Source organism: Bufo gargarizans, chromosome 1 (assembly GCF_014858855.1).
Source record: "Bufo gargarizans isolate SCDJY-AF-19 chromosome 1, ASM1485885v1, whole genome shotgun sequence".
In the NCBI taxonomy this organism is placed as follows: Eukaryota; Metazoa; Chordata; class Amphibia; order Anura; family Bufonidae; genus Bufo; species Bufo gargarizans.
Genome location: NC_058080.1, coordinates 592,420,888 through 592,565,066, shown reverse-complemented (window position 1 = coordinate 592,565,066; position 144,179 = coordinate 592,420,888). Strand labels below are relative to the sequence as shown.

Here is a 144,179-nt window from a genome sequence, read left to right as displayed (position 1 = left end):
CATTACTTATCGAGCAGCTTTATGGTGATATTCGAGGACGAGTGCAAACAATTGCCCAATCTTCTGCCATTAAGCACTGGCAGCAGTCATGACCGCTCCTCGGCTATCTCCATTGAGAACGTGCCAGTGGGTGCATATTCCCTATCGCTACTAATAGATACATTAGGCAGTGTCTGATATTTCAGAGGCCCCCAAAACAGTCATTCCAAAATGGTCAAATTCCTAATAATAAATTGCCCACATGATGTTCAGTATTCCTTAACGTGAACACCAGTTATTTGTTCTCTGCTCCATATTATTATGGATTCTTCAGCAACCGGCTGCAGGCATATTGCCGGCAAAATCTGGAGATGAATGTGACGGTTGAGAATGTGCTTCAGGTAGAGGAATCTATGACTTACTGATCCCTTATATATGTGATATTACACTTATTTATGCATCATAAATCCCTTGTACGTGATCACTGTTGGCATTCTTAGATTTAACACATGTATTTTATGTACAGCCTGTTAGAATAGACCAGAGCAGGGAGCAGTTGTGATACCGAATAGCACTTAAAGGGAATCTGTCATCTACAAAACACCCCCTAAACTAGAGCAAGCGGTGTATAGTGTAAGTGACAGTCTGGTTATGTCATTTTGTATCTTCATAATCACTCCTCCTTGAGTCCATTTTGTGCGTGAGCCCTGGAGTCCTCTCAGTGCATTTTACTGCTGGTTTGTTGGAGCCCAGGGTCAGAATGCAAATGAGTGTGAAGGTAAAAGTTACATAATCTGACCTGGCATCACTTACTCTAGTTTGGAGGGGGGGGGTATTTTGGAGCTAATTTTCCCTTTTACTAGGCACCTAATTCTTACACACACAACATCGGATGGAGGTATTAAAGGGGTTAGCCAGTTTGTTACTAGTTGCACGGGAACTTCCATCAGCGGCTTTTTTCCCAGCACAGCGCTGGTACGTATGACACGAGACCTGTGTGTAAATGTAAATTATTCTTACTAAATTATTGGACATCAGGGCCTATAGCTTAATAAACTTATTACTAGCTGCATGCAAGTGCTGTTACCAGCACATGTGCAGCTAGTAATATAAACTGACCAACCCTTTTTAAAGGGGTTTTCCTTTACCTGCTCTCCGCTGCTGAGTTGGCTTCTTTGGTCCCCCACTGACATTGGCATCACTGCTGCAGCCCGTCATTGACTGCAGCAGCACACGTGACAACCATCTAGCTGGATTTTGACATGCAGGACCGAAGCACATAAGTGGCAGCAGGGGACCGAAAGAGTGGGAACCCGGTAGCGGGGATCAGGTAAGTATGCTTCCAGGCGTAGCAACATGGGGGGGCTGGCCAAAATGCCTCCAACTGTAGGCAACCCCTTTTAAGCTTTGGATTCTGGAAATATCTGAATCAACTAAATCTAGAATAAATGGGACAAATTCTGGTTTAATGTGAAATGTGTTTCAGATCCTAGAAGCAGCAGACAAGACACAAGCCCTGGATATGAAGAAGCATTGTCTCCACATCATTGTCCATCAGTTCACCAAGGTTGGTGGCGTCTTTTCTGGGGCTCTGGGATCATGTTGTCCTCTCATCTTCAGTTTTGGAGAAATCGTTTCTGCTGTGCCTTTGAATTTTTGTATGGTGGAAGTAGGGGACTGGGGACATGAGGAATGGCTGCCTTAAGCCTTATTCACACGTCAGTGATTGGAGCTTCCACAGACATAAGGTATAAGGGAAAGATCTGCACCCGTTCTGTGTTTACAGCCGCACCTGATTTTGGCTCAAAATCACTGAGGTGTGAATAAGGCATTCGTTTCACCTGAATTCACCTTGAATGTTGGCTTGCATTAAACCATCTTTGTAAAACTTCCATAGGCTTGTGAGTGCCTCCCTATTACCAGAATAATGGTTATTTTGTGCACCAGTTCACCAACACTCCTCTTCCATCTCATCATTGTAAATCAGTCTATTAGCTCTTGCTCTTTCACTTGAGGATTTGTTACCAGTTGTGGTTCATATCTCTTTTCCACATTAAAGGGGTATTCCCATTTTATCAAGTGATGGCATATCGCTAGGTGGTCCACCCTCTGAGACCTGCACCGATCCTGAGAATAAGGTGGATGCAGCATTGGTGTAACGCTGCATCCCTAGATTTCTTCTGCACAATGGCGGCCGACCTCCTCAAACTGCAGAGCGGCACTGTGCACGTGAATGAGGTTGGCTGCCGTTATTTGCACAGTAGATAGCCCGGGTGCCGCACTGCAATCAAAACCTAGACGAGCACACAGCACTACACCCGTTTTCAGAGGATGCCGTTATTTTTTAAGATGAGAAAACCCTTTTAACAGCTTATCATTGTGGTATATGTGACTGCAGAAAGGAACTGATACTTTTACAAATTTACCTGGAGCACTTACCTTTTGTATGCATCTTTTGTCTCTTGTGGACTTCTATGCACTTTTACCACTTGTGTGGAGAAATAAAACCATTATTTCTTGTCTGTTTGTCCTGTCTCATTGCATAACTACTACTTTAAAACCAATGGTCCTTTAGTTTAAGCTTTCAACTAGCAAAGTTCCTCCAACACAACTACTGCCTAATGATCATGTATTCCTAATTGTTAACGTACCCCTTTAAGGGTAGACCTACTTCATTGACTTTTAATTAAACTTTTTTTTTATATTCATCTAAGAGCCATTTAACCTTTATTAGCAGATAGAAGATGACCACACTCCTTCTCATTTTCCCTCCTTTCCTTCTTCACATGAAGGTTGCCAAGCTGCCGAACCTCCGTTCGTTGAGCCAGCCTTTGCTTATTAACATTATCGAGTCTCTGGCCAGCCACATCTCAGACAAGCAGTGTGCGGAACTAGGCTCAGATATATGAACGCCTGCTTTCTAGGACATAGTAGTGGACAAATTGATGAAGCATTCCTCACTGCTGAAGCTGGATGTCCTTCACAGACCGAACATATGGGACCATGAAGCTGTATCTAGTACATAACCAGCTGGTGATGTGATCTGCATTTACTGTATTAGGATACTAAGAAGATTTGCCCTGCACATTATAGCAGTAACAAGTCAAGTATCGCTAAGTGACGCCACTATCAAAGTGTGTGTCATGTTTAGGAGTTGCTTGTATTAGCCTGCGATTTCACATCCATTTCCTGTGGTTTTCGTTGACATTACTTAGCTGATTTATTCCCATTTAATTACCAATAATTTATTCTAACCTCATTCTTGGGGCTGATTCACACGACTGTGCTCGGACTGGGTCAGCCACCTCTCCTGGACAGACTGCTCACAGTACAGTACAATAGCCCCGCAATTATAAAACACTATGATGCAGTCACATGGATCATGTTTCCTGGACTGGCATGGTCGTGTGGATCAGCCGTTAGGGCAGAAAACCAACCCTATCTGTAAAGAAAATAGACAGTTACCAAAAAAGGACTATGTGAAGGTGCCTTGAATTTCGACATCCGATCCTTTTGTTCTCCTAGGACTGGAATCGGCAACCTTTCGCACTCCAGCTTCTGTGAAACTACAACACCCAGCATGCAAACATGCTCGGCTGTTCTTCTAACCCCCTAAGAAGTGAATGGAGCACTCTGGGAGTTGTAGTTTCAGAAAACCTGGCATGCTGGAGGTTGTTGATCTCTGTCCCAGGAGATAAGTTGCATACAGATGTGTCTGGCAGCAGCTTTCTCCTCTCTTCCCATGTCCATGCTTGGCCGAGCATGTATGGGGGAGTAGGGAGATATAGCTACGGGCTGAAAAAGCATTCATGTATGGGCACCTTTAGGACCATTGGAAATGGCTTTATGTTAACCAAAGTGGAGAGCTGTGCTCATCTGGTGGATTACCTTAAAATGGACAGAACGCTTCCCCTGGTGATAGCTGGCAAGCAACTGGCCTCATGACCATCATTTGGACTACAGAGAGGGCTTTTTCAGATGGAACAAGCACTTGATTACGGTGGCCTTTAGCAAATGGCACTTTCGCTGTTGTAAAACTTGCATAGTGCATATTCTAGCCCTTGTGTTTGGTATAACCCCTCCAAATCCACGAAACTCTTCTTTGCACTGGTGAATGAAGCTTCTTTGGACCATTTCTTCTAGGAATATACATATTGAGGTTATAAACTGGTAATAGTTTTACTGTAGTTGTTATTTAGACATGCCGTTATCGTGTTAACGGTTGAAAACAAGAGGCATGAGGCTCTTGACGTCCCCTAATGGGATGCACGCTTTTGCACAGTCAGAAGTATTTCTGAAAAATACTCATAATTTGCAGTATTGCAAAAAACGTACATTTTAATCAGTGTAGCAGAGCATTGTGAGAAATGCATGGCTATACTGAGTTTTTCACCGTCAGTTTTGAGTTTGTCACCAAAATAAAACGTCTCAGAATCCTAACGTTCCTGAAATCTATCCTAAAACATCCCATGTATGTGCTAAATCAGATCTAGTAAACCTCGAACTTGTTAAAGGTGTTGTCCAAAATAATCAAAATTCTTGGATGACTCCTTCAAAAATGATATAATCGCCTATTTCCCCATTTCCGTTTTCTGGGGGTCTGGTGCAGTGCTTTTGCAACTGCTTGTTTACAAACATTACTTGCACCACTGCAGCCAATCACTGTCCTGTACCGGACCATCGAACGGCACTGGAGAAAGGGATGACTTTATGATAGTTTTTATTTCAAGCAATTGTCAGAAGTTTTTAATTCTGATTTAGATCCCTTTTTAAATGACAAATTTATTGTAAGTCTTTTCCTTTATTTTGGAGGATCAGGTTACGAGATTAGCACTGGTGTCTTGGTCCTGGGTTTGAATCCGACCAAGGACAATATCTGCATGGAGTCTGTATGTTCTCCCCTTGTTTGCGTGGGTTTCCTCTGGGTTCTCTGGTTTCTTCCCACACTCCAAAGACATACTGATAGGGTCCTTATATTGTGAGCCCCATTGGGGACAGCTTGATGCCAATGTCTGTAAAGCGCTGCAGAATATGTCAGCGCTATATAAGTGCATAAAATAAATAAGTATTCCAAAACAGAATGGACATTTTCCATTTAAGCAATTGTGGATGATATAACTGCATGTTTATATACTGTACACACACCTACCGTCTGTGTATTCATACTGTACATAGTATATGCATAATGTGCCCAAGTATCTTCTGTATATTGTGATATGAGAGAAAGCAGCCATGTATCCGTTTACAAATAAAATGTATTTATTGCTGCAGCGTCATAGTGTCTGATAATTATTTGTTCCAGACTGCATAGAAATAGTCTAGTAGATTTACATAGAGAAGAACCATCATATTGATATTTACAGTTCTGCACAGGTAAGATAAGACCAGGCTCACGTCGGTTCGCACTCTGTTCCGGTCACTGTACGCAGCATTTTTTTGTCCAGCCGAAAGCAGACATACTGGTGCATCTCAGTAAATTAGAATATCATCAAAGTTAATTTATTTCAGTAATTAGATAAAAAAAAAAGTGAAACTCATATATTCTATAGTTTTATTACACACAGAGTGATCTATTTCAAGCGTTTATTTCTTTTAATGCTGATGATTATGGCTTACAGCTAATGAAAACTGAAACGTTAGTATCTCAGAAAATTAGTTTATTATATAAGACCAATTTAAAAAAAAATGATTTTTAATACAGAAATGTTAGCCTACTGAAAAGTTTGTACGGTATATGCACTCACTACTTGGTCGGGGCTCCTTCTGCGTGAATTACTGTATCAATGTGGCATGGAGGCGATCAGCCTGTGGCACTGCGGAGGTGGTATGGAAGCCCAGGTTGTTTTGATAGCGGCCTTCAGTTCATCTGCATTGTTGGGTCTGGTGTCTCTGATCTTCCTCTTGACAATACCCCATAGATTCTCAATAGGGTTTAGGTCAGGCGAGTTTGCTGGTCATTCAAGTACAGTGATACCATGGTTATTAAACCAGATAATGGTACTTTTGGCAGTGTGGGAAGGTGCCAAGTCCATCACTGACTATGGAAACGTCACACTGGACATCAAGCAACATTGATTGTGTGTCTCTCCACTCTTCCTCCAGACTCTGAGACTTCAAACTCTAAGGCCGAATGCACACGGCCGTGAGCGGTCCGTGGAACCGCGGCCTGGATTCCTCCCTGAGAGCAGGAGCGCACGGCGTCATTGGTTGCTATGACGCCGTGTGCTCCCTGCTGCCGCCGCAATACGGTAACACACTGGTATGATCTATACCAGTGTATTACTGTACTGTGCCGGCAGCAGGGAGCGCACGGCGTTATAGCAACCAATGACGCCGTGCGCTCCTGCTCTCAGGAGGAATCCAGGCCGCGGTTCCACGGACCGCTCACGGCCGTGTGCATTCGGCCTAAATGAAATGCAAAATTTACTTTGATCTAAAAAGAGGACTTTGGACCACTGAGCAGCAGTCCAGTGCTTTTTCTCCTTAGCCCAGGTAAGACGCTTCTGATGTTGTCTCTGGGAATGCGACAGTCTGTGTGTGGTGACTCTTGAAGCAGTGACTCCAGCCGCAGTTCACTTATGTGAATCTCCCCCAAATTCTTGAATGGCCTTTTCTTGACAATCCTTTCAAGGCTGCGGTTATCCCTGTTCTTTGTGCAGCTTTTTCTACCACACTTTTTTTCTTCCACTCAACTTTATATTAAAATGCTTGGATACAGCGCTCTGTGAACAGCCAGCTTCTTTAGCAATGTGGCTTAGGCTACTTCACACCTGCGTTTAGTGCGGATCCGTCTTGTATCTGCACAGACGGATCCGCACCTATAATGCAAACGCTTGAATCCGTTCAGAACGGATCAATTTGCATTATTCTTTAAAAAAAAAAAAAGTCTAAGTTAAAACGGATCCGTCCTGACTTACATTGAAAGTCAATGGGAGAATTACACCATATTGTGTCAGTGAAAACTGATCCGTCCCCGTTGACTTTCATTGTAAGTCAGGACAGATCCGTTTGGCTCTGCATCGCCAGAAGGACACCAAAACGCTGCATCCAGAGTGGAATGGAGGCGGAACGGAGCCAAACTGATGCATTCTGAACGGATCCGCATCCATTCAGAATACATTGGGGCTGAACTGATCCGTTTTGAACAGTTTGTGAGATCCCTCAAACGGATCTCTGAAATGGAATTCAAAACGCCAGTGTGAAAGTAGCCCTACCCTCCCTGTGAAGAAATAAATGCTTGAAATACATCCCTCTGTGTATAATAAATCAGAGTTTCCCTTTTTTTTTTTTTTTTTTTTTTTTTTAATGAATTACTGAAATAAACTTTTTGCCATTATATTCAGATTTATTGGGATGCACCTGTATATGCCTGAAAGTGTCTGGATTCCATAATGGTGAATGGGAAACAGACGGCGGTATTCGGCTAAGGCCTCATGCACACCACCGTATTTTTTTGGCGGTCTGCAAAAAGGGGTTCCGTTGTTCCGTGTCCGTTTTTGTTTCCGTGTGTAATCCTTTATTTTTGGAGGATCTCCAGACATGAAGGAATGTAAAAAAAAATCAAGTCAAGTTTGCCTTGAAAATGATAGGAAAAAAACGGACACGGATCACGGACGCGGATGACAATCTTGTGTGCCTCCGTGTTTTTTCACGGACCCATTGACTTGAATGGGTCCGCGAACCGTTGTCCGTAAAAAAAATAGGACAAGTCCTATTTTTTTGACGGACAGGAAACACGGATCACGGACGCGGATGACAAATGGTGCATTTTCCGAGTTTTCAACGGATCCATTGAAAGTCAATGGGTCCGCAGAAAATCACGGAACAACCGACACGGATGCACACAACGGTCATGTGCATGAGGCCTAAGCCAGATACAGTAAACTCTGGCAGTCTGTTCCTCCACCAGATTAGATTGCCAGAGTTCAGAGTATATGTGAATGCGGTCTAACGACAAATTTTAGTACATGATGTGTCCCCCTTTTAGGCCCCATGCACACGGCCGTGTGCGGGCCGTGGAACCACAGCCTGGATCCCTCCTGAGAGCAGGAGCGCACGGCGTCACTGGTTGCTATGACGCCATGCGCTCCCTGCTGCCGGCACAGTACAGTAATACACTGGTATAGATCATACTAGTGTATTACTGTATTGCGGCGGCAGCAGGGAGCGCACGGCGTCATAGCAACCAGTGACGCCGTGCGCTCCTGCTCTCAGGAGGGATCCAGGCCGCGGTTCCACGGCCTGCACACGGCCGTGTGCATGGGGCCTTACTGTGATTTTGTTGCTTTACCCTCTTAAGGCCCCTTTACACTGCTCAATTGAGTAGACTATTGTTGGGAAGGAAGCATTGCTTCCCAACAATCGCCTGCTCGTCAGTGAAGGAGACCGCTGTATTTGCATCCACAACATGGAGAGGAGCGATCGCTAATGCCATTGCGCAATCTGCTGCCGGCAAACAATGATTTAGGTGACCGCATGAACTATCCTACACTCATTCATCAGGTAATCAGCGGCACTTTTACTGCGGCAGATTATCACTAACGAGTGTTCCTAGGGACGCTTGTTGGCGATAATCTGCACGATGTTTGGGTACTGCAAAGGGGCCTTAACCACTTCAACCCCGCTAGCTGAAACCCCCTTCATGACCAGAGCACTTTTTACACTTCGGCACTACACTACTTTCACCGTTTATTGCTCGGTCATGCAACTTACCACCCAAATGAATTTTACCTCCTTTTCTTCTCGCTAATAGAGCTTTCATTGGGTGGTATTTTATTGCTGCTGACATTTTTACTTTTTTTGTTATTAATCGAAATGTAACGATTTTTTTGCAAAAAATGACATTTTTCACTTTCAGCTGTAAAATTTTGCAAAAAAAAAACGACATCCATATATACATTTTTCGCTAAATTTATAGTTCTACATGTCTTTGATAAAAAAAAAATGTTTGGGCAAAAAAAAAATGGTTTGGGTAAAAGTTTACAAACTATGGTACAAAAATGTGAATTTCCGCTTTTTGAAGCAGCTCTGACTTTCTGAGCACCTGTCATGATTCCTGAGGTTCTTCAATGCTCAGACAGTAGAAAAACCCCACAAATGACCCCAGTTCGGAAAGTAGACACCCTAAGGTATTCGCTGATGGGCATAGTGAGTTCATATAACTTTTTTTTTTTTTGTCACATGTTAGCGGAAAATGATGATGATTTTTTATTTTTATTTTTTTCTTACAAAGTCTCATATTCCACTAACTTGCGACAAAAAATTCTCGGAACTCGCCATGCCCCTCACGGAATACCTTGGGGTGTCTTCTTTCCAAAATGGGGTCACTTGTGGGGTAGTTATACTGCCCTGGCAATTTAGGGGCCCAAATGTGTGAGAAGAACTTTGCAATCGAAATGTGTAAAAAAATGACCGGTGAAATCCGAAAGGTGCACTTTGGAATATGTGCCCCTTTGCCCACCTTGGCTGCAAAAAAGTGTCACACATCTGGTATCGCCGTACTCAGGAGAAGTTGGGGAATGTGTTTTGGGGTGTCATTTTACATATACCCATGCTGGGTGAGATAAATATCTTGGCAAAAGACAACTTTTCCTATTTTTTTATACAAAGTTGGCATTTGACCAAGATATTTTTCTCACCCAGCATGGGTATATGTAAAATGACACCCCAAAACACATTCCCCAACTTCTCCTGAGTACGGCGATACCAGATGTGTGACACTTTTTTGCAGCCAAGGTGGGCAAAGGGGCACATATTCCAAAGTGCACCTTTCGGATTTCGCAGGCCATTTTTTACACATTTTGATTGCAAGGTACTTCTTACACATTTGGGCCCCTAAATTGCCAGGGCAGTATAACTACGCCACAAGTGACCCCATTTTGGAAAGAAGACACCCCAAGGTATTCCGTGAGGGGCACGGCGAGTTCCTAGAATTTTTTATTTTTTGTCGCAAGTTAGTGGAATATGAGACTTTGTAAGGGAAAAAAGAAAAAAAAATGAAAAATCATCATTTTCCGCTAACTTGTGACAAAAAATAAAAAATTCTAGGAACTCGCCGTGCCCCTCACGGAATACCTTGGGGTGTCTTCTTTCCAAAATGGGGTCACTTGTGGCGTAGTTATACTGCCCTGGCAATTTAGGGGCCCAAATGTGTAAGAAGTACCTTGCAATCAAAATGTGTAAAAAATGGCCTGCGAAATCCGAAAGGTGCACTTTGGAATATGTGCCCCTTTGCCCACCTTGGCTGCAAAAAAGTGTCACACATCTGGTATCGCCGTACTCAGGAGAAGTTGGGGAATGTATTTTGGCGTGCCATTTTACATATAACCATGCTGGGTGAGAGAAATATCTTGGCAAAAGATAACTTTTCCCATTTTTTTTTTATACAAAGTTGGCATTTGACCAAGATATTTTTCTCACCCAGCATGGGTATATGTAAAATGACACCCCAAAACACATTCCCCAACTTCTCCTGAGTACGGCGATACCACATGTGTGACACTTTTTTGCAGCCTAGATGCGCAAAGGGGCCCAAATTCCTTTTAGGAGGGCATTTTTAGACATTTGGATCCCAGACTTCTCACACTTTCAGGCCCCTAAAAAGCCAGGGCAGTATAAATACCCCACATGTGACCCCACTTTGGAAAGAAGACACCCCAAGGTATTCAATGAGGGGCCTGGCGAGTTACTAGAAATTTTTTTTTTTTTTGCATAAGTTAGCGGATATTGATTTTTTTTGTTTTTGTTTTTCTTCTCACAAAGTCTCACTTTCCGCTAACTTAGGACAAAAATTTCAATCTTTCATGGACTCAATATGCCCCTCAGCGAATACCTTGGGGTGTCTTCTTTCCGAAATGGGGTCACATGTGGGGTATTTATACTGCCCTGGCTTTTTAGGGGCCCTAAAGCGTGAGAAGAGGTCTGGAATATAAATGTCTAAAAATGTTTACGCATTTGGATTCCGTGAGGGGTATGGTGAGTTCATGTGAGATTTTATTTTTTGACACAAGTTAGTGGAATATGAGACTTAGTAAGAAAAAACAAAAACAAACAAAAAATTTCCGCTAACTTGTGCCAAAAAAAATGTCTGAATGGAGCCTTACAGGGGGGGGGTGATCAATGACAGGGGGGTGATCACCCATATAGACTCCCTGATCACCCCCCCTGTAAGGCTCCATTCAGACGTCCGCATGATTTTTACGGATCCATGGATACATGGATCGGATCCACAAAACACATGCGGACGTCTGAATGGAGCCTTACAGGGGGGTGATCAATGACAGGGGGTGATCAGGGTGATCACCCCCCTATCACTGATCACCCCCCCTGTAAGGCTCCATTCAGACGTCCGCATGATTTTTACGGATCCATGGATCGGATCCACAAAACACATGCGGACGTCTGAATGGAGCCTTACAGGGGGGTGATCAATGACAGGGGGTGATCAGGGTGATCACCCCCCTGTCACTGATCACCCCCCCTGTAAGGCTCCATTCAGACATCCGCATGATTTTTACGGATCCGCAAAACACATGCGGACGTCTGAATGGAGCCTTACAGGGGGGTGATCAATGACAGGGGGTGATCAGGGTGATCACCCCCTGTCACTGATCACCCCCCCTGTAAGGCTCCATTCAGACATCCGCATGATTTTTACGGATCCACAAAACACATGCGGACGTCTGAATGGAGCCTTACAGGGGGTGATCAGGGTGATCACCCCCCTGTCACTGATCACCCCCCCTGTAAGGCTCCATTCAGACATCCGCATGATTTTTACGGATCCGCAAAACACATGCGGACGTCTGAATGGAGCCTTACAGGGGGTGATCAATGACAGGGGGGTGATCAGGGAGTGTATATGGGTGATCACCCGCCTGTCATTGATCACCCCCTGTAAGGCTCCATTCAGACGTCCGCATGTGTTTTGCGGATCCGATCCATGGATCCGTAAAAATCATGCGGACGTCTGAATGGAGCCTTACAGGGGGGTGATCAATGACAGGGGGTGATCAGGGAGTGTATATGGGTGATCACCCGCACGTTCACAGGAAATCCCGGCCCTCGCGAGATGACGCATATATGCGTGACTCTGCGCAGGGCTGCCACCTCCGGACCGCACATCTGCGTTAGGCGGTCCGGAGGTGGTTAAACATTGATTCCACCTGTCTACTATCGGCTTAATTTATGGCATTGTCATCCAAGACAACAATGTTATCAGATAAACCACAATTTGTTTACAAAATGGCCATCTCAGATCCTTAATGAATAATCATATACGGTTGTGGATGTCTGAGAACTACCTTTTGTTCTTCAAATATTGTACATTAGTATAAATTCCGAATTCCTATCAGCATTCTACAATATGATGTACACTTAATACACAACAAAACATCCAATCGTAATGGCTTCAATAAAGTTTGTCTGTGTAATAAGATTACACTTACTCGTCCATCTATTGTTGGCAGACATGTCCAAGGTTTTAGTTATTCTTACTTGTTCCCTCAGCTAACAATAGGTGATTAGCCTTCATATATATACCCACTGATATCACAAAGGTTCATGCCCCCCAGGGCTCACCTTTCTAAAGTAAGTGAAGCTTTTACATCAGTGTGTCAATAACGGGCCAAACAAATACTCATTCTTGAAAAATTCTGATATAATGAGCAACTTGTTATGGCCATGTAAAAGGACCTTTAAAGGGACGCTTCTATCAGAAAGGGGTATTTTTTTTTTAACTCACTGTTCATAGAAAACTATTTTTGGCTGTTTTTCATTTCTGCTATGCTATTACATACAAAATATTGTCCTTCTCTAGCAGTTAACACAGAGATGAAGCTCATCATCAGTTTACTGCTACTGTGAGGGGAAAATGCCAACTTCTAGTATAATAGTAGATGTAGAATTGGGATAATAGTATAACAGATTTATTGTTCTCCTAGATGAAGATGCCCACAGAAGAGCATTACACTTATCAATGTAATGCGTGATGTTCCCTTCCTCTTCTGGTCAGAGTGAATGTTCTGACTGAGAAAGTCAAGTGAGGCTGTTTGCCATGCTAAAAGTCCCAACAGCAAAGGAACTTAAGAGCCAGGACAGAAAGTAGAATACAAAGCATAAGTAAAAAAAAATATATATATATATATATATATATATATATATGTATGATCCAGAAAATCATCTATAGGCTTAAAAAAAAAAAAAAATTATATATACAGGTCCTTTTAAAAAAATTAGCATATTGTGATAAAGTTCATTATTTTCTGTAATGTACTGATAAACATTAGACTTTCATATATTTTAGATTCATTACACACCAACTGAAGTAGTTCAAGCCTTTTATTGTTTTAATATTGATGATTTTGGCATACAGCTCATGAAAACCCAAAATTCCCATCTCAAAAAATTAGCATATCATGAAAAGGTTCTCTAAACGAGCTATTAACCTAATCATCTCAATCAACTAATTAACTCTAAACACCTGCAAAAGATTCCTGAGGCTTTTAAAAACTCCCAGCCTGGTTCATTACTCAAAACCGCAATCATGGGTAAGACTGCCGACCTGACTGCTGTCCAGAAGGCCATCATTGACACTCTCAAGCAAGAGGGTAAGACACAGAAAGAAATTTCTGAACGAATAGGCTGTTCCCAGAGTGCTGTATCAAGGCACCTCAGTGGGAAGTCTGTGGGAAGGAAAAAGTGTGGCAGAAAACGCTGCACAACGAGAAGAGGTGACCGGACCCTGAGGAAGATTGTGGAGAAGGACCGATTCCAGACCTTGGGGGACCTGCGGAAGCAGTGGACTGAGTCTGGAGTAGAAACATCCAGAGCCACCGTGTCCAGGCGTGTGCAGGAAATGGGCTACAGGTGCCGCATTCCCCAGGTCAAGCCACTTTTGAACCAGAAACAGCGGCAGAAGCGCCTGACCTGGGCTACAGAGAAGCAGCACTGGACTGTTGCTCAGTGGTCCAAAGTACTTTTTTCGGATGAAAGCAAATTTTGCATGTCATTCGGAAATCAAGGTGCCAGAGTCTGGAGGAAGACTGGAGAGAGGGAAATGCCAAAATGCCTGAAGTCCAGTGTCAAATACCCACAGTCAGCTGCTGGTGTTGGTCCACTGTGTTTTATCAAGGGCAGGGTCAATGCAGCTAGCTATCAGGAGAGTTTGGAGCACTTCATGCTTCCATCTGCTGAAAAGCTTTATGGAGATGAAGATGTCATTTTTCAGCACGACCTGGCACCTGCTCACAGTGCCAAAACCACTGGTAAATGGTTTACTGACCATGGTATTACTGTGCTCAATTGGCTTGCCAACTCTCCTGACCTGAACCCCATAGAGAATCTGTGGGATATTGGGAAGAGAAAGTTGAGAGACGCAAGACCCAACACTCTGGATGAGCTTAAGGCCGCTATCGAAGCATCCTGGGCCTCCATAACACCTCAGCAGTGCCACATGCTGATTGCCTCCATGCCACGCCGCATTGAAGCAGTCATTTCTGCAAAAGGATTCCCGACCAAGTATTGAGGGCATAACTGAACATAATTATTTGAAGGTTGACTTTTTTTGTATTAAAGACACTTTTCTTTTATTGGTCGGATGAAATATGCTAATTTTTTGAGATAGGAATTTTGGGTTTTCATGAGCTGTATACCAAAATCATCAATATTAAAACAATAAAAGGCTTGAACTACTTCAGTTGGTGTGTAATGAATCTAAAATATATGAAAGTCTAATGTTTATCAGTACATTACAGAAAATAATGAACTTTATCACAATATGCTAATTTTTTTAGAAGGACCTGTATATATATATCGGTGTGTGTATATATAGGCAGAAAATGTGATAAAAATATTTTTGTTGGTAGTCTCTCATCCCAACCGCCTAACTAAATTTACATCAGCAGTCGGGCATTTAAAGATGGCACCCGCTCACAGGCACCATAGTCGCTGGGTGCCTGCTGTTTTAAACAGCAGGCATCGGGGGCTAATGTATGCGATCAATGTCGTCAATCGCAGACATTTATCCCCACAGATGCCGTGGTCAAATGCGACCACGGCATCTGTCAGGTTAAAAAAAAAAGGGAGGATTTGGGGGAGCCAGGTGGTGTGTGTGGCAGCCTCAGTCCTCCTGAATGATCCGAGGCTGCTGCACATAGGTTCCGATGGAGACCCTGCCTGTGGCAGGGCTCAGTTGGAACACAGTAAAAATCTCAGATTTGATACATTAGAGTCTATGAGACAAGCAATCTAATGATTGCTTGTTCAAGTTTCCTAGGGGAACTATTAAAAAAATGGTATAATAGAAACATAGAATGTGTCGGCAGATAAGAACCATTTAGCCCATCTAGTCTGCCCAATATATCTGAATCCTATGAATAGTCCCTGGCCCTATCTTATATGAAGGATAGCCTTATGCCTATCCCATGCATGCTTAAACTCCTTCACTGTATTTGCAGCTACCACTTCTGCAGGAAGGCTATTCCATGCATCCACTACTCTCTCAGTAAAGTAATACTTCCTTATATTACTTTTAAACCTTTGCCCCTCTAATTTAAAACTATGTTCTCTTGTGGTAGTTTTTCTTCTTTTAAATATGCTCTCCTCCTTTACCGAGTTGATTCCCTTTATGTATTTAAAAGTTTCTATCATATCCCCTCTGTCTTGTCCTTCTTCCAAGCTATACATGTTAAGGTCCTCTAATCTTTCCTGGTAAGTTTTATCCTGCAATCCATGTACTAGTTTAGTAGCTCTTCTCTGAACTCTCTCTAGAGTATCTATATCCTTCTGGAGATATAGCCTCCAGTACTGCGCACAATACTCCAAGTGAGGTCTCACCAGTGATCTGTACAGCGGCATAAGCACTTCACTCTTTCTACTGCTTATACCTCTCCCTATACATCCAAGCATTCTGCTGGCATTTCGTGCTGCTTTATTACATTGTCTTCCCACCTTTAAGTCTTCTAAAATAATTACTCCTAAATCCCTTTCCTCAGATACAGATAATAAAAAGGTTTTTAATATAAAAAAATATTTAAAAATTGAAATCGCCCTCCTTTCTCCAAAATTAAAATAAAAACACATAGACAATTTTTTAAAAAATATAAACATCATGGGTATTACGGCCATGCTATAAAATTTAAAAATATTTATCCCAAACGGTGAACGGGAAAAATAAAAATAAAATTGCAGATTTTTCTGTTTTTGGTCTGTTCACCTCACCGCACAACAATGAGAGAAAAATGGGATTTATACTAAAATGAGCGCACTGATTTAAAATCTGAACTCAGAATTTGCCTGATACGTCTACATTTTAGCTTATACATGCAAAGCCTATTCAGTTATAATATTAATGTCCAGACCTGTTTGGATGCACTGAGGCTGATGTCAGAAGTATATAAGGCAAGCTGGACAGATTTTGATAAAGTGATCTGTTATAGTGCTATCAGTTTTGAAACTTAAGATGGATAAATGCAAATGTGTTAACGATCCAGACCATTTCTGCTACATATGCGGCAAATACACTACTTATGATCAGCGCAAGAATCTGACAAAGTGAGTGCGTCTTGCAGCTTGGGAGGCATTTGTTCTAGTAGTGCAGAACTTCTTTGGGAACAGACGAGCTGCAAACTATGCTGAATTAGTAGGCAACATGCTTACAGCATATGAACAACTTGGCTGCCGAATGTCATTGTGTGTCTTGCTTACAATTATTACTTTGACTGTAAAATTGGAGATCAAGATAAAGGCTGGGCACCTCATGTTTGTTGCACTGTGTGTTACTCTGGGCTAACGCAGTGGTTGAATGGTAAAAGGAAAGGAATGGCTTTTGCAGTGCCTATTGTTTGGCGTGAGCAGAAAAAACACTATTCAGACTGTTACTTTTGCATGGCTAAAATTGCGGGATATTCAAAGAGAAACAAATCACAAATTGTGTATGCATAGGTTTCAGGAAATACTCTGTGTCGGGGGTTTTATGAATGTGGGATCACCTATGTTCAGATTGTGTAACCCTATTACTGATATTATTGTCTGTGATTTGATTGCCTCATTGTACTGGTACATGTTGTTACATTTTTAACCTGAATAAAATTATTGAACAACAAATCACAAATTGTGTATCCTGGCACTGAGTCTGCTCTTAAACCAGTACCACACAATGTAGAGAATCCTGTGCCTGCCTATCCCACAGCAGGAACGGCAATTGAAACAGGCGGTTCTGATCCTGATGAAGATGATGATGTTGATTGCCACAATGTATTTCCTGCTGCTGAGCAACTGAAGGGTCAGCCGCACTTGCTGAGCCAATCAGATTTAGATGATCTGGTAAGAGATCTGTCATTATCTAAAGAAAAGTCAGAACTGCTAGCTTCTGGACATCAGGAATGGAATTTGCTACAACGAGGCACCACAACTTCCCACTTTCATCATCGACACACCAAGTTAGCTGCATACTATGCAATGGAAAGGGATGTCTGTTTCTGTACTGATGTAAATGGTCGTATGATAGAGTTAGATGGTACACATGTTCCCGATGAATGGAGACTTCATAGACTCTAGCAAAACAAGTTTGAAAGCTGTCTAGATCTCTCCCATGATCTATGTATCCCCAAGACTGTGACGCGGAGACACCTTCTGTGTCTGGAGGAAAGAAGATTTGTACACAAACATAGAAAAGGATTCTTTACGGTAAGAGCAGTGAGACTATGGAACTCTCTGCCTGAGGAGGTGGTGATGGTGAGTACAATAAAATAATTCAAGAGGGGCTTGGATGAATTTCTGGAGTGTAATAATATTACACTTACAGGCTATAGATACTAGAGATGGGTCATTGATCCAGGGAGTTATCTGATTGCCTGAATGCAGTGGGGAAAATTGGCTTGTACCTCACAGGGGTTTGTTTGTCTTTCTCTGGATCAACTTGCAGGATAACGGGCCGAACTGGATGAACAAATGTCTTTTTTCGGCCTTATGTACTATCTTACTATGTCTTGTTGCACAATGGTAACGAAAAACCATCTGTTCCATTGGCTCATGAGATTGGAATGAAAGAGTCCCATGCTTCTATGGAGTTAATTATGAAAATGATCAAATACTTATAACGTAAATGGAAAATTTGTGCTGACCTGAAAGTGGTAGCACTGCTGCTTGGCCTACAGTTAGGGTACACAAAGCATATGTGTTTATTGTGCCTATGGAACAGTCGTGATGACAACAATCATTACAAAATGAGACAGTGGCCTCTCAGAGTCGAGCACACAGTTGGTCAGTACAATGTACAACACAAATCACTGGTCGATCCACTTCAAGTTGATCTTCCACCACTTCACATTAAACTTGGTTTAATGAAAATTTTTGTAATTGCACTTTATCGTGCTGGAAATGGTTTCCAGTATTTGAAGGAGAAGTTTAGCACACTGAAAACTGATGCTAAAATAAAGGCCGGAATTTTTATTGACCCCGAAATCAACAAACTAATGCATGATGATACATTCAGAATAAAACTCTACCCTCTGGAACTTGCATTTGTGCTAGTAGTGCAGAACTTCCTTGGAAACAGACGAGCTGCAAACTATGCTGAATTGGTAGACAACATGCTTACAACATATGAACAACTTGGGTGCCGAATGTCATTGAAAGTGCATTTCTTACATTCCCATCTTGACTTTTTCCCACCCAATTTGGGAGACGTAATTGACGAACATGGAGAGCAGTTCCATAAAGATATTTCTACAATGGAGAACAGGTATCAAAGCCCCTGGAATCCCAACATGATCGGGGACTACTGCTGGTTTTTCCAACGGGAAAATATGACCGTTCACAAACGCAATAGCAGATGCCTGAAGCACTTTTAACAGTACTGGGCCTTGCTCAAGACTTTTAAACTGAAAAACAAGACTTTTTGAAATGTTATTCTATTACGTTTTCATACACTGTTTACTACGCAAACTTTGATGTAGATCAGGTAATTGTTGGAGTAAAACTCGTTCTGTTCAAGATTATTCAATGCTTTCCAAGTGCTTAATTCATTTAGGCATACTTACACATAGCAAAATTTTGTGACGTGTTACAACAATTCTGACTTCGGATTTGTAACACTCGATTTAGTATAGGACAAATGGTTTTTGACCACTAGCAGACTAAAACAATTTTTTTGTTGCGTGGTGAAATTAAATAAAAAGTTATCAAAGTCATTTACACCCTAAAATAGCTTCAATGAAAAGTACAGATTGCCTGCCATAAAATAAGCCCTCACACAGCTCCATACACAAAAATAAAAAAAGTTACTGACCTGGATAATGAATGTAACAGGTCAGTTTTACTGCATAGTAAACTCTTCAAAAACAAAACCCATTAAACTGTGGTGGAATTGTTTTTTTTTAACAATCCCACCACATTTTGAATTTTTTTATTTTTATTTTTCCCCCCTGCTTCCCACTACATTGTCTGCAGCCGTAAATGATGCCATTAGAAAGTACAATTTGTGCCCCAAATATTATGGCATTGAGAAGGCTGGGAGTAAAAAATAAACAGAAAATCACCTGGTACTGAAGTGGTTAAGGTGCGTCCACACTGGAAAATCTGCAGCAGCAAAATCGGCAAATGGTGTGCTCATAGTGTAAATTCTGAACTGCAATGGGTGAAATCTATGGTATAAATCCGCTACATTTAAAATCTGCACTGCAGCTCAAATTACGTGTGGAATTTGTTGTGCAGGTTTTATGCACTATGTGGATTAGATTTTTACATTTGTGGGAAATCTTCAGTGTATCCACCGCTGATGCGGATGTAAGACAGATATTAAAAATCTCCTGGCCCCAACGGTATTGAACAATTGGTGACCAAATTTATATATGCATGTTTGTTCGTTTTTACATAGAAATTCTAATTTTACCCTTTCTGTAGCTAAACCTTCTTGGAATGCACTAGGCTGCACTCTGTTGACTCCTGTGAAACAGGAGCCTAAATATTTCAGGTCTCGCACACGTTGCTGTATGTATATATTTAACTATAAATTAAGCCTTGAAATATTTTACCAACAGCAGATGCGCCGCTGATGTAAATGTATAGTTGCAGTATAGTTTATGCATTAAAAGTATTTTCCGAGATAAATACCTATCCTCTGGATAGGTTATCAGTATCTGATTGGCAGATGTCCCGGGTGTCGGACCCCCACCAATCAGCCGTTTGAGAAGGCAGCAGGGCTTGCAGTAGGACCGCGGCCTTTTCACAGCTTTCCCTAGACCAGTGACGACACGTTCATGTGTCACATGGCCTAGGCACAGCTAAGCCCTTTTCGAATGAATGGGGCTGAGCGCGATACCAAGCACAGCCACTGTACAATGTTTTTTTTTATTTTGTTACATTTATAACTTATGCTTTTCATGTCCTATAGAGGGTCTTTTTGGAAAATGCCATGCCTAAAGCATGCTGCATAAAAAAACACCAATAACCCTAAAAAAAAGTCACTATATACTTTTATTTTACATCTGGCCACAGCGTTTCTGAGAAGGACAAAATGCTGTTAAACATGCCATGGAAGCACAGCATAAAAAAAAAAATAAAGAAAACAGTGGGGCACTTTTACTAATGCCGTCTCATAGTTAGTGTGTGCTTAAATCTAATTTATCACAGTGGCCTAGGCTGGATGATGAATTTGATGCGTTGTTGGACACCTTTGCAAAATAGCTCAAGCTCAGTCAGATTGGATGGAAAATGTCTGTGAACAGCAATTTTTAAGTCTTGCCCAGATTCTCAATGGGATTTAGGTTTGGACTTTGACTTGGCCATTCTAACACATGAATATGCTTTGATCTAAACCATTCCGTTGTAGCTCTGGCTGTATGTTTACGGTCACTGTCCTGCTGGAAGGTGAACCTCCACCCCACACTCAAGTGTTTTGTAGCCTTTACCAGTTTTTTTTCCCCCAAGTTTACAATCCTGTATTTAGCTCCATTTATCTTTCCATCTTCTCTGACCATCTTCCCTGTGCCTGCTGAACCAATAGTATTTTCAGGGTGATGTGCAGTGTTAGTTTTCTCCCACACATAGCGTTTTGCATTGAGGCCAAAAAGTTAAACTTTGGTCTCAACTGACCAGAGCACCTTCTTCCACATGTCTGCTGTGTCCCCTACATGGCCTGTGGCAAACTGCAAACAGTATTTCTTATGGCCGCTTTCAGACGAGCGTGTTTACAATGCGTATATAGTCCGGGTTTTGTGTTCTGAAATCCGCTGCTAATGTTAATTAATGGAGCTATTCACATGGGAGACATGGATTAAGTTCCGTCAGTATTTGAAATATGCAGCATGTCTGAGTTGTGTGCGGATTTGTTTCCAAATACGCACATTACAGTACGTGCAGTGCATAAATAATGAAGGAATGAAGAAATACGCATGTAAATCCTGATGACAATACTGATGGTATATCATCATGATCCTGAGCCAGAATACTGACTGATTTCAATACGTTCGTCTGAAAGTGGTCTATGGCTTGCTTTTAAAAATTACTTTCTTCTTGCCACTCTTCCATAAAGGCCAGATTTGTGGAGAACACGACTAATAGTTGTTCGGTGGACAAATTCTCCCACCAGAGCTGTGGATCTCTGCAGCTACTCCAGAGTGACCATAACCTCTTGGCTGTTTCTCTAATTAGTTGTCACACACACAGGGGTTAGGGAAGTGACCACTGAGCTCAACCCGCACCCTTGTCCCTGCCTACTTGCCTCGCAAGTCCTAGTGACAAGGGACAAATGGTCGACAAACCCTCAACTAGGATAAGTGCAGGGAAGACGGACAAAACACACAACAGAGCAGTCAAACGAGCCGAGTCAAAACCTGAGGAGCAAGCAGAGAATCGTCAGGAGGAAGCCAAAGTCAGAAGCAGGAGGGAACGCCAAGACCAAGGGATAAGAAGGATGGAAGTCTAACACGAGCAGGAGAACAGCAAACCAGGTAAGTGATCGCAGGGAGGACCTCAATAACAGGCAATCTGTGGCCAGCAGATTGCCTGTTTAAATAGGGGCTGGTGTAGTCATGTGACGTGGCCAGCATCACATGACTCCTGAGTTCTAATACAGCCGAGCGCCGAGTGAGCAGCTAGGCGCTCATCCCCATTGTGGTTACCATGGGAACGGGCGACACATCCCAGCCTCCGCATAGAGCGGACCGTGACATTAGTGCTCTCCTTGTCTGGGCTATCAGTTTATTTGGACGGCCATGTCTTGGTAGGTTTGCAGTTGTGCCATACCCCTTTTCAGATGATGGATGGAACAGTGCTCCATGAGATGTTCAGAGCTTGGGATATTTGTTTATAACCTAATCCTGCTTTACACTTCTCCACAACTTTATCCCTGACCTGTTTTGTGTGTTCCTTGGTTTTCATGATGCTGTTTGATCACTAATGTTCACTAACAAACCTCTCAGGCCTTTACAGAACAGCTGTAGTTATACTGAGAATAAATTACACACAGGTGGATTCTATTTACTGTACTAATTAGGTGACTTCTGAAGGCAATTGGTCACATTGGATTTTATTTCGGGGTATCAGAGTACAGGGGCCTGAATACAAATGCACGCCATATTTTTATTAAACATTTTGAAAACCTTTTATCATTTTCTTTTCACTTCACATGTATTTACTCTTTGTGTTAGTCTATTACATAAAATCCCAATAAAACACATTTAAGTTTGTGGGTGTATTGTGAAAAAATGTGGAAAAGTTCAAGGGGCATGAATACTTTTTCAAGGCACTGTAGTATGGAAGCCATCTATTATACCTTGTAGTAAGTAGTGAACCAAGCTACCAGTAGTAGTTAGCTGGATAACCATTATGTGGTTAGTTAGTTAGTTAGAGTTAGTTTAAACCTCGAAATGCATTATATACCAAAATTTCAATCCATAAAAGGTAGCACCTGGTCCAGGGTTTTCCTGCTTGTATTTAATGCACCACTTGCAGAGTAGTATCAGCATAGACTTCTATCGCTCTTAAAAGGATTTTCCCGCAATAAACAACACCTGTGGATAGGTGATAAATGTGTGATTACTGGGACCCCCATGATCACTGTTACTGGTGGGAGGGGCATACTGGTCCTGTACAACTGCGGTGAGGAGTTGTATGGAGCTGCAATCAAGGATGTGCGTTGCTGCTTCACACAAACTGTATAGAAGTTATGAAAAACAACTAGAGTCCTGCTACTGGTATTCAGAGAGAACATTACAATTTGAGCTGTGAGAACTCATCTGATGGACACAGTTAGGCTACATGCACTCAACCGCACCGTGTTTTGTGGTCTGCAAATTGGCCATAATAGAAATGTCCTATACTTGTCCACAAAACAGACAAGAATAGGACATATTCTATTTTTTTGCATGGGCATGCAACGGAGCAACAGATGTGGACAGCACACCGAGTGATGTCCGCATCTTTTTTTTGCCACATTGAAGTGAATGAGTCCGCATCCGAGCCGCAAAATATGCAGCTCTGATGCGGACCCAAACAACAGTGGTGTAAATAGGGCCTTATAGAGTTAAGTTGGGCATAGATTAATGCCAGCTGAACTCACCAATTTCATCAGGACTGGCTAATCATCAAATGTCTATAGGAGAATTCCAACTGTTGGAATGCAACATGCTCATTCCTTTTGTTCTCACGGTAGAAAAGCCAACGCCAGAGCTGCCGGGCAGTGGCTTACTTTTCTTTTGCCCCAGAACACCTGCACACTTGGCTGAGTCCAATGCATGCTCATTTAGTGAGTGGGATAAACGGAAAATGATGGTATCTAACACAGACTGGGGTAAACTGTGGTCATCCTTTGTAATGTTACTTCTGTAGGAATTCCTCTGTCTGTACATTCAGCACATGTAGAATAAGGAATTTGTATTACTTTAGATCAAATGATTATCAAAAGTAGAGGAATGTCCAGATAACTCATTATCAGGATAATCATTTGAGCTGTCAGCTTCCTCACCCTGCAACATTTCTCCAGTCTTGGGCATTAGTGCCCCTCTGCCCAGGCACCCAACAGAAGATGGCAATGGTAAGCTCATGTAGACACATACATCTATACCAGTACATCAAGCCTTTTTGCTGTATTTTGCTTGAAGTGTCATCTTAGCTTTCATAAAAGTTTTGATTGATATTTCATAGCTGAGACCTCCACCGATAGCTAGAACGAGGAGAGAGAAGTGCTCACGTTTCGCGTTCTCCTTGCTGAAAGGGATGGAATTTAGATAGGCCCATGGACTTCTATCAAGCCTGTTTCCAACAGTGAGGAGGGACAGGGTGCTATGTGAGTACCAGGGGCATTGCTAGGGTCTGAAAACATTTGGGGCACAAGCCCACTGTGTTGAAATTGCACATTAAAGGCATGCTTAAAGGGCTGTTCTGGTTTACGCACCAAAGTGACTGAACTCATGCCCGCGCAGCCCGCAAGTAGCGGATCAGTGAAACAAGTACAAGGGGGGTGGGGGGATGATCTGTGCCCAATGAATGGCCCTGAAATAGCCAAATAAATAAAAATGCTACCAGCATGACATTCGGGGCTCAAGCCCCGAATGTTTTGACCTAACGACGCCCCTGGTGAGTACTTCTACTCTTTGTAGCAATTGGTAGGAGTCTCAGCGCTTAAAACCCCACTGATCTAAACCTTTAATATTTCACTATGACATATCAAAAGCTTTTTGAAAGCTCAGTGAAACTTTTATGCTTTTTCTGAACGTCCAGTAAAAAAAGTGTAAACATGTTATAAAATGTCACAAAAAAATAAGGAAGGACTCCTGCACTTCACAAAGTTGCAAGGAGTGTATTTCTTTTTCATGTACACGGCCAAGGTTTTGGTCCACATCAGATCCCAGTTTTTTGCAGATCGGATGATGACCCATTCACGTAAATGAGCCCTGCAAAAAAAAAGAGCATGTCCTATTCTTGTCCGTTTTGTGGACAAAGATAGGACATTTCTACAACATAGAAACATAGAATGTGCAGATAAGAACCATTTGGCCCATCTAGTCTGCCCAATATACTGAATACTATGGATAGCCCCTGGCCCTATCTTATATAAAGGATGGCCTTATGCCTATCACATTTTTAATTTTACAATTACAAGAGTAATTGTAAAATATAAAAAAATGGCGGCATGCACTCAGCCGGTATTTGTGTTTTGCGGACCGCAAAACATTTGCACCCATGTGCACGAGCCCTTATTGTGTGGACTCCCAGTAAATACATTAAATGTTTTTGGTGATATATACGCCTATATGGCTAAAAATGTTTAATGTATTTACTGGGAGTCCACACAATAAAAGAAATACACTGCTTGCAGCTTTGTGAAGTGCGGGAGTCTTTATTATTTGTATCTGGTTTGGGACCCATCTCCTGCAACCATACCTCCTGGTGATGTGCCATTAAAATGCAATACAAATACTTATTTTGTACAAACTACAATCACAAAGATAATAGTGCGCAGTTCGGGCAGTGGTTCCAATGCATCCATTTCTCTTTTCCATTTGAATGTAGTGACACCCTTCGATCATACCTAAAGCAGACCTCCCAACTGTCTCTCTTTTGGAGGGACAGTCCCTACTTTTGACCCAGGTCCCTCTTTGCACCTTCTATGTCCCTCTTCATCTGAGATACAGATTTGCATTATTGCATTTATAATATTGATCCAGAAAGTGTTAGTCTGGTTACCAGGGGCAGATTGGCCATAGATCTTACAGGGAAATTTCTGGGGCGCCATCTGATCCCTCCTCACCAGTGATGGTCAGTTTGCCGTGTTTCGCCCGCGAACACATGCGGGCTGCCATCTTAACTCACAAGTCCGGCGAGCCGGTCTGAAACAAATGCGGTCACCTGGAGCAGGCAGTTCCGAGAACAGCCGCCGGGGGCCTTCATCGGGCTGTTCTCGGTGACCGCATTTGTTTCAGACCGTCTTGCGGCACAGGTAAGGGCTTACCTGTGCATCGCCGGACTTGTGAGTTAAGATGGCAGCCCACATGTGTTCGCGGGCAAACACGGCGAACTGGCCATCACTGCTCCTCACGGCCGGCCAGTGGAAGTTTTTGGGGATGTATTTTGTGCTGCTGGGAGTATTTTCTGATGGACTGTGGTATTTGGCTCTGTTGGGGTGGTATAATGTGCCAGAATATGGTATTGCTGGCCGTGCCTTCCATCACTTTGGACCCGACTACAAAACTAGGCCACTTTTAGTATTTTTTCCAGGGCCACTTTAAGTTCCCAGTCCGCCCCTGCTGGTTGCTATCTGTATATTTGAGTCTGCCTTGTAAATTTTTTCATTATTTAATGCCATTTGGATTTAAGTAATTTCTATATTCAGATAATTTTGCGCTATTGTATAAAAGAAAACTATTGACGCACGAAAAATTTATCTTTCACATGATGACCCATGAGCATCCCCTCTTTGAATGGCCAAATAGTTGGTATGCATAAGGCCTATTGCAGCCAATCAGAGGAAAATATATAGTAGCATTTTATTTCTAGAAGAAAAAAAAGAAACCCCTCCTTGCAGACTGTTTATTTAGACACGGCTGGGGATGTGATAAAAGAGGATTTCTCCCCCAACAAAGAAAAAACATTCCCACCAAAAGTGCAGCCTCCAGAGCCTGGGAGGAGGAGGAGTAGCCTCCTAGTCCATTCACTTGTACCCTGGACCTTACTCTATATTTGGAGGCAGCAGAAGGTAAGAGCACTGTTTGCCTTACAATATATGTCCTTCTTTCCTAGAGAGCTGCCACAAGAAGACCAATGTGGAAATGAAAAGCAGATGGGGACTGGGAGTCCTACTGCTGGCAGGTCAGTCCTCTGCTCATTATATTAACTAGACACTACATTCTATGATATTAGGTAGATACGCGGTATCCTATAGATGTGTGCATATGTTGTAGATAGATAAATGTATTTTTTTGTAAAAATTCATTGACCCCATTAGATAATGAGATTATTGTAAAAGGTTTATGGTTAAATATATATGTATCTTTGTGTACAGCAGACACGTTGGGAGCGTTTACATATGTGTATTGAAAGATTTGTTGGGGGGAATAGTGAGGGACAACTCTTTCCTAATTATAGCTGCCCCCCCTTGCTCCTCCCATTTGCCCTGATAAATAATGAAGGGGTCACAGATCAGCGCAGACAGATGCCGTCCAGAGCCTGGTCACTAAACCTCCCCCCCTCTCTGACACTGGAGTAGCAAGCCGCAGTCACTTATGTGAATGTGTCCTGCAGCCCTGATTGCCTCTAATAGGTCAGAATTTACATTGACTTGCTGTAGGGATCCCTGGGTGCAGAACCCATATATTACCAGTACATGGGTGACACAGAGAACTTGCTACAAAGAACTTTTACTGCGGTTCAAAGGGAATTGTACCGGTCTTTATGTAGTGTAGCGGAGTATAATACATAAATATTTTATTTATTTATTTTATGCACTTATATAGCGCTACTATATTCCGCAGCGCTTTACAGACATTAGCATCCAACTGTCCCCAATGGGGCTCACAATCTAAGGTCCCTATCAGTAGGTGCATATGGCTTATTTTAGGTCAGCATTGTATAGAGGTGCCACAGTGGAGATAGGTGATAAATGTCTGATCCCTGGGGCTCCACCACTGAAACCTCTGCCAAAATGGGGAACCCAAGCCCCGTTCCTTCTCACGGTACTCGGCTGTTTTAGAGTGTATGTGTATGGCGAGAGATATCTGTCTATTGGAGACTCATTTAATAGTTTTTCTTTTGAACTACCATACATAAAATAGAGTTACTTTGGAAAAACATTGCATTAAATATCTTGTTCTGATACAGAGTTAGGCCCCTTCCACACGAGCGACATTTCCGCGCGGGTGCAATGCATGAGGTGAACACATTGCACCCGCACTGAACCCGGACCCATTCATTTCTATAGGGCTGTGCACATGAGCGGTGATTTTCACGCATCACTTGTGCGTTGCGTGAAAATCGCAGCATGCTCTATATTGTGTGTTTTTCACGCAACACAGGCCCCATAGAAGTGAATAGGGCTGCGTTAAAATCGCAAGCAAGTGCGGATGCGGTGCGATTTTCACGCACGGTTGCTAGGAGACAATCGGGATGGGAGACAATGTTGTACTATGCATTCTGTATTCAGAATGCTATTATTTTCCCTTATAACCATGTTATAAGGGAAAATAATAAAATCTACACAACACCTAATCCCAAACCTGAACTTCTGTGAAGAAGTCCGGGTTCGGGTCTGGGTACCAAACATGCCGGTTTTCTCACGTGCGTGCAAAACGCATTACAATGTCTTGCACTCGCGCTGAAAAATCGTGCATGTTCCCACAACGCCCGTGTGAAACCAGCCTTAGACCCCTTTCACACAAGCGAGTTTTCCGCGCGGGTGCAATGCATGATGTGAATGCATAGCACCTGCACTGAATCCTGACCCATTCATTTCAATGGGTCTGTGTACATGAGCGTTTTTTCACGCATCAGTTCTGCGTTGCGTGAAAAACGCAGCATATTCTATATTCTGCGTTTTTCACGCAGCCCTGGCTCAATAGAAGTGAATAGGGCTTCAGTGAAAAACAATTTGCATCCAGAAGCAGGTATTGATGCAATGCGTTTTTGACTGATAGCTGCTAAGAGATGTTGTTTGTAAACCTTCAGTTTTTTATAACGCGCGTGAAAAACACATCAAAATGCATTGCACCCGCGCGGAAAGAACTGAACACAATCGCAGACAAAACTGACTGAACTTGCTTGCAAAATGGTGCGAGTTTCTCTGAACGCATCCGGACCTAGTCCGTCACGCTCGTGAGAAAGGGGCCTTATGGTCTTTGTTATGGTCCAGAGCTGTATTCACAGTTCTGCCGTCTGTCGCCTCAGCTACACAACCATCCCTGCGCTTTGAGTCCGCTATGTGAGAAAAGCGCATTACAAGTGTTTGTCATGGTCGTTATCTCACATCAAGGATCATAAAGCATTTACATCTCTATTACACCAGGGGATTTGTCGGGCCGATCAAGGCGTTTGTAGGAATGCTAGTTAGCGATGATCTGGCAGTGTAATAGTGCCGCCGATTACCCGATGAACGAGCATGGGCAATCACAATCTTTCAGAAGGTTTAAAAATCATCGCTGTGTAATCATGATCTGCTGCCAGCAAACGATGATTAAGTATGGGGACGAACGATGGCCTTAGCGATCACACCTCCCCATAATGTGTACATGTAATAGCAGCGGTCTCCTCCGCTGTCGAGCAGGAACAATTCCCAACAATTATCTGCCTGATTGCCGAACGTAATACAGCCCTTTCATACATACGTGTGTATGGGTCCACACTGCGTGCGTCGTGCATACAGCCAGTATCCATGTTTCGGGGATCCACATTTTGCAGTTGTGTGAATGGACGGTTAGTGGCCTTCTACGGTCTAGGTCTTGGGTTGACTTCATATATTTTACTGAAGAGAAATGATACAGCATTTAGTGCCATTGAATCGAATTATGTGCATTTAAATATATAGCAACTATTTTGGGAAGGTTCATCCCCCCAGCGAGGTCTGTAAAACGTTTATAGAAAGTTTGCCATGGTTGACTTGTCTACACACAGCCCTGCCTATACCTTAAGCACCTCCAGGATGCTTTAAAGGGAACCTGTCACCTCCAACAAACATCCCAGGCCGGCAGCAGTACCTGAGAGTAGCCAGCAGCGTGTTTGTAACAATCATTTTCTTCCTGCAGGCAGATGAAGCAAAAGCTGTAAAAACGATCTTTAATCCCCTGCTGGCGCTCTTCTCTAGTCAGGCTTGAAGTCACGGGGGCAGCGGCCTCCTTGCTTCAAGTCACAGTAACCACGCCCCCTTCCCTGCCCCTTCGCTGTGATTGACAGCGCTTATGCACGACAGTTCGGCTGGCTTTGGGCAGGGGGGCGTGGTTACCGTGACTTGAAGCAAGGAGGCCGGTCCCCCCGTGACTTCAAGCCTGACTAGAGAAGCGCGCCAGCAGGGGATTAAAGACCGATTTTACAGCTTTTGCTTCATCTGCCTGCAGGAAGTAAATGATTGTTCCAAACACGCTGCTGGCTACTCTCAGGTACTGCTGCCGGCCTGGGATGTTTGTTGGAGGTGACGTTCCCTTTAAAACACCAACTATCTGCATCAGAAGTTCAGTTCCTGACCTCTGTGACGTTCAGCCGACAGCTGTTTTCTCCAAACTCTCCTATTCACATACACACTCTGCGACAGGGAGGCTAATCTTCCATGAGAACGAAAGATCAGGCAACTCCCAACATGCTCAATCCCCCCATCTAATGTCTATGGTGACCTTTTCAAACATTTAAATCCATCAAAATCCATTTGATCTATCTGAATAAGCATGCTAGTCAGGGAGGAGAGGATCTTATGTCCATAGCAAACTCAAGGGTGCCAATTACCATACAGATGACTATCACAAGGAGGGGAGTGTGCCAAAGCAGACACTGTCCAGTGCTCTAGTCATCAAATTCCCCTTATCTCACACATTAACTAAGCCTGTGATTGTGTAACTACCTGTGACTGTCACATGTACTTCAGTTAATACTTTCTTCAAACAGAAAAGCTGACTATCAAGTACTAATATGTTATATGCATCACTGCTGTAGGCCTGATCCACCCAAAAAAATTAAAAAAGTGTGCCAAAAAAGCCTTTTTTTTAAATCATCTTACATCAAAAAGTTGTATGTACTCCAAAATAGTACCAATAAATCCGTCACCTTATGGGACAAAAAATTGAGCCCCTACATAAGTTAATCGCCCCAAAAATAGAAAATAATATGGCTTTCAGAAAAGGAGACACAAAAACATGATTTTTTTCAAAAATGCTTCATTATGTAAAACTGAAGCAAAATAAAAAGTAGACATATTTTATATTGTTGCCTGCAGAACAACCTGCTCTATAAAAATAGCACATGATCTAACCTGTCAGATGAACACCATAAAAAAAAAAACTGTGCCAGAACAGCAATTTTTTGGTTACTTTGCCTCACAAAAAGTGTTATATAGAGCAATCAAAAGTCATATATACCACAAAATAGTACCAATAAAAGTGTTACCTTATCCTATAATTTCCAAAATGGGTTTTTTGGAGTTTCTACTCTAGGGGTAGATCAGAGGGTCTTTAAATGTCATATGGCAACTTAAAATTATCCCAGTGAAATCTGCCCTCCAAAATCTATATGGGGCTCCTTTCCTTCTGCGTCCTGCCGTGTGCCCATACAGCAGCTCACAACCACATATGGGGTGATTCTGTAAACTGCAGAATCAGGGTAATAAATATCAAGTTTTATTTGGCTGTTAACCCTTCATGTGTTACAGGAAAAAATTTATTAAAATGCAGAATCTGCCCAAAAAGTGACATTTAAAAATGTCATCTCCTTTAATTCTTGTGGAACACCTAAAGGGTTAACAAAGTTTGTAAAACCTGTTTAGAATAACTTGAGGGTTGTAGTTTCTATAATGGGATGATTTATGGGTGGTTTCCACTATTTAAGCCCCACAAAGTGACTTCATAACTGAAGTGGTCCTTAAAAAAGCGGGTTTCGCAATGAGTCCACAAAAAAAACGGTTACTCTGTGTGCATTCCGTTTCCGTATGTCCATATTTCCATTTTGCAAAAAAAAAAAGTCCTATTATTGTCCGCATTACAGACAAGGATAGGACTGTTCTATAAGGGGCCAGCTGTTCCGTTCCACAAAATACAGACCGCAAAATACATACAGTCGTGTGCATGAGCCCTTATGATGTATCACTATCTGCCTTAGAAAGCAGTGAAGTTCAAATTTTGAAAATTGCCAATTTTTCCCAATTTTCTGTAAATTTGGGATTTTTTTATAAATAAAGGTGAGTTATAATGACTACAATTTTTCACTATCATGAAGTACAATGTATCCCGCGAAAACAATCTCAGAAGGGTTTGGATAAGTAAAAGCATTCCGAAGTTATTACCACATAAAGTGACACATGTCAAGTTTCCAGAAAAAGGCCTGGTCCATAAGGTGTTAAGGTGGATTTACACGGCATGAATATCAGGTCGATTATCGGGAATGAACACTTGTTCCTGATAATTGCCCCGCCTAAAAGTGCTGCAGATCACCCAATGAATTAGCGAAACGTTCGTTCACTGGGTGAAATGATCTGAAATGAGGACATCGTTCTTGGGCAGCAGATCAAGCTGACTAAACAGCACTCTGCTGCCCAGGAGCAATGGTTTTATATGGGGACGAGCGATCGCGGCTCATACTGTGGAGGTGATCGCTGGATGTAAATGTAGAGCTTCGCCTCCACTTAATGAGTAGCCGACTGTGAGGAAGGAACACTTTCTTCCCAACAATCGGCTTCTCCTCAACCGTTGTAAATGCATTTTTACTCTTATGCACGATCTTCAGTTATTTAAAAAAATCCAGCCCCAGCATAGTATTTGTCCCAACACAATAAATGGCTGCAGAGTTGACCTGATTTATGCAAATGGCTATTACTGATTTCTATAGCTACATGTTCCATGGTAAGGATATGTGCATGCTCTTTGTCTGGTTTACCCACCTAAGTGGTGTTACACAATATTACCCAGTCTTACAAAAGTTTGCTACCTTTTTTCGATATATAAGTGCACCGTCCCCCTTCATTAGCATATCTGAATGCTATCAGTTATGGACCCCTATTGTTATCTCATGTATTTTGCACTATTACAATTACACTCTGTTCCATGTGTTTTCATTTTCCTGTTTGCATTTTCCAAGTGAAAGAACAGATAAAAATATATCATTTTTCAATACTTAAATGCTAAAATTCACATAAAAATCATAGTGATGCAGATCATTCCAGAGCGTAAGCTCGAGCAAGTGCACAAAAGGCAACACCAAAAAGCAAGCAGTAAGCAAAACTAATAAAAACTGGTAACAATTATATTATAACCTCATAGAAATGAATGGGTCTGTCTAATGACCATTAATATAGTCTACTTTTTTAACCCCCGAATAACGTCAGAAAGCAAATGTAATGTGTCCTTATAACGTTATGCTCAGTTTGTAATCTCATGCTATAAAAGGGTTTCTGCAAATTGTCAAAGCAGATAGAGTACACAGGTCTTATCTGGGGACTACACAGGACCTTGAAGCAAACTCCATGGCTAGAGGTTATAAACGCATATCAGGATAGTGAAATTGGACCCGTCCATGAGAGCAATTTAGCAGGAGTGGGATTTTTGGAATTCGCGACCCCCCATCCTCCAACCTTTACTGGAGTCAGATTGAACCGTTTGTTGTGTGACTTTTTCATTTCTACACATCATTAACATAGCTAATTAAAAAGCTGCAAGAGTGATGTCAAATCACAAAAGGTCAAATAAGCCCAAAAGGTAACAAAAGCCTGATTCAGTGACTTTTTAGAGCCCGAGTTCTGGAGGCCCCCTATATGCTCTATTACAATTTTATTTTATTAAAACAATTTGTTCTGATGGGACTACACATTTACACAAGAAATTAAACTTGAAGTTGATTTTCCCCTCAACTTGGATTAATGATTTTTCTCTATCATTTTAGTAGTAGAAATGAATGGTACATATTACCTACACAAAGTGATTATCAGGATCTAAATAATTAGGTGTGTTCCTTTCAATGGTCCTCTGTAGATATCATCACATTGACGTTATACAGTTCAGTAGTGCCGCAGATCTACATATAACCTCAGGCCCGCATATCAGGAATTCTTCTAAAAGACTTTTTCATTACATGGACCATACCAAATATCCGGCAGTTAAAGCAAGCGGCTTAGTGCAGTCCATGGGTCTGCTCGTATCATCAGGAGAGACGATATGACTGTACAAGCTGAAACAACCAGGATTCTCTCAATCTAACACTGGGTCTCCAGAAACATCCTTTATATTTAAAGAGCATGTTCATTTGGTTTAAACAAAAATATGTTAACAAAAAAAATGGATTTTCAGTTTTAGGAGGACCACAATTTACTCTTACATAGGTCCTTTAGACCAGGAATGCCCAACCTGCAGCCCTCCAGCTGTTGCAAAACTACAACTCCCAGCATGCCTGGACATCCTACAGCTTTTAGGGCATGCTCGGAGGTGTAGTTTTGCAACTTCTGGAGGGCCGCAGGTTGAGCATCCCTGCTTTAGGCTACATAATGTGTATGGTGGCAGCTTGACTATCTCTTAAAGGGGTTAAAGCGAGGATCGGCCATGTTTTATTTTACACACTGATCATTTCCACCCCCCCCCCCATATAAGTTGCTAGACATTCATACTTGGCCAATGTAAGCATGCCGAGACTACATGTATATAATTAATTCAACATATCAATTTACTTTTCTTCATGAAAGATTGTACCTCACACTTGCCCATGAATAGTGGTGGGTGTCCTTTGGGATGGAGCCATAGGTACCTGCACATGATGCAGGTTACAGTACCAGCAAAGTGAAGGAGATTTGACAAATTTAATGAACATTTTGCTTTTTAATTCCTTGCAGAAACTGACCTGTTGTGTGGATTTTAAAATCCCCAGCATGTCAACTATTTGTGCAATTCCGCACCTTCTGTAGAGCTGTTTTCCCCATAGACTTCAATGGGGTTGTTAACATATACAAAAAATGCAATGCAATAGTGTTTATGTGGCTTTTCTGCATACAGTTCCACTCCCTTGGGCTACATGCACACACTGCAGATTTTGTTGCAGAAATTTCCACAACTGAAAATCTTGTCCATTCACCTGAATAGGGTTTGCAGAAATCCATGTTCTTGCCCTTCCCCATTCAAATGAATAGAACAGATTTTCGGTTGCGGAAATGTGTGCAACCAAATCCACAGCGTGTGAAAGCGCGGTTATTCTGAAGTGTTTCTTTAGGCGTGGTCTTTTATGCATAATAAAGATATTGGAAGAGATTTATGATGAGCCATTTTATCAAATGCTGAACGATGTTTGATACATTTGGTACAACAATCCTGGTTTGAGATGTTTCTCCACTTTCTACAACACCTCTTTCCTGGAGTAAACCTGGCTTGTGCTTTCATGCGTTTTACTTTTCCGGTATTGAGTTCCATCACAGGAGCTCAATACCGGAAAAAAAACGGATACGTTTTATCCTAATGCATTCTGAATGGAGAGCAATCCGTTCAAGGATGCATCAGTTCAGTCCCTTTTACGTTTTTTGGACTGAGAAAATACAGCAGCATGCTGCAGTTTTATCTCCGGCCAAAAATACAAAACACTTGCCAGAATGCCGGATCCGGGATTAATTTACATTGAATTGTATTAGTACCGGATCCAGCATTAGGTGTTGCGGCAAAACGGATCCGGCTTTTCGGTCGCAGACCTTTAAAAATGCAAAAAAATTAATACTGGATGAGTTTTTCCAGATGACACCGGAGAGACAAATGCCATCAGTTTGCGTCCTGCCGGAATCCTCTGCTGCAAGTGTGAAAGTACCCTTAAATGCAGGCATCCTCAAACTGCGGCCCTCCAGCTGTTGCAAAACTACAACTCCCAGTATGCCTGATCAGCCTACAGCAGGGCATTGTGGGAGTTGTAGTTTTACAACAGCTGGAGGGCAGCAGTTTGAGGATGCCTGCTTAAATGAGATCAACAGGCTAACCGCAGCCGCTTTCCAAAACTGGAGTGGGGTAAAAATGCTAAATGTTGCAAAATTTTAGTGGTAAGAGATGACCAGCTTTGATAAACCTTTCACGTTGTTCTGAGCCAAGTGGGAAAGTAAGGAAGGGCACACCTGGTATCTAGTACACATTAGGCAGAGCAGTTACCAGGGTACAGCTTGGCGCAATGGGCAGGTTTCCCTCTCACTCACTTTGTATGTTCTTACACTTTCAGCCTTATTGAGCGGTATTGCCATATGGCTCCTTCCGGTGAATTCTGCTGCCGCTGACATATTGCTGTTGATCACTGGTGGAGCTGTCATTCGCCCAACTACGCAAACAGAAGCCTACGAAATCCAAACCTACCGGACGCGCCTTACCTTGAAGAGTACAACAAACCTACCACACGAATCAGATTTTATTACCAATTTTGAAGAGAATTTGACATTATCTGTAGCCAAAACCCATAATCCAGTTACTCCAGAGAGTGAGAGTTTTTCCACGAAGATCCCGAACAGCTCATGGATTAACGCAGACCAGACTAGTGACGTTCAGCCTGACACAAGGCGCATCGCTGGGGCAGAATTAAGTGACCGCACGCGTTTCTATCCACGTCTTTACTTTGTTGACAAGCAGTCAGCGACGACTGACATCACCACTGATGTAATGGAAACAGACAAGATGGTTTGCGAGTCTGGACCAAACAACGCAGAACTCCTAGCTATTGTCACAGGAGCGGTTTTCCTCACTATTTTATTAAGTAAGTTTAAAATAATTTTGAAAACAAGGTCTCTAAAATAAAAACAATGGGGGAGATTTATCAAAACTGGTGTAAAGGAAAACTGGCTTAGTTGCCCCTAGCAACCAATCAGATTCCACCTTTGTTTTAGAAAATGGAAGGTGGAATCTGATTGGTTGCTATGGGAAACAGCCAGCTTTCTTTTATGCCAGTTTTGATAAATATCCCCCAATGAATATTTAGGACAAATGTAGAAGAATGAAAAGAAAAGCGTATCTGCTTAGGCTATGCTAACATCAGCATTTTGGAATCAGGTAGGCAGTTTCGCCACAGGAACAGCCTGACAGAAGCCAGATTATGATGGAACCCCATTGATTATAATGGGATCCGGCTGCTCTCCAGACAGACAAAAAGTCGCACAGACAGGACTTTTTGTCTGGCCAAAGTGTGACTTTATGCTGGAAACCAGCCAGATTCCCGTTGAATCCCTTTGTAGGCAATGCGGTCCCCAGCTATGCCAATGTGAACGTAGCCAATGGGGATCTGTAACTTTTCGGACTTGTCTGTTTTAGCAACTGCTTGCATCCCCCTTATAATAACAATTCAGAGGCACATCCCCAACTGGTAACATCCAGCTGGACCTTCATTGTAAACTGCTAGCAATTCATTGATAACTTCTAGAAGGATTGATAAAGGAATGGCATAACATAGGTCATAAGAATAATTGTTATTATATGGGGAATAGCAGTAGTTACTTAAGCAGATGTTAGGAGGGGTAACCCCCAGCTTTTAATTATCATGTCATTATCTCAGCATGGAGCATTCAGCAGGTATTTGCAAGTATTCATTGATTGCCTTGGGCTGTTATGGGCTGTGATTTGCACTAAAACTAAATAGCAGCTGGCATGTAACTATTCTTCTCTTTGTGTGCATGTAAAGTGTGTGCTTTCCTGGCCATTTTGGGGTTGTCCATGGAACCCATTTACTCCCTTAACCTTACTGTGATGCTGGGGAACCATCCTGTAAGTTTTGCTCTTCACTGTAGAAGCTGTTCTTTTTTGAAAATTAGGTAGCACTCTAAGGCCAAGTTCACACTTCAGTTATTTGGTCAGTCATTTCCATCAGCAATTGTGAGCTAAAACTAGGTGCGGGTCAAAAGCACAAAACAGGAGCAGATCTTCCCATTATACTTTTACTCTGTGTAGGCTTCACCACTGGTTTTGGCTCACAATAACTGATCGAAATAACTGAAGTGTGAACGCAACCTTATGGGTATTTGTGTTAGTTCAGTCATTTTACATGGAGATAAGCACAAGAGGAACTGCTTACTCCCCATGTCTGTTGAAATCCACCTGCACACTTAGCCAATCTAAGAATTCATGTTAAATGGGGGACTAGGGAGATATAGCTGTTACCAGTCACCCAACTGCTCGTTCAGACATCTCATGTGTACACTGCCAGCTCAGATACTTTTCACAATATCAACTATTTTTTTTTCATGGAAAAATGTATCCTAGGAAATATTGTGTGCGTTTATAGCCCATATGAAAGCCCTTGGGATCAATGATCCAACTTGTGGAATACTCCTGCTGCACATGTTAAGAGCTCATGTGATAATGGCCTGTACAAGCGCTAAAGCTGGCCATACAGTTCACACATCAGCGAGGTGAGTAAACACGTGCCAAGTGAGCAATCATCAGAAACTAATCATTTGTTTCTGATAATTGCCTGACCGTCGGTGGAGATAAGAGCTGCATTTACATGTAGCAATCACCTCCGATCGTCCCCATACAGATTCAACTACTTGCAGGACAAATTTTGAGTGCCACATCACTAATGCTCTCACCCAACAAATGAGCATTTGCGCGTTCATCAGTGGCACCTTTACTTGGCCAAATATCTGGAATGAGTGTTCATACAAACGTCCATTCCCAATAATTGGTCTGTGTAAAAGGACCTTATAGTTCTGCCAGATTCCTCTGTCAGCAACATCCTTGAGACCAAACGCATGTTAAAATCCAACAGTCTGGTCCTTCTCCCAACATCTGCCATCCAGGGAAAGACTGGACTTTCTTATATACATTAGATGCTCAACTGGCCACACAGAATTTGGTGGGTTTGGCCAACATTCATGTGTATGGCCACCAGTCTGGGTTTGACCAACTATTCCTCCTGGCTCAAGCCCATGTTCCGCAGAGCCACCTTAAAACTCCATGCAGTAAATGAGTTGACTGTGAGAATGCTAATGGGCTAAATAGCCAGCAGTTTAATCAAATGTTCAAGACCTATTCTGACCATGGTTCCCCTTTTGTTCCTCCGTTTTCTTCTAGGTGCCCTTCTCTACCAGTTTGCAGTGTTTATGAAAAACAAAAAAGCTCAGAGAGACAACTCTGTATTCATCATTGAGAACGAAGTTCATAAGTATGACGTAGAAGCCAATGGACTAGAACCAGAAACAAAGCTATAATGAAACGTTCATCCAGCAGGTCATTAATTCATGCTCATGAGGTTATCTGAGCATGGCAACGAAGACATTTTGGGTGACTTACAGGGGACTAACAATGAGTGGTTTCTCCATCATTTTTTGTTGGCGGCTTATAATGTAGACTATAAAAGAGCATCTAGTTTTATCCCTGGAGGGGTTTCTCTGACCTGCGGTTCACATCTTCTCCATCAAACCACCTCACTCTTGTACCGGGAGCTGCTGATGTCATCATGAGACCACACATACCATTATAAATATGATAAAAAAATAGTCAACTATTAACAGGACAGTTTATAGGAAGTAGAAGAGCTACTAAGTGTTGAGAAGACGGGTAAAACCACACAGAACGGATTAGCACTTAATAAACTTGGTAAATTACATGGAGGCTAGGTTTAAGAATTTAAGGCAATATTGAGTAAAAGCTAATTACTTCTCAAACTCATGATTTTTTTTCATATGCTCTATACATATTATATAATTTCTTCATTTCATTGTATGAATTTATCCATAAAAGACCTGCATCGTTTCCTGATGGGAATATGAAATAAGCTTGTCCAGGCAGAGAGGGTTCTTGCGCTACTTGCATCTTTAATATAAGACCTTTTCAAGATCATTTCAGATGGCTATTAGTTCACCAAGTCCATCATAGGATTCAGCTTGATCTTTTCTGTGGAAGTACAGGAGATCCGAGTACTCTATGACTTGTACCTCTTTATGATTATTCTGTAGGAATAAGGAAGAGGTCATCTTGAATATTTGGCATTCTTATCTTTGTTTGCCTGTACAGATTTCAAATATTAGGAGAAATCTGATGTTGAGTGACTAGAGCTTAAAAGGGCTTGTCCAGGGAAATACAAAGTTATTTGGCTCCCTCTGTCAGTGACTGTATGCAGAGACACAGAAGAGGGGCTGGCTTAGCTAATAAAGTAATCCAGGTAGCCACTAACACAGAGAAGGGGGAGGAAGTTCTCTGCTGTGTCAGAACAAACTTGGAAGCATAAGGTCACCAGAGCAGTATTCAGAATGATAGTAAATTAGAAAGTCTCAGTAAAGTTTATTAGGCCAAAAACCAAATGATCTTGTATTTCGTTTGCGATCCCTTTAATGGGGAAAATGTCATCGACTGAATCTTCTTCCCAAAGTGTATAACACATTTTTGCAAAGTTTGGATCATGTTTTGTATAAAGAAACACACGTTCAAACGCAATGAAATCCTCGATCAATCCAATAAATTATGAAAAGATTTTATTCATTCTATTTATGCCAGAAATAAAGAATTTACACATGAAGAAAATAAGCGGTTTATACAGGATCAGGTTAGTCATAATTATGGACAATTTGTGTCAATCAGCAAGTAACTATCGACCAAATACAAGCTGCGCAGAATATCAGACATTTATAATAAAAGCCATTCCCAGTCTATAGTCGGCTGACAGAAATACCATTGACTGCCCAGCTCTAATGGTAGATCACAGCTATCAGTAATGCCATTTTTACAATATATTAGAGGAATTTCTATTCCATATTTTAGGTAAAGTAACGCCAAACTGTGCTGCATTCAGATACTACCTTGAATCATCTGATGGCAGAAGGGAAGTGAGTGGGCTTGCTCTAGGCAATCAGCCATACAATGTATCTGAAACACAGGGATTGTTCAGCAAAGAAAACAGACTGGCAAAAAAATGAACCCGTTGTGCTTGAGCTCATTGTGGTGCCCTGTGGAAGAGACCAGCAAAAATCATGTCCAAGGTGAGTGACTAGATTACCATATAGCAGCTCTAGTTTAGCCTCTGGGTCTTGCGTCTGGAATGACTGGGATAATACATAATAAATGACTATACCTAGAATTAGCTATTTTTAGCTGCACTTAAGATTTCAAATATTTCCAGAAGTTTTTTAAAGGAGTTGTCGCACGTCAGCAAATCGCATTTATTATGTAGAGAAAGTTAATACAAGGCTCTTACTAATGTATGGCGATTGTCCATATTGCTTCCTTTGCTGGCTGGCTTCATTTTTCCATCACATTATACACTGCTCGTTTCCAACGGTTACGGCCACCGTTGTAGCGCAGATATGAGATGTCCAGGAAGGGAGCTGCTGTGCATGCATGTCCATGCACACTACTGCGGTCCCGGCCACCGGAGAGGCCGGCACTTTTTCCTATAGTGTGCAAGCACGGCCACCGCTCCTGGATTGCAGGGTGGTCGTAATCCCTGTATAGTGTAATGGAAAAATGAAGCCAGCCAGCAAAGGAGGCAATATGGATAATTACAATACATTAGTAAGAAACTTTTATTAACTTTCTCTACATAATAAATGCGATTTGCTGACGTGCGACAACTCCTTTAAAAAACTTCTGGAAATATTTGAAATCTTAGTGTCTCAAGTGCAGCTAAAATAGCTAATTCTAGGTATAGTCATTTATTATGTGGAATCCCATTATCCCATTACATGATAAATGCCATTTGCTTAAATAAGACAACCCCTTTAAGCATGGGGCTACATCACAGCATAGTGGGATTAAATGGAATCGCAATGAGACTCATGGGTTAATGTGAATAGGACTCTACGTCACAAGAATCCAACCCTTTCTTGTGACTGTATTGTTGCAGTAAACCATGAGTCGCAACCAAACTACTTTAACTATGCTGCTGCAAGCCAAGTAGCCTCAGCCTAAGGCCTCATACACACGACTGTGGTGTGTTTTGCGGTCCGCAAAACACGGATGGCGTCCGCGCGCGTTCCGCAATTTGCGGAACGGCACGGACAGCCTTTAATATAAATGCCTATTCTTGTCCATAAAGCGCAGACAAGAATAGGACATGTTATATTTTTTTAGCGGGGCCACAGAATGGAGCAAAGGATGCGGACAGCACACGGAGTGCGTGGTGTTGGTCAGACTCTTTCCCCTCCAATCAGCTGTCTGACGAGCCCTCTGGTGAATGGACAAAGTGGCAATACCCAGCACAGCCGCTACAACTATGGCATGCTGAGTGTATGAAGCCCTGTTAACAATGAAGAGGCCACAGTGCTCACCAGGAGTGCCATGTTCTCTTCAAACAGCTGATTGGTTAGGGTCTAGGCACCCCAACAATCTATGGATAGCTTCTCCTAAGGAAAGGTCATCAGTATTAAAATACTGGAGAACCCCCTTAAGATCAAAGCAGGAAAAAGCAGCAAGTGATTTAGGTTTCTCCCTTAAAGGGGTTGACATATCGCCATTTTCACCCAGGCAGCCCCTCCGATATGAGCTTTGGACCATTTCATGCTCCGATGCTCTCCTTTGCCCTGCGCTGAATGCGCAGGACAAAGGCTTTTTTAGGAGATCTGGCGACTTCCCGTGCCCTCCATAGGGACTGCTTGGCAGAGGCTTCTGCCCAGCAGCGAGCCCAGAGACGCAACCGCCACTAATGGGCGGACTTTAACAATGCCCTAGCTTTGCAGCACAGCCACAGGGCGCACACATTTGTGTGCAGGAGGCCTAAGTCTGGGTTGAGAGCTGAACCCCTTTAAATAAATAGGTTTTTGTTGAGCTATAAAGAAAATTTCAAAGGTTTCCATACTGAGTGAACTGACTTGCAGAGACTTCAAACCTTTCGGCCGTCCAAAAATTGGTGGGAAAACGTCCCAGGACTGCAAATAAATGAAGCATGTAAGATGACGTTATTTGTTTAAAAAAAAAAAAAAAAAAAGCAGTTTACCTTTACGGCCTTGTGTCCCAAAACATATTCTACATTTTTCCAACTAACACCTGACTCTTGAATATTTTTGTAATTGCATGTACGGTAATTAAAATTTTGTATAGCCACTGAGTTATTCAATAAAATGTATCTGTATAGCGCCCCCTGCTGTTTGCTCTTTTCCTTATTTTTTGACCGTCTCATTATGTTGGTTAAATGTGCTCAGTTTAAATCTTTAACTGCTACCAGCCATTCGATCTCTTAGAAGCTGTGGCAGTTACAGGGAGAGAGCTGCAGCAGAAAGGACACATCCCTTGAGCTGCCAGGCTGGAGAGAATCTAGCAGAGCAAATGGATCAGTGAATGTGGAGATCTCTGGATCCATGTGAGGTACAGGGCTGGTTCTAGCTTTGTTAGAAAATGATTGTCATGTACTTGTACTATATGATGTCTGATTTTAATTTTTTACATCTATCATGGCATAAGGTGTTACTGAGAATGCAATGTACATGGTATATAAACAGTCCCATCAATTATATTTGGGAAACATATTATATTATAATTATCTGACGCTTTAAGTACAGAAAAAAACACTGAAAACAAGAAATGTACAAGACAGCCGGTATCCCATCCATAACACTAATATCCCGCACACGTCATCCTGTAATATAACTCTGTATCAGTACAATTATTATACAGCTGCCAGTAACATTTCAGATATTTACAATGACACCATTTTACCACCATTAAATACACCAGATTTCCAAGACATATATACATCTAATATAGTTTTACATGCTATACAGTAAGGCTTTATCATTGCACAATGTAACTACTGAGGTTTACTTATAAGGCTTTGGCTAAAAGCTACCCCTGGCAGACATTAGGATCACCTACTACATCAGTCACTACAACGCATTCAATCCTATGTATGAGCTCCACTGTATCCAGCTTACGATTTCCTCCACCAACGCCTTTCCATTAATAGCAGCATGGCCTTTATGCCGTAGTACCTCCAAATAAAACCACAGACCCTCACCGTCTATAATACAGGTCTACGATATACTTTACTACACGGTGTGAGGCTCATCAATTCCTTTGCGCCAGAATTGTGGCTGAAAAAAGGTTGGACATTTTGCCACACCGCTTACTCCACTCCTGACAGGTAGGTGGAAAAGTGGTAGAGGTCAGCCATGTTAATTAGGCTACATTCACACAGCCATATGTGTTTTGCGGTCTGCAAAAAATACGGATGACGTCCGTGTTGCATCTGTTTCGTTTGCAGATCCATTGTAACAATGCCTATCAATGCCTATAGGACATGTTCTATCTTTTTTGAGGGGCTACGGAATGGACATACTGATGCGTTTTAAACAGCACACGTTCGCAGACCCATTGAAATGAATGGGTACACATCCTATCCGCAAAAAAATAAAATCAAAATGGAATGGACACAATATACGTTCGTGAGGCCTTAGGTGTGTGCCAGATTTAAAGTTGTAAAAAAAAAAAAAGCGCACATTAGTCCTCCCTATGGCCAGACGAGCCAGTTCAATGCTAGGAACTCTGTGTGTGTAAGCACAATTTCCCGTTCTGACCTCTGCTAGGATCTCAAGGCGTTCTAGTTATAATGCTTTGTGTCCCTGCCAGACCTGTATCTACTGAATTATACTGAGGGCATTATAATATTTCAGGAGAAGGAAAGTTTGAAAACCTAGTAAAGTGGATGGCACACACACGTGGTGACAGTGGTACAAAGTGTGGCTGAAATGAAGCCAAAGTTGTCACAGGCGCACAGCAATGTTTCAGGAGAAAAAAGGTGGAGAGTGCCACAGTCTCGTTTTCTGTCATTCATATGCCCCAGTTCCGAGGCATATGGAGGTAATGTAAGGGCCCTTATACTTGCATGGGTGCTGTATTCTGGCTCTGTCTAACTGAGAACTTGTAGAGCGTTATAATACGGCTGTAAGCACGTCAAGCAAGCAGATCTTAAAGGGCAAAGTCTGGCTGCCGCACGGGTGGTCTTGCTGCAACCAAATACTACATGGCTGCCTATTTATTTGAATAGGTGGAGTGTAAGACCCCAGTCTCATCTCCTAATGACAGCTGATTTCCAGAGGTTTAAACATCTGAACTAGCAGCGACCAGCTTATTAGGTGAATTTACTATGGACAATGAAAGAGATAGAACCCCTATAACACAACGGGAAGGCACAGGAACAGTACGTAACAAGACATCCAGGAAAACCTGAGGTACAAGAAACTATCAGTAACACTTGCCATTACTCAGATCATGCAGCCAATATCTCATCCCTTACACGGAGTGATAATCAGGCCAATCATTGGGGATGAGTTTGTACAAACACTCACTCCTGATAATTGGACTGTGTAAAAAGGTGCTGACGATAACCCAATATACAGGCAAATGCTCGTTCATCAGAAGATCGCGACTTTCGGCCAGCAATTGTTTATGTGCAGAAGACTCCCCTGCTGCGCAGAAATAATGCAGAAAAGTGATTGCTTGTCCCCCCTACAATGGAGGCGATTGCTGCCCTCCTCTCCGCTGATATTTATCTGAAAGTTTGGTTCATCCCAATAATAGCCTGAAACGTTGGTCCATGTAAAAGGACCATAAGGCTGCCTGTACACACTCAGGTTTTGATCAAGTTTTCTGATGCAGTTTTGAAGCTAAACTAGGCTTGGAATAAGAAGCAGAATCAGTGCTTTTTGCCGTCTCTCCCTTTACAATCTGTGCCAGGTTTTAACGTCAAAGCTGCATTAGAAAGCCTGATCAATACCTGAGCGTTTTTGCTACTGATCATCAATCTAGTGGAATTACAAAATCACCAATAAGATACCTTGAATATCAGTTTGGGAAGGATCGTCCTATAGGACCACTCCTACTTATCAGGAGGTTGTAAATGAAAAGGTATCTTCTATTCACAAGTGACTAATGCTGGATCTACACTGCCTGACCTGGCAGGCAATTATCGGGAAGAGGCCGGTCCTTCCCAATACCTCTCTGCTCCTCAGTGGAGGTGAAGCGCTGCATGTACATGCAGTGATCACCTCCACTGTATGGGGTTAGTAATTGCTACTGCAATCGCTCTTCCTCAAACAAAATTATTTCTGGGCAGCAGATCGTTGTTCACACAGGACAATCTGATACCCAGAAACAATGATGCGCTGCACAAAAGATCAGCAGCACATTAACAGGGGCCGATTATCGGGATTGAGCGTTTGTTGCCGCTTTCGTTTCCAACAATCAGCCCGACAACTGGGCCGTATTCACTATGTGCTGCTTCCTCCACTGCTTTTCCCCGAGCTGCTGCTCTTCTGCATACGGCTAGCACTAGACTGGCGGGGCACTCGCTGACTTGACCCTTCACGACCGGTCCGCTCAGGTAGGCCTTGACTTGAGCTTGCTGGAGGGTTCAATTTATTTCTTCCTGTAGAACGAAAAAAGAAGGTGTTAGTAATAAAATATTATGTACAAGGTACTCATTAGGAATTGTTAATGTTCCTTTAAAAGCACAAAACGAGAGTAATAAACTGTCTCAGGTCTCCATGCAGAACAAAGTATTTCAAGTGCATTTGTGAAAGCAAAGAATTTCTTGGGATCAGAAGAGAAATCCACAAAGCCCGTCACAATCTGGAATCTGTGTCTGGTGGTGATAAATGCAGAGGTGTATTTCATAAAATAATAGAAGACCATATACCCACCATTGTTTCCAGCCTCTCCACTCCAATCTGCAGCAGTGACATTACCATACACAGCATATGAGCGCTGCAGCCAATCACTGACCTTAGCGGTCTTGTGCTGTATCGGGTATGTCACCTCTGCAGCCTGGAAACAGAGACCAGAGGGGAGAACCAGAGTGTTGGCGCTGGAAACGGTGATGACTGCACCGTCTACTGTTATTTTATCACATTTATCAGATTTATCACCATGTGATTGGAGCATGTGATCTGACGTCACCAAAGGTCCTTTAGCCGACAGCTCATCAGAAGAGACCGGGAACTGCGCGATGAAGAGGACAAGGTGAGTTAATTTATTTTATTTTTTTTAACCCTCAATTGACCTTGTACTAAGCATTCTGTATTCAGAATGCTATTATTTTCCCTTATAACCATGTTATAAGGGAAAATAATACAGTGAATAGACTGTCACCTAGCAACCATGAGTGAAAATCGCACCGCATCCGCACTTGCTTGCGGATGCTTGCGATTTTCACTCAGCCCCATTCATTTCTATGGGGCCTGTCCTGCGTTACAAACGCAGAATATAGAGCATGCTGCGATTTTAAAGCATTGCAGAAGTGATGCGTGAAAAAAAATCGCTCATGTGCACAGCCCCATAGAAATGAATGGTGCCGGATTCAGTGCGGGTGCAATACGTTCACCTACCGCATTGCACCCGCGCGGAAATCTCGCCCGTGTGAACTCAGCCTTAGGGAGCCTTCACATGCGGCACAAATTTTGATTTTGCTGCAGGTAATTTGCGCTACTAAAAATCAGTTCCATCCATCTGAACTGGACTTGTAGAAATACACGTGCTTCCTTCACTTTGGGGGAGAATGGGTAATATTGGAATTATCTGCACTCAAACCTAGGCTAATAGTACAGTGGACCTGTCCCAATAGTATGCTGACTACATGCACAAGGGGTGTAAAATGCTGCAAATTTGTTGGTGATGTCGCCATGTCCATTTCTGCGAAGATTCCACGTAGATAGTTTACACAGCCCGTGGATGACATTTGTTTAAAGGGGTATTCCAGGTGTACTGCCCGTTGTCGTATTGCGGACCACCGTTCCGTGTGCATTCCGCATCACGGATGCGGACCCATTCCCTTTAATGGGTCCGCAAATCCAGAGATGCGGAACGGAACACTACGGAGTGCTTCCTGGGGTTTTGTTCCTCCGCACTGCAAAAAGATAGAACTTGCTCTATTTTTTTGTGGAACGGGCGGATCACGGACCCCATTCAAGTGAATGGGTCCGCGTTCCCCATGTGGCTGGGCCACAGTCGGTCCCTCTGCATTGCGGACCGCAATTTGTGGTCCACAGCACGGGCTTCACACGGTCATGTGAACAAGAGCTTAGTGATCACTCCTCCCCATACTGTGGAGGAGGTCGTTGCATGTAAATGCAGTAGTCTCCTCCACTGATAAGCAGGCGATTGCCGGGAAGAAACACTTTACTTTATTCGTCTTCCTTATCTGCTTATTTTTCTTAAATCTTAAATCATTTTCTCTTCATATTTTTAGCCTTTGGAACCTATTAACATTTTACGGATTCAAGTTACAATGGTCACTGTGGAGACAATTAATCCTGTAACCCAAGGGTCCACTGTTTATTATTTAAAATGGCAACAATTCCTACAAATGCAAATTTTTTGTTCTAAATGGATAGAATTTGTGGAATTTCTCTCCATACTACGTTTCTCCTGCGGCTACAGAGCAGACAGTACTGTGAACATTTGGTGTAAAGGAACATTAGCAACACAAAGGCTCAGGAAACCCCGCTCATCGAGTACACAGCCCCGCAGCAAGCAGCGCCGACCCCAGAACCAAGCACTGCCAACAGGAAAGCAAATGGGAAAGAAACCATATAAGCCAGCAGTCTACTACCGCAATATACAGGATGACAATGGGTGCTCATGCATTTCTACATGATGTATGACTGCTTTCAATGTGCTGAGTATAGGACTATTTACTGTGTTATATTATTGTATTCACATTAGACCTCACATTTTGCTGAGAGTGCAGCTGAAGACACCCAGGAGAATATCCCTTGGTTTTTGCTGTTTCTTTAAAAAAGTATTCTGGTTATTAAATATCGATGGTCCAACCTCAGTATGTAATTGCTGGGGGTCTGAAATCCGTGGCCTCCTCGCAGTTTATCAAGCACAGTGCTGTCCACTGGATAGCAGCTCAGGCCGTGTGACGTCACCGGCCAAGGGAAAGGCCTCAGCGCTCTGCCACTTAACAGCGGATCAGTCAGGGTGCAGGGAGTCCGACCGCTACCAATCAAATATTGATGACCTATCCTGAGGATGGGCCATCAATATTAATCAGCTGTTCCTGAACAGGACCAGCACTGGAAATCAGCACCTGCAGAGCAGGTTACCGCAGCGCAGCCGTGACCAGATCCATCCACTATACAGTGAACAGAGCTGTGTAGTTCAGGCATAGACTTTCAACGCCTGAGCTACTCCCAAACTGTTGATTGGTTCGGGGCGCGGGGTGTCTGATTAGATATTGATGGCCTATCCTGAAGAGGCCTTTGGTATTCAGATCCTGGAAGACCTTTTTAAGGACCTTAAGGGCATGTGGTGCCAAATGCAGGATGAACATGTACTGTATTTACTACTCCATAGGTTGGCATGGCTATGTCCATATCAATCTATACTATTTTACAAGTTATACCAGCATTACACATGGCCATATGTGCATGTGTCATGGCGTCCGGAATAAAAGCACTCATGTTTTTACTGGCTATAATATAGACACTGGAAAACTGGGCAGAATAGCTATATATATATATATATATATATATATATATATATATATATATATATATATATATATATATATTTATTTATATTACAAAGTAATATTCATGACTTAACCTTTTTATTTATACTTGAAAAGAAGTTCAGACCCCATTTAAAGGGGTTATCCAGTCATATATATTCACAGGACAGGTCATAGTTATCAGATCAGCTGGCAAACCCTCCGATCAGCTATTAATCAGCTGTTATGTGGGGAGCGCATCCGGCTCCCGGCATCAGTCCCAAGCACAGTGCGTACATTGTATAGCGGCTGTACTTGGTATTGCACCCCAACCCCATTCCCTGCAATGGGGCTGAGCGGCAACTACGCCATACAACCGACGTAAGGTGGCGTTACATGACCTAGGAAGATGCCATGGCGCTCACGGAGTGCCCAAACTAACAGCTGATCGGCGGGGATCCCCACCGATCTCATACTAATGACCTATCCCGGGGATAGGTCATCAATATTTATTACCAGATAACCCCTTTAAAGGCTACATTCACACGACCGAAATACAGACGTATTAAAGGGACCGGACATAACCCTTTCAACTCGTACGAGTGGAGCATAACAACCCGGACAATACCTTTAAGAACAATGGTAGATTACTAGGTTATTCACATGGCAGTTTTGATGGCCAGTGATTAACAGATGTTAAAGAATAGAACATGTCCTATTTTGTCTGTATGCATGGACCAACAGCCCCCATACAATTGAAAGGGACTGTTTTTTTTCTCAGAAAAGCATTGGTGGAAAAAAAATGTCTGTTAAAAAACGGACTGTTTTTAACCCTTCCCCGATTGCGTCACATAAACTTACTTCAGCGGTCGGGTATTTAACAATGGCGCCTGCTCACGAGCGCAATGGGGCCATGGCCACCGGATGCCTGCTGTTTAAAACAGGGACAAATGTACACGATCAACGATAACGTCGATCGCACACACTTAACCTCTCAGATGGTGTGGTCCAATGTGACCACGGCATCTGGGAAGTCAAGAATCGGCAGCGCACACTCTCGGGCGTACACCGGCTCCCCCTAGCGAGGATCGGGGAACGCAGATGGTGCATTTTAAAGATATTGGTCGCTTCTCTCAAAAAAAAAATGTTTTATACAAATTGATCAAAAAGTCATACCAACCCTAAAAAGTACAGATCACCCCACAAAAAAGAGCCCTCACACAGCTTTTTTTTTTTTTCAGTATTAAAACTCAAGAAAAACTGTTGATATATGGTATCATTATAATCATACTGAGAATGACGGGGACAGGTCAGTTTTACTACATAGGAAATGCTAAGGAAAAAACATTGTATTTGTAATTCCACCCAATTCGGATTTTTTTCCTGCTTCCCACTAAATTTTATGCACCTGTAAGTGGTGCCATTAGAAAGCACAACTTGTCCCGCAAAAATCAAGCCCTTAGGCCCCATGCACACGGCCGTGTTTCACAGCCGTGTGCGGGCCGTGGAACCGCGGCCTGGATCCCTCCTGAGAGCAGGAGCGCACGGCGTCACTGGTTGCTATGACGCCGTGCGCTCCCTGCTGCCGCCGCAATACAGTAATACACTGGTATGATCTATGGGGCCTTATACGGCTATGTGAATGGACAAATAAAGTTATGGCTTTGGGAAGGCAGGGAGTAAAAAAAAAAATTATAAATCACCCGATCCTGAAGGGTTTAACTGACTTGTTTCAGTGTCGTGTGAATGTAGTCCAAGAAGAATGGATACGATTTCAAAACCCCTTGCTCAATAACTGTCCCAGCATGCATCTCAGATCTATAATATCAAGCAGGAAGCCATCACTAGAGCTGTCTGATACTGCCTAGGACTATCCGTCAGGTGAGATATTCCACACATAAAAGAAGGGCGTCTGAAATGTGAACCTGCTGGGCAGCACTGCCATGTATACTTTCTAACATGGGTCACATCTAAGGATCGACCGATATTGATTTTTTAGGGCCGATACCGATAATTTGTGAACTTTCAGGCTAATAGCCGATAATTTATACCGATATTCTGGGAATTTTTATTTCTGAAAAAATAAATAAAAAAATCCTACACAAATCTGCTGAAAATTAATGTTTATTGTTAAGGTGTATTTTATTTTTTTTGTAAATCTTTCTTTTTCATTTATACTTAATATGTTGGTGTTTTATTTTTATTACTTTTTTTTTTTTTTTTTTTACTAACTTTTAGCCCCCTTAGGGACTAGAACTCTTGTCCTATTCACCCTGATAGAGATCTATCAGGGTGAATAGGAGCTCACACTGTCCCTGCTGCTCTGTGCTTTGTGCACACAGCAGCATGGAGCTTACCATGGCAGCCAGGGCTTCAGTAGCATCCTGGCTACCATGGTAACCGATCGGAGCCCCAGGGGAGAGGGGATCCTGTGGGAGGGGAGAGGGGATCCTGTGGGGGGGGCGCACTGCGCCACCAATGTTTTTAATACTGGGGTGGGGGGCGCACTGCGCCACCATTTGCTTAATACTGGGGGGGGCGCACTGCGCCACCAATGTCTAATACTGGGGTAGGGGGGGGGGGGGGCGCACTGCGCCACCAATGAAGATTAATCTCTCATTTATTCATATACAGGAGGTGGGAGCTGGCTGCAGAATCACATAGCCGGCTCCCGACCTCTATGAGCAGTAGCTGCGATCCGCGGCACCTGAGGGGTTAACTACCGCAGATCGCAGCTACTGCTCATAGAGGTCGGGAGCCGGCTTTGTGATCCTGCAGCCAGCTCCCGCCTCCTGTTCAATTTGAAATGAGAATGAATGAGAGATTTCTCTTCATTGGTGGTGCAGTGGCCACAGCCCCTCCCATTCTCTTGTCCCCTGTCCTTTCATTGGCGGCAGCAGCACAGGGGGAGGAGACGCTGCTTCCTTCTCCCCTGTGCTGCTGAGGGAACACGGAGAGCGCTGACAGCAGCGCGATCTGTGTTCCCCGTACGCTATCGGAATATCGGCAAAATAGGTGCCGATACCGATAGCGGTCAAAATCCTGAATATCGGCCGATAATATCGGTAAAACCGATAATCGGTCGATCCCTAGTCACATCATCCCTCATATAGCATCTAACTACAGTGCATTAGTGGTATAGGACTCTTCCATACATACTGTACCCAGCTCTACAGGCAGTTGTTTTCTGCCCTGGGTAAACTGCATGTTAATTGTATTCTGCAGCTTACATGCCATGGGTTGGAGCTTTCAAGAGCCGCCTGAAAAGGTCCAGATTTACTAATCCTGTAGATGGTGTAAGCCTAGACCTGCACCAGGGCTCAGGCTGGATGATAAATGTGGTTCAGGGATGGGCACCAAGTATTGATTAGCTTTTTTTTCTTTTTTAGATAAAAGTGCAAAATGGCGCGTCTTTGGCCATACCCCTTTATTCATAGTTGGCCTGCCCCTTGCCAAGACAAACTCTAGTAGTGCCAATATTGCACCAGTTTTTAGACACACTAAAGGGTTTCTGTCACCAGAATTAACCCTCTTAAACGGTCTGATATTAGAGATGTGCTAATGTCAGCAGAATCCAACTCTGTTATTTGTATGTTTATTGATGCCCCCCTTACTGCACAATTCTTACTTTTGTAATATGCAAATGAGCCTCGAGGGGGCGGCATTGCCCCTGCTCCTAGAGGCTCTGTCCTCCCACCTCTGGCCACGCTCTGCCGTCCTTGATTGACAGGCCAGTGTTAGTCTTCTCCTGCCAGCCCTGTGTGCTGGTTAAATGGCACTGCGCAGGCGCGAGACTTACCCAGCACACAGGGCCAGCAAGAGAAGACAACTGGCCTGTCAATGAAGGACGGCAGAGCGTGGCCAGAGGTGGGAGAACAGAGCCTCTAGGAGCAACGCCCCCCCCCAGGCTCATTTGCATATTACAAAAGTAAGAATTCTGCAGTAAGGGGGGCATCAATAAACATACAAATAGAGTTGGATTCTGCTGGCATTAGCACATTTCTAATATCAGACCGTTTAAGAGGGTTAATTCTGGTGACAGAAACCCTTTAATAAATCTGGGCTTGTAGGTCATGTGAGAAATGCTTCAGTAGGAGCCCAGTCCTCTGCCAATGGACATGAATGAGTGCATGTGCTCAGTCTGACGGGAGGGGTACATACCAGGGCAAGAGCGCCAACTACAGCTGTCAGATCACAATAGGAACCATGACACTGAACACACCTGCGAGTTCTTGTTAGAAATTGAAGTTATCTGATAAGGAATAGGAGGTTCCCCTACATCTTCATCACTATGAACATGAAGACAGCCGTTTAATTCCAAGAATGGGATAAGGAGGTCAATATGGTTCCTAGTGTGACTGCGGACTACTGGGGATTTTTAGGAAAACCCCAGTACAGATAAGATCTTGAAATCTGCGTGAACGAATTCTTAGCGCTCTCTTATCCTGCACCAGTTTTCATAAATGATCCCCAGAGTCATCCAAGTACAATATACTTATAAAGGCAACCTGCGAATGGTGCGAACAGGCAGCAAGAAAGCTGGAAGGAACCGGGGGGACCTTGAGAGAGAGGCGAACAGGCATCGACAGGGCTGTAGACCACAATCTTAGTGCCTTTAATTCTCGGCGCCCGAAGATAAGGAGAGGAAAAGGAGAGCGGAGCTGGAATTTTACTGTTCTTGACTGTGAGAAATGGAAGCTCTAATATGAAGAGACAAACATCAAGAAACACTGGTCACCCCCAGACACGTTAGACATTTCAAGTAACACAAGACAAACCTTTCTCCACTGGCTGGAGTCAAAAAACATAACATAAAAACATCTATCTGCAGAAGTGAACTAGACAGACGCATTGTGGATCCTGAGCCGGATGCACAACTAACAAGGACTCGTGTGCTGAACCGGTTTAAAGGAATTCAAAAGAAATCATTAAAATGGCTCAGTATGTGGGAAATAAATAAAAAGTATACTCACCTCATCAATCCCCCGCTGCTCCCATTCTAAGGCTGTCCGGTTGCCCATCATTCTCCACTACCTGCTGAAGACATGACATCAGTGTGTCCATAATCATGTGTTTCATTCCTCCATTACTGTTTTAATCTCCATTCGCAGAGCCAGCTTGAAGACAAGGGGGCAGCGGTCTCCGTGCTTCTAGTAAAGCTAAGCCCACCCCTTACCCGTCCTTTCTTCACTTTGAGAGACATCCTTCCGTGCGCTCCTTGTTACTGCGCGATTCTGTCTCCCGCAGTCAGCTGGCTGCAATCCTCTCACTGCGCATGCGCCGTCCATTTCCATCGTGCGCTCTGCGATTCTGGTCCTCAGAGTCAGCGTGATCACTAGCTTCAGGCGCGCGCACACGATGGAAATGGCCGGCGCATGCGCAGTGAGACAATAGCAGCCGGCTGACTGTGGGAGACGGGATAGTGCAATAACAAGGAGCGCACGCCAGAATGTGACTCAAAGTAAAGACAGGAAGGGTAAGGGGCAGTCTTAGCTTGACTTGAATCAAGGAGGCCGCTGCCTCGAACGGAGATTAAAACAGCGATGGAGGAATGAAACACATGATTATGAACACACTGGGGGCTACTGTAAGGTAATGATGTCGGTTTTATGTTTGTTTTGGAGGCGACAGGTTCCGTTTAAGTCCTCAGGCACAAGATCATAGTTTTAGTCCGCATTTATTTCAGTGGGGCCGCAATCCGTATGTCCATTCAGCAGCCATGCAAAAAATATATAGAACTTGTCCTATTCTTGTCCGTTTTGCGGACAAGAATAGGCATTTGTAACATACTTGTGGAGGGGAACATGTGGGATGCACACAGCCGGTATCCATGTTTTGTGGACTAAAAACTAAACACATGGTTGTGTGCATGAGGCCTAAACAATGGAATACGAATAATTTTATTTTTTGTCCAACCAAGCAATAAATCCGTGACATTTCTGGTTCTTTATTAAGTTGCCTAGGAGATTTCCCTAAGAGCAGGAAATGGTCTAAAATGATAAAAATCACCAGTAGTTACCCAATAAATCCGCTGCTGTTACAGCACCACCACTCCAGTGATCCTGCAGCAATAAAGTCTTGTACTTCATTAATGTGACCACTGCAGCCAATCACTGGTCTCAGCAGTGAATGGCTGCAGTGGTCAAATTAATGATGCATTCTGCAGGACCGGCAGGGACTATTGGAGCAGCAGGGATTTAACAGGTATAACATTTCTTGCTGGAAAGAAATTTTCTTAGAATCCTTTACCATCCCTCTAAAGGGCATCTATCAGCAGATTTCTACCTATGAAACTGGCTGACCTGTTGTATGTGCGCTTGGCAGCTGAAGGCATCTGTGTTGGTCCCATATTCATATGTGCCTGCATTGCTGAGAAAAAAGGAGATTTTTGTATAACTTACCAGTTAAATCTCTTTCTCGCTCTTCCTTGGGGGACACAGACCTTGGGTATAGCTCAGCTCCCTAGGAGGCGTGACACTAAGTAAAACTGTTAAGCCCCTCCTCCATCAGCTATACCCTCAGCCTGGAGATAGAGGCTACCAGTTGCGTGTCCAAGTAGTGAAAGGATAACAACCAATAACGGAAACAACCAGCCAGCAACCCAACGGGGCGCCAGACCATAACCCTGTAACAAAACACAGAAGGGTGGGTGCTGTGTCCCCCAAGGAAGAGCGAGAAAGAGATTTAACTGGTAAGTTATACAAAAATCTCCTTTTCTCGCCCATTTTCCTTGGGGGACACAGACCTTGGGACGTTCAAGAGCAGTCCAAGAAGGGAGGGACCACAAACCCAAGGCGGACCACCACCGGAGCATCAGGAAACCGCTGCCTGCAAAACCAGGCGGCCCAAAGCAGCATCCGCTGATGCATGCGTATGCACTCTATAGAACCTTGTGAAAGTGTGCAGAGAGGACCAAGTGGCTGCTTTGCACAACTGTTCAGCCGAGGCCCGATGCCTCTGCGCCCAGGAAGCTCCGACTGCTCTGGTGGAATGAGCAGTGACGCTGAAAGGCGGAGCTCTACCCTTGGCTCGATAAGCCTCAGACACCGCCAGTTTAATGAAACGGGCAATAGCCACCTTGGAGACCGCCAAACCCTTGCGCGAACCCTCCGGAACCACAAACAGGGAGTCCGTGCGCCGAAAGGATCCGGTGACCTCCAGATAAATCTTCAACGCCCTGACCACATCCAGACGGTGCAGTTCCCGTTCTCTGGGGTGGGAAGGAGAGGGACAGAGCGACGGAAGGACGATGTCCTCATTGATGTGAAAGGCGGAGACCACCTTTGGCAGGAAGGACGGGACAGGCCGAAGCACAACCTTATCCTGGTGGAAGATCAGGAAAGGTTCGGAGCAAGAAAGAGCCGCCAACTCCGACACCCGTCGGAGAGATGTGATGGCCACAAGAAAAATGACCTTGCAGGACAGAAGGCGAAGGGAGACCTCCCGTAAAGGCTCGAAGGGGGCTGATTGGAGCGCCGAGAGCACCACATTCAGGTCCCAGGATGGAACTGGAGGGCGGTACGGCGGAACAGAGTGAGCCACCCCTTGTAAGAAGGTCTTAATTGGCCCCAGAGGGGCCAGGGGACGCTGGAGAAGAATAGACAGCGCCGAAATCTGTCCCTTCAGAGAACTGAGGCTCAGCCCCAGGTCCAGACCCGACTGGAGGAAGGACAGGATCGTGGGAAGAGAAAACCGGAGAGGTGGGATGCTCCGGGACTCACAGAACCCCAGATAGGACCTCCAAACCCGATAGTAGATCCTAGAGGACACGGGCTTACGAGCACGGATCATGGTGCGGACTACGTCCGCGGAGAAACCCCGTCGCGTTAAGACGGCGGTCTCAATAGCCACGCCGTCAAACGTAGCGAGCCTAAATGCTCGTGGAAGATCGGTCCCTGAGAGAGAAGGTCTTCCCTGGAGGGCAGTGGCCACGGTGCGTCTGCCAACAGCAACATTAGGTCGGCGTACCAAGACCGGCGGGGCCAATCCGGGGTAGGGCTGCAGTAAACGAATATTTTTGTAATCGAGTATTCTATCGATTATATTTCTCGATTCATCGAGTAATCTAATAAGAAAAAGCTACTTAAAATAACGTACGTAATTAGGTATGTATAAAGTTATTGGTTTGAAGGGGTTAATAACTTTATACATGCCTAATGCCAAGGTGCTTCCATTAACCCCTCCAAACCAATAACTTTATACATGCCCATTGGGTTTGGAGGGGTTAATGGAAGCACCTTGGCATTAGGCATGTATAAAGTTATTGGTCTGAAGAGGTTAATGAAAGCACCTTGGAGGTGCCTTCATTAACCCCTCTCTAAACCAATAACTTTATACATGCCAAGGTGGTGCTTGCAGCCTCCATTAACCACTCTCTCTCCATCTGCCTCCCCCCAGCCTCTGATCTGCTTGCCCCCAGCCTCTGATCTGGCTCCCCCCCCCAGCCTCTGATCTGGCTCCCCCCCCCCCCCAGCCTCTGATCTGGCTCCCCCCCCCCCCAGCCTCTGATCTGGCTCCCCCCCCCCAGCCTCTGATCTGCCTCCCCCCCCCCAGCCTCTGATCTGCCTGCCCCCCCAGCCTCTGATCTGCCTGCCCCCCCCAGCCTCTGATCTGCCTGCCCCCCCCCAGCCTCTGATCTGCCTGCCCCCCCCAGCCTCTGATCTGCCTGCCCCCCCCCCCAGCCTCTGATCTGCCTCCCCCCCCAAGCCTCTGATCTGCCTCCCCCCCAAGCCTCTGATCTGCCTCCCCCCCAAGCCTCTGATCTGCCTCCCCCCCCAGCCTCTGATCTGCCTCCCCCCCCAGCCTCTGATCTGCCTCCCCCCCCAGCCTCTGATCTGCCTCCCCCCCCCAGCCTCTGATCTGCCTCCCCCCCCCAGCCTCTGATCTGCCTCCCCCCCCAGCCTCTGATCTGCCTCCCCCCCCAGCCTCTGATCTGCCTCCTCCCCCCAGCCTCTGATCTGCCTCCCCCCCAGCCTCTGATCTGCCTCCCCCCCCCAGTCTCTGATCTGCCTCCCCCCCCAGCCTCTGATCTGCCTCCCCCCCCAGCCTCTGATCTGCCTCCCCCCCCCAGCCTCTGATCTGCCTCCCCCCCCCCCCAGCCTCTGATCTGCCTCCCCCCCAGCCTCTGATCTGCCTCCCCTCCCTCCCCCCAGCCTCTGATCTGCCTCCCCCAGCCTCTGATATGCCCCCTCTGGTAACGCAACCCCCCCTCCCTCCCTCCCCAGTATTAATCATTGGTGGCAGTGGCCACAAGGTCCCCCTCCCCTCCCCCCCCCCCATCATTGGTGGCAGTGGCAGTTCCGATCGGAGCCCCAGCAGTGTAATGCTGGGGCTCAGATCGGTTACCATGGGAGCCAGGACGCTGCTTAAGTCCTGGCTGCCATGGTATGTTAGTGAGCAGAGAGCAGCGCATTATACTCACGTGCGCTGTGGCCGCCGGTCGCTCCTTCTCATAGGTCTGTGCGGCGCATTGGGGGGGAGGAGGGGGACCCTGATGGGGGGGAGGAGGGGGACCCTGTGGGATATGGCCGGCACATTCATTGGTGGTGCAGTGGCCAAAGTCCCTCCCCTCCTCCTCCTCCTTCTCAGTCCCTCCCCTCCTCCTCCTACTTGGTCTTCAGCGGCAGCCGCGCACAGTGGGGAGGGAGAGACTCCCTCCTCCTCCTCCCTCCTCCTCCCTCCTCCTCCCTCCTCCTCCCTCCTCCTCCCTCCTCCTCTGTGCCGGCCGCTCAGTCCTGCCTCTCTGGCTCCGGAGGACACGGAGCGGTGAGTGAGACGCTTAATTTCACTCCCGCTCCGTGATCACGTGATCTAAACGATTCCTCGATGCAGGGAAACTGCATCGATGAATTTTTTGACTCGATTTAATCGAGTTATTCGAATAATCGTTTCAGCCCTAATCCGGGGCGATCAGAATCGCGGGAACGCCCTCTGCCGCGATCCTCCGAAGAACCCGTGGCAGGAGGGGGAAAGGAGGAAAGACGTACAGAAGGGAGAATTCGCGCCACGGAAGAACGAGCGCGTCGGCGCCGTACGCCTTCGGGTCCCGTGCCCTGGCCAGGTATCGGGGGACCTTGTGGTTGAATTTGGAAGCCATGAGGTCCACGTCGGGGCGACCCCAGCGAAGACAAAGGGCTTCGAACACCTCTGGGTGCAGGGACCATTCTCCCGGGTCGATGGTGGACCGGCTCAGGAAATCCGCCGCCCAGTTGTCCACCCCCGGGATGTAAATCGCGGATAAGGCCGGCACATGCGCCTCCGCCCAGAGGAGAATGAGGGTCACCTCTTGCATCGCTGCAGCGCTGCGAGTGCCTCCCTGATGGTTTATGTATGCCACAGCCGTGGCATTGTCCGATTGGATCCGAACAGGGTGGCCCCTCAGTAGATGGGTCCAGTGTCTGAGGGACAGAAGAATCGCCCTCAGTTCCAGAATATTGATTGGAAGTCTGGACTCCGATAGAGACCAAACGCCCTGGACGGACCGGGGAGGGAAAACCCCCCCCCACCCCCGTAAGCTGGCATCGGTGGTAATCACCAGCCAGTTCAGTGGGAGGAAGGACCTCCCCCGTAGGGGGATATGCAACCACCAGCTGAGGGAAGCCCGAGCCAGGGGAGGCAGAAGAAAGGTCCTGTCCAGACTCCTCGGTGATTTGTCCCAGGCCGACAGAATTGCCCTCTGAAAGGTGCGGGATCGGAATTGTGCGAACGGCACCGCTTCGAAACAGGCAACCATCTTCCCCAACAACCGCATGCTGGTTCTGAGGGAAGGGCGGTGATGACGGAGGAGACTGCGAACAGACCCGCAAAGGGCCAGACGCTTGTCCGACGGGAGGCGGACCTCCGCCAACTCCGTATCCAGGAGCATCCCCAGGAAGATCAGCCGTCTGGAGGGGGTAAGAGAAGACTTGGGGTGGTTGATGATCCAACCGAACCGCGTCAGGGTCTCCAGAGTGAGTCCCACACTGCCGGATGCCTGAGAGAAGGAGGGTGCCTTGACCAAGATGTCGTCCAAGTAAGGGAGAAGAAAAACACTTCTTGAACGCAGAAGGGCCAAGACAGGGGCCAGGACCTTGGTGAATACTCGAGGAGCCGTCGCCAGACCAAAGGGAAGGGCGACGAATTGGAAGTGATCGTCCCCCACCGCGAAGCGCAGGAAGCGGTGATGACATGGAGCAACCGGAACGTGGAGATATGCATCCTGAACGTCGATTGAGGCCATGAAATCCCCTCTTTCCAGGGAGGCCACTGCGGACCTGAGAGACTCCATCCGGAATCTCTGCAGTCGGAGAAAACGGTTCAGGCGCTTTAGGTCCAAGATCGGTCGCACTGAGCCTTCCTTCTTGGGAACCACAAAGAGGTTCGAGTAGAACCCCCTGAACCTTTCCGTCGGAGGCACGGGGGCGACGACACCCTTGTCCATTAGAGAGCGAATGGCCGTGAAGAAGGCGGCCGCTCGTACGGGATCCCGCGGAGGACGGGACCGGAAGAAACGGTCTGGCGGAATGGACGCAAATTCGATCTTGTATCCGCAAGATACAATCTCGAGCGCCCATGCGTCTGAGATGTGGGCCCGCCATACGTTCCTGAACAGTAGAAGGCGGCCCCCCACCCGGGTGGGTGGGGGCGCACCTTCAGGCAGAGGGCTGCTGGCCTGAGGGAGCCCGTGTGGGCTGGGGCTTGCGCCAGGTAGATTGCGTCCGAAAAAACGGCTTCTTGCGTCTATCCTGGGCTGGGCCAGAGGAAGAAGAACCGGCCGCGGGTCTAGACCCGGTGGGCTTGCGAAAGGACCGAAAACGGGACGAACCAGCGCGACCGCGGGGGGCGCCCCTCGGCCTGGACTGGGGGAGGAGAGTACTCTTCCCACCCGTGGCCTCAGATATAAGTTCGTCCAGACGGGTTCCGAACAAGCGGGAACCCGAGAATGGTAGGCCAGCCAAAGAGCGTTTGGAAGCGGCGTCCGCCGCCCAAACCTTCAGCCAGAGTTCCCTCCTGACAGAAACTGCCAGGGCAGAGGAACGGGCAATGAGGGCACCCGCATCAAGAGAGGCCTCACAGACAAATTTTCCGGCCTGGACAATTAGTTGGGCTAAGGAACGGAGGTCCTGTAGAGGGACGTCCGACCCTAACTCCCGTTCCAGTTGCAAACCCCATTCAGAGACCGCTTTACCAGCCCAGGCGGAGGCAAAGACCGGTCTAAGGGCCGAACCAGAGGCAGTAAATATGGCCTTGGAGAGGGATTCCGTACGACGGTCCTCAGCAGACTGGAGGGAAGATCCGTCTTGTACAGGAATAGTAGTGCTTTTGGACAGGCGAGCCACGGGAGGATCAACCTTAGGCGGGGACGTCCACGTGGTCACAGAATCCGCTGGAAAGGGATAACAAATGTCCAGCTTTTTGGGTGTAACAAAGCGGACGTTAGGCCGGGTCCAAGCCTTGGACACCACAGAAGAAAAATCTGCGTGGATGGGAAAGACCTTGGAGGTCTGTCTGGGGCGAAGAAAGGACACGCCGGCCTGTTCAGAGTTGGGGGGGTCATCGTGTATGTGAAAGGTATCACGGATGCTAGTGATAAGATGCCCCACCGCGGACGCCAATTTGGACGGAAGCTCTGAGTCCATGTCCACGTCCGAATCCGCCAGTTCTCCCTCAGAAAGCGTATCCCTTTGAGAGGATAGACTTGACTGAGCTTGCACGCATGGCGGAGAGAGCGAAGCATCTGGAGAAGATGTGCGCTCAACCCTTGAACGTTTCTGAATATGCCGGGCCCTGGAAGATTCGCTGGGAGGCAGGGAATCAGTGGGGGCGGCAGAAACGGTAGTCCCAGCGGGTGCGACAGGGATTGTGGCAGCCTGCGGGAGAGGCGGTCTATCCACGAGACGGCCCACTACGTGTGTAAGGCTTTCCACCGCCTGAGACAGAGACCTAGCCCAGTCAGGGGGTTCAGAGGCACCGGGGGGCGCAGCGGAGAGCGGGCCCTGCACCGGGGCCTGACATGCAAGGCAATGCGGCTCAGATTGCCCACACGAAAAAAGTTCCTTACAGGCGGTACAGGCATGGTACCAGGGTTTGGGGGCACCCGTGGGATCTGACATGCTGAAAAAGTGGTCGTACCAATACAGAGACCACAAGGGATATAGCAACTATGACCAGGAGGGTTAGGAGAGGGTTAACTGTCCTACCAGTGCCTCAGAAGAACGTCAGGAGTAGAGAGGATCAGCAGCAGCTGCAGCAGCAGCAGCAGCAGGGAGCAGCAAACAGCAGAGAGCCTGCAGATAGCGCCCACAGAAGCCGAGCGATACACCAGGTGCTCAGAGTCCCCCACGTGTCCCAGCTTCCTGTCTAGGAGTGAGGAAACGCGGGAAGAATTCAGCAGAAGCGCGGGGAACAAGCTCCGCCCCCTCCAGCGCTTGAAATGTCTCCTGTGAAGGAGAACCTAACTCCGCCCCCAAAATGGCGCGCGCGCGCGTAAGCCACGCCCCCTGCTGCCGAAAAAACTCGCAGGGCTAAGAAGAAGCAGGATGCCATGAAATAAAGGGCCCGCAGGCCCCAAGAGTGCGGCGATTATTCCCAGGTGGGTGACCTTCTGCCACCATCGTCCCCTGCCCCGCCGATGCCGGTATGGTCATGTCGGGCATAAGCCCCGCCCCCCGTTCGGAACGGAGCGGGCGGCGGCGGGAGGGAGAGAGGGAGAGATCAGCCGTCTTGAAGAGTAGCCTGAAAATGGGGGAAAACGGCGTGAGATACACGGAGGGGAGCTGGGGAGGGTCTGCTGGAGCGCTCAGAATGAGCGACCACGGGTGCCCCCCTTACCCAGAGGGGTACATGCTTGCCGATAGGGACGGGTATGGGCTGGAAAAGCCATCTCACCTGTCTTCACCCTCAGTTCCTTCCAGCAGGGTCGCCCCTTCAGCTACTGGCACCGCAGTGGCAGGAAGCTGGGAGAGGGGCTTTGCGTGCGGGCGACCCCCTAGCTGGCGGGATGTAGGGGAGCCATTGCTGCCCAGATCCTCCTATTGCTTCTGTGGGGGAGGCAGCAGTGCAGATAAATTGGCACTGGCGCAGCTCACCCCGTGAGAGCAGAGAGGCCCAATGCGTCTCTGGTATCTCTAGGAAAACACAAAAATAAAATAAAATTACAACAAGGAGAAAACAGCCCTGCAGTAGCAGGGAGTGTCTTGCCTCCTTGGACACTAAGCTAAAACTGGTAGCCTCTATCTCCAGGCTGAGGGTATAGCTGATGGAGGAGGGGCTTAACAGTTTTACTTAGTGTCACGCCTCCTAGGGAGCTGAGCTATACCCAAGGTCTGTGTCCCCCAAGGAAAATGGGCGAGAAATACTGGCTTAATATATGCAAATAAACCTCTAGGAGCAACGGGGGCGTTGCTGTTACACGAAGAGGCTCTGCAACCGTTGCTACTGCCGCACCCCCTGTGCTTTGTCTGCCCCTAAAGTCTCGCTCTGCGTTTCAGTATCCGGTGTGATGCAGTAAAGAAAAGAGGCTCGCCAGCAGGTCTCTTCTGTACTGTGTCTGTGCAGGATACTGAAAGGAGCGGAATCTGAAGTTCTTACTGCTGTGGACGTCGTCTTTGCTGGTAAGGGGTCCAGTTCTGTTCATAACATTATTCTACGGAAATACAGTAGACAGTGGAGTGATCCCTCAGCTGCAAAGTCGGTAAGACAAGTGACATATTTCTTACCTCTTGTATCGGAATGTGCAGTCAGTGCAGTCGTGGAAGTTGCCTCGGCAGAAGCCGGATCTGTAAGCCTGTGGCCGACACACATGGACTTCAGCATCTGGAACACGGCTAATGGAGCCACATTCATCTTTAATAAATCCACAATTATCCTATGAAGGTAAAGACAGGTCAGGAAAACAGAGAAAGAGCAGAGCTGCGGGCTCTCACCAGGCTGCTTACAGCCATCGTATTCATCTGAGCCCCGCAGAGAGACCTGTAGTCAGTCACACGCCACGCGGTCGCAATACTCTGCTACTTCATGGCACTTAATTAGCGATGAGCAAAAACCTGGTTCACCCTGCTGTGGACGAGCCCGAATCGTTCATCTGCATCACTCATATTTGTTGTTATCAATATCTCCCTATGTCCGATGAGGCTCATTCACGATGGCCAAGAGACTTCAGTCGTACTTACATTTACGCACTCACAGTATTACATGAGGAATCCAAACCTGGATTCATTATCCGGATTCAGCCTGTAATACATGTATGTATGGTAATGGTGCATGCGTGAGACTACAGAAGTCTGGCGTCATAGCGAGAATAACAAATACGAGCTCGTCCGCGGCAGGAGGCACCACTACACCTAGTCATAGGGTCGGCAGACATCTAAACCTGCTGGATTGCTGAATGTCCACATTTGCCACCATGAGGTGCGGGCGCAACTGGCAACAAAGCATTTCCAATTTAAAGGGAACGTGTCACCAAAAGGTTTTTCTGCCAGGTAAAACCAGATAGTCACACATTATTTTTTCCAATCTGTTTCTATTTTGTGATTGTAGATTTTTTTCTTCTATTTCTTGAACATGATTATGGGGTCGGCCATCCTCCCTGAGCTGAGTTCTTAAAGGGGTTGTCCACTTTTTTTACATTGATGACCTACCCTCAGAATAACCCAAAAACAACTGTGACGGCAGCATATCCTCCATGGTTTCCTTTATTGAAAGCGGGTGCCCTTTTTTTCTTGAGAAACACTTTGAATTAGTCGAAGGTTTTTTTTGTACTTTGTACCTGTTTTGGACCCGCTTTGAATAAAGGAAACCATGGAGGATATGCTGCCGTCACACTTGTTTTTGTGCTGTTGGACTGAAGCGGCTGTTTTGGATCTGCAGCTGCTGGTCGGCGTGTGCATTCCTGGTGGAGATAGTGGTGTCCTAACCTCAGAATAGGTCATCAATATCAGATTGGCGGGTGTCCGACACCCAGCACCCACCGTCGACATCGCAGCAGTGAGCAGGGGTAACTACAAGAAGCCTTCTCATTCACTTCTATGGGACGGCTCTGTCCTATTCAAGTGGTAAACAATGAAGGGAGGGCGGCTCTCGCAGGAGTGTAGCCTTCTCTTAAACCATCTGATCGGTGGGGGTGCCAGAACCCCGCCAATCTGATATTAATCTGACATGTGTCACTTTATGTGGCGATAACTTTATAACGCTTTTACTTATCCAGGCCATTCTGAGACTGTTTTCTTGTCACATATTGTACTTCATGACAGTGGCAAATTTGAGTCAAATTATTTCATTGTCGAGGGGTGGATGGCTATGGCATGGGGCTGATTAATAAAAATATTGTTTTCATAATGCAATTTTAGCAATATGTTAGTTTAAAGTTTTTCTGATTAGAGTAGAGTACTCGATTAATACTCAATTGCTTAAATAATGGTTTATTACCCTTTGGCTACCAGAAGTTTTTCGTTTTCATTTTTCTACCCCATTTTCCGTCAGCCATAACTTTTTTATATTTCCAGTCACATAGCCTTATGAGGGCTTATTTTTTGCGGGATAAGTTGTACTTTCTAATGTCACCATTAACATCACCATATTCTGACCCCGATAACTTTTTTATACTTATGTCTACTTAGCTGTTTAGGTGCTCATTTTTTGCGGGACAATTCTTAGTTTTTATTGATACCATTTTGAAGTGTGCATGACTTTTGGATCACATTTTATTACATTTTTTTGGGTAAGTCAAAAATCAGCCATTTTGATCCTTTTTTCCGTTACGCTATTTGCCGTATTGGATTTTTATTTTAATATAATGGGCATTTTCGGTCGCGGTGATACCCAGGATGTTTATATTTATTGTTATTCAGGTCTTTTTTTATTATTATATGGAAAGGTGGGTGAGTTAAACTTGTATTTTTTTATTTTTTATATATTTTTTATCATCATTTTAAGGCTCATAAATGACCTTATAATTAATGTTTTTTTATTTTTTATTTTGACCTATAAGGGATTTTAAAAAAATGACAAATTCTTTGCATTTGGCTCATTTCTTATGTTTGCCTGCCATCTGGTGGCCAAAATAAGAATTGCAGCATTTTAAATGCTCTGAATTTCTTCATAGAGACTCAGCGCATGTACTGAAATCCCGATTGGCCGCACGGGGCTTCAGTACTAAGCCTCATTAGTACCGGAGGACCGGGAAGCGGTGAAGGCTCTGGTCCTTGGCTGTCAAGGCTGAGAAAAGCACGAGGCGCTCTATGACCTCACGCTGTGCGTGCCAGTTCACAGCACAGCCGACAGCAGGAAGGAGACAGAGCGCGGGCGGTGAGGAGTAGGATAGGAAAGTGGGTTATTTATTTTGTGATCTGAGGCTGGGGGCTGCTGATATATATGGCTGGGGGCCTGATCTAAGGTCTTATTAAAATTGGGGGTCTAATGGGGCGGTTAGCTGAGGTCTGATTAACATTGGGGTCTGACCTAAGGTGTAATGAAAAATATTTTACTCTAAAACCTACGGTACTTTTTTTTTCATTTAGGTTTTACACAATAAAGGCATTTCTGAAACAAAAAAATTATGTTTTAGTGTCTCCATATTCTGAGCGCCATAGTTTTTTTTATTTTTTGCCCGATTGTTTTATATAGGGGCTTATTTTTGCGGGATGAGGTGACGGTTTGATTGGTACTATTTTTTGGGGGTACTTACCCCTTTTTCGCTTGGTGCTGCACTTTTTGTGATGTAAGGTGACAAAAAAAAAAAAAAAAAAAAAAAAAACTGTGCTAAAACAATATTATTTTATTTTTACTACGGCGTTCAGGTGAGGGGTTGGATCATAGTGATATATTTGTAGAGCCGGTCTTTACGGACGCGGCAATTCCCAATATGTCTGGTTTTCTTTTTTTTCTATATTTTTTTTTCTATTTTGTGTTTTATTTTATTAGTTGTTTTTTATTTGAAACTTTTTATTATGAAAAAATACTTTATTTTAACTTTTTTTTTTTTTTGTCCCACTATGGGACTTCAACTCTTCAACTTCTGTGGTCGGATCCCCTCTCAATGCATTACAATACATCCTGTCTAAGGGCTGGACCCCACAGGCCTCCGTAGAAAGGCAAGCCCCGATCCCTATGGAAGGCATCGGGCTGCCTTCTCTGCCATCGGGTCCTCACCACTGCAGCGCGGGGACCCGATGGGGAAGCTTTGACCGCAGCATACAAGGGGTTAACACGCCAGCATCAGCGTTTTCACCGATGCCGGAGTATGCAGCAGGGGCCCGGCTGTCAGGGACTGCTGGGTCCGTGCCGCTGATCGGGCGGGCGCAGCTCCTGCCGCAACACGTACTGCGCTGGTCTTTAAGGGGTTAAAGGGAATCTGTCACCCCGATTTTGGACTGTTATCTACAGTAATGAGTAGTAGTGGTGTTATTTATACAGATGATATCTAACCCTCCCTGTAATGACAAGCAGATAACTGCAGTAAAGTGATGCCGATTCTTAGGGATAGGCTGGGTTCTTCACACTTCAGTTATTGTGAGAAGGGGTGAGCGAATCGCGCATTGAAACATATGGACTGGTCGCCAGACTTCGGCCTTCGATTCTACAACTTTAAAAACATTTTAAATCAGGAATCCGAAGTCGGCTTCAGTAGCTGCGGGTACCTCGGGGAACAAATCAAATTCGGATCTTGGATCCCAAGCGAGATTCGCTCCCCTCCCCTCTAATTGTGAGCCAAAACCAGGTGCGGGTCAGAAACACAGAACTGGCGCAGACCTCATCCCCGAGTCAGATTCACTACGCGTGAGTGAACTCAGCCGGCCAGCTCGCAAACCGCAGGATTTTTGCTTTATATATATATATATATATATATATATATATATATATATATATATATATATATATATATATAGTGACATAGAAAATTTAAAATAACAAAATATTCTTTAAAAATATGTTAAACATAAAAAACGTGACGTAATCACTACGTCATTTTCTGATGACACGTTCCCTATACTGTCGCCGCAGGCAGGACACAGTCACGTGGTGCGGTAAGTCTCTTCCGTATATTAGAAGGCTGGGCACGGTGTGAACAGAGCCTTACTTGCGGAGCCCACGTGACCCGTGTAATACTGAGGCCTAGCGCTTACTTGAACACCTCCTGGTCCATGAGGATGCCGGCCGCCTGCGTCAGCTCGTACAGCTCGGCTTCCTCCGGGCTCAGCACCTTCTTCTTCTTCGCCACGTACTTCTGCACCGAGCCGCTCACCGTCATGGCCGCGTCAGGCCCGGGCGGAGGCTGAGCCGCGGCCATGGCTGGGCTGGAAGCCGCCTCTCTCCTCACTAGCGCAGCAGCACTCAGAGCCGCTTTCCCGCTCAAGGCCGCCGTCAGGCTAAGCTTACAGGTTGCCTAGCAACACAGCGGAAACACAACTCTGCACTGTGCGCACTTGTAAAGCTGCCGCCCGGCAACAAGGATCAGGCACACAACGTTCCAACTTCCATAGTGTTAGCAGTAGGAGCTGTAAGAAACCTGGACTGGAGCCGTATTTTAGTGGCAGATATTTGGTATTCTGTCTACTCATAGCATACAGGTTGTTGGAATCTGAAGTAATAAAAATAATTACACAGGATGGAAATAGCTACAGGATTGGAGGGTGTTGAAGTATAGCATTGTGATATTAGCAGTGCTCTGTTCAAGGGGAAGGACCCCAGGTCATTTATATTTTCTCCTTTTACATACAATTGGATATATATAGTTCCTTTAACCCGAGGCATACACAGGGTCCCATAGCAAAGCTCATGCCTCAATCACATGTCCGTGATGACATCTGTGATAAGATGGTCAGTGGTTCATCTGTGAAGGATCAGTGTTTGGCCATTATTCTATTGGTTGCTATGACGCCGTGCGCTGCTGCCGCAGTACAGTAATACACTGGTATGAAAGGCTGAAAATAAAAAAGGAACCTAACATCCCGCTTTTCCATTTTTTACTATGCCCATTACCTTATTACTTCTGTCATGTCTTTCCTCATGTGGCCCTTCTTCTGCATTTGGTCCCCGTATATATAAATTCCCTCTTCGAAGTCAAGGTGGCACGATCTTCCCTGCAGCAAGTCATGCTCACCGTGCCCTTTTCCTGCCCTCTTCCCCAGGGAACATATTCTGGTATTGTTAAGTGTTGGACAGCTGTCCAACACTGATCCGTTTTGGACTGCTTTTTAGAGCAATGAACAGATCTCACAAACAGAAATCCAAAACTTTTCAGAAATAGAGGCTAAATTTAATTTAAATATATAGAGAGAGAGAGAGAGAGAGTAAAGGAAACCACTGGCAGCACCACCCTAAAAAGGTATAGGGGAAAAAACGGGTGCAATATCCAAGTATGGTAACAGGTGCTTACCCACTTATAAAGAGCAAAGAAATCTGACTGCACTCCAAAGCGATTCTTCAATGAAATAGTGTGTTTTTATTCACCCATAAGGTGGCAAAGAGCGACGTTTGAAAGGCTCATGTTTGAGCCGAAACGTCGCTCTTTGCCACCTTATGGGTGAATAAAAACACACTATTTCATTGAAGAATCGCTTTGGAGTGCAGTCAGATTTTTTTGCTCTCTCTCTCTCTCTCTCTATATATAGCAGGGGTGCACAACGTTTCCTGGTTGGGGGCCACATTGCCAGACTGAACCAATGACGAGGGCCGAAATTAAAATTTAAAGGTGTATTAACAACTAAAATTTTGTACTTATGGCATGTTGAACATACATTATATACCATTAATGTCTAGTAACACTTCCAGGACACCCATCTAATGGGAGAAATACATGAAAAATACATGTGAGCAGCCACAAGACATAGATATACATGTCTGTTCCCAGATGGTTGGGGGCCGCACAGAATGGTATCGAGGGCCGCATGTGGCCCCCGGGCCGCAGGTTGTGCACCCCTGATATATAGTAAAGAAAATTGGACAGCACTCCAAAGATATAAAAAATCGTGAAAGGTTTATTTACCGATGTGGTACAGTGCAGCGTCATTTCAGATCATCTATAGAGCCTTTCTCAAGCCTTTTTTTATATCTTTGGAGTACTGTCCAATTTTCTTTACTATTTTTTGTGTTATTAGCCTATACCCTGGGACATAGCATCCATCCGTTAACCATATAGTCGGTGCTGCCATTCTTCTATCTACTATATATATATATATATATATACACACACACACACACATTTCTAGCCATAATATATTTACATATATTATTATATATTTAGAATATATATTATAATATATGTTAATATATTATGCATACAACATCAGTAGTAGATTCCCACATATTATGCATTTATATATATCAGAAGTATGATTTTATCTATCTATATATATATTTAAAAAAAAAGCAGCAGCACAGTCTCAATGGATGTAAGGGTGCAATGCCCACAAGGGTACCAGCATAGCCCCAAAATACAATAATGGAAAAACGGCAGCACTCCAAAAGTGAAAAAGTAAAAAAAACTCAGCAATAGAGTCTTTCTCAAGCAAAGGGACTGGACAAGTGCTGAATACATATAGCAAACACAATCAATGTGCAATTTACAACATATTCATTATAAATTAGTCAAAGACAGTGAGAAATTAGGTATATGTGATATATCACGCATATAAAATATATAGATAGAAGACAATTCATAATACATACCATAATACATTTAGAATAAATTGTATGTGCAAAAATAATAACCAAAAAATACATAATTAAAGGATAACTGTCGTATTTTTTATTTTTATTTGGAGTATTGGATTGTGGTGATTAATATCTCCTTGGTGGCCCTATTTCAACTTTTCACTGTGTATTCAATTAGCCCTTAATTCCCCAGTTTTGTTCCCTGTACGGCCTACTTTTACCTGTGCTTAAAATAGTGTTGCTCGGCATGATCCGTCTATGTGTTGAAGGACGGAGGACGCAGAAGCAGGCAGCGTGCAAGGTCACATTACTGACAGCCAGGGACTGTAAGTAAATGATTAAAGCCAGGTCCTCCCCAACAGCTGATAACAGTGCCTGGGCTGTGTGCACTTCTCCCTGTCCCTGCACTTGGCAGACGCTCCCTCACTCAGCAGAGCTGGACAATGCAGAGTTGAAGCAGCGCAGACCAGGGAAGGGAGATCTGCCGTCTGCTCAGTGTATAAATGACAGCAACATGTGGTAAGAGGACCCCTTTGTGCTGCAGGAGATTAACCCTTTAGGGGGGAGGGCTCTGGTTACTGACACTTTTGGGGGGCTATTGTTACTGGCTAGTGAGGGCAGGCGGGATTATCCTCAGGGTGAGGGCAGTGGCGGCCATCTTAACTGAATAGTGAAATTGCCGTTTTATGCAGACTGGTTGCTAAGGGCTGAATCTTATTAAATACGGGGTAAGTCAGTCTAATAAGTAACTGATTCTGGAATATCATGCTATTAGTAACTACATATATGAAAATTTTAATTAGGGTCTAAGTGTGACAGTTATCCTTTAATAATCAAGATGAATCATCTCCATATGTGCAAGTAAAGTGACGTGTGCATCTCATTATTCAGAGGGAGGGGAAAAAAGAACACATGGAGGACAGAACCATGCAGTACGGACCATTGGGAAAAAGAGGGCAAGCTATCCTGTCACAATATAGCTCCTTTATTGTATTCAATATTCAGACCATGTGGTTTAAGGGAATTCAAAACATGAATCCAATGTAATTCTCTTTTTTTCAATAAATTGTCTCTATTACCCCCTCTTCTGGGCATCGGCACATGATCCAAAATACAACCTCTCAAATCCCTTTCTAGATGTCCAGACTCCGCGCCATGCTTTGACACTGGTAGATCAAGTCGTTTTTTCTAATCGTATATCGATGGTTATTTAGTCGCGTTTTCAAATCAGTAGATGTCTCACCAATATACAAAAGTTTGCACGGACAGGTAAGCACATAAATAATAAAACTGGAATCACTTGTCAAGTGATATTTCTTTATATTATTTATTATATGGGTTTGTGTGTGGCCTTTTTATTTTTGTCTGGTTTGGAGGAGTACCCTCCTGGGCATACTGGCACATTGGGACTTATTTGTTACAGATGCCGGCCGCGTTGACGTGGGTGTGTCTGTCTGATGTGTCCTGGACACGATGCATTCACTCTGTCTCGTGGGACCACTGGCCCGTATGCAGGATTCTTGAGCTGTATTGCTTTGAGCCTGATCCTCGCAGACATAGCTGTTAGGCCACTTATGTTCAAATTCTTTATGGTAAGCGCAGTCATGCGCTATACTTTGTGAAATCTGTGTCTCTTATCCAATATGGCTGCGGTTGGCGTACGACAGCAGAGCGCATGCTCGAACTGCTGCCGGATGTGGTGAGGTAATACAAGTAGGCAACACTTCCCGGGCATGCGTATTACGCTGCTGGAGACGCCAAGGACAGCGTGCGGCAGGAGGGGATCGCCATTCACTTAGTCATTAGCTGGTTCTGTCCTCCAGGTGTTCTTTTTCCCCTCCCTCTGAATAATGAGATGCACACGTCACTTTACTATTAGCACATACTTTACCTGCACATATGGAGATGATTCATCTTGATTATTAATTATGTATTTTTGGTTATTATTTTTGCACATGCAATTTATCCTAAATGTATTATGGTATGTATTATGAATTGTCTTCTATCTATATATTTTATATGCGTGATATATCACATATACCTAATTTTATCACTGTTTTTGACTAATTGATAATGAATAAGTTGTAAATTGCACATTGATAGTGTTTGCTATATGTATTCAGCACTTGTCCAGTCCCTTTGCTTGAGAAAGGCTCTATTGCTGAACCGAAATGTCGCTTTTCCCACATGGGTGAATGAAAGTTTTTTTACTTTTTCACTTTTGGAGTTCTGCCCGTTCTTCCATTATAAATATATATAATTTTTTTTTAAATATTTTTTTACACATTTATTTTGTGCCATACATTTTTTACAATGACTAAAAAATATGCCTGTCCTGTGGACACAGATACAGTTGGATTCAGCAGGACACCTGTGGCTGTTGGTCAGGTGCCTAGGGGAGAATCAGATTATTATGTACCCAGCTGGCAGCCATGAGGAGGGCTTAGGTGGGTGGCCCTCCTAGGCATCGGCCCTCCAGGAAATTTCCCTGTAGGGTCTATGGCCAATCCGCCCCTGACGGCAGTGGTTATGCCACGTTGACATTTGGAAAAACCATGTGTCCTTATATGAGAGAAATTGCTGTAAGCAAAACGAGCATTTGTCCAGAAGCTGTAAAATACTGATTTGTCTTGGGGGGAGTGGAGCGCAGCATTATGACGGTTAGGTTACAGACATTTCATTGTAAGAAAACGAGAAGAGGTAAAACAAAATATAAAGGGTGTTTTAATAAAAAAAAATACAAAGAGCCATACAAACCCACATGACCATGTATAAAAATGATAAAGCACAGTGTCATATTTCTTATTCTAAAATATAAATAATGCAAACTCTACATGGACCCTGGTATTGCACCAAACTATGGCAGAGTACTATACATATTTGTAGATCCTGATTTCACAGTATGTACGATAAATTCGCAGTGTTACATAATGTTACATCTTAGGGAGCCTTCACATGCGCCAGATTTTGTTGCAGAAAATGCTGCGGCTTAGGCTACTTTCACACTCGCGTTTGGTGCGGATCCGTCATGGATTTGCACAGACGGATCCGCACCGATAATACAACCGCCTGCTTCCGTTCAGAACAGATCCGTTTGTATTATCTTTAACATAGCCAAGACGTCATTAAAAGTCAATGAGGGGCGGATCCGTTTTCTATTGTGTCAGTGAAAACGGATCCGTCCCCATTGACTTTACATTGTGTGTCAGAATCCGTTTGCCTCCACATCGTCAGGCTGCAAGCAGCTTTTGGTGTCCGCCTCCAGAGCGGAATGGAGACGGAACGGAGACAAACTGAGGCAAACTGAACGGATCCTTAATCATTCAGAATGCATTAGGGCAAAACTGATCCGTTTTGGACCGCTTGTGAGAGCCCTGAACGGATCTCACAAACGGAAAGCCTAAACGCGAGTGTGAAAGTAGCCTTAAAATCGGTTCAATTCTTCTAAACAGGGCTTGTATAAATCCACGTGCTTCCCGCCAAAGCAGCGCCATTCAGATAAATGATTTTCTGCCTGGTGTGAAGGCTCCCTTATGCTTCTCCAGAGTGAACCTGCACACGTTGGAGGATGCTGTTCTACACTGGTGAATGTACAGAAGAAATCAGCAAAAATTAGTAGAAATTAGTTAAGTAAAATAGACATTTTGTATATATTGGCACTTTGTGGCCCCAAAGGATGAACGGCTTCTCATCGCTATTGCTTCTAACCCTGATGTTTCACTTTCTCTCCTGACCCGACAGCATTCATTTCCTCATATATCCTTGAGTCTGTGATATGGATCGTTCCATTATAATTGGTCTCTGAAATAAAGACATTTGTTTTTGGAATTATTTCATCTTAGAAAAATGGGATAACAAAATTGTTATATTTTAACTTCTTCCCCCTTCATGCTTTTTTTTCATTGTTGCATTCTAAGCGTTATAACTTTAGTATTTTTAACCGTATGAGGGCTTGTTTTTTATTAACTTTTATTACGGTAACTCTTTCTGGGGGGATGGGAAAAAACAGCAATACTGCCATTGAGTGTTTTTAAGCGACAGTCACTTTGTGGCATAAATAACATGATAAGGTTATTATCTGGGTCAGTATGATCATCCAAGGGTTTGTATGTAGTTTTTTTTTTTTTCAATAGAAAAAGGTGTATTTTTTAACTTACTACTTATGTAATACAGTGTAATAGGGCATACACTTTATTAGGCCACTGGCTGCAGTGTACACAGAATGAGATTATGAGGTGCCGATGTCTCTCTCTAAACCATTTAGGTGCCGCAGTCGTTATCGACTGTGGCATGTAAAGGATTAAACGTCCTGGATTGCTGCTTCTGCTGATCCAGGCCATTACAGCAGGAGTCATATGAGACAGGGCCAGGGAGTGTAAATGTTATTGTAACAGCGGCTGCTGTGTGCCACTGTTCCCCTGCTTACCGCCGAGGTCCTGAGGGCCATGTTCAGCAGTGATCTGCTGTCAGTGCTTCCCATTCACCGCTGCAGTCCTGGGCTCTGTCTGTGTAGGTACTGTTCTGGGATCTGCTCCAAAGTTTCCTCTCAGCCCTGGCCACAGCATGCTTGCTGTTTGTTTCCTGCAGCACTTCCTTAAGGGCCGGCACGCGTCACTTCCTGTGCCTTATGGGTTAGGTCATGTGACCTCTCTGACCAATCCTAGCCCTCCAGCACATATATAATTGGCTTAGCCCCCTTCCCAAATGCCTCAGTGTTAAGGTCCTTTTGTCCTGCTAAGGTTCCTGATATCTGCTTGTGTTCCTGACTCGTACTTGTATTCCTGGACTACACTACCAGTTTGATCCCTGCCTGCTTGCCTTGACTATCCTCTTGCCGATCCGGGTTGCCTTACCTGTACCTGTGCTGCCTGCCCTGACCTATTTCCTGTCTGACTTCGCCTCTGCCTCATCCTTCGGTCCTGCACTGTAGCTCCTGGTTATGACTCATCCTGCTGACAACTCCAGTACCTCTGGTACCTTTCTCAGGAACCTCCTGGTCCGCCTGGACCAGCTGCCTCGTGTGCCTATCCTCCTCAAGAGGTAGCGACCTGGTGTTCCCCTCAGGAAAGTCTATCCCCACCATCAGGGGTACTGTGGAGCAAAAAAAGGAAGAGACCACTGTGGTACTCAGCAGAAGTGGCCCAAATCATTAAAAATAAAAAGCTAGCATTTTGTAATTATAAAAAAAAACCAGAGCAATGAAGATAAGGAAATCTACAAGATTAGGCAGAAAGAGGCCAAGCAAGTTATAAGAACTTCTAAAGCTCAGGCAGAAGAAAAACTAGCTCAGTCTATGAAAAAAAGGGATAAGACATTCTTCAGATATATAAATGAAAAAAGGAAATTAAAACAAGGAATAACTAAATTAAAAATAAAGGACGGAAGGTATGTAGAAGAGAATAAAGGGCTAGCGGACTGCCTTAATGAATACTTCTGTTCAGTTTTTACAAAAGAAAAAGAAGGAGAAGGACCTCCACTAGAAAGGATGACTATTAAATCGTTTGATGCATGTGTCTTTACAGAGGAAGATGTTCTAAGTTTGCTGTCTAAAGTGAAGACAAATAAGTCACAGGGGCCTGATGAGATACACCCAAAATTATTAAAAGAGCTTAGTGGTGAGCTGGCAAAACCGTTAACAGATTTATTTAACCAATCATTAGTAACAGGAGTCGTCCCGGAAGATTGGAAATTGGCAAATGTCGTGCCCATTCACAAGAAAGGTAGTAAGGAGGAATCGAGCAACTATAGACCAGTGAGTCTGACATCAATAGTAGGCAAATTAATGGAAACCCTATTAAAGGATAGGATTGTGGAACATCTAAAATCCCATGGATTGCAAGATGAAAAACAGCATGGGTTTACTTCAGGGAGATCATGTCAAACAAATCTTATAGATTTTTTTGACTGGGTGACTAAAATAATAGACGGTGGAGGTGCAGTAGACATCGCATATCTAGATTTTAGTAAGGCTTTTGACACTGTCCCACATAGAAGACTTATCAATAAACTGCAGTCATTGAGCATGGACTCCCATATTGTTGAGTGGATTAGGCAGTGGCTGAGTGACAGACAACAGAGGGTTGTAGTCAATGGAGAACATTCAAAACAAGGTCATGTTACCAGTGGGATTCCACAGGGATCTGTACTGGGACCAATTTTGTTTAATATCTTCATAAGTGATATTGCAAAAGGCCTCGATGGTAAGGTTTGTCTTTTTGCTGATGACACAAAGATATGTAACAGGGTTGATGTTCCTGGAGGGAAACGCCAAATGGAAAAGGATTTAGGAAAACTAGAAGAATGGTCAGAACTCTGGCAACTGAAATTTAATGTGGATAAGTGCAAGATAATGCACCTGGGGCGTAAAAACCCAATGGCAGAATATAGAATATTTGACACAGTCCTGACCTCAGTATCTGAGGAAAGGGATTTAGGAGTAATTATTTCAGAAGACTTAAAGGTGGGAAGACAATGTAATAAAGCAGCACGAAATGCCAGCAGAATGCTTGGATGTATAGGGAGAGGTATAAGCAGTAGAAAGAGTGAAGTGCTTATGCCGCTGTACAGAACACTGGTGAGACCTCACCTGGAGTATTGTGCGCAGTACTGGAGGCCATATCTCCAGAAGGATGTAGATACTCTAGAGAGAGTTCAGAGAAGAGCTACTAAACTGGTCCATGGATTGCAGGATAAAACTTACCAGGAAAGGTTAAAAGACCTTAATATGTATAGCTTGGAAGAAAGAAGAGACCGAGGGGATATGATAGAAACTTTTAAATACATAAAGGGAATCAACTCGGTAAAGGAGGAGAGCATATTTAAAAGAAGAAAAACTACCACAAGAGGACACAGTTTTAAATTAGAGGGGCAAAGGTTTAAAAGTAATATCAGGAAGTATTACTTTACTGAGAGAGTAGTGGATGCATGGAATAGCCTTCCTGCAGAAGTGGTAGCGGCAAATACAGTGAAGGAGTTTAAGCATGCATGGGATAGGCATAAGGCTATCCTTCATATAAGATAGGGCCAGGGACTATTCATAGGATTCAGATATATTGGGCAGACTAGATGGGCCAAATGGTTCTTATCTGCCGACACATTCTATGTTTCTAAAGGCTGCTGGAGGTACTAACATTTATGTGAAATAAGCCTAACCCAAACTCAATGCAAAAGAGACATCAAAAAGTTAATGATACATTTCCCCCAATATTTATTGCCATGATGTAGAGCAGGCATCCTCAAACTGCGGCCCTCCAGCTGTTGTAAAACTACAACTCCCACAATGCCCTGCTGTAGGCTGATACCTGTAGGCTGTTCGGGCATGCTGGGATTTGTAGTTTTACAACAGCTGGAGGGACGCAGTTTGAGGATGCCTGATGTAGAGTGTCCACTCAAACAATTCCAAAAGAGAAATGGCAAAAAAACAAAACCCACAACTTTTTCACTTACTTTCTCTCGGTACGAGCCTCCCATGTCAGTCCTTAGCATACTCAGATCCTCCATGCTCCTACCATGGTATCCTCCATTATCTGCCCGCAGTTCCTTCACTCTCCCTTGTAAATTGCGCAGAATCTTCAGTGCACTGAAATCATGCTGTGACACTGCACCATTGAGTGACGGGTTGGAGGCTGACCGCAGATGGGAACTGTCTTTCCTTTCCTGTCAACAAGAAAATCTTCTGTCACTAAATGGCTGTGAGATATTTCTTGTACACAATTCATTATGATTCTTGTCATATTCAAATCTGAATAACATTTTCCTTTCATTCAGCAGATGTGTGCCTGATAGAAGACCTTAAAATATGAGCCATTGCTTTTATCAGTTTCTGAGAAGCAAATTTAAAAGTGACAGTCAATATATAATGCTTATAATAAGAAGGCAAATGGTGTCCTGAGGGGACTCCTCACAGACCTGGTCCCAGTGATTCTCATTTGGATTCAGGTCTTTGGTACTTGAGGATCAGTTAATTGCATCAATGCCTTTGTCATCCAGGACCTGCCCACACACTTGGCCATATCCAGGCATTGTCCTGACAGGAGGAACCTAAGATCCACCAGCAGAGGGTCTGACAATGTCTGAAGATTTCATCCCAATACCTAAATACAGTCAGAGTACAGTTTTTTATCACATGGAGTTTTGTTCGGGTCTCCCACTGACTGCCAAATTGGTCATACTACTAGATGATGTTGCAACCAGCATAACATCACCTTGACGTCTTCAGGCTCTATCACATCTGTCCTATTTTCTCAGTGTGAGCCTGCTCTCATCTGTGAAGAGAATGGGGCACCAACGGTGGACCTGCCAATTTTGGTGTTCTCTGATGAATGGCAATCAAGCTCCACAGTGCTGGGCAGTGGGTACATGTTCCACTATAGGACATCAGGCGAAGATCGGGGTCGCGCTCCGGAAATGCGGATGCGGACAGCACACTGTGTGCTCTCCACATCCATTTCTGCCCCATAGAGAATGAATGGGTCCTCACCCGTTCCACAGAATGGCGGAACGGGTGTGGACACATTCACGGACGTGTGAATGGACCCTTGCAGGATGAAACTGAGCATGTATGTCAACCTCAGTGAGCTGGACAGGGAATTTAGAAAAAGGTCCAGATCCAAGTGCTGGTTAGAAAAATGTAGAATATGTTTCATGGGACAACCCCTTTAAGTGATCCTTTAATTTTTAGAGCACACCAAAAAGGCTACCTTGACAAAAACAAAAAACCTATTGAGATATAATTAAAAAAAAGCATAAACCTCTGCCTTAACTTCTGATTTACTGATACATGGTCATCTGGGTGGAAATAGTTTTGGCCCAGGATTGTTAAGGATTAATTTAATATGTTTATTAGAAAAAAGAATAAAATTTTGAAAAATATTGACACAGACCCTCAACAGGGGTGGGGGATAAAAAAATAATAATCAAAAACAGCGTTGTTGCCCATAGCAACCAAATTAGATTCCCCCCCAAAAAATCTAAAGTCTTATTGGTTGCTAAGGGACTTTCACTTTTTCTTTGCACTAGTTTTGATACCACCTTCATGTGTGGTCAGTCGGGGGTATGTAATCCCACCAGAAGCAGGGGCTTACCAAGGACAATCTCCGGACAACCGATCCAGTTCTCTCTGGGTTCCTGTGACTTTCTGAGGCTTTACTCCTAGACAAGCTCCTGCACAAAATATACAGAAGACAACAAATGAATGATTTATGTGGAGGAAGGAATCGAAGGAATCGGTAGGTATAGCCAGGAAAGGTGAAACCATTATCAAGTTGTGTTACATAATAGTTAATGCTCAATGCTATGCTTTCTGTGGGAAACCTTAGTGAGTTAATAGTAAGAGCTATTCTCACAGCCATTTTACCGGAAAATGTGGCTTTGTCTTATTTTGTGAGGACAGAGTTTGACGATTAATGGTAACGGCTCATGGCATCAAGAACACGATTGACAAATTATAAAAAAAAAACGGTATGCTCCACATGTATAGTGTAACACTGCATATGGTAAATGTAACACCATGACTGGTAAAATACTGGAGGGGCTGTATATCTCACCCAGATTGTTAAGATTGGCGAGTTAAAAAGATTCCAGGAAAGCTGGGTTATTTCAGCTAAGTGTGGTTTGCTGAGGCATTTTTCTTTAAAGTGTTGTATGGGCCTGTATTTTTATGGAATGGCAGGTAGGTGTTGGTAGAGGGACCTGCCATTCTCTCCCCCACTCCAGTACAGCACTATCCCCTAGCCTGAGACAGAAGCAGATGGGCTCATTACTGTGGGGATAAACACAAGGCTGAAAGCCTCATTCGGGATCATTACCTGGAAGCTCCATGACCTGTGGTGGCTGTGCAAAGCCTAATCTACCTGTATTTGGATTTGAAGTACATAGGTGAGGTAAACTGATGTATAGTTCGCGCCCAGTCAGGCAAAGTCATTTATTGGGTGTATGTCACACACATGTGGATGGGTAAAAGTGACAAATGAATTGCATGCCACTGTTTTGTGTTGGATCAAAAATATAAACTGTTTGGACTTTAAGCCCCTGAAATCTGTGAGTCTGTCATTGCCAACCCCACCACAAGCACATGGATCTGCGACAATAGTTACAAGTCATCCATGAACTCTCAGCCACCAATCACAAGCCCATTCTGTTTTATACCACAAAAACTGCTTGACGGTTATGCCCCAACATTAGTAACCAACAGGGCGAGGTCTCAAGTGGCTTTATTAGGAAAAACTCTCTCTGCATTTTTGCAAGACCAAGAACACATTTAGGCTGAAACTCAATAGGGAATTATGCGGCACAGTACAAATGGTGTGGCATTCTTTGCGTCCATGGCATTTTTCTCAAAGCAGCACTGGTCAAACGTGCAACCAAAAAATGCCAAAAAAGAATAAACGCTGTAATAAATGCTTGAAATGCATGCCATTATTTTATAAGTCAAAATAACTGCCATAAAAACTGTATGTGAAGGAAGCGTCTGGCAAGCTCCTGTATACTTCATAAACGCCTAATTTTTATATACCGGCTATAGATGCTGAAATGCCAAACCACTGCCAATAATGATATACCTATTCCCAAGGTCGCTATTAGTGTTCAGCAAATCGAAGCCAAACCAATTGACTTCAATCCGAATTTCAGGAAAAATTTGATTTTGCTGGAAAGCCGAATTTCCTCGCGCTTCGTGGTAACTAATAAATTTTTCCTGAAATAGCGGTAAAAAAAATGAAATACTCACCTCATCCAATTGCTCATGGAGAGGCCGCCGTGGCCATCTTGATTGAAGATACTGCGTGAAATCTTGTGTGGGGGAAGTGTGACGACATCACGTCATTGGTGACGTCACTGCGCCCGGGCAGTGTCAACATGTGACCGCGCGGTGTCTTGTCTTCAGCGAAGATGGCCACTACCGCCTCTCCACAAGCAAATGGTTAAGGTAACTCCTGAAAGGCCTCAATTGGATGCGGCATCTGAGGGATTCAATGACGGGGGGGCAGTGCAATCAGTGTTCCCCATCATTGCACCTGCTACATACAAAGTAATGCACTTCATGACGAAGTAATTTGTCACAAATCAAATTGAATTTTTCAGAACGTCGCTCATCACTTGTCGCTATGAACATAAGACATCTGCTGTCAGATGAAATAGTTCTGGTGAGATCCGTGAAAAAGATAACGTCTACAGATTGTTACAGACATTACGTTTTTTATGGTCCTTCATCAGTTCAATTCCTCCAAAATTAGCTGGGTCTGGTAAGGCTAATTTCCCACTAGCGCTTGACAATATGCCGAGTTGTGGCCAGATCTCCGCCGGCTTCAATTACGCCATATAATGGCTTCATTAAGACAAACCAGTGTATGCTACGGTACATACAAATAACACAGATTACACACAGTGATATACTGACACAATAGCGCATTAGTAAGATACCCTTGTATGTATGGCCCCGATACCAGTGTACATCCCAAAAGTGAAATATATTCAAATCCTAGAATCTGGGCTAATCTTCGTGTTTATAGGCTCCTCTACTCTGCCCGTTGTTTGCCGGCAGTAGATCGAGCCATCTAAACGTCCAAACAATGATTCTGTATGGAGAGAAGCAATGGCATTAGTGATCGCTCCTCCCAATACTGTGGAGGAGATCGCTACTTGTAAATGCAGAGGTCTCCTTCACTGATGAGCAGTCAGGCGATTGTTAGGTAGAAACGCTTTCTTCCTGACAATCGCTTGCTTCATCGGACCATGAAATGGGGCCTTATGACTTTCTCCATACAACTACAGTTATGAGTGATGTTAGCGATGCTGATATGAGAATATACAACATTGGGGGACATTTATAACTGCACAGAGATCCTATAGCGGGGCTGAATTTACCTACATTATACCTACTATCTAACCTACCAGAAAGTTTACCTAAGCTGCTTAAAAGGGGTTGTCTTACTTCAGCAAATGGCATTTATCATGTAGAGAAAGTTAAAGGGGTTATCCAAGACCTAAATTTTCAGTTTACTTGAATTTTGAGTTCTGCCCCATTCGCGCTCTCTCAATTGCGGTCATGTGACCCGCCAGCCGACTTCTCTCCACAACATCCACTGCAATGAGTAATCGGGTCCCAAGATGCACAGTGCTGAAGTCGACGGAACGTCATCAGCATGCTTCCACCCCCCCTTGCTGGCCCTCCCCATCATCATCTCTTGAGTACGTCCACTGGTCCCCACTCCTCCCCTGTTTAATCCTACTCTTTCCCGCTCCTCACCATCAACCTTCCTACACACACCCACTGCCTCGCTCCTCCCCGTCAACCTTCCTTCTCACTGCCATGCGTGTTCGCCAGCTAAACACAAGGATTTACCTACAACCCACCAGCTGCAGCACTATTCGTGACTGCAGCTGAGCGATTCACCTGCTGTATATGGTGGGTAGCTGAATAAGTAAATACATTTTTATATATATATAATTTTATTTTTAGTTTTTTGATCCTGTATACAACTGTATGTATTTATTCATTTATTCATACTGCTACCCACTGCATACAGCAGAAGAGGGGACCAGGTGAAGCGCTCAGCTGCAGCCATGAATAGCTGACATATAGTGGAGCTGTTAGTGTCCCTCCTATAACGACTAGGGGTGACCGACTGTTGTATCTGATGGCTTCTCAGGCCAGCAGTTGGGGCAGTGTGTGTCTACACAGCAAAGGCAGGATTGAAGCCCTCACCACGAGGCCTCCATATTACGAACCTGACTTTCGTTGGATACCAAACAGAACCTTCATTGCAAGACCATACGGTTTCTCATTCACAACATCACTGCAATGGCAAGAACACCTAATGGGCACAGTTACACCAAATTTCCTTCTGCCCTTACGTAACCACTGCTCCTAACACCTATTAACAGCTCAGAGCAATTTGTTGACACGACTATCCTGCTTTCTTCCAGTCCAATGATGCTCCCACCCTCAAAGTCTGTGAGTGCATTATAGACACATGTCTAGCAGTCAACAATCTCTCACCAACAGGTACACTTCCCAAAAGTAGCCTCTGAGAGCCTTTTTATGGGGCTACTGGGGAAGCACTTACACCCTGTTGTGGCAAGACTCAGGGTATATTCAGACCACACATGGAATCATTTACTAATCTGCCTGACACAGCTGAAGGTGTTTTGCAGCAATCTGAAATTTCTATATAGGTGCAAATTATTTTTGTCAATGAGTGTAGCTGCCTAGATCTATGCATACGTGTGCACTTGGTTGCTACAGATTACACCACCATCTTCTTTTAATCTGGCTTTTATAAATGCCCCCTTAGTTTCTATGAACATGCAGACGTGTTATATGATGGATAACTACAACTATATCCAACTATGTAACCAGTTACCTTTCTCTTAGAAAATCCATCTTACATCTGTAGGAATAAACAGCTACGTAAATACAAAGTACCACAGAGCGTAAACAACAACGTAAAAGAAAAAAAAAAGAGAAAGTGAAGCAATTTAAGACACGCAGTCATGGCTAGGAGCGATTCAGCCGCAATTCAAAGATGTCTGTTTTTGGATGAAAAATAATCATGAATGGCTTGTTTGTGCTGAATTTATGGAAGTTACTAACAAAAGTGATGTCATCTGATCACAGCAATCAGTCAGGATGATGCTCTGATTATACAAAGAGGATCTGAACAACGAGAGAGGAATGCGGTCGACTCCTCCACTTTTTCTTTGATAAAATGCATTGTCTGGTTAAGATAATTCCTTTTTGAATGGCCTATTAGGGAATAGTGACTAAAAAGAGGAAAGGGGTCCTGCTTGGGCTGAGAGGAACTACAAAGAGCAGCACCTCCTTCCACATTAGCTTATTGACCTTCCGACTGAAAACCCGCGAGGAAGCACGTGAAGAAGATGAAGGCATTTCTCCATATGCCCTTAAAGAGGACCTTTCACCTCTTCTGACACTCCTTCATGCATTCCCCATGTAATAACAATTCTGGAGCATCTAGTTGTCATGCCTTGCTCGGACGGTGTGCGGAGGTCTGTCAGATTGGCAGCACGTGTCTAACCTTTTTGTTTGTTTTGGAATCATGCTGGATCCGCCTTCCTTCAGGTGCTCTGGGTGGGGTCATTGGCTTAAATTGTCTTCTATCCCAGAGGGCTGTGCGGGTTATAGTTTTTGTTCTGGTCTTGGATTCAGGAGGGAAGGATTGTCTGTTCCAGCTCAGATAAGTTTCATTTCTGTTTGTGTTGTTTGCGGTCTAGGCTATTTGTGTGTCTTCTGCCCCTTCTCCATCTCAGGGATTCTAGGGTGATTGCAGCCCAGGCACGAGGAAACTTCATTCCTACCATCAAGGTCTGATAGTGGGCTTAGCAGCATAGGGAGAGAAGTCAGGGATATGCTAGGAGGTGACCTGTCCCCAGCATCTAGCCTAGACACCTGTGTATTTGGTTGTTTGTGTATCTGAGTTCCTGTCCGCCGTGACACTAGTCTTATGGTTCTATGTTGTGCCATTCCTCTGTTATTTCTACTAGAAGTTATGAATGAATTGCCAGCAGTCTGCAGTAAGGGTACAGAGGGGAGGTAACCAGTTAGGGGGATGTCTCTGCACGGACTCACTCTATCCAATCAGTGCTGCTATTTTCAGACTGTGCAGGTTCCCACCCCTAACTTGTTACCACCCCTCTGTTCCCTTACTGCAGACTGCTAGCAATTATTCATAACTTCTAGTAGAAATAATAGAGGAATGGGACAACACAGAGTCATAAGAATAGATGCTCCAGAATTGTGAATACATGGGGAATGAAGCTATTAAAACAGACATGTCAGGAGGAGTAGTGAAAGGTCCTCTTTAATAATTAAATCCCATCTAGTATTTGCCCAACAAACTGTCATGTCACTGGCAGGCAGAGCATTCGCCTGAGTGTATTACTTTATAGTAACATACATAGCCACACACACGTCAACTTTTCTGTCTTTATTAAAATAAAATCTGATAATTTGGTTTTAGCCAAATCCATAAAAAGACTAAAAAAAACTGAAATTAAATCCATATTAAGTAAATCGAAAGATGAATTAAAGTTTTTTTCACTGCGACACATTTTGGTAAACCACTGTGCCCACATTAGGAAGATAACAAACGTTTCATATACCTTCTGTATGAAATACACATCCCTTCCCCAGGTGCCCCATGTCACACTACATCTCTTGTGTTGTTGTGGTGGATGTGCATCTCTATTGTGTACCATAGATGTCACACCCCTTAAAGTGGTCGTCCGCTTTTTACTATTGATGACCTACCCTCAGGATAGGTCATCAATATTAGGGCTCCTTCACACTGAGGCAAGCAGAGAAGCCAGCGCTGCTTTCTCTTCAACCAGCTGATCGGCGGGGTGCCGGGATTCACACTCCTTCCGATCTAAGGGCTCCTTCACACTTGCGGCAGGACGGATCCGGCAGGCTGGTCTTCCTGTCGGATCCGTCCTTCCGCTGTTTCGCCGGACCGCCGCTCCGTCCCCATTGACTATTTTTAGTCTGGCGGCTTTCGCCGTGCTGCGCCGGAGCTCAGCCCCCGTCCCCATTATGGGGACGGAGCGGCGGTCCGGCGTTACAGCGGAAGGACGGATTCGACAGGGAGACCAGCCTGCCGGATCCGACCTGCCGCAAGTGTGAAGGAGCCCTTAGATCGGAAGGAGTGTGAATCCCGGCACCCCGCCGATCAGCTGGTTGAAGAGAAAGCAGCGCTGGCTTCTCTGCTTGCCTCAGCAATTGCAGTGGAGAGGAGCTGTAATTACAAGTATGGTGTCCTCATTCACTTCTATGGGAGGGCTCTGTAATATTCACTTGAATCGAATGGGGACGCCATACTTGTAATTACACTGTTCACCACTGCAATTGCAGCGTCGAGCAGGTAATGAGCACTGCCTTCTCTTCAAACAGCTGATCAGTGGGGTGCCAAGAGTTGTACCCCGCCATTCTGATATTGATGACCTATCCTGAGGATTGGTCATCAATAGTAAAAAGCGGACAATCCCTTTAAGGGCAATTTCACTCAAGCATATTTACACGAGTGTATTCAGTCCGTAAAACACGCTCCATGAGAGAGAAGTGCTTCCCAGGCTGAACACTGCTCCTGGGATATGAGCTGACAGCATTACAATGATTTATAACGGTGTGGGTTCCTGACCAACCTCGGATCTACTGAACTGTACTCACATAATGCTATGAGTACAACTCAGTATATCTGCGCTCAGACTGGAATTCACAGCATTATGAATTCTTATAATGCACAGAAGCAGTGTTTGTCAATGAATCCATTCATTTCTAGTAATCTATTAGCCATAGCATACAGGTGACTTACTTTTCAAGCTCTGCATTAAGTTCCTCTTCAAATTTTCGAGCCAGTTTTGTGGCAGTGTCATCTTTCCATTTGGCCATATTCCTCTGGATGGCTCTCAGCTCATTGTCCTTTTCTCTGAGCTGCTGCCGCATAGACTGGTTCTCTCCTCCATTCGACTCCCTCAGCTGTTCCCGCTGCAGATTTGTGATTTCTTCTATGTGTTCCTGAAGGACCAGATCCGAGATGATGTATTATCACATTCATTAGGTCATTCAGCTATATGGGTCAGGAGCGGCAATGCCTCAGGTTAGGGTACTTTCACACTAGCTTTATTCTTTTCCGGCATAGAGTTCCGTCCTAGGGGCTCAATACCGGGAAAGAACTGATCAGTTTTATCCCCATGCATTCTGAATGGTGAGTAAGGGCTCTTTCACACTTGCGTTCTTTTCTTCCGGCATAGAGTTCCGTCGTCGGGGCTCTATGCCGGAAGAATCCTGATCAGTTTTATCCTAATGCATTCTGAATGGAGAGAAATCCGTTCAGGATGCATCAGGATGTCTTCAGTTCCGGACCGGAATGTTTTTTGGCCGGAGAAAATACCGCAGCATGCTGCGCTTTTTGCTCCGGCCAAAAATCCTGAACACTTGCCGCAAGGCCGGATCCGGAATTAATGCCCATTGAAAGGCATTGATCCGGATCCGGCCTTAAGCTAAACGTCGTTTCGGCGCATTGCCGGATCCGACGTTTAGCTTTTTCTCAATGGTTACCATGGCTGCCGGGACGCTAAAGTCCTGGCAGCCATGGTAAAGTGTAGTGGGGAGTGGGGGAGCAGTATATTTACCGCCCGTGCGGCTCCCGGGGTGCTCCAGAGTGACGTCAGGCGCCCCACGCGCATGGATGACGTGATCGCATGGCACGTCATCCATGCGCATGGGGCGCTCTGACGTCATTCTGGAGCGCCCCGGGAGCCGCACGGACGGTAAGTATACTGCTCCCCCGCTCCCCACTACTACTATGGCAACCAGGACTTTAATAGCGTCCTGGCTGCCATAGTAACACTGAACGCATTTTGAAGACTGATCCGTCTTCAAATGCCTTCAGTTCACTTGCGTTTTTCCGGATCCGGCGTGTAATTCCGGCAAGTGGAGTACACGCTGGATCCGGACAACGCAAGTGTGAAAGAGGCCTAATCTGTTCAGGATGCATCAGGATGTCTTCAGTTCAGTCTTTTTGACTGATCAGGCAAAAGATAAAACTGCAGCATGCTACGGTTTTATCTCCGGCCCAAAAAACTCAAGACTTGCCTGAATGCCGGATCCGGCATTTTTTTCCTATAGGAATGTATTCGTGCTGGACCCGGCATTCAAAATATCGGAATGCCGGATCCGTGAAAAAAATAAATGACGGATCCGTTTTTCCAGATGACACCGGAAAGACGGATCCGGCATTTCAATGCATTTGTAAGACTGATCAGGCATTTTTAAGACTGATCAGTATCCTGATCAGTCTTACAAATGCCATCAGTTGGCATTCGTTTTGCCGGATCCGGGAGGCCGTTCCAGCGACGGAACTGCTTGCCCGATCACTCTGCCGGAAGTGTGAAAGTACCCTTAAAATGTGAAAATAAAAAAAATATATTCAAGGGGTTCTCCAGGAAAAAAGAATTAAAAAACATGTCATTATAATTTAAATAACTTTAATTAGTAGAAAATGCTGGGGTAATCAATGTAGTAATGTTAACACAGGAAAGAAACCAATACTAAAATATAACTAGGACAAGGCTGGAGAACGGTGTTATTATCAGCCGTGGAAGTGGGAGCTGTAATATATCGTTCCTGGTCAGGCTGAATGGCCGTGACCTGTGCTCAAACAGCCTTGCAGGTTTTGAAAGTATAGACCCACCATCTACAGCTGCTTGAAACAGCCAAGGCGTAATTTAGTGCTGTTCCTTAATAAGGCCTATCCTCAGCACAGACCCGAAATATCTCATCGGCAGGGGACGGACACCCTCGTAGATCAGTTGCTCTGCAGTAAATTTGCTTTGGTGGGAGCAATGCTGCAGTAACCAACTCCATCCACTCCACAACGGACTGAGCAGGGTAGTTCTGGAGCCGACTTCCAGCACCAGAGCTGGTTATTGGATCCCCAACGATCATCAACATTGAAATCCCAGAAAGCCCCTTTAAGTAATACATTTCAGGAGTTTTTCACTCCCCTTCTAGTCCTGTTTTACCAACTCTAATCATTATGAAGGATTTACTCAATGGAATCATCTTTACAAACTGATCAATCGATGCACACTGCCATCTTCTAAAATACCAACTGCAGAACGAGGCAGAACTGAGTAAAATGGAAAATAAATATCTAAAAACAGCATATATCAAGTATTGACTGTAGACACTAGTGATCTGGAAGTAGAATTACTGTGCTCACCTGTATGAGTCTGTCTTTTATCATTTCCACAGCTTTCTCCTTCTCTAGCTGCATCAGTTCTTTTAATTGCTGAAACTCACGTTCCTGTCAGACACAAAAGTAACTTTTCATCAAAATGTTTATTAAAAAAAACTAGATACATATAAAATGTTCCTGAATCCAAGGCAAAGAGAAAGAGACATAGTCAATGATTTTCTATCATCAGCAGAAATGTATCAAGGTTTCCCGAGCCCAAAAGTTTAGTACAGGATCTCTCCCCTGTATCAGTGCAATGATTGGCTAACTTATTACATAACTGTTAGCATATCCCGTCAATATAGACTGAAACCAACAATCTAATGGGTATAGGCGGCCACACCATTCCCCCAAATCTACTTGGGGAAGATTTATCATCCGCCTACTCCAAGTAGCATTTCTACGCCGACCTTACCACTTTCCAAAAACACGGCATGGAAAGGGTGGGGTGTGGACGGGGTCATCATCCCCAGCACATTTATCATTATATAAGCAGTTTTCTGGTGCAAATGATTGAAATCTAGGGCAGGACTGCCACAGGATGCTTAAAAAATTATAACAAGTCCTGCACCTCATCACAAATTAGATGCATCCTCCCGTTGGTGCATTGGGATATCAAAGCAGATGTCCAAAGACTGATCTTGATAAATGACCCCCATTGCACAAATCAACAAGGAGATTAGTACTGCCAGAGGTCCACAGATGATCTCCCTATGACAATGAACATGAAAACTTGACCACCATGTTTAAGGTCATCAGGATTTTGGGCCCAATGATTTCAACTCCAGTATCTCATAGCTGGGTGTGTTGAAGATGCAGGATTATGGATGATGGAGGCCCCATGAGAAATTCCCGTCTTGCCCTCCCTAAAGCTGCATTTAAATGCAGCGAGTAGAAGCGGATTTTTTAGGAAGAAAGCTTTCCCTCCTGACAGTCGGCTGCTCGTTAAGTGGATGTGAAGCAGCGCATTTACATGCAGCGATCATCTCCACAGTAAGAGAATGAGTGATCTGCAATGTCCCATCCTCATACATTGCTCCCAAGCAGCAGATCCCTGTTTAACTTTACATACCACAATCTGCTGCCCGGGAACGATCATTGAGGTGTCGACGTTCATTGAGTGATCTGCGGCACTTTTAAACAGGCCAATTATCGGGAACAAGCATTCGGAGGAATGTTCGTTCCAGATAATCGGGCCGATATTCGGGCAGTGTAAATCCACCTTAGGAGTTTATTTGTGATATTGGGGAAGATTTATCAGAACTGGTGTAAAGGAAAACTGGCTTAGTTGCCCTCAGCGACCAATCAGATTCCACCTCATATTTTTCAATGCTTTGCACCAGTTCGATAAATCTCTGCCATTCCCGTTGTTTCAACAACAAAAAAGAGGATCGATTAAAAAATATCAAAACTTCTTTTACAAAAATATTAAAAATCTCCTCTACACAAGTCTGTTCCTCTTTTATGATTTGGTTTCTGGAGGCATGGTAAGGGACAAAGCTGTGGGTTATAAATCTGGCCACCGGCAGACAGATATCAGAGTACATGTCTGGAAGACCACAGGTTACTTACCTTCTCTCTTTGTACAAGCAGTAACGTGCGCTTCTGAGCTTCTACTTCTTGTTGTAATTCGCGAATCAACTGGTTGGTTTCCTCACTTACTTCATGCAGCACTTTCAATGCTTGGTTGGTGGAAGGGTGAGAAGGACTCCTGCAAGACATATGCATGTTACCTATTTATTTTTCAATCTATTAAAGGAAGAACTCCGGCGAAAATTTTTATTCTCTGACCTGCTAGAAAGGAACATGATGTAATCTGTACTGAATGTGATTTTTTTTTTACCAGAGACTGTATTTGTGAGTTATCCCCTCCCTTCTGCTTCTCAGCTGTGTCATGTGACCAGCAATCAGACTCTCCAACTGACACAGCATCTTATGTGGGGACAGGAAGTCAGTTTCTCTATGTATTCCTATGGGAGCCTCAATGTCAGTCTCATAGGAATGAATAGAGACGTAACTGACTTCCTGTCCTGTGTCAGTTGGAGATCAGAGAGTTGGTCACATGAGACAGCTACAATAAGAGGAGACGGGATAGGTCACAAATACAGTCACTGATGAGAAGATTACATTCACTACAGATCACATCATGCACCATGCAAATTTTTTGCGGGAGTTCTATTTTAAGTGTGATCTAAAACATTATAACGCTAAATTGCTATAATGGTGTACATAAGGTCTTTAGACCCTTTTTTTTCCCTTTTGTTAAGTTGCAGTCTAGTGCTAAAATAAAATAAAAAATCTGCCATCAATCAGCACTTAAGTGAAAACCGTATTTTAGAAATGTTTTCATATTTATTATAAAAAAGGAAAAACCCTTGAAATTTAGATCTAGGGACCTCCCATTTCTCTTGTCCACCTGTGGTAATTGTAACTGATTAGATATGATTTGGAAAGACATTGCCCTGTCTATTTAATATCTCATAGCTGACCTAGCAATAACCAAGCCATGAGGAGGAAAGAGCTTCCAGTAGAGTTCAGAGACTGAAGTCTGGGGCACTGATCTGGAGAAGGGTACAAAACAAATTGCCTTACATAATTTTTAAATGGAAGATGTTTGGAACAACCAGGACTCTTCCTAGAGCTGGCCGCCCCACCAAACTACTTTATCAGGGGAGAAGGGCCTTGGTAAGAGAGATGACCAAGAACCCAATGGTCACTCTGACTGAGCTCCAAAGATCCTATGTGCAAAGATCTTCTCAGCAAAAGACACATAAAAGTCTGCAAAAAAAACACCTAAAGGACTCTCAGATGGTGAGAAAGAACAGTCTGATGAAACCAAGATTGAACTTTTTGGCCTCAATTCTAAGTGTCATGTCTGGAGGAAACCTTATAGTGAAGCATGATGGTGGCAAACTGGAAATATCATGCTGTGGTGTTGTTTTTCAGCGACTTGGACAGGAAGACTGGTCAGAGTTGAGGCGAAGCTGAATGGTGCAAAGTACAGAGATATTCTTAATGAAAACCTGATCCAGAGTGCTCTGGACCTTAGTCTGGGCTTAAGGTTCACCTTCCAACAAGACAATTACTGTAAGCACACAGCCAAGACAACACAGCAGTGGCTTAGGGACAACTCTGTAAATGTTCTTGAGTGGCCCATACAGAGCCCTGACTTCAACCCAATCGAACATCTCTGGAGAGACCTGAAAATGGCTGTCCATGGACGGTCCCTATCCAACCTGACAGAGCTTGATAGAATGTGTAGAGAAGAATGGCAGAAATATCGCCAAATTCAGATGTGCAAACCTTGTCACACCATACCCAAGTAGACTGGAGGCTGTAATCGCTGAAGGTGCCTAAACCTAAATTCTAAGTAAAAGTTCTGAATAATTATGTCAATGCAAGATTTTAGTTTTTCTTTTTCAATAAATAGCAAAGATTTCAAACATTCTGTTTTTACTTTCTCATTAAGGGGGACTGAGTGCAGATTGAAGGGGAAAAACTTTATTTTAGCACAAGGCAATATAACAAAAGAGTGAAAAAGTGAAAGGTTCTGAAGACTTTCCAAATGCACTGTATATGGTACACTGCTGTCCTTAGCACCTCTTACCAATACCATCAGCTGCCACTTACTCATGTCTACTTCGTGATGGACTCTGTGCTTTAGTCCTCCCAGGAGTGCACTGCATGCGTTCACAAGCTGCATTGATCTCCCTGGCAAGGGCCCTTTCTGCTCGCTCAGCCTGGGCCATTGCTTCTCGTTCTCTGAAAATTGATTCATTCTTTTCAGCCCTGAGCTCATGCTGCTCTTCCTCCATTTGCTGCAGCCGCTGCTTGAAACGCTCAATGTCCCGCTCCTTCTCCTAATTAATTCACAATCAACTCAGTATATTGATAATCTAGAACTTTCATCTATATCAGAGTGATTGACAATGAAAATACGTCTCCAAAGACGAATGAAAGATATTGCATTGTGAAAAAATGATTGTGTTATATATGGGGACTTAAAGGGAACCTGTCACCAGTTTTATGGTGTCCTAACTAAGGGCAACATAAATAAGTGACTGATTCTCTTAGCAAAATGCTGGGTCACTTTCTTTAATTGACCCAATTAATCTGTCAACATCTTGTATTGAAAAGCTCCAGCTGATAATGATGAGTCCTGAATAGTCATGAGCTCCTGACTCTCCCCGCCTACCTGCTGCTGATTGACAGTTATTTTCCATATGAATCAGCAGAAGGTGGGCAGGGGAGTGGCTATAGCTCTGAATTAAATATACGCTGGACTCACTGACATCATGCTGGACTCAAATCAGCTCATTAGCATGCGGCATCTTTGTGTGTATATTATGAGGTAACCATCTGTCACACCAGTAAGTGAATACATCTAAGGCACTTTTTAGTAGTTAATGATTGTATATAATTAGTTAGATTATAATCAAATATCCACATGACAGGTTCCCTTTAAGGCGGGTTTACACTGCGCAATGTTACGTCTCAACAGTCGGCTCCTCGTTCAGTGGAGGTGAATCGCTGTCTTTACGTGCAGTGATCATCTCCACAGTATGAGAACGAGGGATCGCTATTGTGATCGCTTGTCACCATACAGCTGTATTGTTTCTGGGCAGATGATCGCTGTCTAGACAGCACAATCTGCTGCCCAAAAATGATGACTGACGTGCCTTCACGACAGGATCACCCGATGAATGAGCAGTTTTTCCATAGGCTACTTTCAGACTTGGACGGATCCGTTCAGATAATACAACTGTCTGCGTCCATTCAGAACGGAGCCATTTGTATTATCTGTAAGATAGCCAAGACGGATTTGTCTTGAACACCATTGAAGGTCAATGGAGGACGGATCCGTTTTCTATTGTGCCAGATTGTGTCAGTGAAAATGGATTTGTCCCCGTTGACTTACATGGTGTGCCAGGAGGGATCCGTTTGGCTCAGTTTCATCAGACGGACACCAAAACGCTGCAGGCAGCGTTTTGGTGTCAGTCTCCACAGCGGAATAGAGATGGAACGGAGGCAAACTGATGCATTCTGAGCGGATCCTTTGCCATTCAGAATACATTAGAATGCAAACTGATCCATTTTTGATGGCTTTTGAGAGCCCTGAACGGATCTCGCAAACGAAAAGCCAAAACGCAAGTGTGAAAGTAGACTTATTCATCGGGTGATTTGCGGGACATTTACATGGGCAGATTGTCGGGAACTAGCGTTCGCAGCAGCCAGACATTTAGGTAGTGTAAGTCCAACTTTAGGGTTAGGCTACCAAGCAGTAGTGCCGGTTTCAGAGTGGTCATTTTGTATTACTTGGTAGGGTATATACAAAGAAGTATCGCCCAGTGAAAAATACTATCTTGCTCGTGCTGCCTTCTTGAAGTGGCTCCCTGTAAGTCAATGTTTGATGTTTTAAAAAGCCTTTGAACATTACAAGGAAAAAAAGGTGCTTGCCTCTCATCAGCACAAAGCAGGAGTCCGTATGCCTGACTTACATGCCTTGGACACAGTTTAGGGGAGGAACTGACTCTACTTAAAGGGGTTGTCGGGTATCCTATATGACAATCTGTTCTCAGGCTAGGTCATCAATATCAGATTAGTCTGACTCCTGGCAATCATCTGTTTGAAGAGAACACATCACTCATGTGAGCGCAGGGTTCTCTTTACTGTTTACCTTCTTGCTGTCGACATTGCTGCAGCAAGCAGTGTAATTACAAATGCTCAGTCCCTATTCACTTGGAATGGTACACAGCAATTGTAGTTACACTCCTGTCCCATTCAAGTGAACGGAGGAGTAGTAGTTACAACGGCTAGCCGCTGCAATGCCATCGGCGAGCAGGTAACTGTGAAGAGAACGCAGTACTCGCATAAGTGCTGCATTCTTTTCAAACAGCTGCTCAGTGGGGGTGCTGGGAGTCGGACCACCGCCAATCTGATATTGATAACCTATCCTGAGCATAGCGATTATCTGACTATATAAGGTGCTGCTGATTACTTAATGAACGAGCGAAACACTCGTTCAAGCAACGGTTTTTGTCCGGCTGAAACCCAGCATTTATTCCGGAAATCGGCCGGATCACTGCCAGACTTTATTGCAGTCAATGGGGATCCGACGGTAAAGTAGAGGATCCAACAGGCTGCTCTCTGCTGGAACAGCCTGCTGGATCGCCAAGCGGCGATGTGAACATGGACATAGACGCTGTGGCAGTCTGGAGTAGAAAGGACACGCCCCTTGAGTTGCCAGGCTGAAGATAACCCAGCAGAGCAATTGAAGAAGTGAATGTGGAGCTCTCTGGACCCATGTGTGGTACAGGGCTGGTTCTACTGTTGGTAGAAAGGTATTGTCGTGCACTTTAGGATGTCAGATTTTTATTTTTTACATCAATATTGGGATAACCCCTTTAAGTGCATTATTTTCACAAAGGGGTTTCCATCGTCATCTTTGTTTTTTGCGGAATATATTATCAAATATATTCTCCTGTTATATCCCCTAGGGTGACAAAGTCATCCTGAAATGTGACCACTGCAGCAGTGACGTCAGTAAGGTTTACATGTGATGGATCCAGCTAGTGATTAATAGTGACATATCAAGATGAGAATCGCCGCTGGAGACAGAGAACCAAAAATAACATCACCACAGGAACAGGCCGAGATCAGAAGGGTGATGGCACCTTCTTGTGTTGTGTTATATCATACTCGGATTATCTAAAAGGTATGCGCTGGTAAGCCTCTTTATATCAGCAGTTTGGTCATACCTGTGCAAGGTCGAGCTCGAGCCTCCGCATCTCCTCTTGTTTCTCTTCTTTCAGGATAGCACGAAGTTCCTCTAAAGCTTCTTGCTTCTCGCGCTGTAGAGACCTCTGGTGAATTTCATGCTCCTGAATTATCTGTCAATAAAAATGGAATCATTAGCGCACGTCCTATTGTCTTAAAATTTCAGGATGCAACGTTAATGGGGTATTCTCACTTTAGACATTTATGGCATATCCACAGGATATATCCAGAATAGGGGTCCTTGGCACATCTCTATTCAGTGTCCGCCTGGATGCAGCCGCTAAAGGCAGTCTCAGCAAGAAGGAATAGGGTCAGGGGACATTACAGTGACCTTCCACCTCATCTCTGGACCAGCTTGTAAAAATATATTTCTCACATAAGCAAAATGTCAGAGCTGTAGCTTTCTTTCACCTGGCTCAGTTTGTTGCCCTGTATTTAAATATCTTGGCTCAGGCAAAGTGGCTGGTTGGTGGCCCCTTGGCATTTAGTACCTCGGGCACATGTCTCGCTCCCCCCCCCACCCCAGCTAAGCCCTTGACAATGTTATACCTAAAAAATATTGATTGAAGACTGACAAAAGAGTATATCTCTAGACCACAAAAAATATATCTAATATAATAGTATAATACAAACAATGACACAATCACTACAGTCCAATAATGGCAGCCATTTATGCTCACCTGTTTAGGTTGCACCAGTCTTGGGTGCAACCCCAATGAAGGCCAACTGGAGAAGTAACAGGTTACTGGTTGGTGCTGCCGGTTCCGTCTGAAACCTCCTTTGGCGGGGGCCAGACCGCCAACCAGATGATCAATTGCACTGGAGCTCCATTGGACCGTGAAAGTCAAGTGAGCGTGTGGACACAAGGGGCAAAATCACAACCAGGCGCTGAATATATTAGGTTTATTGGGAGACAACGCGTTTCGGGGCACTACGGACCTCTTTATCAAGTCTTGGTAGCAGCAGAGTCAGGGATGCAGAGCCCGGCCGTTCACTGTCGGCACGTGGGGCGTCTGATTCGCTGTGCGCTTAGGGGTCCGTAGCACCCTGAAACGCGTTGTCATTCAATAAACCTTATTAATATATTCAATGCCTGGTTGTGATTTTGCGCCTTGTGTCCACACGCTCACTTGACTTTCACGGTCCAGTGGAGCTCCAGTGCATAAAGGAGTATGGCACAGCACAGTTAACCAGTAACCCCAAAACACAGCACTTCTGCAGGTACCTTGCTGGGCATGCAGGTGTAAGTGGGAGTCCGATTAGGTGTATGGTCGTCTTAAGACTGTACACGCCCATCTACCTGGGACTTCTGAGCAGAGTACGTTTGTAGCTGGTTCCTACACTGCCCTGAATATTGTAGGCTTAAGTAAGTCCAAAGTGAGGCAGTATATTTAGTGATACATTCAAATTATATTACATTCAAATTATTACATTCAAATTATATTTAGTGATACATTTAGTGGTACATTCAAATCTTTAAACCCTGCAGGAGGTGAAAACTGTCTTGGGATGCTGCTTCACTTCAGAATCCAATCTTGCTATCTCATGAAAGTAAGGCTACATGCACACGACCATTGTGTGTTTTGCGGTCCGCAAATTGCGTATCCGCAAAACACGGATGGCGTCCGTGTGCGTTCCGCAATGCGGAACAGCACGGACAGCCTTAAATATAACTGCCTATTCTTGTCCGCAAAGGACAAGAATAGGACAGGTTATATATTTTTTTGCAGACTACAGAACGGAGCAATGGATGCGGACAGCACATGGAGTGAAGTCCGCATCCGAGCCACCAAAACTGCAGCTCGGATGCGGACCAAAACAACGGCCGTGTGCATGAGGCCTAAGAGGGTTGCTCTGGTCGGTGGCATCAGCCCCAAAAAGCAGTGATGTCATTATATAGGGCTCTTGTGATCAGCCGGTAGACTAATCAAACCAATCCCCTGATTTCAGGGATAAGAATCTCCATCAGGGAAGATTTATATTTGTTGGTACATTTTGTATAATAGCCAAGAAGATACAATATAGTGGATTTATACTCCTGCACCGTCACCACCAATTATTAACACCCACTGATGTGTACAGAGGCAACACTGATCAGTCATGGATATGAATTTCATGTTTGATTCATTTTCCTGCTTGTCCCATTACCATATATAATTGTAGACGTCTCCAGTAACAGACCATTCATGTATAGTTGGCTAATGCTGGCCTTTCTGACAATAAAATGATGTTTTTTTTAAATAATTGGGCAATCTTACGTTTTGGAGATCAGCACATTTCTTTTCCAGTGTCATAGACGTCCTGCGCTCTCTTTCCAGTGCTTCCCGCAGGTCTGCCATTTCTCGGAGTTTCTCTTCCTCCAATGTGTGTCTTTGTATCTGAAGAGCATCTCTTTTTTCATTTTCCCACTTTTTCTGTTCTCGCAGCAAAGTGTTGTGCACCTAAAACATAAGAAAAGGCATGCACCACTGCTTCTGCTGCGTTCTTTCAATGCCTGCGGTTTAAGTCCCATTGAACAGACTACGAACACCCGCCGCATTTTCCAGCAGCATCCGTCTTTTTTTGGCGCGGTCACAACTTTAAACCACCAGCCGCACAAACAGCAGCACAGCAGTCAATGGGAGGTGGATTCCACACGGCCGCCACCAGCTCTTTGGCGCAGAATCCACTCCAAAGTTCTGGCATCAAAAGATACGGTGTGAACGAGCCCTTAATGACAAACTGCATTTTGTACTCACTTTTATGAGCCCTAGTGACAAAGGCCAAACAGGTAATCCCATATTAAGGCTCCTACCATTTCCCTTGCTTCTTGTTTGAGCTCTACAGCCAGTTTCTTCATTGACTCTTTCTGTGACTTCAGAGTCTCCTTCAATCTTTCAATTTCTTTATCTTTAATCTGAACATAAGAGCATAATATAGCTACTAGTAAGAGAGAACGGTTGGAGCTAAAATTACAGTCGGAGGCCTCATGCACACGACCGGATGTGTTTTGTGGTCCGCAAAACACAAATCCCGGCCGTGCGAATGCTGCCATTTTCTTTTTTACTTCAATAGAAATGTCCTATTCTTGTGGGGCCACACCCGTGTGCTGTCCACGAGTTTTGCACCCTATTGAAATGAATGGCTCCGCATCTGATCCGAAAAAAAAAAAAAGTGAATTGGATGCAGACCAAACGTACGGTTGTGTGCATGAGGCCTAACAATGCAAAGCGTATTTTCGCTTAGCACTAAAGCTGGACATACATGTTACATTACTGTTGGCTGTATTCACTGATTTTGAGCAAATCTAATGTATATGGACTGTTGGATATCAAAATGTCTCATCCTTTAGTTCTCAGGGTGCAATAAGGCACCAGCAGATGTTTCTGACAGCGACTTTCTTCCTACTCAGAACACACGCACGCTCCAGCAAGCATGCATGTCTATGGGGGTGGGTGCTAGCAAGGTAAAAATAGGTGAAGGGCATTCACCTAGCTTTGGGATATCTTGCCAGCAATATAAACATATGCCTCCCAGCCACAAGTAAACCTTTAGTCATTAGTAGTGTTGAGCGAACTTCTGTTTTAAGTTCGGCGTCTAAAGTTCGGGTTATCGAAGAATCGCGTTATGGATTCCGCTACCATGGACCATAATGCAATTTAGAATCCATAACGCGATTCTTCGATAACCCGAACTTTAGACGCCGAACTTAAAACACAAGCTCACTCAACACTAGTCATTAGGAATGTCAATTTAAAAGCGGTTATCTGACATTACAAAACAAGGTCTGTTTTTAGTTTTTCAGATTTGGCACCAGTCTTGTCCTTGTGCCGTTTTCTGCACCGCAGCTGGTCCTGGTTCACTGGACAAGCTGCAGTTCCAAACACAACCCATGCACAAGAGTGGCACTGTTTCTGGAACAAAGATAACATGACCACTTTAATACTAAAACTGGTACAGCTATACTCCAGTCTGCACTTTACCTCAATAGAACTGAGCACTTTATCCATTTCCTTTTTCAAAGATTCTGCTTGATCCTGAAGAGCTTTTGCTTTCACTTGTTCCATATTTTCTGCAAACTTCAATAAAAGAACAGTTAGAAACATCCTCTGTAATGACAAGCACAACATCTACTGAGAATTATAATAAGGGGAAACCATGAGCATCGACTGAAAAATACATGTAACAATAGTACATTTTATTATGGCGGACTCCGGGACTTCAGTATTGATGACTTATGTCTAAAGGGATGGTTCACTCCTTAACTGTTGATAGCCCATCCTTGGGACTTCTGGCGCCAGAGCTACTGCAAAAGGGGTGATCAACGGGGATGCACCACGGCTCCTACACACAGCTGACGGGCTAGAGTGCTGCCAATCTAGGGCCGAAAGCCCACGGAAGCACTCCGTAGTGCTCCCGTAGGGTTCCATTTCGTGCTTCCGTCCCGCACTATTCCGCATCTCCGTATTTGCGGAGCCATGGAAGTGAAGGGGCCCGCATCCGTGATGCGGTCCGCAATACGGCAACGGGGCGCACACGTTCGTGTGCAGGAGGCCTTACTGTTGATAGCCCATCCTTAGGACTTCTGGCGCCAGAGCTACTGCAGAAGAGGATGCACCACGGCTCCTACACACAGCTGACGGGCTAGAGTGCTGCCGATCTAATACTGATGACCTATCCTAAAAGTCACGGAGTACCCTCTAAATAATAATTATATGCTTCACTGTGCAAGCTAACTTGTAGACATTAACCCTTTCCAGAGAGGTTAGGAACATACCTGCTGGATTGCCTTTTGTTTTTGGCTCTGCATTTCTTCCTTCAGTTTAGATATATGTAAATCCTGCCAAAATAATAAGATTTTTTGGAATCTATTAACACTATAATATATATATATATATATATATATAAAACAGATTTTTCACTATTTATATGGACATAAATGTTAAAAAACTAGTTCAGTGCTAAAATAGCCAACACGATAAAGTAGTTTATTTATCTTTTTTCTTTTCTAGCGTCATTGAAAGGGAACCTGTCAGGCTATTCAGCTGACCAATCCAATACGCTGTTTATAGGTATAGACCTGTCAATGTAGCCAAGCCAGGCCGGAAATAGCCACATGGCCTATGTTTGCTACAGGAAATCAGTATCTGACCAGTAGTTGTCTGATTGATGGACCCTGATTATCAGAATGAAGAGGCTCCATCAACCGCTTCTTGAGATTTGCCGTATATATGGGGTGGGTGTTGGGTGTTTAAATATGAGGCCCTCTCAGGAGCTGATCCGGTGAGCGCCTGATGTTTTAATGTACGGCCACATAGTCGGATTTCCTGATGCAGTTTTGGAAGCCAAAACCTGGAGCGAATAAAAAAAAAAAAGGGGAGAAGTATCTGTCCTTTACACTTTCTCCCCTTTTATGATCCACTGCTGATTTTGGCTTCCATAACTGCATCCAGAACCCTGAATGTGTGGTGGTACCCTTAGGCCACCTGCCCACGTATGTGTGGTTTTTACGCGCAGAAAAACTGCAGCGTATTACAGTAACAGCAAAGTGTACGAGATTACACAAATCTCATGCACTTTGCAGATTTTTGTCAGTTTTGAAATGGACCTGCATTGCGGATGTCAAAATCTGCAGCATGTCAATTATGTTTGCGGTTTTAGCTGCGGATTTCACCTTTTTCAATGGAAGGGTGAGATCTGCGGCAAAACCGCATCAAATCCGTACCAAAAAAAGACATTGTGGATTGTGAACACGTTTAAATCCCCTACATGTTTAAAAAACAAAAGTATTAAAAATTTGCTTTGTTCATAACTTCGGAATAATAGTGTACGGAGATGAGTCTCCGTACGGTATTAGAATGTATGGTCTGGAATGAGCCGAAGTTAGTTATTCACGAAGTCGCGCGTGACTTAGTTGAATAACTTTGATAATTGATTTTTAAAGTGGAAAACCACTTTAAAACTTGAAATCGAACTTGGCTTTGGTTCCGAGGTACCAGTCCGCTCGGATGCAGACCCAAACAACGGCTGTGTGCATGAGGCCTAACCATAATGAAAAAAAATCCAAATGTCTGAATCACCCTTTTTTTGGTGACTTTATCCCCTAAAAAATGAATAAAAAGTGATACATACTCAAAAATGGTATCAATGAAAAAAAACAGCTTGCACCACGAAAAGGATCCCTTACACAGCTTCTTAGATAGAACTAAAAAGGTTATGGGTGTCAGAATATGGCGATGCAAAGACATTTTTTATATTTTATATAGTTTTATATTTTTTAATGTTTAACAAAAACTATATAAATCGGTTATCCATAACCTGCACTTTTATCGCACAGCGGGTCGGCTGGGAGGTGCAACTGATTGACTGGGTATAAGTACATGTTGTAACGTGCAGGACCAGGGCACAATGTGAGTGTTTCTGGCCAGATTTACTGATGACCAAAGCCACGTGTTGGAAGCACAGCCAAGTCTACCTTGTCTTGCTGATGCTGGAGCTGCAGGTCAAGCAGCCGCTTTTTGTGTTCTTCTTTCAGAACCTCTGCGGCCAGCATCTGGGCTTCCTTCTCTGCTTTCACTGAGGATATAACGTCTCTCAGCTTCAGCAGGTCCAGCTCTTTCTCAGAGAGGATCTTCTCAAGGGAAGCAGTTCTTGTGCCTTGTTCCTGGACCTGGGTCTTTAGTTCAGCGATCTGTTGGTCGGACGCGTCTTTTTGTTCACTGGCTTCTTCTGCCTGACTCTGTAGATGCAGAGTAAGTAGAAAAATGTAAGCATTATAGACACCGGAAAGTACAATAATGCAGGCACCATTTACCTGACCATACCACTGATACGGGACCTGATATTAAAGTGAAATTGTAATATATTTGGATCCCAGTAATGCCCCCTGGATTGTCTTCTGTTGAAAAGGGCGTGCCATGTCATGCGTTTACCTGGATTTGGGTCTCATACTTCTTCTCAAGTTCCCGCACTTGTGCCTTCAGCTGCCTGTTCTTCTCCTGCCTCTCAGCACAATCCGCCCGTGATTCGTCCAGCTTACTCTGACACTCCTCTAAATTCTACAAACAGAGTAACATTTCTACCTCATTATCATAAAAAGATAGATTTTATATACAAATAATTGTTGTACAAATATTTTACCATATTTCATCATTTCAGTCATATATCCCTTGCAAGCATGGTACATGTATTCTGCAAACTGTGACCGCTTGGGGGGAGAATTATCAAAACTGGCTTAGCTGCCCATAGCAACCAATCAGATTCCACCATTCATTTACCAAAGCACCTATGAAAAAAGTGGAATCTGATTGGTTAATATGGGCAACTAAGCTAGTGTTTCCTTTACACTAGTTTTGATAAATCTCAAACTTAATTTTTGTTAAAGGGACGCTTCCATCAGAAAGGGGTATTTTCTTTAAAACGGAATGGAGGTCATTTATAAAAAAAAAAAAGGCTTTTTACACCAGTCTTTGATAGCCCAGAGGAAGATATGTCTAGATAATGATGCCCACAGAAGAGTATTGCATTGAATAGTGTAATGGGTGATACTCTAAATGAGCCATGCCCCACCCCCCCAGGTTTGGCCAGAATGATGGCCTGACTGAGCGAGTTAAGTGAGACTGTCATGCTAGAAGTCCAATCCAAGAGGAAAGTAAAGAACCAGGACAGGAAGTAGAATACTTGGAGTGACTTCCAAAAATTATATCCACTTATTTTCATAAATAATTAAATGGATAATTGAATGGAGCTTAGCCGCGCCCAGGCCAGTTGATACAAGTCGTGACGTCACTGGGCCCAGCGGTAAACAGCGAGAAGGCCGCGCCGCTGCTGGAGCGCCGCTGCATTCTCAAACAGCTGATTGGCAGGGGTACCAGGTGTCGGACCCCCGCCGATCAGATGCTGATGATCTATCTAGAAGATAGATCATCAGTTTAAACAAACTGCAGAACCCCTTTAAATTTTGTGTATCTTTAAAATGAACACTTTTGTCTAGAAATGTTACTCCAGTTTTTTTTTTTTTACTTCACGCCCTTTTGGAGTGAGCTTGCAAATAAATAAAAAAAATGCAGTTATAAATCTGGCAACTAACTAACTGACATCCACTAACACACCCTAATCCAGCGAGTGGTGTAAAAATGCTAAAAGTTGCAAGTTTTTGTGCAAATAAACCTAAAAAGTCATAAAAGCCCTATTTTGTGACTTTTTGAAGCCAAAATTCTGGAGTGTTGGGTGTGATAAATTCCCCCACATAATGTATTTGCATGTACCATTATGATTCTTGGAATTGTGACGCAATAAAATCACTGCATGTAAGCACTTGTTAAACTTTCCTTTGGGATTCGCTTTGATTCCCCCAAAACGGCCTTATTTTTTGCTCAGCTTACCTCATGCAGCTTCTCTATCTTTGATCTGGATGTTCTTTGCTCAGAGAACAGTTCTGACTTTGTATGGTTCAGTTGACGTTCTAATTCCTGCCTTTCCATAAATGTCAGACTTCCCTCCAGATGCCGCAGATGAGCTTTTAACTCGTCTCTCTCCGTTTTCAAAGAAGAGATCTATATGGAAGGAGGAATTACTACTAAGGTCGTGATACAGAGTCTGCCCTAATTCTGTAACGTTATTACTGTACAGGAGAAATGGAGAAGCCTGGACCACCCTGGTTATGTTATCTGATGGCATTATATATTGTATTAATGAGGTTACCTCATACTGGAAGCTGTTTACTTGGCCGCTGTGCGTACTGGAGCATTGCTGACGTATAGATTCCAGTTCCAGCTCTAGTTCCTGCAGTTCCTTCATGTACTCGCTGCGTTTGTACTCCAGGATCACTAGCTCACGCCTAGAGATGCCAAAGGTGATTTCAAATTTTCAGTTACATAAAACATCTACACCTCTGAGATAATCAGGTTATTAAATGGGTGGAGCTTGGGTGCAACAAGAGCAGTGGTGATGCCCTCATTGCACCTAATTTGCATATTAGGAAAAAGTATCATAACTCGGGGTGGAGCCTTGGATCAACATGGGATAGGGGGGTCGCTGGTAACAGATTCCCCTTAAAGGCTATGGGCACATTTTGCATTTATATATTTTTTTGCATTGGCAGTATTGTGGGATAAAAATGGACCGTAATTGCAGTTGTCTTCAATTAACCATTTTCTCTGTCTTCTGCAGCCTGCATGCTTTACCATACATTGCAGGCTGCTCAGTCCCATTCAGTGTGAAATCTGATGTCAGCTATATGAGCGTGCAGGAGAGCAGAAAGAGAGGATGCAGAACGAGCCCTCAGAGAGCTCATGTGACTGATTTCACAGTGAACGGGAACAGAGCAACCTGTATGAGAATGCATGATGCTATAAAAGACAAATTAAGCTACATTTTTAATAAAACCCAACTGCAAATAGGTATTTTATTCCATAATTAAGCCAGTGCAATACATAATCACCTCAAAGGTGTCCATAAGCTTTAAAAGGAATCCATCACCAGCGACCTCCGTATCCCTTGTTGATCCTGGGTTATGATACTTTTTCTTAATATACAAATTAGGCTTTGGTGCAATGAAGGCATCACCATTGCTCTTGTTGCCGCCAAGCTCCACTCATTGCTGTGGTCAGCCCCCCCCCCCCCCCCCCCGACTGTGTTCCCACTGCCTGGCCATGTCAATCAAAACAGTCATTGAGGGGCTGAGCACAGAAATGAGTGCAGCCTGGGTGCAACAAGAGCAATGGCCCTCAATGCAGCAAAGGGCAAAAAGTATCATAACTTGGGAGCGGAGCCTCAGATCAACAAAACTAAAGGGGTATTCCCATCTTGGACATTGGGGGCATATCGCCCCATCTTTTGGACCCGCGCCTATACTTATAACAGAGCCTGCAAAGTGGGAGTGGCAAAAATAATTCTATGGGAGTGCCAAAAATAGCCAAGCGGCGCGCTCACCTATATTTGGAAGTCCCCCAGCACTGGGTTATTGTCAGCAGTCCCCTGGAAATGAGACTGTCGTTCTAAGTATAGGTGCAGGTTCCAGAGGTCCCAGTTCCCAACGATATGCCCCCAATGTCCAAAATGGGAATACCCCTTTAAGCCTAAAAGAAAAGTCCCCTTTCATTATTGTAGACTGCAGTGATGGCTAATCTCTGGCACTCCAGCTGCGTTGAAACTACGACTCCCAGCATGCTTCATTCATTTCTATGGAGTTCTGAGAACAGCCAAGCAAGTGTGTATCTTGGGAGTTGTAGTTTTACCACATCACGGTACTACAGCATTGTCTGGATGGTTATTAACTGACCATACTTGCAGGATGTGGTCCAGTAATTTAGGAAGATCTCTCCTCAAAATCAAGGGATTATGAGATGATTTATACACTTCTACTGAAATTACACAAGTCATATTGTAGTGTATGACAGATTTATTTGGTTGGCCGATGTTTGTTACCAATGACATGTTACAGCCACTCTGCCATCCTTATATCGGGTTGTCCAATAGCTGTGTATAGCCATTCTTCTATTGCTCATCACCCTTAGGCCTCATGCACACGACAGTATTTTTTGACGGTCCGCAAAAACGGGGTCCGTAGGTCCGTGACCGTTTTTTCGTCCGTGGGTCTTCCTTGATTTTTGGAGGATCCACAGACATGAAAAAAAAAGTCGTTTTGGTGTCCGCCTGGCCGTGCGGAGCCAAACGGATCCGTCCTGAATTACAATGCAAGTCAATGGGGACGGATCCGTTTGATGTTGACACAATATGGAGCCATTTCAAACGGATCCGTCCCCATTGACTTTCAGTGTAAAGTCTGGAGTCCCTTTTATACCATCGGATCTGAGTTTTCTCCAATCCGATGGTATATTTTAACTTGAAGCTAAATGAACTGTCACTTACCAGTAGGAGGAGCTCCCGGCCGGTCACAGACATCGCAGCAGCCAGCAGGTAAGTATGAATCTTCTACTATTGTACTATTGCTAAGTAACCATGGCAACCAGGGCTGCAGTAGCTTCCTGGTTGCCATGGTTACCGATCGGAGCCCCAGCGATTAAACTGGGACTCCGATCGGAACTACGTTGCCACCAATGATCGGAGGGGAGATGGGAGGCCGCACACTGGCCACCAATGTTGTTACTGCTATAGAGGGAGGGGGGCCGATGGGGGGCGCACACTGTGCCACCAACGATTTATTACAATAGAGGGAGGGAGGGGGGGGCCGATGGGGGGCGCACACTGTGCCACCAACGATTTATTACAATAGAGGGAGGGGGGGGGGGTCCGATGGGGGGCGCACACTGTGCCACCAATGATTTATTACAATAGAGGGAGGGGGGGGGGGGCGATGGGGGGTGCACACTGTGCCACCAACGATTTATTACAATAGAGGGAGGGGGGGGCCGCACTGGCCACCAATGATATTCAAACTGGGGAGGGGGGGGGTCTGCCCCCTGCTGCCTGGCAGCCCTGATCTCTTACAGGGGGATATGATAGTACAATTAACCCCTTCAGGTGCGGCACCTGAGGAGTTAATTGTGCTGATCATGGCCCCCTGTAAGAAATCGGGTGCTGCCAGGCAGCAGGGGGCAGTCATGTACACAGTTTGTAGTATATTCTAACTAGAAGCGTCCCCATCACCATGGGAACGCCTCTGTGTTAGAATATACTGTCGGAAATGAGTTTTCACGATGTAACTCATATCCGACAGTATATTCTAACATAGAGGCGTTCCCATGGTGATGGGGACGCTTCAAGTTAAAATATACCATCGGATTGGAGAAAACTCCAATCCGATGGTATAAAAGAACTCCAGACTTTACATTGAAAGTCAATGGGGACGGATCCGTTTGAAATGGCACCATATAGTGTCAACGTCAAACGGATCCGTCCCCATTGACTTGCATTGTAATTCAGGACGGATCCGTTTGGCTCCGCACGGCCAGGCGGACACCAAAACGACTTTTTTTTCATGTCCGTGGATTCTCCAAAAATCAAGGAAGACCCACGGACGAAAAAACGGTCACGGATCACGGACCTACGGACCCTGTTTTTGCAGACCGTGAAAAAATACTGTCGTGTGCATGAGGCCTTAACCTGATTCAGCTTCAGCTTCATTATCATTTTTGGCTTTTTTGCTCTTTTTCTTGTTACCTGACATCGTCCTCTGTGATCTGGCTCTCCCTCACATGTGACTCCATCTTCACGACTTCTTTCTGAGTACTCTCTAGTACTTCACGTAGGGACTGCAGCTCATGATAAGCTTCCTATCACAAGTAGAGCATGTAAGCTTTCACCATATGTCAGATGTAGACCTTACAGTCTATGTATGATGATGTAACAGAGCAGACGCAGCAAATAATCTGATCTTAAAGGGCAGAAAGTCTCAACAATATTAATGGGGGCTATGTCAGCCCTCAATCTGAAGAGTATATTTGCAGGCAGCCCCTTGCAGAGATTCAAAACATTAATACAAGAAACATCTCAAGATTTAATAAAAATTAAAACAAAAAAAAAAAGTTATAAATCTCTTTTTTGTACAACAAGTAGCCAGGCTGCTACATGTAGGAGCCATCAGAATATCATAGAGATAGAGGAAGTATCGGGTACCTTTTTCTGGTGCAGGGCATCATTAAACATCTGTTCTGCTTCCCTGCACTGGGATCTTCTTTGTGACAATCTCTCTTCTTCACATGCTACATCCTATGGTGATAAGATGCTTAGGTTATTACTGTAGTATATATGAGCTTTCCAAGTAATGGCATTTGGATCCTGAATATTATGGATTGTTGGGCAAGATTGGATTAAATATGACTTACAGGGATTGTCCCATCTGGTATTTATAGCATATCACTAGGATGTCAAATGTCTGATAGGCACAGTCCCACCTCGGGGATTTGCTTCTATCTCCAGAACAGGACTTGGTAGTGAAGGAAGTCCAAGATGTGAACGCGTGGCCACCTTCTATTCTCCCAAAATAGCTGAGTGTTGGGTTGGCTATTTTCAGAAGTCTCATAGTGGTGAACGAAGGAGAAGCAGCGCATGCGCGGCTTGCTCTCCTTTCACTGCTATGTGGCTTCCAAAAACAGCCAGGTGAGCTGTTTTGTGAATAGCAGTGAAAGGAGAGGATGCCGCGCATGCTCAGTGCGTTCTCCGTTCACTTCAGGAGCCATGTTCTGGAGATAGAAGTGGGTCCCTGGTGAGGGCCCTGCACCTATCTGACATTTGTGGCATATCCTACCGATACGCCATAAATGTCCCAGATGGGACAACCCCTTGCTGAATTAATTTTGCCATAAGAAAGAACATTTAAAGGGAACCTACCATCAACTTTATGCGGTCTTCACTGAGTGCAGCATAATGTAGTGACAGAAATGCTGATGTCAGCGGTGTGTCACTCATGAACTAAAAGTAAGTGGTGGCTGAGAACCAGCAGCATAATTATTGCAGCCCAGGCCTGGAAAAGAGTCATGGCTTCCTGAGATATCATGGATACTTTGCTCTCCCTGCCCGCCTGCTGATGATAGATAGTCTTCTCCTTAGTTTGCTTCCTAGAAGAGAATTGCCAACCATCAGCAGGTGGGCAGGGAGAGCAAGAGCTCAAGGACACCATGTTTCTGGTGATTAAGTTGGGGGGAGGGTCGCCATATGTCAGTGTAGCAAAAATATGCAGGACAATGCCTGCCCACTAAGCAAGACTTGCATTGAAATAGTATATTAATAAACAATGTAGTTTGTAAAATTTGCTGAAAATAAGTCTTATGTGCTGTATGTAGCTGGGATGAAGAATTAAGTGAAATAAAAATCTAAAAATCCTTTCTACTGTATCGTCCCCTGAGCTACACCCAATCATGATCTCTCACTGCCAGAGCTAATATTAATGTCCTGCATAGTGTCTCATAGTCCTTAACATATGTGCTTCTCAGTGGCATAGCTAGAAATGACTGGGCCCCACAGCAAATTTTTAAAATGGGGCCCCCCTCCCCCAGTAATTTTTTCGCAACCCCTTCCTTTCATGCTGCCCCCATTCCTGTGGCTAGTAAAGATCGCTCTCTCAGACCAGGGCCGGTAGCTGTTCCATCCGTCTATACTGCCACTGTATATAATTCCATTGTGTAATACTGTTGAGGGGTCCCTGACAAAATCTTTTATTCCTCCTCCTCCTGGATGGGCCCCTTCTGGGTCAGGGCCCCAAAGAAGCCACTTCCCCTGATTCACCTATAGCTACGCCCCTGTTGCTTCTTATCATATGTCATTGCAATCCTATACAATAGGGAACAGCATTGCTTCTGGCAAGCTGTTCTTATTACTTACCCTACGGAGTTTGGCAATAGTTTCCTCCAGTATTACCCGTTCAGTTGCGAGTTTCTCTGTGATTCTCCGGCTCTGTGCTTGCTCAGGGGAGCACTGAAAAAAATAAGTTTTCCCATGACTGATGTAAGAAATAAAGATCCGACATCATATAGTACATGCTAATCTCTTTCTAACAAAGCTAGAACCAGCCCTGTACCTCACATGGATCCAGAGATCTCCCGCTTTATTGCACTGCTACAGTTATATTACGGTGACAGCTCAAAGGGAGTGTCTTTTCTGCTGCAGCTAAGGGGGCGTGTCCATGCTCTCCCTATCACAGCTCAGGAGGCAGTTGAAGGATGAAACTGAGCATGTGCGGCCATCTCAGTGAGGCGGGACAAAGAAACAAGAAAAAACAAACAAACAGCAGGTGGCGCTATACAGATACATTTTATTGAATAGCTCAGCGACTGTACTAAATATTTAATTAAATGCAATTACAAAAGTATTCAGATCCAGGTGCTGATTTGAAAACTGTGGAATATTCTTTGTGAAACAACCTCTTTAAAGGGAATCTCTCACCACATACCTGGAAATAAAACCTTCTGACTCTGTAAATGTGCAGTTGTCAGGAAACGCACTTGCTCCCATGTTAATATGTGGCCCAAATTCAGAGAAACAAGCCTTTGTAGTTTATGCAAATTAGCCTCTTGGGCGCAATGAGGGTGTTGCTGTTGCACCTGAAGCTCCAGTCGCTTTATGTGCTGGCCCCTGTTTTGACTGAGGGCCAGGCAGTGTAGACGTACCCATGCCTGCCTGTGGCAGGGCTGGAGTTTGCCAGGCAGATGCACAGCACAGATCACATCTGCCCAGCGATCTCCAGCCCTGCACTGTGCAGCAGTCAGTCAAAGCTTGGGGGGAAGGAGGTCGGCACCATTTCGAATTGTTCCATTTAGAATAGTCCACCCAACCCTAAAATCTGCCTAGTTATGAAAAGTGGCATAACTGGGTAAACTTGCCTTTCAGAGAAACCCTAAGCAAGTGTAAAGTGAGCTCCCCGTTTCTCTCTTGTCAGTCCTCAAAGCTGGGCTGAAATACATTGTCAGGACTGCTGTGCATCCGCACAGGAGTCCTCTCCATTATGTTAGCCTAGCACAGCAGTCCTGACAATGTATTCCAGCGCAACTTTGAATGCTGACAGCGGGGAACAGGGGGCAGTAGGAAAATAAAACAAGAATGGCAAGCTGGACTCCTTCTCTCCAGTACTACTCATATAGTACAGATGGTGTCTCTGGTTAAAGGGATTCTGTCATGAGATTTTAGCCCTATAAGCTAAACATATGCCCATGTCCGTACTAATAACATGAACCCTAAACTGGCCTTATTAAACCTGCTTGTGGCTCTATTAGCCCAAAAAACAGGTTTTTATAACCTGTCAATCACCTACCTAAGGTGCCTAAGGGGACATCCGTTAAAACAAGGTGCCCGGCCGACTGGTGCCCAGCGCCTCCTTCCCAGTCTTAATCGCCCTCCCTGTCTACAGTGCCGCCTTCCTCACCTCAGCGCTGCCTCCGCAACCCTCCCGTCCCTCTGCCAGATACAGCGCCTGCGCACTAGGCTCAGCCTGATGCGCCGCGGACTCCTGGCAGCGGCTTCGTTGAGTGAAGTGCGCATGCGCATCAGGTTGAGCCTAGTGCGCAGGCGCCGGATCTGGCAGAGGGACGGGAGGATTGCGGAGGCAGCGCTGAGGTGAGAAAGGCTGCTTCCTTTCTGGAGGAGATCTATTTTGCACACTTTTCCCAAGGAGCAAATAACATTGCCCCCTTGGAGTTGCAGATAGATTACAGTAATTCTAAGGCATAATTATACCTGAATTGCTCCGGAATATATAATTATGCAATCATTTTCATGGAAACAATTATACAATTGCAAATGCATCTATAACCAAAGTGACCTCAGTGACAGCAGAAAAAGCCTAATGCCATAGAAGCTGTAGAAAAAGGTTTATGCCCATGCATACAGGCCACGTTCTCTGGACGGGCATTATTGTGCAGAGTTGTGACGCCTACATTACATCTACCATGTAAATCCCTTTATACTAAACGACGCAGGGGTCCACATGCTCGCAGCGCATTTGCACCACAGGTCATGTAGGTCATATACAACTGACAACCACATAGGATGATAAAAGCTTCAGCTTTACAATTAATGCAAGATAAATGTTTATATTTTGATGGTTTTAATTATAACTTGTTATTAAAAAGGTTAACCCTCATCTTCATTACCTTCTGAATATCAGTCTACAATTATATCTATCAGGTATATTTCCCTATAAATGCCTGCACTTTACAATTTTAGGCCTCACGCACATGATCGTATGTGTTTTGGATCATCCTTGTGCTTTCTGCATCCGAATGTCCGCTCTGCAAAAAGATAGAACGTGTCGTATACTTGGCCGCAAAATCTGGTCAAGGAACCCGTTGATCTCAATGGGACTGCAAAAAAAAATGGATGCAACATGGACGTTACATTGATGTCATCCGTGTTTTGTGCATCCACTTTTTGCAGACTGTAAAATACATACAGCCGTGTGCATGAGGCCTTAAAGGGATTCTGTCACCTCTTTTTACCCCATAGAGATGCGGACATGCACGGCTAGATCGCCGCTAGCATGTCTGAAATATACCTGTCCCATATCTCTGAGTGGTATATGTATATCAGCCTAGTAAGGAGCCCAAGGGGCTGCACTAACTGTTCTGGAGCCCAGCTATGCCCCCCTGTGAAGGAGCCGAGCACCACCTGTATCCACGAATATCCTCCTTATTCACGAAGTCAGATCGCCGTAATCTCGCGGTGCGCGAGCTTGTGCATGCGCAGTTCCTTCCTTAAGGCTGATGCATAAGGAAGAAACACTATGCCGGTACTGCGCATGCGCGAGCTCGCACATTGCGAGGTTACGTCGATCTGACTTTGTAAACAAGGAGGAGATTCGTGGACACAGGTGATGCTGGGCTCCGGAACGGTTAGTACAGCCCCTTGGGCTCCTTACCAGGCTGATTTACATATATATGGGTAAACAGTTTGAAGGTTTTCTGAGAGATGCTATCTTAGAGCATCTCAACGGAAATAAGCAAATAACGCCATATCAGCATGGCTTCGTGAGGGATCGGTCATGCCAAACTAATTTAATCAGTTTCTATGAGGAGGTAAGTTCTAGACTTGACAGCAGCGAATCAATGGATGTCGTGTATCTGGACTTCTCCAAAGCATTTGACACTGTACCACATAAAAGGTTAGTATATAAAATGAGAATGCTCGGACTGGGAGAAAACGTCTGTAAGTGGGTAAGTAACTGGCTTAATGATAGAAAACAGAGGGTGGTTATTAACGGTACACACTCAGATTGGGTCACTGTCACTAGTGGGGTACCTCAGGGGTCAGTATTGGGCCCTATTCTCTTCAATATATTTATTAATGATCTTGTAGAAGGCTTGCATAGTAAAGTATCAATTTTCACAGATGACACTAAACTGTGTAAAGTAATTAACACTGAAGAGGACAGTATACTACTACAGAGGGATCTGGATAGATTGGAGGCTTGGGCAGATAAGTGGCAGATGAGGTTTAACACTGATAAATGTAAAGTTATGCACATGGGAAGGAAAAATGCAAGTCACCCGTACATACTAAATGGTAAAACACTCGGTAACACTGACATGGAAAAGGATCTAGGAATTTTAATAAACAGCAAACTAAGCTGTAAAAACCAGTGTCAGGCAGCGGCTGCCAAGGCCAATAAGATAATAGGTTGCATCAGAAGGGGCATAGATGCCCGTGATGAGAACATAGTCCTACCACTTTACAAATCGCTAGTCAGACCACACAGGGAGTACTGTGTACAGTTCTGGGCTCCTGTGAACAAGGCAGACATAGTAGAGCTGGAGAGGGTCCAGAGGAGGGCAACTAAAGTAATAACTGGAATGGGGCAACTACAGTACCCTGAAAGATTATTAAAATTAGGGTTATTCACTTTAGAAAAAAGACGACTGAGGGGAGATCTAATTAATATGTATAAATATATCAGGGGACAGTACAGAGATCTCTCCTATCATCTATTTATCCCCAGGACTGTGACTGTGACGAGGGGACATCCTCTGCGTCTGGAGGAAAGAAGGTTTGTACACAAACATAGAAGAGGATTCTTTACGGTAAGAGCAGTGAGACTATGGAACTCTCTGCCTGAGGAGGTGGTGATGGTGAGTACAATAAAGGAATTCAAGAGGGGCCTGGATGTATTTCTGGAGCTTAATAATATTACAGGCTATAGCTACTAGAGAGGGGTCGTTGATCCAGGGAGTTATTCTGATTGCCTGATTGGAGTCGGGAAGGAATTTTTTATTCCCCTAAAGTGGGGAAAATTGGCTTCTACCTCACAGTTTTTTTTTTTGCCTTCCTCTGGATCAACTTGCAGGAAAACAGGCCGAACTGGATGGACAAATGTCTTTTTTAGGCCTTATGTACTATGTTACTATATATAAAATCATTTTTTACACTCAATAAAAACACTTAGAGATATGGGACAGGTATATTGCGGACATGCTAGCGGCGATCTAGCCGTGCATGTCCGCATCTCTATAGGGTAAAAAGAGGTGACAGAATCCCTTTAAGTAAATTCAGCTGTGTTTATCCTTGTAGAAACCCACTTGGGTATAGGGAGTCTTATAGGTAATGCTCCCTGGGAAAAGTATGCAAAATAGATGTCCTCCAGAAGGAAGAAAATTGTCTCTCTAGTGTCACCTATAGGTAGCTAATGTTTGACCCATAACGGAAAATTGACCAGAGACACCCATCCGTAGACAGCCCTGTTTCAGAGTGCTCCTCATCAGCAGATAGTAAGGTTTTGGCTAGTTGGGTGAACTACATGAACTTTCAAGCATCTCCAGGAAGGTATTGTTTATCCTTGCAGAACCCAGTGGTCTCTCTTCACACATTTCTCAGGAAGCATTAACTGCAAGACTTTCTACACTAAGAATCAGAAGTGTCTAAAGGTGGCCATACACATTAGGTAGAAGTAGTTTGATGGTTGAACCAGGTGAACAAACAACTGGTGAACGTTAGTTTCACAGACGTGGCCACACACGTTTTAGTCCACATTGGCTGCTATAGTTGTTCAAACTGGCCACACATGTTCAATAAATTAAGGTAAAACATATTGACTTAAATTTACCATTAACATGAAGTACAATGTGTCATGAGAAAATAATCTCTGAATGGTTTGGATAAGTAAAAGCGTTCCAAAGTTATTACCACATAAAGTGACACATGTCAGATTTGCTAAATTAGGCCTGGTCAGGAAGGGGGCAAATGGCCCGGTCTGGAAGTGGTTAAATTTCAACCCAATGATCGTTCATTTTGGTTGAAATCCTTTTGATCACCTTTAGGCCTCTTGCACATGAACGTTGTGTGCCTGTGGCCGTATTGAGGCCTGCATACGGTGGGTCTGCAATACACGAGCACCGGCCCGTGTGCACTCCGCATCACGGATGCGAACCCATTCACTTGAATAGGTCTGCAATCACGGAGATGCGGAACGGAAGCACGGATCGGAACCCCACGGAAGCACTACGGAGTCCTTCTGTGGTGTTTCTGCCCGTGCCTCTGCACCGCAAAAAAAATAGACCTTTTTTTGTGGTGCGGACGGATCACAGACCAATTCAAATTGAATGAGACTCGATCCTGTCCCGGCCGCCGCACGGATGTTGCCCGTGCATTGTGGTCCCCAATGCACGGAACGGATGCACACGTTTGTGTGCTAGAGGCCTTAGAGTAATGTGTATGGCCATTACTGAGGTTTTGAAGGCATCTCACCCTGTCAACCAGAACTCTACTCTGTACTGATGAGGAGCAAAAACTTCGAAACAAAGCTGTCTACAGATGTGTGTCTCTGGTTTGGCTAATAATCCTCAGCCATATCTCTAGGCTCTATTACAGATCAGACCGGCTGAGAGGGTAGCTACTTATAGGTGGCACCAGAGAGAAAGTTTTTATCCTCCTGAAGAAGAGCAAGTAAACCCACAAAGAAGCACTGGACTTTCGTGGCAAGAGCTGTGCCATATTACATATAGTATAAATAGACCTATGTGCCCACCAAGTGCAATAATTAGCGACAACAGTATAAATAGTACGAATGCACCAATGTGACCTACCAGTATGTCACTGGGTATGCCCTTTGCACAGATATCTCTGGAGGACTCTGCTGATTTAAGAGTGCTGGAGATCCATCGTTTAGAAAGGTCATCCTTTAGTTCTCTGTTTGTAAATGGTCTATCAAAGTCTTCTTCATCATCTGTGGATACTTTGCTAAAGTCAGGATATCTGAAAGTGAATATAAATGGATTAGTTGATAGAATAAAGCTAGCCATACACATAACATATATGTGGACCCACGGACAGCGTGTATGGTGTCATCCTGACTCTCACCCGACAACTGGTTCAGACAAACCTTTTTCCTGTATACATAATGAAATAACGGTATCCTGACTAAGAATCCTTCCTATAGTAGCCACAGTGGTATGCAGCCACAGTGTCCCTTTAATGGTCCATATAGACATAAGTGTATTGTCAGCTAAATTCATCATTTCCGTGGGCACCAGCCAACAGTCTAATGTCTATTGCGAGCTTGTTACAGCTGTAGGTGTGGAACCACTGTGCCAAGTCACTGGTGTGGAAGGCTGACCCACGGGGATCAGAGCCACCCAGGAGAAGCACCAAGGGGACAGGCAATACTCGTAATGAGGAAACAGGCACAGGTCAGGGCAGGCAGCGTTTGTGCAAATCCATAATCCAGTCCAGAGATCAGGACAGGTGGCACAATGTCAGAACTGTGAACATGCAGAGGCTGGCACACAGACAAATGGATTATAGCTCTTTTGCAAGGTCTAGCAGAAGCTAACAGAACCTGATGATCAGGCAAGGGATGGACACACAGCAGAGAATATATGGCAGAGCAATCAACACCACACACGGCAAAGGAGGATTAACCTTTACAGTATATATACACTTAATACTGGTTCCTATTTACACACAGGCAACCGACACTCATGCTCATAGGACAGCAGCAGCACGATCTGCCATTGTAACAGATCATAACTCTCCCTTGCCTGATCGTTTTGTTCTCCTGGGAGATAATCTATTGCCATAGGTGTCTGACAGCAGCTTTCTCTTCCCATCATATTGAAAACACATACATGCTGCACTAAACTGAGTGTGTAATGTGTATGGGGGTGTCGGGAGAAATAGCCGTCATCCGAATGATCATTCAGCCAACAGCTATTGAAGGAGTATGGGCACCTTTATTCTTCAGCAGGGTTCCCAAAACAACTGCACTACTACCACAGCTGGTCAGGCAGCATAATCCAAGCCACCAGTTTCTTACTGGTAAGTCAGGTCACAACTGGGAGAAGGGAAGGGACAAGGATTTTGGGCTGGACTTTAATCACACTTTTCTCTACCTTTTACACTTTCTTTGTAAATTTAGCTAGAGAATATGAAACAATTCAGTAGAAATTACAGAACCTACCGCCCAGAGCTACTTTTACTGCGTGTAAATCTTCTGGTTTTGTGACTGGAATCTGTTAGAGAAATAAATATAGGATTTTCCATAGAATTGTTTTGAAAGAGAAAAAAAACTAAAGTATCAACTATAATGAGTTGTGACAAGCAATAGCTTTTTACTCCACATTTGTACATAAGTGAGGACATAAGTCAGGACAAACTTTCTAGCAACGATCCCACGAGACCTGACGTAGCAGTTTATATAATCTGAGTCACAGAGATGGAGTTTATTTACCAAGACCAAAATGAGCAATATCATAGGAGAGCCCAAACTACATATATGTAAAGGTATAAAATAGTAAATAACAAGAAACAAAGGTGTAAAAAAACAAGTAAGGGGAACCTGTCATTATGGAAGTGCAGTGCAATCTGCAGGCAGTTATAGAACTGAGCAGACTGATATATAGATTCAGTATAACTTGTCATTTATTTACTTACGGGCTCATGCATGCGGCCGTTCCGTGCATTGGAGACCGCAATTTGCGGTCCCCAATGCACAAGCAACATCCGTGCGGATTCCGCAGATGCATCCAGACCCTATTCAACTTGAATGGGACCGTGGTCCGTCCACACCGTAGAAAAGTAGTGCATGCACTATTTTGCAGGCCCCAATACGGACACGGCCGGGCAGCGGGCGTGTGCATGAGCCCTAAAAGTGTTTCAAGTAACCTGTGGAAGGAAGAGACTTTCTGCAGCACCTACACTTCCGTCTTGCCGCTGATTCAATGGATCTTGGCTGTGATCCTGTGACCTCCTGACTGCCTGCGGGCGAGGTCCCGATCATATGTGCTCCTCTGTCTTACTGTTCAGTGTCATGTAAATTAAGCAGCTGAACAGGAAGAGACAGGAGTTTGGACTTCAGTGGAAGAGCCTGCAGCCAGTTGGTTGGTCAAGTGATCATAGCTGAGATCGGGGAATCGGTGGTGCGACAGAAGGCTAAGTACAGGTTAGCTGAAACTGAAAATTTAGGCAAAGCCCTGGTTAGCCCCTTTAAACCTCTGCTCTGTCTATGCTTAGGAGTCCAAAGGGCGGCCCTACTCAGTGACTGACAGCTATCTCTTTATGTACAGTCATAGAGGAAAGGATGTCAGTCACTGAATAGGTCCACTCATTGGACTCATAATCATAGAAAAGCAGGGATTTCAATTAATAAATAACAAGTTTTTCAGAATCGATATATTAATCTCTGCTCAGCTCCTCCAGCTCGATAACATGCTGCCTGCAGATTACGCTGTATTTTCCATGTGACCCCTCCCCCAACTATACGCAAATTTCTCCCCTCATTGCACAAACAAGAAACTGCCATCCTTCCCAAAAATAATCATAATGAACTGATTTATAGCCTCTCACCTCCTTTGCTGTTGCCCAAAGCTTTACGGATGTGATCTCGGACTCTTTCTGTTGTCACAGAGTCCAAATCACTGTCAACAGTCACGGCATCAAAACTCTTCAAAGCAACACCTTACGGGAAAAAATGAGCAGTGTTTACCATTCAGATGGCTGAAGTTAGGAACCCGATACCAATGCAAAGAAAAAAAAATTTTTTTCATTTTTGTGTTAAGTATTAAAACACAAGAAAAACTATACATAAAAGGTATCGCTATAATTGTACCGATCCGGAAAAGGAAGATAACACGTAAAACTGAAAACCATAAAACTATGGTCGAATTTAACTTAAAACCATAAAACTATGGTCGAATTTTATATATCTTTTTCAATTCGACCCCATTTGGATTTTTTTTCCAGCTTCCCACAACAACATATGCAATATTAAATGGTGCCATTAGAAAGTACAACTTGCCCTGCGAAAAACATACCCTGTGAATGCAAAAATAAAAAAGTTATGGCTCCGAGAAGGCAGGGAGTAAACAATGAAAACACAAAAATGAAAATCAGCCTGGTCCTTAAGGGGTTATTAACTGATATTTTTTTTTTTTTTAAATGAACAAGTTATAGTCAATGAGTGACACAAAAGGGGATAATTGGGCTATGCTACTTCCATGTATGGTCAGATAGTGGTGGTCATAGACAAACTGATGCCAAGCAAAGTAGTAGGATAGAACAGGTTGGATTTTTATCTGTTACATTCCTCGGTGCCCGTCCAACACTACTCCCTGGGCAGATTTATCAAAAGCCGACTTAGCTGCCCATAGCAACCAATAAGACTCCACCTTTCATTTTTTAGACTTCTGTTACCCAGTTTTGACAAATCTGCCCCAACATGTTTGGCTGAGCTAAGGGGCACATTAGATTCTGTGTCTATGGCAGCTTTAGAGCCCTGACAAACACAACCTATGTAACTACGTACCGGCCACATGCTTGTATACAGGAGAACCTTTGCTATCTTCTGTCACTGAGGAGTCCACAGGGATGAGATCTTCCACTCGGTCGTTTTGTCCTGTGAATATATTATTGATCATGTAGAAATGCTATTCACAAACACAGTGTCAAATCCTAAATCAGAGGATGAATATTGAATAAAATATTGTATAAAAAACTATTTGAAATAACAGAACCTATAAGCGGACTGGTTTACACACATTCTTTGAAGGTATCTATGATGGTTCCATGTTCATATGTGCCCGCATTGCTAAGAAAAATGATGTTTTAATATATGCAAATGAGCCTCTAGGAGCAACGGGGGCGTTGCCATTACACCTAAAGGTTCTGCTCACTGCAACTGCCGCGCCCTCTGCACTTTAAAGGCCAAAGGCCCCTTTAACACGGGCGAGTATTCCGTGCGGTTGCGATGCGTGAGTTGAACGCATTGCACCCGCACTGAATCCCGACCCATTCATTTCTATGGGGCTGTTCACATTTATTGTGTAAAAAATTTGATTTGATACATATGCAAATTAACCTGAGATGAGTCCTGTCGCTGACTCATCTCACATACAGGACTCATCTCAGGTTAATTTGCATATGTATCAAATCGTTTTTTATACACATTAAAAGCACACAGAGCTATGGGGACTGGGTATTGCGGATGTGCTAGCGGCCATCTAGCAACCCATGTCCTCAGCTCTATACCCAAAATCCCGGTAACAGGTTCCCATTAAGTCCAGCTAAGGCGGGATTCATATCTACAAGTTTTGTTGCAGTTTCAAGAGTGAATAAAAAACAAGAGAAGTTTAATTAAAAGGATAACTTCTAAAACAAACAAATTGTGTCAGAATCTACCACTGCCCCAAAAACTGCATCCAGCCTAAGGTTCCATTCACACGTCCGTAGTGTATTGCGTATCCTCAATACACCCGGCCGGCACCCCCATAGAACTGCCTATTCTTGTCCGCATCTATATTGCGGACAAGAATAGGACATGTTCTATTTTTTTCCGGAGCCGCAAACCGGAAGATTGGGGGCCGCGCTCTGGATATGCGGATGCGGACAGCACACTGTGTGCTGTCCGGATCCATTCCTGCCCCATAGAGAATGAATGGGTCTGCACCCGTTCCGCAATGGACCCTAACAGACATTAAAAGGGTTCTCTCCTCTGGATAGGTCATCAATATCAGATCGGTACAGGTCCAACACCACCACCAATCAGCGTTTTTTTACGCTGCTGTGACAGTGGAAGCTAACAGTGTATGGAGCAGAAGCCTGTCCACTGTGTAGTTTCCAGTACTAATGCACGGAAACGGAACTCCAGGGGCGGACTGGCCAAAGACCCCATGAGGAAATTTCCCGGTGGGCCAATGACTGCTGGCCAGGTCCATAACGATCTGACGGTCTCAGCATTAATTAATGCTTGGAACATGGGTACTTATGCACCTGGCCGGCATTCACAGGTGCCCTCTTGAATTCAACTGTATTACCATCCTCAGGACAGTGATACAGTTGAATACTGTGGCGAGGGTAGCAGTATTTTTTGCTGCACTGTGCTATTTAGTTCTGCTGGGACGGTATTTCGTGCTGCACTATGGCTGTGGTGGCTAACCTTCTGCACTCCAGATGTGGCAAAACTACGACTCCCAAGATGTACACTTGCTTGCTAGAAATGAATGGAGCATGCTGGGAGTCGTAGTTTCACCACAGCTGGGGTGCCGAAGGTTAGCCATCACTGCACTATGGTATTGCTGCCCCTGCCTACTTGTGTTGGCCCTGTCTACTTGTGTTGGCCCTCCTTCTGTCAGCTTGGACTCGCCTACAACATGGGGACACTTTTAGGCTTTTTTTCCAGGGCCACTTTACGTTCCCAGTCTGCCCCTGCTTGGCTCCCATTCACTTGAATGGGAGCGGAGCTGCATTACGGCCACTACACAATGTATTGAGTATTGTTTCCAGTGCCACAGCAGCCTAAAACAACTAATTGACGGAGGTACAGGGTGTCCAACCCCCACGAGGCGCTGGATCACAATTTACTTTTTTATTGTTGCTATGACCAAGAATCCTTAAGTAGGATAGGGGTTGGACTCCACAGGAAAATTTGGATAACCAAGTAAGATCCTTGGTTAGATAAGTAAGCGTCTTGTTGGATCAGTTTCTGGACACTTTCCACCCCGGCTACCTTCATCGGTCACCCATGTTTTGCACATGACGAGGCTTACGTTGTGCCACTGTTTTTTTTGTTTTTTTCTTATATTCTTCCATTTACAAGTTTACATCTAAGATAATATGGATTTCAGATGTCACACGATGACTATTTTTTTTCATTAGATCATCTTAGTTATCTACGTTATGGAAGAACTTGTGTATTTTATATACCAAATGATATGATACAGTTTTTGCTGTATTTCCTTTTTTGAAAGAACTTTAAAAATGCAGCTGCAGGATTTCTTAGGGGCAGCTGGATTCTTACATACTTGAAAAGGAAACGTCCACATCCATCGGACGAATCCCAGAGGAGACATGCCGTGGTTACGCTGCCCATTATGCACATATCAACTGCGCTACAATTAATATTAGCATCTACAATTACCAGTCACTTACCATTACTACTTCTAATAAATCACACTGGCAAGAAAGGCGCCACAGAGGGGTACTGAACTAGCCAGGACTGATTTGTATGTAATATCCCATTGAAAGACATTGGAGGAGGAATTTCCACTCTATTGGCTGAAGCATTGACTGAGTCGGTCACCTCCAAAATTAATCTCAAAGTAAGCAAACCCCCAAGTAAAGTAGGTGTCCCAAAACATAACCATACCTTTCTTGTGAAAATCTGATCCTCTAATCCTGATAAATGCTTCTTTTTATTTTATGCAAATAAGGCCTTTGGTGCACTGTGGGCAGAGCTGCTCTGTTCAGTGCACTTGACTTCCCTTGAAATCTCAGGGACTGTCATTCAAACAAAATGACAGGTGCTAAGTGGTGTTGATGGTCTTACAATGGTGCACCAAACAGAGCAGCCCCAAAACCCTTATTTGCATAAAAAGAGGATTTTTAGGATTGGAGGACCCGATTTCCACAAGAAAGGAATGGTCACATTTTGGGGCCAGTAACCTACATGGCCTTATAGTTGCTTAGGGAGTGATAAACTCCCTTTTAGAAGACTTCTGGTGCCTTCAAGATTCATTACGGACTGGTATATGTCTGAGTGTCACTCCAAGTTCCACAAATCTGAGCAGGGTGCTGGGGATTCCAAAGAGTTAAGATTTCTCAGAATTTAAAAAAGGGGTTGTTCACCACCAGGGACCTTTCTGGCATAGCAGAGTCTGTCGAGGAAATCATCCTTACTTGTTCCGTGCTGCAGGGTTCCAGCTCCTTCACTCCCCACCGCTGCAAATCTCCAGTCTCCCCATGTCAACATCAGGCTCCATGCATCATGTAACCCAGTGACATGACACATGTGGGACACGTCACCACTATGGCTAGTCATTGGCAGTAGCTACATGACCCATGTCAAACCAGATGTTGCCACAAGAGTCCACAAATGTGCAGCAGTGATGGGGGAGCAAAGGAACCGTAACCCAGCAGTAGGGATCAGGCAAGTATGATACCCTGCGCAGGTCCGCTCCGCTCGAAGGACATTGTTAGTTACTCATTCAGTGTGCATATTGATGGCAGCAAATCCATGTTTACATGACAACCATGTATTTTAGGCTACATAAAAGATGCAAGCAGTCTACATATGAGCGTCTGATTCTCATTTGTTAGCCGATCGCTGCCATGTTTAAGTGGGTCAATGACCAGGAATGAGCATTCTTTTGAACACTAGTTCAGCCGATCATCGGCCCATGTAACTGGGCCTCTATGTGTATATGGCCTGCAGATCAATCCTTTGTTTCTTTAAAGTGGTTCTCTAGTGACATAAAAATGTGTTGGAATTTTTTTTTTTATATAAAACTTACTACTAATTTTAGCAGAGAATTTTTTATGTTGGTGGGCAACCCCTTTAAATGTATATAGACCCAGTCTATGACTTACTCAAACTGACGGTGCAGTTTGCTTTTCCCATTTCTGTTCCACAGTATAATGATTTCTTACTAGGTAATGGACTTCCTCCGGCGTCATCCTTCTTGTCCATACACCTTGGGAGCACACTCGAGTCAATCCCTTCACAGACTGTATCTGTACACCTTGACTCTTCTTTTGTGGGAATTAGAAGAACATTCTTGAATCCTTCAGATCTATTCATCCAGCCTTCATCCAACGTGTCTTTAGGACAACCCTCACTTCCAGTGGTACTCAAAATGAGATTTGGGGTTTTACATTCAGTTTGATGAGCTTCTGTCGAATGCCTCTGCTCCTCACATGAATAAGTATTCATCTCCCTGCCTGCCTTGGTTGAGTGTGGAAGTTCAGTCCTGCTCATGTCCTCTCCTACAGAGGAGTTCTTGGTATAAAGAGCTGGTTGGTGATCTTCACCACCTCTTGATGACAAGTGGCTTACAACAGAACTTTTCTCCAAACTCTGTAGGCTTGAAAACTTAGAATGATTTGCTTGGCTCAGCCTTGAAATCTGTCCTCCTAAAGACTCCACACTATCTTTCCTCTCTCGGTTTCTGCCTGAAGCTTGATCCTCTGCCTTTTTGGTAACAGCAGCTAGCAAGTCGTCCTCCAACTCCTCTTTGAACTTTTGGAGGATGTCTTCTCTCCTAGCTGTGTTCAGATGGTCTCCAGGGCTGTCCTCAGAAGATCGGAGTAGTAGTGATACACCTTCAGAGTCATCTACAGTCGTTTTCCCAGTGTTGTACTGTCCATTTTCATGAGCCTCTGAACTTGCTATTGGTTCGATCATTCGTTGATTGAACTTTACAGCAAAGTCCTCTGTGCACACACTCTCCGCAGAGTTGGTGTCACTCTGGTATTCTTCACCCACTGCCTGCTCAGAACCTAGAAGCTGGGATAGCCTCCATTTGTACTCCTCTTTCTTACTGTCTGTGCCTCTCCTTTGTTCTCCAGCGTCGGAGGGATTGTCCTCTTTAGCTTGATAAGAATGGGCTTCATGCAGTTGCTGTTTATCTGCACAAGAGACGGAGAGGGTATAAGATAACATATAGTTATGCTTTTTATAGGTCCTCCATGTACACCAAAGTTCTCAGGAATCAGGGCATCACTAAATAAGACATATGGAAATGGATGTGTTCCTCGCATATGCTTTCATACATTAGTAGCATGCTCTGCTTCTTGTGTTTAGGCAATTACATCAATACTCCAATACGGCCATCACATCAAAAGTGCTGGTTGAGGTCACACAGATTAAAGATTTAGTGCACTTAATGCAATCCTGAAGGGCGCAAAGCTTCATTTATGGACAGCACTAATGAGTGATTTGCAAGTTGATGAAATGTGATAGTAGTTTTCTCCAGTTCTTTGCTTACTATCTGATCTATATTAGTGAAAGCATACTTAAAGGGAAAGTTTGAATCTAAGTTTTTCAGGGCCGTCTGAAAGGTGTGTATACTGATCTCAATGTCCACAGATTTCCCTCAGCTGTGATAAGGGGCGGATTGGCCATAGACCTTACAGGGAAATTTCCCAGTGGGCCGATGTCCAAGGGAACGCCTGAGCCCTCCTAACAGCCGGCCAGTGGAAGTTTTGGGGGACATATTTTATGCTGCTGCTAGCAGTATTTTGTCATGGACTGTGGTATTTGGCTCTGTTGGGGTGGTATAATGTGCCACAATATGCATTTTGGAGCATTCCGTTCTGTTCAGTTACGTTTTGTCCCTCTTGACAATGCATGGGGACAAAACGAAAATGTTTTTTCCTGGTATTGAGACCCTATGACGGATGTCAATTCCGGAAAATATAAACGCTAGTGGGAAAATAGCCTTAGTCATCAGCATATAAGTACCAGAAAGATTTTTTCTTATAGAGAAGTTATCCCCTATCCACTTTTCTGACCAGCCGCTCCATTACAGGGGGGTCTCCAAGGGGTACGGCGCCCCTGTTCTCTTGATTGGCGGTGGGAACCTACCGCTTGGACCCCCACCGATCTCATAGTTATCACCTATCCTGTTGATAGGGGATACATTTCTATAACCAGAATACCTTTTTTAAGGCTATTCTAGGAGTAGTGGGACCTATGCCAGAGCCACAAGGCCACAGCTGCTCGGCAGGGATGTGGGATGTCAGACCTCCACCGATCTGGACAACTTGTTTAAGTGCCATGAATTCAATCACAGAGTCCCACTTAGTGGACAATCTTCCGTTGAAGGGCATTTGCATTTTGACACCTACTTGTTTTTCATACAGCGAACACATTTTCCGCAAGCCTTATTGCATGGTGTATATAGAACTTTTCTCCCTCGGGTGAGTATGAAATACATGTTTCGGACAAAATACTGCTTACATACTGACATATGAAGCATTTCTAATCCCTGTTTACATATGTTAGTCTGAATGAGGCCTAAGAACAAGGTCAAATGTGCGCACAGCAATACGGAAAATGTTACAAGTTGACACTAGATGGCAGCCAAGAGACGATGTTCTGTCTGCTCCGCCGGATCTGGGATTAGGGAAGATTATACATTAATATAATGGCAAATAATTCCCTTTCACATTTTTTTTCTTTTTTTATTACAAAAGATGACTTTCATACTGGATTATCTTGGATTTCACTAAACACAACTACCAGTCAAATATCACTGGAGTACCAAGGAGCTGCATGGGTTAAGTATATCCAGCTAACAAATTCTAGTTCATTAGGATAACTGAAATGTAAGTAAAGACATCATAAGTTTGTGTGATGAAACATAAAAGCTGAAAAAAATCACTGTCTCTAGTATTATTCCAACATTTTACATTTGGAAATATCGTAGCGATTGACCTAAGAGACGGAATATGTACTAGGAGTCAATGTCAAGAATGGCTAAAAAGGCGTAAATGTATGACTTCAGCTGTATATGCAAGTAAGCCATGTGAAATTGCTAATTATTTCTGCTTCTCCAGATTTTGGACAGTACAGTGCTACAACTGCTAGTTGCATTAGGCTGTGTTCACACATCTCGCACATATTACATAGTTGAACCAGCCTAGAAATCCTCACTAAGGCTACATTCACAGTCCGCAAATCGCGGACCCACAATACATGGATGCCGGCCGTGTGCGTTCCACATTTTGCGGCAGCACATGGCCAGCGCTATATACAGAATGTCTACTCTTTTAAACCCAGCAAATGAAATGTCATGGTATGCTAAGACTCTGACATTTTGAGAACGAGTGCTCCAACCTTACTATAAAACTTTCTATGAATAACCATTACATAATGGCAAATTTAAAGTAGGGAAAGTGCCATTCATGAACAGGTGACAGCTGAGGCCAGCGAATGGATGCAGTGGTCATGTGAATAATGAACAGCACAAGACCAGCAGGGATTTACTACAGCAGCAGCACAGGATCAGAAGGACATTTAAAAGGAGAGTATTCATTTCACCCTATCCCTGCCCTAGACCACCAAAGATGCTCACATTATCCTTTTCTCTGCTGTAGACCACCAGATATACTGGCAGTAACCCCCTTTCTGTTTCTCTGGTTGAAGAGCAACTATGAGTAGGATCCACACTACTAAATCAAGTATAATGCCATACCTCCCAACTTTGTAAACGAACAAAGAGGGACACATTGTGCGGCGCGCAAAGCAATTTTTTTCTGCGCTAGGCCACGCCTCAAAACATAACTATACACCTAATCCTACCCAGTCCCCTTATGCCCAAAATAATTATTCCCCCTTCATGCCACCGCACAGTATTTATGCCCACAATGTGCCTCCTTCACAGAATTATGCCCAGTTGTGACCCCCATAATATGCCCAGTTATGTGCCCCCAGTAATATGCCTAGTTATGTGCCCCCCAGTAATATGCCCACATTGTGCCCCTCACAGAAAAAAAATAAACACCACATACTTACCTTGTTCCTAGCAGCAGCAGCAGGACATTGGCTGCTCTAGTCTGTGTAGGAGGCGGAGCCGAGGCTAACTGCCAGCTGGCCCGGCCCCCCGCACAGACCAAAGGTGTGGAGAGCCGGCAGGAATGATGAAGCAGGGAGCCGATGCCAGCGACGGCTCTTTGCTTCATTACGGAAACTGTCTCTGCTTCCTATAGACACAGGGACAGCTGCCAGAAAGTGGGACATACCTCCCCCGTATCGGGACAGCGGGACAGCCACTGAAATCTGGGACTGTCCCTCTGGATCCGGGACGGTTGGGAGGTATGTAATACCTGGTTGAACTGACCCTGCTGATTAAAGCGTACCTTTCTTAGGCTACTTTCACACTAGCGTTCGGCTAGCGTTCGATCGGATCCGTTCTGAACGGATCCGATCATAATAATGCAGACGGAGGCTCCGTTCAGTACGGATCCGTCTGCATTATTTTAGCAAAAAAAAGCTAAGTGTGAAAATAGCCTAGTACGGATCCGTCCAGACTTTCAATGTAAAGTCAATGGGGGACGGATCCGCTTGAAGATTGAGCCACATTGTGGCATCTTCAAACGGATCCGTCCCCATTGACTTACATTGAAAGTCTGGACGGATCCGCACGCCTCCGAACGGCCAGGCGGACACCCGAACGCTGCAAGCAGCGTTCAGCTGTCCGCCTGTCCGTGCGGAGGCGAGCGGAGCGGAGGCTGAACGCCACCAGACTGATGCAGTCTGAGCGGATCCCCTCAATTCAGACTGCATCAGGGCTGGACGGCTGCGTTCGGGTCCGCTCGTGAGCTCCTTCAAACGGAGCTCACGAACGGAAACCCGAACGCTAGTGTGAAAGTAGCCTTAAGCTAATCTGTTACAGTGTTTTGGAGAAACCCTTCATTTTAATGTCCAAAATGCTGCAACAGATTGGCTTCAGAAAGGTATGGCTTTAATCAGCAGAGTCAGCCCTACCAGGCATTATGCCTGATTTAATAGGGCTAATCCTGCTGATAGATGCCCCATACTATGGGCATTCAAGTTTGGCTCTGTAGAACCACAAAGTTTCTAGATTTTGTGGTGATTATATAGACATTAAAATATAACCATATTACAGTTGTGAGAAACAGGTCTTACTATAATTTTAGATTGAAAATGAAAGGGGTTTTCCAAGATTCTGTAAAATGTGTAAGGGAGCACGGGGCTGTGTAAAGTTAATTAACCATTTCCCTGCCCTATACCACTAGGGACGCTGGCATTAATCCTTTGTCTGCCCTAGACCACCAGGGATACTGACACTAATGTCCTAATCCCTGGTGGCTATACCTGTACAGCTAAATATCTGACCTCATTACCAGTCAGCCCAATCTTGAAGGCCAGCACTCGGGAAGTCTGCATGGCAGCATACTTTTCCTACGTGGGAGAGACTTTAAGCTGTGGGGCTACGCTGTTTAAAGGGAGGGAGTCAAATTTTAAATGGAACTTAAAGGCTATGTACACCTTCGGGGGCAATTTTTTTATGATTGCATTTTACTCATTTTGGGCTAAAAATCATTTTTTCAATTGGTCTTTATTAAAAATATTGAGCACTTCTGTCACAAAGGGTTAAGTGTTTTTTAGCTGTGTGCCACTTTCTTATCAGTAAGGTAAGAACTTAGCCTTAGGCTCCATTCAGACGTCCATCTGAATGGTCCGGATCCGTTCCGCAATTATGTGGAACGGGTGCGGACCCATTCATTTTCCACACCAGCACTGCTGTTACGGGCCCTGAACTTCCAGTCCGCGGCTCCGCAAGAAAATAGAACATATCCTATCCTTGTCCGCAATAGCGGACAAGAATAGGCATTTTTTATTATAGTGCTGATCCGCAAAACACTTACGGACGTGTGAATGGACCCTAAATGAATGTTTATAAGGTCAGAGAAGAGATAAGGAGCCCGTCAGCTCCCTGCCTGACGGAAGATAGAGAAAATTCAGATCCTGCTACTAGAGCATCTCAGCTCTATAGAGAGAAAAGGACTCCATATTTTAATAAAGACCAAATGAAAAAATGATTTTACCTTTAGTGTTTTGCGAATTCAAGAGGGGCCTGGATGTATTTCTGGAGCGTAATAATATTACAGGCTATAGCTACTAGAGAGAGATCGTTGATCCAGGGATTTATTCTGATTGCCTGATTGGAGTCGGGAAGGAATTTTTATTCCCCTAAAGTGAGGAAAATTGGCTTCTACCTCACAGGTTTTTTTGCCTTCCTCTGGATCAACTTGCAGGATGACAGGCCGAACTGGATGGACAAATGTCTTTTTTCGGCCTTATGTACTATGTTACTATGTTACCTCATAATGAGTACAATGCAATAATAATAAAAAATGCCCTTAAACGTGTACATGGCCTTTTCAATGTGAAACAAGCCTAACTTATTATAAGATGCCAATTTTATAAAGTTTGACAGGACATACTGTATCTGCAAATTGAGAGATTAATGTCATGTTAGAAATCTTTGGTTGGTTGAGCATAAGGACTTACCTGTTGCACTTGAGTTTTTGGGGATGTCAGTAGTTCTCAAAGAAGTCTTGAAACTAGGTTGTGACTGAAAAGCAAAAAAGGCAGTAATGAACTCCTCTATGGGGATGATTACAAATTCAACTCAAGGAAATACAAAAAATGTCAGCATGCATTACCAGCGGAAAACAACCTCTGAACCATTTTAGCGAGAGTTCACATCACTGTTCAATTTTCCTTTCTTCTGATCCGTCAGAAGAACAGAAAAAACAAACAAAAAAAAAACAGGATCCTATGCATCAGTTATGCACATATGGCATACGTTTGGGCCATTTCCATCTGAGATCCATTTTTTTAGATGGAAAAAAGTACTGCATGCAGGACTTTTCTTTTTTTAAAGGATCAGCTTTTCTACAGGATACTTTTTTTTACAAGATCATTTTTTTACAAGATTTATTTTGTTCACATAGGTGGGACATGCTGCTGACAATCAATGATTTTTACGCTCACATAAAGAATGCGATCAGTGACAAACAAGTGTCTGTTCATTTGTGCCAGGCTGTTTATACTGGGCAATGATGGGGCCTGTGTAAAGGGCCTTTACTAATAGAGATGCATTGGCTGTCAAGGGTGGGATAGCAGCTTCAGACGCATGCAGCAGCCACAGCGTGTAAACACAGTCTTAACCCCCTTCTGGACCTCCACAGTACAGGTAGGGCAGAAGTCCGGTCTTTAAAGATGGCGCAGCGGGTACTATAACTGCTGGGTCTCTGCTGCTGTAAACAGAAGAGATTCAGGGCTAATGTCTGTGATTGGTGATAATGCCGATAGCTGACATTTAAACACTCAGACGCCATGGTCAAATGTGACTATGGCATCTGAGAGCGCTAAAAGTGGTAAATGCATACTTCCTGGCCTGGGGCGTCTTCCCCTGGCCAAGATCGGGGAAGGCATTCTGTAGTAGTAATACTCCTTACCCTGTACATGCCTTCCCAGCCAGTTACTAGTATATTCCAATTCTGGCCTGCAGGTGGCAGCACTGCATTGGAATATACTGAATCCTGCATTCTGTAATGGACAGATATGGTGGCAATAAAATGACTGCATATTATAGTCACCTAGGGTGTTTAAAAATACGTTTTTAAAAACATAAAAATTCAAATCACTACCTTTCCCTAGGGAAAAAAAAAATCAACAATAAAAAAAATAAACATTATGGACATTGCCGTGTCCGGCAATAAAAAATATTTATCCGATACAGTGATCAGTGTAAAGGTGAAAGAATCAAATTGGCCAATTCACCATTTTTTGTCACCTTACCTCCCAAACAAAATTGAATAAAATGTGATCAATACCACAGACACACTTCAAATTGGTATCAATCAAAAGTACCAATTGCTCCACAAAAAGGAGCCCCCACAAAGGGTCAGAATATGGCGATATTAAGAAAAAATAAATTTTTCTAACGTTTACGTTTTCAGTAATAGAACACAAGAAAAACTACATAAATGGTATTGTTGTAATCAAACTGACCCACAGATCACTGTGAACGCTGTAAAAGCAAAACCCATAAAACTGTGGTCGGAATTACTTTTTTCACTCAACTCCATTTGGAATTTTTTCCAGTTTCCCGTTATATTGTACAGAACAGTAAATGGTCCCATTAGAATGCACAACTTGTGCTGCAAATATAACAAAGTTATGGCTCCGGGAAGGCCGGTAAAAAATGAAAATGCAAAAACGGACAATCACAAGGTTGTGAAAGAGCTAAAGGGCATCTGTCAGCAGTTTAATTAATGCAAAACATATACAGGAGATAATACAAAGCAGTGTATGAGAAGCTCCACAGCGACAGCTTCAGCGGTCTCCTGGTTGCACGATACAGGGGAGAGGCTGTACTCGGATACTGAGCTAGAAGCACTGCAGCCTGCGGGTGGCCCTTGCACTTGCAGGAGCGGCACCTGCGGCATTCGAAGTTCATTTTTACAGCAGCACATTAATTAAAAAGCAGAGGTTTGTACCATCTCCTGTCCCCTGCTCCTACTTGTAAGAAGAAACATGGGCCTCCTAGCGTAGTATGCTCAGGTGAGATGGAAAATAGGTGCTCCTCTGGGCTGGGCATGCTGGGCATGTGGACAAGCATAGGCTGCTGCATATCCCAGGCATTTCAGACAGCAGATATTGCTGAACAGGTAATATTACATTATAGCACTACCTACACCTACTATGGATCAAGCTTCTCTTACTATAGTGGCAGCATGATCCTTCTTTACTGGTTTATTTCCTATCCTATTACTATTGCCTACTTTTGTCTGTCAGTGGTTTTGCATTGACAAAACTGCTGACAGATGCCCTTTAAGGCAGGGCTTACACGCAGTGGCTGCAGGTGAAACCCCTACGCTCGTGGCAGCCACTTGCCGGAGCGGCGTCCGTGACATTCAAAGCTCATTTTACAGTACTCCATTAAAGGCAGGGACAGAGGTACGGTATGTATTAACTTCCATCTTCTACCTATGTCAGCAGTTTTCATGAACTGATGATAGAATCTTTTTTTATCTTTTAAGTGACTAGTGTAAAGCATATGATTGTAACATAGTCGTGGCAAGTACGTCTTTTACAATTAGGATGTATTCAGACAGTGTGGTTGCATGGCAAAACTGCTTAAAAAAAAAATAGATGCCGTTTTATGTGCATTGCAAATTTTTTACGGTAAAACAAGTTAAAGGGGGTTGGCCACTTTATGGCTACTGTTGACCAATGTGTATGAAGATGATTTCATGGCACTTACTAATATAGCCTTTGTTCATATTCTGCTCCATTTTCAATATTTTATAAGGCATGCCCCTGTGTTGCCCAAGTCAAGGTGATTGTTGGGAAGGAAGCGTTCCTTCCCGGCAATCGTCTGCCCGCTAGCAGAGATCTCATTCTCAGTATAGCACTTCCCTATACTGAACCATTGTTTGCCGGTTAGACACCACGATCTGCCGCTTGCAACGATGATTTCTTAACCTGTAAAATTATTTGGCTGGCCCGATGAATGAGTGTTTCCTCATTCATTGGGCAATCATCGGCAGTATTATACTGCCAGATTAATACGAACAAGCATTACTGCGAATGCTCGTTAGCAATCATCTGCATACACCCTTAACAGCCAGAATCACTCAGACACCTTGTAAAGATATTACAGATACATGGACTTTGCTGCGGACCGGTTATGGATTTCACTCTCCTCTCATGTTCATTCCAGGAAATACTCTGTGAGCGTTGTTTCCCAGCCTGAACGCTGCTCCTGTGACACAGACTCACGGCATTATAATGATGGGTTCTCCCCTGACCTCCGCTCACATCATGCCGTCAGTACAGTTGACTGCAGCAGAAGACAGGCAGGACCCCACAGCATTATTTATACTGCCGTGAGTCCGTATCATAGGAGCAGAGTTCAGGCCAGGAAATAACGCTGACACACAGAGCGTGTTTCCCGGAATGAACGCGCTCATCTGAAAGTAGCCTACGGGTGTCTTCACACATGGAAGAATTGGTTGCAACTCCCACAACTCAGATCAGTTCCATTTATCTGAATGGCATGGATTGTCAGCCACAAAGGTTTCTGCAAGAAAAACTGCGGCGCGTGGAGACAACGATACTTTACCTAGGTTGATCGGCATTCTTACCTGTAGCTGGTCAAGTTGCTCATCCAATGCGTCCAATAAGTAATCACAATGATCCCTACGTCTATCATCTGACAGAAGGTGCATCTGAAGATCTGTAATAGACCCAAATGTTAAATAACACAGAAAATAATACATTCAAAAGCATTAAAGGGGTTTTCTGGGGACTCCTATATTGATGAGCTATCCTCAGGACAGGTTATCAATATCTAGTCAGGGGAGATCTGACACCCGGCGCCCCTTCTGATCAGCTGTTTGAAGAGGCCTCGGCTCTCTGGTGAGCCCCGCGGCCTCCTCGCAGCTTACCAAGCACAGTGCCGTACACTGCAGCCCAATTCACTTTAATGAGTCTAAGCTTCGACTAGGCCATGTGATGGATGAAAGTGATGCCATTGGCCTAGGGAGAGGCTGCAGCGCTTACTGGAGCAGTGGGGTCAGCAGTGGGGCACAGCTGATCGGTGAGGGTGCTGGGAGTCAGACCTCCACGATCAGATGTTGATGACCTGTCCTGAGGATTGGTCATCAATATATGAATCCTGGAAAACCCTTTGAAAGGGGTTGTGCCACAGGTCAGAGGGGATAACTATCTGATTTGTGGGGATAGCGCTGTATCTCTGGCAGTTCCATAGAGAATGAATAGGGTGGCAAGGCGCATGCTTGGCCTGCCGCTCCATCAGAATGGGAACCCCCGTTTTCAGTGGGGGAGCCTGCAGTCAGACACCCAACGATCAGTTAGTTATCCCCTATCCAGTAGACAGGGGATAACTTTTGTTCTTGCCACCCCTTTGACAAACAGGATCAGCTCTGTAAACTGTATATTTCTACTTGAGCCATTTTCGTTTAAAGATAAATTGTAATATTATTATTTGAATGTTTTTATAAAAAACAAAAGTTTACCATGAGGCATATAGTGCATACTTTAATCTGTACCAAAAAACTTGCAGTGCATTTTTTACACACTTTATATGAAATAAGGAGGGGTGATTCTGAGGAAAAGAGAGTACGGATTAGCAGGAAGGGACATGGCTTACAATCTGGACGCAAAATGAGCCAACTGACATCCAGGAAAATGCATCAAATGTATTGTCCGACATCAGCCACTGTGATAAAACTAGTTTAACCCCTATATGGTGATGTGGACTTCGCTGCTGGGAACTAAACAGGCCAGTACCTCCTGGAGTAGTCCCAGTGTAGTTGGCAACTGACCCATGGGGTCAGAGACACCGCTGCGAAGTGCAGGATCAGGCAGCACTCAAAGTCAGGAACAGACTGAGATGAGGGCAGAAAGAGTCCAAGACTTAGGATGCACAGGTACTGGCTCTTTATGGGAGGAGGAAACAGATTGGGCAGCAAGTCACAGGATGCAGCCTGCCAGAAGAGAATAAGACTCCAGCGGTCCGAGGACGAGGGACAATGGGTCCAGGCCGCAGGCCAGGACCGGAGGGGTTAGTAAGACAGCGCTTGTGCCCATTGTACTTTGGCCCTATCTGGAGGCACAACATTACCAAGAGAATTCAGCGCTAAGGATTCATGTGCTCAGCTCCATCTTACATGGATCTGACAGAAACCAAAATCTTGCCATCTCCTGTCAGATTCCATATCTATACAAGGAAAAGTTGCTTCTAGGGAAGAATACCTTCTTTATACAGCTCATGCTCTAATTCTGTTTGTCTTAAAGGGGTTGTCCCATGTCATAACGAGATGGGACTAAGTGCCAGCACCAGGTTGCCAGGCTTATGGAAACAGCCAAGCCGATCACAGAAGTAAGAGAAGCAGCATAGCTTGTTCTGATATGGTAGTGCTGACCCACTTGGTTGTTTCAGTAAGCCCAGCCACCTGGTGCTGGCACTTAGTCCCATCTCGTTGTGGAAACGGCGAAATGGGGCAACTTCTATAAAGGGTTAGTATCTACAGCTAAGGGCATATCCACAGGATGTACCATAAATGTCTGCTAGATGTGGATCTCCCCAACCCTGTCCAGATCCCGAAGGTGATTGGACTATAGGAAAAAGTTGAGTGGGCTATGGTTTACTGCTTCGGTGGCTCCCATACAAGTGAATGGGAATTACAGAAACACCCCTAATCGCTGTATCCAGGCCAGACTGCTTCTGGAATGGGGGGCCTGTTCTGAAGACAGTGGTGGATATGCCATAAATGTCTGAGATGGGAATAATCTAAATATTCATCTGTTGGAAAATTCCTTACTTATTCCAATATCCTCTTCTGTTGAATCTTCAAAATCTGTCCCTTTGTCTTGTACTGTATCAGTCATATTGTCCTGATGGAAAAAATGGCTAAATGTGAACATGATATAGAATACAAACATGTTTCCTATTGCTAGTGGGTTAAAATCTGGCCGTACACATTAGAACCCTTTGATTTCAGTGGGACGGGTCGACCATCTATGGACTAGGCTGTTGAATTTCAACTACACGATTGATTTGTTGTTCATGGGGAGATAAGAGGAGTCTGGCAGCTGCTTATTCCTTCTTCACATTCACAATTCGCAGCTTGCCCTAGGCCAGTGACAACACGTTCATTGGCCAAACGGCCTAGGTGCAGCCTAGTCCTATTCAAGTGAATAGGGTTGAGTGTGATACCAAGCACACCGAGACCTCCCCCCAGCTTACCAAGCACGGCGCCGTACATTGTATAGCGGATGTGCTTGGTATCGTGCTCAGCCTCATTCACTTGAATAGGACTGAGCTGCACCTAGGTCACGTGACTGATGAAAGTGTTGTCACTGACCTAGGGAAAGCTGCGAGAAGGCCACACCGCTCACAGAACCTCCTCATACAGCTGATCAGTAGGAGGCTTGGGTGTCGGACCCCCACAATTGCATACTGATGACCTATCCTGAGGATGGGTTATCAGTAAAAAAAAAAAATCGGAAAACCCATTTAATCGATTTAGCTGTTTTCCTACTCAAACCGGCGCCCAACGTCTTGGGTGCTATCGAGCTTTAAAATCTGTATTCTAGTAGTGATATGTCAGCAGTGTACTCAAGTAAAAATTTCACTAGGGCTGCAGCAAACACTGCTACTCCTGCCTGTGCCCCCCCTCAACTTGGGTAAATTCTGGCACAGCACATGCGCGCTCCTGCACTGATGAGCTAGGCAGAGCACTCAGCTGAGATGACCCACTTTGGAAAACGAAAAAAAAAAAAACTTGTGCTATCAAAAAAGTTTCATTTCTTTTTTTTCCCAAAGCTGATCAATTCAGGATATCGCAAGTCAAGAGGAGAGGGAGGGCCGGACACGTCTTTATTCCTCACTTCCCACCGTGTAGTCTAGCAGTAGAGCAGTAATTGAGAACCTATTAGAAGATGTCTCCAGGACATTCACTCCTCACCACAATGCTACTCATCTCATTACACAAATTACTCCTTCACACTTTTATAGAAAATGACAATTCAATTTGACAGAATTAATTAGTTTTCCACAAAGATGTTAAATACCAAAACTAATTACCATGGCTGCCGGCAGGTCCTGTGTGACTTAACTGCTCATATTAATATGCTCTGCAATCTGCTCCTCCAGATGGGCTTGGATGGACACTCAGGTTTACGCCTGACCATACATTGGCATTGCTCCAGAGAAGAAGGGATGAAAGCAATGTCCAAAGCCTGCTCATTGCCCTAAAGACCTGTTTGCAGGATGCCACTTTCTGGGTTCTGTCAGTGTCTTGGCACACAGGTCACAAGGAACCATTCACCATCTTTTTCTTCAGCTATGGTAGGTGGCAGGAGGTGAGGCCCTATCACATGGGGGGTTCCCAGTACAACACATGGCAGCTGGGAAGAGGTGGATCCAGGAACTTCTGATAACATTTCTGCTACTCAATTGTGTTCTTCCAGTTGTAGCACTCAGGTGGCAATGGATGATTCTGGGAGACCATCATTATGGTCAGGGCTCATTCAGACGACCGTATTTATGTGTCCACATCCATTCCACAATTTTTGCGGAACGGATGTAGACACATAGGATATAGACACATAGGATGAGGACAGCATATCTTGTCCTCAAGAATAGGCATTTCTATCATAGAGCTGGCCATGAGCGGTCTACAAAGCACATACAGTCGACTGAATGAACGTTTATTCAGCAGCATAGGCACTGATGGAATGACACATAGGTGCAGAAAGCTTCACCAAACATCTTGGCCAGTCTCATGGATCTAAGTAATGTATTGTAGCATGGCTTTCCAGATCAACCACAACAACAGTGGTGTAACCTGAAGGTCTTAGGCTAGGTCTACACGCCGACATTTGTCGCGCGACATTTTGTTGCACTAATGTCGCGCAACAATTTTTATAATGGCAGTCTATGGTGTCACACTGCAACATGCAACATGCTGCGACTGCGACGCAACAGTCGCAGAAAATCCATTCGAGATGGATTTTTCTGCGACTGTTGCGTCGCAGTCGCAGCATGTTGCATGTTGCAGTGTGACACCATAGACTGCCATTATAAAAATTGTTGCGCGACATTAGTGCAACAAAATGTCGCGCAACAAATGTCGTCGTGTAGACCTAGCCTTAAACCCCCACCGCCAAATCCAAACCCTCAACATTACATGCAATTTATACCACTGGAAAGCTACGCCTAGTTCACACTTCAGTGTTTGATCAGTGATTTCCATCAGTGATTGTGAGCCAAAGCCAGAAGTGGAGCCTCCACAGAGATCAGGTATAATGGAAAAATCTGCACCTGCTCTATGTTGTTGACCCGCACCCGGTTTTGACTCACAATAAGGCCTCATGCACACGACCGTATGTATTTTGCGGTCTGCAAAAAACAGATCCGCCAAAAATACAGATGACATCCGTGTGCCCCATAGAGAATTAATGGGTCCGCACATGTTCCCGATATTGCGGAACGGATGTGGACCCATTTGCAGACGCGTGAATGGAGCCTTGGGGGCCAGCTGTTGAGTTCCACAAAATACAGAATGCACACGGAGTGACTTCCGTTTTTTTTCCGGACCCATTGAAATAAACACGAAAAGAAAATACGTTCGTGTGCATGAGGCCTAACTGATGTGTAAATTAGGCCTATGGTAGATTCACACAACCTTATGTATTTTGCAGCCTGCAAAATGTAGATTCGCCAAAAATACGGATAGTGTCCGTGTTGCATCCGTTTTTTTTTTACGGATTCATTGTAACAATCACTATTCATGGACCATTGGTAGGAGATGCTCTGGAAATTAATTTTCAGCTGAGCCGTGTCCGTGGAATATGGAAAACACAGAGGGCAAAAAACGGACACACAGACCGAACAAGGATTGTTCAGGGACATCTTCAGGGATGAACCACTGACCATCTTGCCACGAATGTCATCACGGATGTGTTAAAGGGGTCTTAGGTGGCAGAGGAACTGCAGGGTCACTTCAGGCACTAGTTCCCAGGTGCAAATGTAACACCACATACAGTCAGGTCCATAAATATTGGGACATCGACACAATTCTAAAATTTTTTGCTCTATACACCACCACAATGGGTTTGAAATGAAACAAACAATATGTGCTTTAAAGGGAACCTGTCACCTGGATTTTGGGTATAGAGCCAAGGACATGGGCTGCTAGATGGCCACTAGCACATCTGCAATACCCAGTCCCCATAGCTCTGTGTGCTTTTATTGTGTAAAAAAACCGATTTGATACATATGCAAATTACCCTGAGATGAGTCCTGTCCCTGACTCATCTCACGTACAGGACTCATCTCAGGTTAATTTGCATATGTATCAAATCGTTTTTTTTACACAATAAAAGCACACAGAGCTATGGGGACTGGGTATTATGGATGTGCTAGTGGCCATCTAGCAGCCCATGTCCTCGGCTCTATATACATAATCCCAGTGACAGGTTCCCTTTAACTGCAGACTGTCAGCTTTAATTTGAGGGTATTTACATCCAAATCAGGTGAACGGTGTAGGAATGACAACAGTTTGCACATGTGCCTCCCACTTCGTAAGGGACCAAAAGTAATGGGACAGACTAATAATCATAAATCAAACTTTCACTTTTTAATACTTGGATGCAAATCCTTTGCAGTCAATTACAGCCTGGAGTCTGGAGCACATAGACATCACCAGATGCTGGGGTTCATCCCTGGTGATGCTCTGCCAGGCCTCTACTACAACTGTCTTCAGTTACTGCTTGTTCTTGGGGCATTTTCCCTTCAGTTTTATCTTCAGCAAGTGAAATAAATGCTCAATGAGATTCAGGTCAGGTGATTGACTTGGCCATTGCATAACATTCCACTTCTTTCCCTTAAACTCTTTGGTTGCTTTTGCAGTATGCTTTGGGTCATTGTCCATCTGCACTGTGAAGCGCCGACCAATGAGTTCTGAAGCATTTGGCTGAATATTAGCAGATAATATTGCCCGACACACTTCAGAATTCATCCTGCTGCTTTTGTCAGCAGTCACATCATCAATAAATACAAGAGAACCAGTTCCATTGGCAGCCATACATGCCCACACCATGACACTACCACCACCACGCTTCACTGATGAGGTGGTATGCTTAGGATCATGAGCAGTTCCTTTCCTTCTCCATACTCTTCTCATCACTCTGGTACAAGTTGATCTTGGTCTCATCTATCCATAGGATGTTGTTCCAGAACTGTGAAGGCTTTTTTAGATGTCGTTTGGCAAACTCTAATCTGGCCTTCCTGTTTTTGAGGCTCACCATTGGTTTACATCTTGTGGTGAACCCTCTGCATTCACTCTGGTGAAGTCTTCTCTTGATTGTTGACTTTGACACACATACACCTACCTCCTGGAGAGTGTTCTTGATCTGGCCAACTGTTGTGAAGGGTGTTTTCTTCACCAGGGAAAGAATTCTTTGGTCATCCACCACAGTTGTTTTCCGTGGTCTTCCAGGTCTTTTGGTGTTCCTGAGCTTACCGATGCGTTCCTTCTTTTTAAGAATGTCCCAAACAGTTGTTTTGGCCACGTCTAATGTTTTGCTATCTCTCTGATGGGTTTGTTTTGTTTTTTCAGCCTAATGATGGCTTGCTTCACTGATAGTGACAGCTCTTTGGATCTCATCTAGAGAGTTGACAGCAAAAGATTCCAAATGCAAATAGCACACTGGAAATGAACTCTGGACCTTTTATCTGCTCATTGTAATTGGGGTAATGAGGGAATAACACACACCTGGCCATGGAACAGCTGAGAAGCCACTTGACCCATTACTTTTGGTTCCTTAACAAGTAGGAGGAAACATATGCAAACTGTTGTAATTCCTACACCGTTCACCTGATTTGGATGTAAATACCTTCAAATTAAAGCTCACAGTCTGCAATTAAGGCCTCATGCACACGGCCGTTGCTTTGGTCCGCATCCGGGCCGCCGTTTTGGCGGCTCAAATGCGGACCCATTTACTTCAATGGGGCCGCAAAAGATGCAGACAGCACTCTGTGTGCTGTCTGCATCTGTTGCTCCGTTCCGTGGCCCCGCTAAAAAAATATAACATGTCCTATTCTTGTCCGCGCTTTGGAGACAAGAATAGGCATTTATATTGAAGGCTGTCCGTGCCGTTCCCCAAATTGCACGGACGCCATCCGTGTTTTGCGGATCCGCGATTTGTGGACTGCAAAACATACCACGGTCGTGTGCATGAGGCCTAAAGCACATCTTGTTCGTTTCTTTTCAAATCCATTGTGGTGGTGTATAGAGCCCAAAATGTTAGAATTGAGTCGATGTCCCAATATTTATGGACCTGACTGTATACTCCTGAACATACACACAGAGTCTGCACAGGGGTAATAAACACAGTGACATCACAGTGAAGGTATCATAAACTCAGAGATGTCACAGTACAGGGATAATACATACAGTGACATCACATTGTTGATATAAACATTGATTATCTCAGCACAAGCAAACTAAATACAATCATATCAAAGGGCAAAAGTAATATTTAAAGTGAGCAAACCGCACAGAAAAGACTGGGGCAGAGCAAGCAGACATCAAGGCCACAGGATATGTTGAACTGTGACATCATAAAACAGGAATAACCTACACAGTTATGTACTACAGTATCATAGTACATAGATAAACACTAAGTCATAGGAAAAGGTTCTTACACGCAGTGATGTCACTATGAATTACATGAAGACTGGGCAGTGACATCATAAAACAGGTATAAAGTCACAGAGGTAGCATAAAAAAACATAATGATGTCACAGCTAATGAAAAAGGACAACTGTGATGTCACAGTTCAGGAATAATAAGCTCAGTGATGTCACAGTACAGGCATAATAAGCTCAATGATGTCACAGTATTGGAATTGTAACCACAGTGATGTCACAGTACAGAAATAAAAAGCTCATTGATATCACAGTACAGGGTTAATAAACATTGTGATGTCACAATACAAGGATAATAAACACTGCGATGTCACAGTACAAGATAATAAACACTGTGATGTCACAGTACAGTATAATAAACACAGTGATGTCACAGTAAAGTATAATAAACACAGTGATGTCACAGCACAGGGTCAGGGATAATAAACACAGTGATGTCACAGTACAGATATAATAAGCTCATTGATATCACAGTACAGAGTTAATAAACATTGTGATGTCACAGTACAGGATATTAAACACTGTGATGTCACAGTAAAGGTATAATACACACTGCGATGTCACAGTACAAGATAATAAATACGGTGATGTCACAGTACAGGATATTAAACACTGTGATGTCACAGTAAAGGTATAATAAACACAGTGATGTCACAGCACAGGGGTAATAAACACTGTGATGTCAAAGTAGAGGGATAGTAAGCACAGTGATGTCAGAGTAAAGGTATAATAAACACAGTGATGTCAGAGTAAAGGTATAATAAACACAGTGATGTCAGAGTAAAAGTATAATAAACACAGTGATGTCACAGTATAGTGATTATAAACACTGATATCACAGTACAGGGATAACAACGATCATTTGTGTACCAGAGCATCAATGAGTGCATCTTCCGCCCCCCTATAGTCCTAGCCCTGATCGTCGGTGCTGCATTAATGACCCTGCACACAGCACACTGGTGGCTGTACTTACCGCTCAGCAGTCCGGCCGCACAATTCTCCTCAAACTGCTACAGAAAGTTGTTGAGAAAAGTGGTCTCCCTATGTCTCCTAGCAACAGCGAACGCCGGATGTCCCGGCCAGTGTAGTCATGGTAACGGAGGAGCTCTCGCGCTGATTGGTGAAAGTGTACAGCTTTCCCCTGGCGACGCTGTGAGAGGTGGTTGTAGGAGCGCGAGACTGAGGCTGTTTAGCGGCAGAGGAGACATGGCCGCTGTACGTGTACTGAATGTGGAGGGTGGACCGCCTCACTACACGGGGACCGTGGGCTTCTACTCCCCGCCATTCACTGCAGGAAAGAACATTCATGTCATGCCCCCTGTGGCCCCATAAGGAACAACCGCAGTCTCCAGAACCGCTATTATGGTATTTCAGACGTAAATTCCCAGTGACCCTATAAGGCCCCTTTCACACAAGCGTTCCGGGTTCTCTCAGGATGCCTTCAGTAAAACTCACATCATTTCACAAGCAAGTTTTGTCTGCAAAGTGTTTCATGTGCACAGACCCATTGACTTGTATGGGTCAGGGTGCGGTGCGGTGCTGTGCGTTTCACGCCGCACGGAAAACTCGCCAAATCAGACTG

At 44.2% G+C, this 144,179-nt stretch overlaps 4 protein-coding genes across 9 annotated transcripts in view; 2 read left to right on the top strand and 2 right to left on the bottom strand.

Annotated features, from left to right (window-relative positions):
• LZTR1 (leucine zipper like transcription regulator 1) overlaps nt 1-5,249 on the top strand; it is a 50,087-nt gene extending 44,838 nt beyond the window's left edge. The window contains exons 18-20 of one of the 3 annotated variants that reach the window (XM_044275853.1): nt 275-380; nt 1,466-1,546; nt 2,772-5,249. In XM_044275853.1, coding sequence (XP_044131788.1) covers nt 275-380; nt 1,466-1,546; nt 2,772-2,888 — 304 coding nt within the window. In that variant the 3' untranslated portion in view covers nt 2,889-5,249. Of the gene's footprint in view, nt 1-274; nt 381-1,465; nt 2,500-2,713 lie in introns of those variants that run through there. The other 2 variants (XM_044275854.1, XM_044275852.1) reach the window with 2 other exon arrangements.
• Nucleotides 5,250-26,666: 21,417 nt separating this feature from the next.
• On the top strand, nt 26,667-40,494 carry LOC122935214. Its single transcript, XM_044290981.1, has 3 exons — nt 26,667-26,787; nt 35,839-36,363; nt 38,673-40,494. The coding sequence occupies exons 1-3, from the start codon at nt 26,748-26,750 to the stop codon at nt 38,807-38,809; spliced, it is 702 nt and encodes a 233-aa protein (XP_044146916.1). The 5' UTR covers nt 26,667-26,747; the 3' UTR covers nt 38,810-40,494.
• A 3,341-nt stretch (nt 40,495-43,835) lies between these two features.
• On the bottom strand, nt 43,836-68,352 carry MZT2B (mitotic spindle organizing protein 2B). The gene is made up of 4 exons (XM_044275851.1): nt 68,121-68,352; nt 63,717-63,865; nt 53,529-53,720; nt 43,836-45,954 (listed from the first exon to the last, which is right to left on the bottom strand). Exons 1-4 carry the CDS (start codon nt 68,282-68,284, stop codon nt 45,797-45,799), a joined length of 663 nt encoding a protein of 220 aa, XP_044131786.1. The 5' UTR covers nt 68,285-68,352; the 3' UTR covers nt 43,836-45,796.
• Nucleotides 68,353-73,968: 5,616 nt separating this feature from the next.
• Nucleotides 73,969-143,608, bottom strand: LOC122935186 (golgin subfamily A member 6-like protein 1). Of its 4 annotated transcripts, XM_044290951.1 has the most exons (27): nt 143,571-143,608; nt 136,704-136,776; nt 134,502-134,593; nt 130,855-130,918; nt 120,346-120,435; nt 119,388-119,498; nt 118,003-118,054; nt 116,630-116,798; nt 110,445-110,537; nt 108,741-108,833; nt 108,285-108,397; nt 104,865-105,000; nt 104,546-104,716; nt 103,094-103,219; nt 102,637-102,900; nt 100,939-101,001; nt 100,145-100,240; nt 98,977-99,078; nt 98,441-98,623; nt 96,164-96,295; nt 93,036-93,265; nt 90,978-91,116; nt 89,391-89,474; nt 86,979-87,181; nt 79,734-79,812; nt 78,097-78,306; nt 73,969-74,451 (listed from the first exon to the last, which is right to left on the bottom strand). In XM_044290951.1, exons 2-27 carry the CDS (start codon nt 136,768-136,770, stop codon nt 74,395-74,397), a joined length of 3,219 nt encoding a protein of 1,072 aa, XP_044146886.1. In that variant the 5' UTR covers nt 136,771-136,776; nt 143,571-143,608; the 3' UTR covers nt 73,969-74,394. The 4 variants fall into 4 exon arrangements, with proteins under 4 accessions (XP_044146886.1, XP_044146900.1, XP_044146892.1 ...); XM_044290971.1 differs by lacking the exon at nt 73,969-74,451 and having other exon boundaries at nt 78,119-78,301; XM_044290965.1 differs by lacking the exons at nt 130,855-130,918; nt 134,502-134,593; nt 136,704-136,776; nt 143,571-143,608 and adding an exon at nt 124,464-124,578.
• Nucleotides 143,609-144,179: the final 571 nt, after the last annotated feature.

Bases quoted from the DNA above. Each gene is read 5' to 3' on its own strand.
- LOC122935214 (XM_044290981.1), top strand. From the start codon at position 26,748: ATGAAAAGCAGATGGGGACTGGGAGTCCTACTGCTGGCAG. The intron at 26,788-35,838 runs GTCAGTCCTCTG...TTACACTTTCAG, and splicing joins GGGAGTCCTACTGCTGGCAG to CCTTATTGAGCGGTATTGCC. The intron at 36,364-38,672 runs GTAAGTTTAAAA...GTTTTCTTCTAG, and splicing joins TTTCCTCACTATTTTATTAA to GTGCCCTTCTCTACCAGTTT.
- MZT2B (XM_044275851.1), bottom strand. From the start codon at position 68,284: ATGGCCGCGGCTCAGCCTCCGCCCGGGCCTGACGCGGCCATGACGGTG. The intron at 63,866-68,120 runs GTAAGCGCTAGG...TTACCTTCATAG, and splicing joins ATGGACCAGGAGGTGTTCAA to GATAATTGTGGATTTATTAA. The intron at 53,721-63,716 runs GTAAGAAATATG...TCTTCATATTAG, and splicing joins TGCACATTCCGATACAAGAG to AGCTTCCATTTCTCACAGTC.
- LOC122935186 (XM_044290951.1), bottom strand. From the start codon at position 136,770: ATGACTGATACAGTACAAGACAAAGGGACAGATTTTGAAGATTCAACA. The intron at 98,624-98,976 runs GTAGGAGCCTTA...CTTATGTTTTAG, and splicing joins AACAAGAAGCAAGGGAAATG to GTGCACAACACTTTGCTGCG. The intron at 87,182-89,390 runs GTGAGCACAGTA...CTGGTCCTTCAG, and splicing joins TAAAAGACAGACTCATACAG to GAACACATAGAAGAAATCAC.